Here is a 135,204-nt window from a genome sequence, read left to right on the forward strand (position 1 = left end):
TGCTCTGTAGCATCATTTTGAGGGTAGGAGTTGAAACAACATGTCCAGGATGCAAGGGGTCTGTAAGTATTTTCACAGCCCTCCTTTTGACTCATGCAGTATACAGGTCCTCAATGGAAGGCAGTTTGGTAGTAATTGTTTTTTCTGCAGTTCTAATTATCCTCTGAAGTCTGTGTCTTTCTTGTTGGGTTGCAGTAATAGAGGTGCAGATGACAGACTCAATAGTTCCTCTGTAGAACTGTATCAGCAGCTCCTTGGACAGTTTGAGCTTTCTGGGTTGGTGCAGAAAGAACATTCTTTGTTGTGCTTTTGATGCCTTCAGATGCCTTCAGATGCCTTCAGATGCCTTCAGATGCCTTCAGATGCCTTCAGATGCCTTCAGATAGCACTGGCTAAATGGCGTTGAAACAGAGATGAGCAAATGAAGGCAAATATACAAATAGGATGAAGACTATTGCTAACATAGTGTAAGCCGCCCTGAGTCTTTGGAGAGGCGGGATATAAATCTAATAAGTACATATGCCCTGAGGAGATATCTTTCATCAGAGGTAAACAGATTTTAAACTTGTAAATCTTTTCAGAATCCTGAGATCACTAGGCAGTTCTAAATGAAAAACAGTAGATGAGGATGAGTCAGAAGCAAAAGGCTACTTTTTAAAATCTACTGCATCTCGCAGACCATAAATTAAATGAGGGAATCTGCATATATACATCTATGATAGTTCAGGGGTTCAACCATAAAGTTAACAAGTAGGGATGCAGAAACACTTGGTCAAAAGTAACCACTACGTATTTGAGAAACATTGAGGAAATAATGTTATGTATACGACCAGTCATTGCGGGGAGAACTTTGTAGTATTTGTATTTTTACTTGTTACTATTATTATGATATTACTGGGAGCTGAATTCCCCTGCAACTCTATTGCAAATTATATAGCAATCTATCAGTAGATTCTGATTTACTTTATGTTTGCTTTTGGATTGAAATATAAGGATAATATCACTAGAAAAAGATCCCACAGATATTGAAGTAATTTTTAATGAAAATATATTAGTTATTAATACCTGGGGCATTGGGGTTACTCAGCAGTTAAGATGCTGGGCTTGTCGGCTAGAAAGCCACAGCCCGGCTTCGAGACCCAAGCGATATGCAGTGGGGTTAGCTCCCGTCCTCTCCCTAGCTCCTGTCAACCTGTTGCCAAATGCGAGTAGATAAATAGGTACCACTTTGGCGGGAAGGTAACAGAGCTTCATGATGTCATGTTGGCCACATGACTGCAGAAATAGAATAATAGAATATAATAATAATTATTATTATTAATAATATTTTTATTATTATTATTATTATTATTATTATTATTATTATTATTATTATTATTATTATTATTATTATTATTATTATTATTATTATTATTATTATTATTATTATTATTATTATTATGATTATTATTATTATTATTATTATTATTATTATTATTATTATTATTATTATTATTATTTAATTTTTATACCGCCCTACTCCCAAAGGACTCAGGGCGGTGTACAGGCAAAATAAAAACAACAATCAAATACATACAGTAGAATAAAATATTAATTAAAAAACTTATTTAAATTAGCCCAATCTAAAAGTACTTTTAAAATCCCAAAACCTAATTTAAAAATTTAAAACCCTAAAAACAACTGAAATTCTATGCCAGTTCCGCACAGATAAATAAATAGGTCTTAAGCTCGTGGCGAAAGGTCCGAAGGTCCGGAAGTTGGCGAAGTCCAGGGGGAAGCTCGTTCCATAGGGTACGGGCCCCCACAGAGAAGGCCCTTCCCCTGGGGGCCGCCAGCCAACATTGCTTGGCTGACGGCACCCTAAGGAGTCCCTCTCTGTGAGAGCGCACGGGTCGGTGGAAGGCAAACGGTGGCAGTAGGTGGTCCCGTAAGTAACCCGGTCCTAAGCCATGGAGCGCTTTAAAGGTGGTAACCTATAGAATAGAATAGAATAGAATTCTCTATTGGCCAAGTGTGACTGGACACACAAGGAATTTGTCTTTGCTGTATATGCTCTCAGTGTACATAAAATGACAAGATACACTCATCAAGAATCACAAGGTACAACACCCAGTGACATCATACAGTACAATAAGCAATCAAATCATACTAGGAAAAAATATCAATATAAATCGCAAGGATACAAGCAACAAAGTTACAGTCATGCAGTCACAAGTGGGAGGAGATGGGCGACAGGAATGATGAGAAGACCAATTGCAATAGCAATGCAGCCTAATGTGAATAGCCTGACAGTGTTGAGGGAATTATCCGTTTAGCAGAATGATGGCATTTGGGGAAAAACTGTTCTTGTGTCTAGTTGTCTTGGTTTACAGTGCTCTGTAGCATCATTTTGAGGGTAGGAGTTGAAACAACATGTCCAGGATGCAAGGGGTCTGTAAGTATTTTCACAGCCCTCCTTTTGACTCATGCAGTATACAGGTCCTCAATGGAAGGCAGTTTGGTAGTAATTGTTTTTTCTGCAGTTCTAATTATCCTCTGAAGTCTGTGTCTTTCTTGTTGGGTTGCAGTAATAGAGGTGCAGATGACAGACTCAATAGTTCCTCTGTAGAACTGTATCAGCAGCTCCTTGGACAGTTTGAGCTTTCTGAGTTGGTGCAGAAAGAACATTCTTTGTTGTGCTTTTTTGATGCCTTCAGATGCCTTCAGATAGCACTGGCTAAATGGCGTTGAAACAGAGATGAGCAAATGAAGGCAAATATACAAGTCCCAGGATAATGTTGCAAGTTCCAAACTTGGTCGATTACCAGACAGTTTATTTCTGTCCTGGTGACCGAACCAGATTGGATCTTGCATCACTCCCTATAACTGGCAATAACTAGCTGAGTAAAATCTGCAGGGGACTCACTATTAATACCTGATGTTCCATGTAAAGCAGAAAATGAGTGACAAATGTTTCACTGAACATAGAAAGGTAAAGAGGGGAACTGTTGAAGATAAATCTGAAATCCTTTAAAATGTATTTCATCACCAGCAAAGCAATAAAAACAATGGTTGTCAAGTACTAGGAACAGTACTGTATACATTTATTTATTTCGATTTGGTGCCCTCTCAGTGTGTTGGGTTACAACTTCAAAGAAAGGGGGCAGTCTTGAGGTTTAGTTCATCGTATCTGCAGAGCCCCAGGTAGATGAAGTTTGCATTAAAAGATGCAAATAATTTTCCAGTAATTATTGTTGGAGAAAGATGAAACTTCTGAAATTGATGTGAGGAACTTAACAGCCACAGGTTTTATTGAAACCCCACATTTATCATTTTTGCATTTTATAGAAAAGAGGAACTACTTCCATTCCAACCATAACCTCAGCCCACAAAAGGCCAAAATTGCCTAATCACCAAAAGGCCTCCTAGGCAGTTTGGAATTCAGTATTTGTAGCCCTTAGCTTTCTAAGAGCTGAGGTGGCGCAGTGGTTAGAGGGCAGTACTGCAGGATACTTCAGCTGACAGCTAGCTGCAGTTCAGCAGATTGAATCTCACCAGCTCAAGGTTGACTCAGCCTTCCATCCTTCCGAGGTAGGTAAAATGAAAATTCCAATTGTTGGGGGCAATATCCTAACTCTGTAAACCCCTTAGAGAGGGCTGTAAAAGCACTATAAAGCGTCTAAGTGTTAGCGTCTTATATAAAGCGTATATAAGTCTAAGTGCTATTGCTATTGCTACCAGGCTTGTGTACAATTCAAGCACAATTAATGGCTAAGTTACAGAAATCTGATCACAGAATTAAGAATATTGTATAGAACAATAATACTGCTATTTCATATTTTGTTGTTCTGACATGCAGCAGATTAAATTGCATTGCTAGTACTTGTTTGGTTTAATGAGAGTTTTATTTTTTGTTGGGTTTATCCAATTGTTTTATTAAATATCCCTTGTAATGCTAATGTATACTATATGGATTCCTGCAGGAGTAATAATAGCTGTTACATCTCAGAGATCCATCTATCCATTAATACTTTATCCCTTTTTCCATTCTGTTTGCCTTTTTCATCTTCCTATTGTGGACTTTTTACACCTGCTAACCGAAGACTCTGGATTTATGCCATTTAGGAATAGGATGTGTGTATTGGCATACAGTGAGCCAATTTGGTGTAATGGTTTAAGCCAAGGCATCAGGCTGTGACGTTCAGTCACTCTCGCTCAGTTCTAGGAAAGAGTCAATGGCAAACCACTTCCAAAAACCCTTGGTAACCCAACTGCAGGCATTTGTCCAGGCAGTCACCAGGAGTGAAGACAGATTCAAAGGCACAAAAACAATGAAGAAAGGCATGAAATAGGAATAGATACATATATGATGGGCTTGTGCTAAACTTTCAAAAAAATGGCTCACCTTATGAACGTAAGTTATTCTTTCTGCATGTAAGATTACGCAGCCTGGTAAAAACAGTAAGTAAGCATATTTATTACTGGAGTGATGCCCATCATCTGGAAATGGTAAAGAAAAACCATCACAGCATATTAGCCAGGGATTAGACTGGATAATGATTCTTGCTCTAAGTGTAATTATTATCAGAATGTACTTGGCTTTCTCTTAAAAATACACAAAAAGGTTGTGTTTAATTATAATTAATTGACCAGATTTATTTTCTAAAAATTGGAAGATCGTGTGTAAATATATTAATGTATTTCTTGTCCTGGATGTATCTATTTTGCAGATTTCTATTTGTCTGCTTAGAAGTCAGTTCTGCACTAAGTGCATTAAGACTTTACTGTATCTCAAAGTAAATGTGAATAAAGTTGAACCAGTGAAATATAGTATTTGAGTCAATACTCAGCCTTAGAGGTGCACTGGATGATTTTGCCATTCTCTCTCAGTTCAACTTTCTCTCTTAAAGTCATTGTGTGAAAAAATGGGGGGGGTGTCCGCCTAAGCTAAGTCCCCCATCCTGAAATTCTGGAAAAATGCCTTTGAAAGGCATGGGGTCTTCCAAGAATTTACATTAAATTAGGGCTGCCAGGTCTAGGCCGAAAAAATCAGAATACCCACCAAATAGCATTAAAAGAATCTTTTTTTCTTTGCCACCATATAGTGGTCATCTGGATTTCTGCGGCTCAGTTCTAAGAGATTTATTTAATGTAAAGTAAATAGGCAAATAATTTAATGTAAAGTAATTAAAATGTAAATTTAATGTAAAGTAATTAGGCAAATAAGTTGCACCTGTTGAAGGGGGTGGCTATTCTTGTTCTGTGGCTTGTAAGGAACAGGTTAACAAGTTAATATGTATTACACACATTATTCTGACTTTGTCTGAGACTAAGCCTTTTTTTTCTAGATCTCCTAAACTTTGCCAGTTATGGGTTTTAAAGTTAATTTTTTCAATTTTCAGTGGCTAAAAACAAAACCATACATATATACATACATACATACATATATTTGTTTTCTGAGGTTTTCATGGGTGTTTGTATGTAGGTCTTTGGTTGTTCGGGTTTTCTCCCGTGTAAAATTGGAAGTGTCTTGGCGACGTTTCGACGAACTCTCATTCATCACAAAGCTGAAGCCTGAAGATGACGGATGAGACTTCGTCGAAACACCAAACGCCAAGACACTTCCAATTTTACACAGGAGAAAACCCAAACAACCAAAGACCTACATATATATGTGTGTGTGTGTGTGTGTGTGTGTGTATAGTAATAACACTTAGATTTATATACCACTTCCTAGTGCTTTATAGCCCTCTCTAAGCAGTTTTCAGAGACAGTATATTGTTGTCCCCAACAATCTGGGTCCTCATTTTATTGACCTCAGAAGGATGAAAGGCTGAGTCAACCTTTAGCCGGTCAGGATCAAATTGCTGGCAGTCGGCAGAATTAGTCTGCAATACTGCATTTCAACTATCGTATCAACCACAAGTCATGTATGTATACATACATATATTTGTTTTCTGAGGTTTTCTCCCGTGTAAAATTGGAAGTGTCTTGGCGACGTTTCGACGAACTCTCATTCATCACAAAGCTGAAGCCTGAAGATGACAGATGAGACTTCGTCGAAACACCAAACGCCAAGACACTTCCAATTTTACACAGGAGAAAACCCAAACAACCAAAGACCTACATATATATATGTGTGTGTGTGTGTGTGTGTGTGTGTATAGTAATAACACTTAGATTTATATACCACTTCCTAGTGCTTTATAGCCCTCTCTAAGCAGTTTTCAGAGACAGTATATTGTTGTCCCCAACAATCTGGGTCCTCATTTTATTGACCTCAGAAGGATGAAAGGCTGAGTCAACCTTCAGCCGGTCAGGATCAAATTGCTGGCAGTCGGCAGAATTAGTCTGCAATACTGCATTTCAACTATCGTATCAACCACAAGTCATGTATGTATACATACATACCGTATATACTCGAATATAAGCCGATCCGAGTATAAGCCGAGGTCCCCAATTTTACCCCAAAAAACTGGGGTAAACTGGGGACTCGAGTATAAGCCGAGGGTGGGAAATGAGGCAGCTATCGGTCGGGGAAACCCCCCCCCCCTCAGCCGAGAAGGCTGGCGGCTCCCCCGCCCCGCCCTCTCACTGCACCGGCAGGGCTTCCCCGCGCTAATGCAAAAGCCCGCCAAGTTTGCGCCATCCGGTATAATGTGAAAAAAAGAAGAAAAAAAAAACTCGAGTATAAGCCGAGGTCCCCAATTTTACCCCAAAAACTGGGGTAAACTGGGGACTCGAGTATAAGCCGAGGGGACGTTTTTCAGCACAAAAAACGTGCTGAAAAACTCGGCTTATACTCGAGTATATACGGTATATTTGCAATGTAAACACATCTAGAAAAAGTCCCTGTGATAGTTGGTAGCATGGAATGGAAATTACTAATTGTATTCATAATAGGCTTATGCTTATTTAATTTATGTTTATTACACTGTTCTCTGTAAATGCTGAGAATTTTTAAGCAAATATATAGAGTTATATCAAGCAAGTTAGTATTCATTTTACCTGATGTTTTTTCCCCTTTTTCAAATTAAACCTACAGAGCTTTTATGGATATTTGAGGCACATGGGCTTCATATTGGACACAGCCAAAGAAACAGATGAATACAGTAGTGTTTTCTAGGGACAAACAATAGTGTCCTCTTGACATTTTGAATCTCATTTCTGTCAGCCCCAGTGAGTATGGCCAGTAGCAAGGGATTATGGAAGTTCAAAGAAGAGTCCTTGATTTTTGGTAAAATAGTAGAATATGAGCTACTGCATTTATGAATGCTCCTTAGCAGTGCCATCCTTTTTAGAGCCATGTCACCCATGACATTTTTATATCGGAAGTGAAAGAAATCTTGTGTGCTTCATCTCTGAATATTGTTCATATTTGGAAAGTGCAGCACTGCTTATTTATGAGTGTTGCTTAGGACTGGCTCTTAGTACTGTGTATTATAGGAGAGCTAGGATATTCTGTGGTGCCAAAGAATCAGGAGCCTGGTAACACCTTTTGTGACTAACAAAGTTTTATTAAAAGACATATGCTTATCAAAACAAATATATGTACAGAATGCTACATGCCTAGAAATTTATGAGGTCTGTCCTTTACCCACAATAGATTTTTGCTTTCTCTGAGTTGCCAGCAAAATCAAATCTGAAATGCTTTACATAAAACCATAGATCGGGTAAATGCTATGTTTTCATCATCCATGACGGATGTCTAAATTTGCACATGCACAAAAAGATACTAAACTATTGGTTTAGAATACAGACATGGTTAGAGGAAATGTTACAGAAACCTATAGAATTAAAGCCAGAGATTTTTTATTGGGTATTTTGCCAGAGAGATATAGCAAAGAAGATATGTATTTAATTATACATGTAATAACAGCAGCAAGAATTGTATTTGCGCAAAATTGGAAGACAGAGAGAATCCCGTCAGAAGGTGAAGTAATAAAAAAGATTTTAGACTGTGCGGAAATGAATAGATTAAGAATAAAAAGTAAAGAGGAATCGGTGTATTTCAAGACATGGGAAAGTGTATGGTTAGAAAAGAGATACGAATAAAAGAGGATAGATAAATAATTTAAATTATAGAAAGCTAAATGAGGGAAATAACAAAAAAGAAATAGAAACCCAGATAATGCCAGATTAAATGGAAAAGGTGGATGGGGGGGAAAGAAAGAAGATTATTTATTTATTATTTATTATTTATTATTTAAATTTTTATAAATTTTTTATTATTTATTATTTATTATTTAAATTATAAATATAAATGCACAATTATGAAATGATAGATTGGGTAAAATGGAAAATTGAAAAGAAAGTATATATTATTACAGAATCGGAATTGCTCGGATACCAAATAAGGGAAATATTATACAACAAAGAAGAAAGAAAGAAGAGAGGAACAGAGGGTAAGATAGAGGAGGAGAGGGAGAGAGAGGAATGGAAGAAAGGGGAAGGAGAGGAAGTTAGGATAGGGGACAAGAGTAGGAGTGAAGGTGAGAAAGGAGGAAAAGGGGAGGAGTATGGGAGAGGAAGGGGAAGTAGGAAGGAGAGGAGGAGGAAGAAAGTAGGAAAGGTGAGGAGAGAGGGACGGGAAAGAGGAGAAAGGGTTTGTTGTGAAATGAAGGAAAAGAAAGGGTAGAAGAGCAACCTTGAATGTAATTAAAATGTTTTATCTTTGTGCTTTCTTTAGAAAAAATATGTATGATTATTTATGGACAAGAGAATGTACATTTACAATATGTGTATAAGAAAAGAAAAAATTAAAAACTTTTTATAAAAAAAGGATACTATGTTCAATATTTTATACTATTCCAAAAAAATAATAATCTAACTACATGTAACAATTTTTCCTGTTTGTGCCTTTTTTGATTTATTTGTCTTAATGCTTTATGCCTTTAATAACAAAGGTTAAACACAAAAAAATGTGACCAGACTCCTGATTTTTCATATGGGCAAGTTTCTTAACAAAATAGCCTTCCTGTGTGGAGTGTGGAGTTTCAGATGTACCAAGAACAAGTTGCTATTGAATGAATCCAGACTGGTCTTGATGGCCAGTGTGGGTGGGCTGCTCTAAATTGCTGAAAATCAGTATATTTATTATCATTGTTCTTTCTTCTCTCTCTCTCCCTCCCTCTCTCTCTCTCCCTCTCCCTCTCTCTCTTCCTCCCTCCCTCCCTCTCTCTCTCTCTCTCTCTCTCTCTGTGTAAATACAAATTTTTTAAAGCCATGCTGGAATAATTTCAAAGGTTCTATATTATTCATGAATTAGGGAAAATTCTGAGACAAGTGCTATTTAACTGTCAGTACTGCTTGTGTGCAAAATTTCTTCATTTAATGGGATTGATGTAGGAAAATGTCATTTTTAGGCATATTTATATGAATTTGAAACAATACCCTTTCTAGACCGGGATGCCCTATGCACGGTCACTCACGCCCTCATGACGTCTCGCCTGGATTACTGCAATGCTCTCTACATGGGGCTCCCCTTGAAGGGCATCCGGAGACTGCAGTTAGTTCAGAATGCGGCTGCGCGGGTGATAGAGGGAGCCCCCCGTGGCTCCCGCGTGACACCTATCCTGCGCAGACTGCACTGGCTACCTGTGGCCTTCCGGGTACGCTTCAAGGTTTTGGTAACCATCTTTAAAACTCTCCATGGCATAGGGCCGGGTTACTTACGGGACCGCCTGCTGCTACCGAATACCTCTCACCGACCCGTGCGCTCTCACAGAGAGGGACTCCTCAGGGTGCCGTCAGCTAGGCAGTGTCGTCTGGCGACACCCAGGGGAAGGGCCTTCTCTGTGGGGGCTCCCACCCTCTGGAACGAACTCCCCCCAGGACTTCGTCAACTTCCGGACCTTCGAACCTTCCGCCGCGAGCTTAAAACATATTTATTCATTTGCGCAGGACTGGACTAGGTTTTAAATTTATATTGATTTTAATTGGTTTTAGTATTTATATCATTTTAATTAATTTGGCTTTAGAATAAGTTTTTTAATTGTGATCTTAATTTGTATTTATATGTTTTTATTGGCCTGTGAACCGCCCTGAGTCCCTCGGGAGATAGGGCGGTATACAAATTTGATTAAATAAATAAATAAATAAATAGATGCATATTTTGTTTATTCAGTGATTTTTTTTCTTTTTTCCTACAAAGTTGTAAGCTTTGTTCAGTGTTGCTGTTGGTATTGATTGTAATTAAAATCTTTTAAGCTGACATTTGCCAGTTTGTACATCTGTTGGAATTTGTACTAAAAATAATTTAAGTAGCCTGTTTATGCTACCTACATGTAATATTTTGTAGATGTTGCCCAAAGTATCTCCCTTTAAATTCGGAGAGATGGATTCCATTAACATAGTGCTAAACCACGGTATGGTTTAAATTTAGCCACCATGGCTAAATCGTAACTATAATTTATAAACTACAATATCTAGATTCACACCACATGCTGTTCTATAACTAAATAAGTTATGACTTACTGCACTGTGCAAACATGTCTAAAACTAGCTTTCTTACACTTTAACTGTATCATATGATTCCATCCAGAGAAGTGAGATAGAAAAAATATGCAAAGTATGGAAAACATACAAGACCTGAAAGTTGTGAAGATGATCTGAAATTGGCCTGAAACTTTACTTCCAAATCTCACAGTGTGGCATATCTCATTGATCAATTTATTCTGTGCCAACAGGTTGTTATATGCTTATAAGATATGCAGTAAACCTTTTGCTGCCTGCTTGCAGTTGCAAAACCAGCAATAATAGGAGAGGCCATACTTGGGTAGTATTACTAAGCTGGAAGGTTGCTTTTTGATTCAGTGAATCAAATTGTTCAGAATGGTTTTAACTAAACTTCATTTGGATGAAGATTTGAAGCTTGTAAATATGTTTAGACTTGCTTCTATGCCCCATCATTCCCAATACTAGCTTTTCAGATTTTGGATTTGGAGACAAGAGTCTGATGTAGGAATTCAACCAGGTTGACTCCAGTCCATATGACTTAAGGTAGCTTGGTCTCCATACAAGAGAATTGAAAAGTTGTTTGGTAAAATATTATTCTCATTGTATGGAAGGAAAAAGGTTCTGGCCAGCTTATACAATGGATTGTGTAGAAAATGCTTGCTGTTCCATGTTTATCATTAAGATTCATGTACTATTTGCTTGCTTGTTTGCTAAATTATAATGGATTGAGTTTGCACATGGCACTAAGCCCAGAATGTAGCTCTACCATTGGCTTGAGGACTATACTGAGTTATGTGTGGAATTGTCAAAGGTTATACTCCCAAAATGGATGAAGAATGTGTGAAAAATCACCACTTAAACATCTGCTAAAAAAACATTTGGGGTCCATTTACTTAGAGGGTGGGGTGTTCTATGAGTTTCAAACAATATGCTGGTTGGCCACCATAAACCATGGCTTAATTATAGTTACATCACTCTGAGGTAAAAGTAAAATCACATAATGTAGCACAATAGCCCAGCTTAAAAATCTGTGGGTCTTCACATTGGTAACCAGGAACTTTGATTAGACAAAACAAGGGAGAAGCTATGATATATAGAAGAATTCTTTGCTTAGGATCAAAGGCACAGATCACATTTAGAATAGAATAACAAGAGTTGGAAGGGACCTTGGAGGTCTCCTAGGTCAACCCCCTGCTCAGGCAGGAAACCCTATACCGGTACCATTTCAGACAAATGGTTGTCTAATCTCCTGTTAAAAACTTCCAGTGTTGTAGCATTCACAACTTCTGGAGGCATATTGTTTCACTGATTAATTGTTCTAACTGTCAGGAATTTTTTTCTTAGTTCTAGGTAGCTTCTCTCCTTGATTAGTTTCATCCATTTACAGAATCTCAGCACTAGTATTAAATGCAGTTAAATCTACAAGTGACTCAAGCTGCGTACATATATATATATACATGTAAGAGATCCATTGATTTGATGTAGCCAAGACTAGGTAAAGAGTTCTAGCAGTTCATTTTTCTAATGAGCAAACAGGTTTTTGTTTATGGAAGGAGAAGTTCAAGCAACACAGAGAAGTTAATTTTAGATTTTATAGTATTAAAAAATTAAAATAATTTTAAAAAAATGTTTTGGTCCAGGAATGGTGGCTACTTATTGACTGATGTAAACAAATTAAAGTATTGGTGGCCCTTATTTCTGAGATCTTTCCCTAATATAGGGTTTGTTTATAGTTCAGGTAGTGAACTATAAGGCTGTAAGAATAGAAACAAAAGAAAAAAAAAGTAAGAATAATAGAGCAGTGCAGAATTCTTCATGAATATTGAGAATTCCTGCCTGGAGACCTTCAACAAGTATTGCTCTGAATTATTTACTCTTCACTTATATACAAGACAGTTAATTTCACAGCCTTGCTCTTAGTATTGATGATTGCAACCCCTCACTCGGTAGCCATTTGAATGGATAGTTATTAACTTGGAACAGCCCATTAGAAACGGCCCCAAAGAACCTTTTCATAACAGCTGTTTAATTTAAACTGGAGTGTTTCAGTGTGTGCTCTTTCCTTCTGTTGCCTCTCTATAAAAATAAAATCAGACAGAATAAAACTGATGGAAACCAGTCATTTGCATGGTTTAGTGATGACAGTTGTAAAATGAATGGCTATATATATTTAAATGCAAGATAACAGTTCTTCAATTTAAGTAATTGAATCTGATTTATTAGCCTGAAAATTCCATTTCTCAGAGTAATAAAACATTGTTGAAATAATGAATACAGCAATGCTAAACTTGTGGATTTTTTTCTTCTTTTCAAGTTTTTGGGAAGAAGAAACCAGAGCTATGCTATGCTAATAGTGATTGTAAGAGAAGGATAGAACAGTATGGCTTTATAGAGGAAAGGTCTTTCAACAATATTTACAGAGAAAGCTAAATGAACCCCCCATATACAGGGATACTATACCTTTCAATAAATAAATAAGAATAAATAATAGAAGTGGCATTCATCACTGTACATTGCCTCTGAGCTTCATACAGTGTCAACCATATTTTAAGGCAAAGTATGTGTTCAGAGTCTCTTCTGCATTTATATAGCCATTCCTATAGCCTAGTTTTAATTAAATGTAAATTAAAGCATTTTTAAAAAAACATGCTTAGATATATCTTTGAAAGAAGATTTAGAAATTTTCTTTAAACATTTTATATTCTGGAAATCAAAAAGTAAATTTTAACCCATAATCAAACAAAAATGTAACCTAAAATATAAAACTTACATAATAAACTACATCGGTCATATTTATTCTCATCGATTGTAGGGCCAGCAGTCAGGAAAAAAACAAAAGCAGTGAACGAAAGAACCCATTCAGCGTTAACAGGTCGGATTTATTACAAACTGATTATTTGCCCTTTTCCACAAGTATCTCTCCCGTACAATATTGTCCATTTAAGAGAAAACATTTTCTCCTTCTCTTTTACTTCGCTTTTTTTTGGCCAATCCAAAGAGAAAGAATTAGAAAGACTGACAGAAAGACAGAAATACTAACTCACCTACTTCACTCTCATTTTATACTCATAACATTGTTTTTAACTAAAGAGTATTGATAAGGACAGCTCAATAAGCAGCAGAAGATAGAAGTAGCACTATGAAGGTACAGCACTGATGTTTCCCAGTACAAAGAAGAGGGAAAAAGCTTTTTTAGATTAAAAAGGGGCAGCAATTTGGTTGTTTCCTCTGAAACTGAGAGAAAAAATGGCATAGACACTCAATTGTAATTAAACTTACAGTTTCCAGAAGGACAGCCATGTGAAATTAGTTCTGGCTGAAACAACAAATTTGTGGCACTTTAAAGATTAACAAATGTATTCTGCCCAAGGCTTTATGGAAAACAATATAGCTAAACAAAAGGAGCAAACTAATTGCCAATTATTTAACTTCTTTATTGCAAGGGAAGCACAATGTCTGGACTATAATAATGAGGGCAGTCCTGGCCCTCTTACAACAAGGGGCAGTCTGCTCTTGATAAGCATTCATAGGGTGTAAGTAGAGTTCAGACGATGGGCTTTGTTTGCAGCTTTTGTCTGACATGGAGTTATTTCCACTTTGGTTTCTCTCAGCTGGCTATAGTGATGTTGCTACGATTCTTTGAGACATCTTGAGTAAAGCAAAGAGTGAGGTCTCTATCCAAGCCTTCTAAATTCTTCTTGAAAATCTGACCTTCTGTTTTTATTCTCCAAGACAGCTTATTATTTCACGTATTAAAAAATAACTTCTTGGAGAGAATGATTTGCTCTCAGCCTTAAAGAGAAAAGGAATTTTTCCTAGCATAAGAAATAGATTCTCTGAGTTAATTTCCACACTGTTCTACATGGACTGCACTCCATTTATGCTGTTTGTGTGAATGAGCCTTTAACAAACATGCTAGATCAGAATGCCACAGGGCCCTACGACTACAAGGATTTAACTTAGGTACATTGGATATAGGTTCACCCTATTATTCTAGAAAGATATTTGCCAGCTGTCTGACAACCATTTTAAGAGTTTGAAGTTTGACAGCTCCAAGATTTAAGTTATAAATTCTCAAACTTATAAAATGTTTTGGAGCTGTTTTCTTTTTTAAAAATTCTCTCCAGTGCAATAGCAGAAAAAATGGGGAAAAAGACATCCAGTTTGACTGTCTGTCAATCAGTCAGCAGGATACATCTCTCTAAACCAGGCAAAAAGTAGTACAGAAGTGGCACAGCAGGAAAAACAAGCAAAAAAAAAAAAAAGCTGAGTTTGAAAATGACCGGATATGACTGCAGTTGTGGAGAAAAAGAAAATCCAGAGTAACATTTATCCAGTGGACTCTTATAAGAAGGGCAACTGGGCAGTGACTACTCCATTTTTAATTCCCTTTCCTCCTGGTCATGCACCCAGAACAGAGCACATGCAAGTCAGCTGTGTAGTTCCCCATGCACAAGTAAAACACACACAGGTTCAACATAACACAAAATGTACGATAACTTCCTTACACAGAAAGACACACGGACACACACACACACCCCGAGCACAAACATACTGTTACTGAATGGTGTGGAAAGGAATCCAGAAGCCATCGCATTCTATTCTTTTCCAATCTTGTTTGAAACCTGCTTTTTCAGGAGGTAACAATTCTGTTGAAAATAGGCAGAACTTTCATCCCCAATTTAATCTCTTATGGGACATCAGCACTCCTTTCTTAATTTTTAAAACTCCGGTTTTAATTTTAGTACAGATGTTCCCCATCTTGCCCATTAGGTAGCATACCAGAGTATCAGCAGCATTCTTGAAATGATACATAAGAGGCAATGAAGGTGTATGTTGTCAGTCTCCTCCTCATAACTAATAAATATGGACAACCTTAGCATATTAAAGGAACTGAAGGGAAATTGGATTCTTGTGCAAAGGTTATGCATGCAAACCAGTATCCCAGCTCTGCGAGAAATGTTCCACTTGCTAACAGCCTGTTACAGTGTAATCCAATCCATTCCAGGCTGCAAAGCACTGCTCTTCTTAATTCCTGCCAGCTCTGCCTGGGAGCAAGAGAAAAGGGGGGGGGAGAATTTGGAGTTCTGCCCCCATGTATTTCTTTTCCGAGAGTGTGCGTGCATTGGGGAGTTCTCCTGCCTCCAAGCATTGCGTGCAGAACTGGCTGTGAAAAAGTACCCTGACCCAGGAAAGACTCGAACTGAAATTGGCCAGGAGGAGATGGTCAGGCAGGCAATCAAGAAACCAATGGTAATTCATCATGGTCTGGATTTGCCAGGAATTGGTCCAAAATATTTTTCTGCCTGAGACAAACAAGTACCGCTTGCATCTCAGGGATAGAAACCAAGAAGGCTGGGAATGGAATCTCAGTCAATTGCACCCAGGGCAGTTGGGCTGCTTTACAGAGCGAAGGTGAGGCCGGCATTGCACTTATGCCTATCCAGTGCCACCACCTGCTTTCTGGAAGGGCGATTCCTGCAATTTGGTACTGGTGGTTCTTTTAAAAAAAAAAAAAAACAACGATTTCAAGGGATATAACATTTTATTTATTTATTTATTTTGTCACAACAGTATATATAAGCATAAGCATGAAAATAACTATATAATATCTAAGCATATATATGAGCATAAGTATTTAATAACTATATTAATTGGATATAATGAAAGGAAACAGTAGGACAGGAATGGTAGGCAAGCTTGTGCTCCCTTTTTTTTTACTGAAAAAGTTTTACAAAAACAAATGAATTTTTCCCCTCCCCCCTCCTTCCCCCCTCCCTCCAAAACCCCCCTCCCCCCCTGACTTCCCGGAGCAAACACAAGGTATAGTTCAATAAACAAACATTCATACATAAAATTTTCGAAATCTAACCCAATTATAATCCTTCTCTGACTTCTTCCATTAAAATCAAAAACCACATCCTTCATTCAAAGGCAATCTGATATCTCTTAATCTGATATCTATTTTGAATATAGTCAATTCTTCCATTCATTTAGATATTTTTCTTGAGTGCTGTCTTTCAAGAAGGCTGAGATTTTAGCCATCTCAGCCAAATTGGAAACTTTCAATATCCATTCTTCTATTGTGGGTAATTCTTTTTTCTTGTGGTTCTATGAAGTCAAATGCACAGACTCTTCTTGAAATAAGATATAGGGAATTAAAATCAGGACAAGGAAGGACAAGGAAGAAATGAGTGGAGGCACAGAAGAGGAGCAAGATAACAGAGGATAAAGTAATGAAAGATATTATTTGAAGAGGAGAACTGGCTGAAGGAACTTTAGATGGGAAAGAATAACAGAGTTCAAAGGGACCTTGGAGGTCTTCTAGTCCAACACCTGGCTCAGGCAGGAAACCTTACACCATTTCAGACAAACATCCAATGTTGGAACACCCACAATTTCTGGAAGCAAATTGTTCCACTGATTAATTATTCTGTCAGGAAATTTCTCCTTAGTTTTAGATTGGTTTTTTCCTTGATTAGTTTCCATCTGTTCCTTCTTGTCCTGCCTTCAGGTGCTTTGGAGAATAGACTGACCCTCTCTACTTTGTGGCAGCCCCTTAAATATTGGAACACTGCTATAATGTCACCCCTACTCGTTCTTTTCATTAAATTAGATGAAAGGAATATTCCTTCCAGAACAGAATAATTGTTCTTGTACTGTACTGCTGGCACAATTCATGGCAATTCAATAACTCTTGTTAGCAGCCCACCAAAGCAAAACCGAAGGCATCCCCCCTACACCCAAATGACCAAGAGGAAATCCTAGCTCTGCCAACTACTTTGCATCGTGGACTTGCACATTGCCACATGATCCTTTGCCATTCCCCACAAAGCCTTAAGAGCCTCTCTTCACTGGCCCGGGTTTCAGATGGTCCCCCCAGCAAAGTCTTGGGACATAGATGTCACTGGACAAATCCTATAAGATGTTCACCTTAATCGCTCCCAGAATAAAGTGGGATCTGGACAACAGTGAGTCTCTTCTTTATGTAGAAGCTGTGTCTCTTAAAGTCAGCACATGGCATTCTCATAACAAGTCTGCAAGGTAGCCAGCCTGACAGCTTCACTTCTGCTCATCTTTAGCATCCAGTAATAAAACCAATAGTAATGATCGTTGATATTGGCAATATATTTCCAACTGCTACATGGTGTCCAGATTAGGAAGGAGCCTTTAAAAATCAACTTCTTTCCAAAACATATGGCTTTAATTTACCATTTTCTTTCCTGGATAAAGTTTGCTATGCCTCCCATTAATCAACCAATAATCCCAAAGCTCCCATATCTGGGCAGCAAAAAGTGAGTCAGAATTTTTTCAGCCAGATGTTAGCATTAAATAAACCCAAACTGGTCTCTAATGATCACACATTGAAATTCTGAGTCGGATCTGTTTCCTCCATTTCCTTGAAGAAACTCTTCTTGGTTAGATTTAATTTGGGGCAGAGGAAGTGAGGTGCTGTCAGTTTATGCTTTACAGAAGAGCCAAATCTACAACTGTCTAGAAGATTTTTGATTTTAAATAAATGAGGGTTTTTTAAAAAAAACCTTACAAATTTAAAACATTGGGATTAAGGTATTCTCCTGGGCCTATAGATGGAAGTGGCTTTATCTAAATCATTCAAGATAGTAAAATAAATATAAACTCAAAAGTAATTTCTATATTTTGGGTTTTTTCACTCATGTACTAGGTCAGGGGTGTCAAATTCGATTTCATTGATGGCTGCATCAGAGTTGTGTTTGACCTGGGGTGGGTGGGTAGGGGGGGCATGGCCAACTCAACATGATGGGGCGCTTGTGGTGGTGTGAGTGCTCTGCCAGGGAAAACGGGCTCCTGAACTCCGTTTTCAGCTGTGACAGCCTCCTGCAACTCTCTGCCAGTGAAAATGGAGGTCAGGAGGGCTGCCCACAGTCCTTATGAGCTCTGTTTCCACTGGCAAAAGCCCCGCGGGCCAGTCCTTCACTGTTTCTAGGGCGGCCCCTCAGGCCAGATCTAAGCACCCCGTGGGCCAGTTCCGGCCTCCAGTTTGATATGCCTATAACTAATTTATCAGCTATCACGGTAAATACATAATACAGTATAGTCATAGCATTCAGTGAGAAAAAGAACTTGGGCTCTATATTTTTATTTTTCTCAAATCACCAGTATCTCTGCAAAGAAGCCAGATTAGGCATAAATTATATTTATATAATTACGTTAGGCATAAAATTAGGGCTCCATTTCGATATCTTAAAATCATATAGAAGAGATGAAATAATGAAAAGCTAAGTATGACCCTTCTAGAAAAGAACTGGCATGTCATCTTTTTCTGGTTTTAGTCTGTTCCTAGCTGCCACCTGTGCACTTGTAGGATCATTCATTGACAGTTGCAATTCTATTCATCTTGTACTGCAGGTTCAGGGAATGAGCTCATGTCTCTGCTAATGGCCCAGGGTGTGACCCCTTTTGTAGTTAAGGATGTGGGGGCAGTGCTGCTTCTGGCCCCCAAAAACCAGAGTGATTTTTCAGTAGGTTAATTCATGATTTAAACTTTGACCCTTTCAGCTCAAATTCTTTCCTGCCAGCTAATGGTTATATATATATATTTTTGGCAAAATATGTTCAAAATATTCGTTATCCAGGAAGTTATTGACGTGTAACCAGTTGTTCAGCAGGTCACCATATGATAGTGGATTTTATCTACTCTTTTGTGATGATTGCTAACTGAACATTGTGGTCATTAAACAGATCCATTTTTTCTCATTTCTGGCAAAAAATACATTGGAAATCCATTGTACCTATAATGGCTAGATTGGACAACCATTTGTCTGAAATTGTATAGGGCTTCCTGCCTGAGCAAGGGTTTGGATTAAAAGACCTTCAAGGTCCTTCTAACTCTTGTCATTCTATTATTCTGTTATTCTGCTATTTTTGCCAGAAACCAGAAGTAAAATATTGATTTTTGGCAAAAAAAATATAAATTCTGGTCACATGACGGTGGGACACTTGCAATGGCTGTAAATGTGGGCTGGTTACCGAATGACCAAAACATGATTACGTGAGAGTGGAGAGCCTTCAGAATTTGAAAACCAGGTTGTAAGTAGATCTCTGGAGGTCCATCATAACTTTGAATGGTCACTAAGTGGCTGCTGGTTAGTCGAGCAGTATCTGTAGAAGGACATAGGTTATCAATCAGGAAGTGTTTGCATGGGTTTGGTGATTTAAATACAGCTTCTTGGGTCTGATAAACAAGGGGCACTGGAAAATACAGTGTCAGAACAAAGCTCTCTGCTTACAAAACTAAACGGGCGCAAGGGTTCAAAGTGCATTAAAAGTGACTCAACCCAGATAGTATGACAAATAGAGAAGAAATACAGAATTGGCATAAGCATAATGATCTATAAACATACACATTTTTCTTCAGGAGAAAACCATACTTTTAGAGAAATCACATGTCTGAAAAGAATACAGCAATGTGGTTATAACTGACTACAGACCTATATGTTAAATCGGCCAGGAAACAAGCATCTGGTAAGTAAACTGATGCCAGTCTTTTCACAGTTTTAAACATATGCCTCCTATAATATTGAATCATCATAATTTTTTTTGCAGCAGCTCATGGAGTGACAAGTTGGGGCTGCTGTTGTACTATCCACTATCCACTATCACTCCCTATCTGAGTCCTGGCCTTTGCCTAGGATCTGCAGCCGAGTATCCCAATAGTACTGGAGGACTTTCATCTAACTTCTCAAAGCTGGGGGGTGGGTGGGAAACAATCAGCTTGAGTTCATAACCACTATGACTACCGTGAGCATGCCCAAGGTAATTGGGCCTCAATCACATATAGGGCCACCTATTGCAATTGGATTATACTCTTGAGTTATTGGATCTTGCTATGGCAAGAGCACTTTCTGGCTCCCTTGATCAGTGCAATGAATATCCACAGGTAGCACTGACCTTGTAGATCAGTCTACTTTAGGCATGTTATGGATCCTTCTGATTTCCAGAGGGTGCTTGGAGTTTTTTCTTGAGGATATAATGAACAGTGCTGTTGGGGCTTAACCAAACAATGTCGGTTGGCGGCCCCCAGGGGGAGGGCCTTCTCTGTGGCAGCACCGACCCTATGGAACGAGCTGCCTCCGGGGTTACGCCAACTCCCTGACCTCCGGGCCTTCAAACGTGAACTGAAGACTCTACTATTTCATTGCGCGGGACTAGCCTAACAAATATTTTATTGTAATTTTAAATGGGTTTTAAATTGGTCTTTGACCGTTTTAGTTGATTTGGCCATTAAATATTTGGTTTTAATTGGTTTTTAAAATTGTTATTTATATTTGTATTTTAATATGGCTGTAAACCGCCCTGAGTCCTTCGGGAGAAGGGCGGTATAGAAATTAAATTATAAATAAATAAATAAATAAATTGCACCCTAGAATACAAGAGTGGCCGAAGACCTAAATAGGATTATACCCGAGTAGTGTCTCTGTTCAAACCCCCTCCAAATACTGCTTTGCCAGGAACTTACTGTAAATTCAGTAAGCATACTGCCTGCCATTATTTTTCTTTAATATTTAACATTTGTCACTTTCTGTTTTTTACAATCATGATGCACTCTTCTAACTCTTTTTTATTATCAACCAATAATATGGTATTATCTGCATATCTAAAACTGTTAATGTCTTGAAAATTTGCTGTCTTTTCCAGTTGTGCCATTATTATACATTTGCTTGCATTATTATCATACAGCCCCTTGTTCTGAATCATTCTTTTTCTGAACTCATCCCTTAAAATAATTTCTTGTTTCTCATAAATGGTTTTCAGAATGAGAATTTTGATTCGTCTCTTCATCTTAATGAATATCCACATTCTACCATGATCATGGCTACTACAGCAGCCATCAAACTGATGCAGGTTATTGACAGTGGGGGTCACACAATAGTTCTGGGTTTTGTCTTAGTTAGTGGTGCTGTGATTGGGAGTTGGGAATGTTACCATTGGTTCCTTATCATGGACAGACAATTCTCTGTTAACCTTGATATTCTCTGTGGTTGCTCCTGCCTCAAGGAGGAAAGGCTTATTTGATCAGTCAACCCCAGATTCCTGATGAGCCAAATGGGTTTCAGAATTAGCTTGGAGTTGTTCCCATGCCCTGTTGCATGGCTTGACTGAGGCTTTAGCCTCCTCTTGGGATGAGCACGTGACAATCACATTGGATTGGACTGTATCGTGCCTGTGAGAAATCTCAGGTATGCATGGATACAAGAGGACCTCTTGGTTTCCACAGAACCATTTCAGGATGTTGCAAAGGTTGGAAGTCCAGACTGGTTGCCAAGTTTAATCACGACTCTGGGAGCTGATGGATGGAATGTTGAGGACCTGTCAAAATCACAAGTTCAATCAGTGAATGAACGGTCATTAAAAGAGAGCCACCTATATATCTATGGAGATTCTCGGTCACCCAGGTCATGGTTATTTGCAAAGGTGGTTTTTCAGAAGGCAACTGGACTTTGTTTTTCCTTGAAGATGTTTTGCTTATCATCTAAGAAGCTTCTTCAGTTCTGAGTGACTGAACTGAAAAAGCTTCTTGGATGAGAAATGAAGTCTTCAAGGAAAAACAAAGTGCAGTTGCCTTTTGAAAAAACACCTTTGGGAGGGCCACCTATATTCTTTCAATATTTTCACATCTCTATATTCTCTCCTCTAAAACTGGTATTAATTTAATGATAGGCATGGATCATACAGATACAAAATAAAAATCTGTATTTACCCCAGCAAAGCAAACAGTACCTTAAGGTTCAAAAAACCGCCCCTTTACAAACTACTCAATGCAAAAGAGAAGCATTTTTAAAATAAAAAAGATGGACAATACATTTATGGAATCTTATGGTCGTATCTATTAATAATTGTAAACAACTATAATTATTATAGAATATTGGCTGGAGGGTTAGTGCCTCCATCCTGTGAACTTTTTAAAGAATGCAAAGGGATGATGAATTAGTGTATATGCTATTGCTACTTGGAAATCTGGACAAATAAAAGTAATTTTAACAAAGTGAAGGAATAACAAATTTTGTACATGACAGATTTAAGAGCAATAGTCACTGCTTCCAACACAAGGGAAAATGGAAGTTATATTTCATCCTTTCTGTCCTCTTTAGACTTTGCCCAAAAGGGAACTAAGAATCCATTAAAATGTTCATGAAATTAATGTCATGAGTGCTCAAAAACAAATAGCAGCAAGAAGATGTGTGATCAGGCTCCAATTTAGCAATGAAATGGAACCATAAAAACATTGGTCTCTAAAATGACACTGAGAAAATGCAAGAGTTGAATGAAAAGTAATGCCTCTAAGTTTCTAACGTGGCAAAATTGATGATTTAGAAATTCTGACATTTTTTCTGTTTTTTAATTTCAGTTGTCAGGAAATTTCTATGACAAAAAGCTGTATTGCTAGTGTTTGTGAAATGAAAGTTTTCAGTGAGTATGGATCAGTGCACTTTAAGCTACATACCATGATTGAATTCTTGACTGCTGATGAATTTCTTCATCCTTCAATTCATTCCAGTTGAAAGTGAGGTTGTTTATGGTAATATAAATGTGGAGTACTTTGTGTTGGTCAAAAAATGTAAAATATGGTGAACCAGGAAGAGTTGATTGTGTAATCAAGAACAAAGTGGATGACCTGTAACAACAACCAATGACTTTTACATAAGAAAAACTGATAAACAACTGAAGAAGTTAATAGATCGTTCAAAGGCAAATTGCTGCCAAACCTGGCATTTCACAGGAACAAGTGGGTTGTATTATTGATGTTGTTTAATATTGGAAAGTTTGTGCAAGATGTTCTTTGCTTGCTGATAGTAGAAATGAAAGCTTCTAAAATTGATATTTGTCAGCAATTATTGTCATGCTACCAGAATTAAAGTAATTTCTTCATTGCATTGTGACAATCAACAAAACGTGGGCACAACATTACGAACACAAACCAAGGGTCAGTCTGTGGAATCATTACAAAGGTTCAGTTGTGTGTGTGTAGAGCAGGGGTGTCATAATGGATTTCTTCGAGGGCCGGATCAGCATTTTAGTTCTCCATGGGCCGGCCAGTGGGGAGACAGAACGGATGCTTCCTGCAGCCTCGTGCTGACCAAAACAGGGGAAGGGGGGTCATGCAGGCCTCCTCCACAGGCCGTTTTCGGCCTAGACAGCCTCCTGCAGCACCCTGCGGGCAAAAGGAGGAGGCAGGAGGCTGTCCAGGCTGACAGGGGTGTGGGGACTACCAGAGGCACCGCAGGCCAGTCCTTTGCTATTTCAGGCCTGCCCCGTGGGCCAGATTTAAGCACCCCTGCTGTAGAGGGTGGGGGAGACACTGATATCCTTAAACTATTAACTCAGCACAATGCACGCAATACTCAAGACTTTGAAACAACATAAAATTCATAAACACAAGAGGGAAATTAACAATACTGTGTTTCCCTGAAAATAAGACCCTGTCTTATATTGTTTGAAATAAGGGTTTGGCCTTACTTTCGGAGGGGGGGATGTCTTATTATTTTGGAGGTGCAGGAGGCGTCGAGCATGGTCTGTGTTGTGCTGCTGTGGCTCCTGCTGTTTGCCCCTGAGCAGGACTCTGCAAGGCTTGTTGTACCGTTGCACGCATGAACTGCAGCACTGCCATGAGCTTCATCATACTGGCACAGCTGGCATCCTGCCGCTTGCGACTCTACTAGTAAGTCAAACCTCACGGTGGTGCTGCTGTTCGTGCATGCAACAGCATAACAAGCCTTGCAGAATCCTGCTCCAAGAGGTGGAGTACAACCCCCCCTCCAACCGGGCAGAGCACCACTCATCAACCAAGCGGTATCCCAGGATCAATGTTTCAGAAGTGCATGAATGGCATTGGCCCACAACGGTTCCAAGGCCCACCGAGCCTTCCCTATAGACAGCCTGCTGAGAGGCCCAAGGTGGCCTGTGCACACACAGCCAGGAGTCCAGCAGAGAGAGGCTTCCTCCGTGAACCATCAAGCCCCTCCTCTCCCATGGGATATGTGGAATGCAAACAGCCTGAAGGCGCCAAGCTGCATGAGTGCCAGTCCACACACACACCCGCTCGCACGCCTCCAAGGCCTCACTACGCCGATGTGGGTGAAGCCGGTGAGCACCAGGTCCTTGAGCACACAGCCGATGCCGCCAGTGCCCACCACCAGTACCTGCAGAGAAGCCATGGCCTGGGCCAGATACAGGGCCAGGGCTGCCGCCACCATCCCAGCACTGCAGAAGCAGGCGGGAAAAAGGGATGGCGAGGGACTCCAGCCAGATGCTGTGCATGTGCTGCACCATAGAGCAGGAAGAGCACTCCCAGAGCCACCGCTGTCCTGGCTGCACTGCTGCCACGCAAACTCCCTATGTGGAGCTGTGGCTCCTTTCGCCCTTCGCAGTTTCTCTGCCCCAGCTGTTGGCAAAGTAGAGAAGGGTGCCCGGCTGGAGGGCCCCTGCAGTTTCTAGGCCAACCAGCCAGAAGACTCTGCAGTAGACAGCTGGCCTCGGCCTCTTCTCCACTTCCAACGGCTTCTATGGAGTCCCTCGCCATCCCTTTTTCCTGCCTGCTTCTGCAACGGCTTCTAGGTGGGGTTTGGAAGCCACAGAGGTGGAGTTTAGGGGGAGAGAAAGAAAGGCGGAGTTTGGCGGAGAGAAAGACTTCTGCTCCTGCTGCTTTCCTTGCATGCAGCCAAAAGTAGAAGCAGCAGAAGTCTTTCTTTCTCTCCTCCAGATTCCGCCTCTGCAGCTTCCAAACCCCGCCAAGACTGCTGGCGAGAGATAGAACGAGTGGCAGCTCCTGATCAGCTCAGCTGATCCATAGGTTGCAATTAAGGGGCCCAGCTGCCATTAGCTGACCGGGGAAGGAAAGGATTGCCTCCTGTGCTGGCCACGCCCACCCCTTTACTAGGGCTTATTTTTTGGGGGAGGCTTATTTTAGCGCATGAGTTCAACAGGCTTATTATCAGGGGATGACTTATTTTCGGGGAAACGGTGCTAGGATTCATACATTATGGAGTCATCAAGAGGCATCGGTGAAGTTGGATCTCTTCCATCCATCATACAATCCAGACTAGGCACCATGTGATTCCCAATGTTCACAGCCTGGTGAGTCCAGAGACTGATTGTTTCATATTTCCTTCTGCCTTCCGCACCTAAAGTTGTGGTTTTATATGTACTTCAGAGCCAGTTTTCCGCTTCCACCATAACCCGTTTGTTTTCCCTCTGTTTTGTCCCCCCTCCCACAGTGTGGCCTTTGAGGGCTAGTTTAATGTTAACCTGGAGCCAGCAAGTCTAGGAAGAGCTTTCTATCTCTTCCCCAAATCTGTGCCTCTATTTACCTACCATCTCTGGAGATTCTTTTTCCTGCATTCTGCCGATTTTAGCTTAACAACATTGCAATTTTTTCTGCCTTCCAGCAACTTCCTGAACCACTGAGGTGCCACCCATATCACATAAGTGTGCTCTCACCATCATTTTTTTTTGTTTACATTTATACCCCGCCCTTCTCCGAAGACTCAGGGCGGCTTAAACTGTATAAGGCAATAGTCTCATTCTATTTGTATATTTTTTTTACAAAGTCAACTTATTGCCCCCCCAACAATCTGGGTCCTCATTTTACCTACCTTATAAAGGGTGGAAGGCTGAGTCAACCTTGGGCCGGGCTCGAACCTGCAGTAATTGCAGGCTCTGTGTTCTAATAACAGGCTTCTCTACTACCTGAGCTATATTTTACACTTGCAGCATTTACAAAACAGACAACCAATCATTTCTAAACATTCCAGTCTACTCTCATAAATAGTTGGATTCCATTCTTTCAAATTTTTCTCCTCAGATGCATATCCCTCCATCCTTTATACTGCTGGCTGGCCTCACATTTAAAAAGGAAAAGAAAAGGATACATACCTATTCAATTGATAATATCAAAGTCCTGGTTCCTGTGATGGATTATGTGCCATCAGGCTGTTTTCAGTTCCTAGCAACCACCACATAGATTACTGTGATGGTTACTTTTAAATCTCACAGAGATAAACTTATCTGCAGTAAAAATGGGATAAGGTAATTGTCTCTAGAAAGCAAAGAGCTTTGCTAAATGTCTGGAGATCATCAGTCATCCAGGTCATGTTTGTCCCAAAGGTGCTTTTCCAAGAGGCAACTGGACTTTCTGGTTGTTCTTTGAAGATGTTTTGCTTCTCATCCAAGAAGCTTCTTTAGTTCTGACTTCATTCCCTTTGTTGCTATCTTGAGAGCATCTGCATTTTTGCAGCCTAATGCTGCAGAGTACATTCAAAAGAAAAAAAAAAGGTGACATTTCTGAAATACTGTTAAGACATAGAAATTCAAATCCAAATTTGATCAATTCCATACTTACATATACCGGTAGTTATTCCAGAAATTGCCTTTCTTAGAGATGGGATAGGAGTGTATTCTTTTATCTTCAGCAATAAATAAGTCCCAGACTAAAAAAAAAAAAGACCTCCATCTGATCTGACCAAAAGATAGTCCTTTGGCAAATCCTAGAGGAAGAGAATGGTCTCAAGTCTTTTGAAAATTATTCTGGATATATTTTCAATCCTAAATTAGCATACCTATTTAAGCTCTGCCTCAGTAAAACGAGTTGCACCCTGTGTGTCCTAGAGTATTTCCTGACACAAGGGAACCTGCAACTGCAAAAATCAACTGCAGTTTCTCACCATTTCCAGATGAAACCCCTAGTCCTTTCTCATTGAACATGCTGTTAAGCAGTGTTGGGATTTGTAGTCCAGGATGTTGAGAAAGACCAAATGTCCATCTCTAAGCAAAGAATAATTTAGGCACTTTGCTTAAAAGGCAACATCCTCCTATCATTCCAAAAATAGCTACAGATAACAAGCTTTTCATCGGATTGTTGAACACCTGCTGGTAGCTTCCAGGAAAAAGGCGTGCCAGCTTGGTCCTCCCCATGCCTCTAAAGAATTGCCCTCAATGTATTTATGGGTCAGTACAGAGGCTTGGATATCTTGCCAAAGAAAAAGAAGACTTGCCAAAGGAAGGAAAAACTAAAATAATAATAAAATAAAACAGCATAAAAAAACCCAAGCATCATTGCTAACTGCTACTTCAGAAGGATTCAGAGCCAATGGAGGAAAGAGCTGTTCCTCCACCCCACCTCCCTGCTTTCCGGTTTTCACCCTTGGGAGTTGCGTGTGTATGTCTGTGTGTGTGAGGGAAGATTAATCCACTGTCAGTGTAGATTATTCCTGCCATAAGGGCCTGGATTGTGACAAGATGGATAGCAGGGTTACTGCTGCAATGCCGTGAGAAGCCGCCCCCCTTGCGTGACTGCCTGTTTCTTCCCTTCCAGCCGCTTTTTCCACCTTGGGACCGGGCGGCCCTTAACTCTTTGCTGGCGATTTGCAAGGGAAGGGAAGGAAGAGCCAGAGGGCCAAGCAGAGGTACGTCTCTCTTCTGAAAAAAGCTGGGGCCTGGAGTTTGGCTGTGCCACTGCTGGTGGCTTACTGGTGCCCTTTGTTTGGTGTCAGCTGCCCATGTCATACAGAAGCACCAGCTCTCAAAACCAAGAAGCTGAGCTGCATTAAATCCTACAGTCTGGAAGCAATTTAAGGATGTGTGCATGTTTATGTTTATACATTCCTTCTGTTATTAGATCCACACAGACAGATCCAGTATGTAAAAATATAGAACACGTGACTGGTGCCAGCATTGGGAGGATTTAGCGCAGTAGCTTCTCAGCTGTGACGGAGATTGTCATTAGGAGACTCTGCATCTCCTCAGTTTAAGACTACTTTAGAACTGTTCTGCGAAGGAGTTTACCAAGAGAGCAAAGAAAAAGTAATAATGACATCCACAGCCCTTTTAAGCTCGCGTGGACGTTTGTTATGCTTTTTCGTGAACATGTTTGTGAAATCACCAAGAAATGACCTGGACTTGAACATTTCTTTTTTGTAAGGAAATATACCATTATGTTACAATAGTATATTTGATCAATGCAGTATTTTTGTAGGGAAACAGAAACCACTCCATGCCTACAAAACTCTCTTCCATAGCTGAAATCCAAGTACAAGTAACCCTTGGCAATTTCAGACCTCAGACTAGCTCGTGAAAGTAGAACCAATTTTATTTATTTATTTATTCGATTTTTATACCGCCCTTCTCCCGAAGGACTCAGGGCGGTTTACAGCCAGATAAAATAACATAGACATGGACAAAATTAAAAGCAATATTAAAAAACTGATTATAAAATGGCCTAATAAAGTTAAAACAAGACAAAACCGTCATAAAACCCCCACTAAAAAATTTCGTCAGGCTAGCCCCGCACGGTGAAATAAAAAGGTCTTGAGCTCGCGTTTAAAAGACCGGAGGTTGGGGAGTTGACGCAGCCCAGGAGGCAACTCATTCCAAAGGGCAGGAGCCCCCACAGAGAAGGCCCTCCCCCTGGGGGCCGCCAGTCGACATTGTTTGACTGACGGCACCCTGAGGAGGCCCTCCCTATGGGAGTGCACAGGCCGATGGGAGGTTATAGGTGGCAGTAAGCGGTCCCGTAAGTACCCTGGTTCTGTGCCATGGAGCGCTTTAAAGGTGATAACCAGCACCTTGAATTGCACCTGGAAGACCACCGGCAACCAGTGCAGACTGCGCAGGAGAGGTGTTATATGGGAGCATCGTAGTGCCCCTTCTATCATTCGCGCAGCCGCATTCTGGACCAGTTGGAGCTTCCTGGTGCTCTTCAAAGGGAGCTCCATGTAGAGAGCATTGCAGTAGTCCAGGCGGGAAGTGACAAGGACATGCGTAGGGAATCCCGGTCAAGGAAGGGACGCAACTGGCGAATCAGGCACACCTGATAAAAAGCTCCCCTGGCGATGGCCGTCATATGTTCTTCTAACAACAGCCGATCATCCAGGAGAACGCCTAAGTTGCAAACCCTCCCCCCGGGGGCCAATGATTCGCACCCAACAGTCAGCAATGGCGTAAGCTGGCTGTACCGGGATGCCGGCATCCACAGCCACTCTGTCTTGGACGGGTTGAGCTGAAGCTTGTTCTTCCCCATCCAGACCCGCACGGCCTCCAGACACCGGGACATCACTTTGACGGCTTCATTGGGGTGGTTTGGGATGGAGATGTACAGCTGAGTGTCATCAGCGAACAGATGATATTCCACCCCAAAACCATGGATAATGTCACCCAGCAGCTTCATATAGATGTTGAACAGGAGAGGCGAGAGAACCGACCCCTGCGGCACCCCACATATGAGGTGCCCTGAGGTCAATCTCTGCCCCCCTGCCAACACCGTCTGCGAGCGGTCGGAGAGGTAGGAGGAGAACCACCGAAAAACAGTGCCCCCCATTCCCAAGCCCCCCAGCCACCGCAGCAGGATACCATGGTCGATGGTATCAAAAGCCACTGAGAGATCTAATAGGACCAGGACAGAGGAACAACCCCTGTCCCGAGACCTCCAGAGATCATCGACCAATGCGATCAAAGTCGTCTCCGTGCTGTACCCAGGCCTGAAGCCGGACTGGAACAGGTCTAGATAGACAGTTTTATCCAGGTACCTGTTGTGACCCAGGTTCCTGGACCTGGACTCCTGGACTCGGATGATTCAGAAAGTGAGGGAGAAGACCTGCTTCTCTTGAGCCCTCTCCCTCCCTGGCACCCACTCAAAGGGAGGAGGAGGGGCCGGCAAGGCCTGATTCTCTGGAGCCTTCTTCTGATTTGGCAACGCCCCAAGAACAGTTTTGGAGTGATGCAAGACTGCGCAGACGTGACCGGCGCACGCAGCAGAAGCAGCGTTGGGATAAAGCCAAGTCATGATTGTCATGCAGTGACATCTGCAGAGACTATAAATAGGAGGTGGGACTTCCTGGTTTTTTGTCTTGGACAAAGCAATGAATTTGCGCGGGCAAACTGTATCAATGGAGGGAAGAATATATTCGTGAGTAATTCTGGCCTTATCTGTAATTTCCTCGTTATCTCCAGAAACTTGGCAGGCCCGTGGGTAGACGTGGCCAGGACATTTATCTATGTAAATGAATTAGAAAAGAAGGCCTCTGGCTGACTCTTTGCTGGGAGTATAGGGGGGAGGGAAACAGAACAGTACCGGGGAAGCTGACATGCCACCACACTCTCAACAACCTTCGCCACAAAGCGAAGGTTGGAGACAGGACGGTAGTTTGCCAAAATAGCCAGGTCCAGAGAGGGCTTCTTAAGGAGGGGCCTTACCACTGCCTCTTTCAAGGCAGTAGGAAAGACACTCTCCATTAAAGAGGTGTTGATAATTCCCAGGAGCCAGCCTCACGTGACCTCCTGTGTGGCCAGCACCAACCAGGAGGGACACGGGTCCAATAAACATGTGGTTGCATTCAGCCATCTCAGTATCCTGTCCATGTCTTCAGGAGTCACAGTGTCAAACTCTCCCCAGATAACATTCTCAAGAACTACCTCTGTCATCCCACCCGAATCTACCTAATCAGCGCCCAAACTGTCCCGGATCCGAGCGATTTTATCGAACAGATATTGTCCAAAATCCTCAGCACGGCCCTGCAAGGGGTCCTCCCGAGCTCCCTGCACAAGAAGGGAGCGGGTCACCCTAAACAGGGCGGCTGGGCAGTTATCTGCCGATGCAATAAGAGCAGAAAAATAATTATGTTTTGCCGCTCTTATCACCACTAGGTAGGTCTGAATATGAGACCTTACCAGTGTTTGATCGGATTCAGATCGGCTGGACCTCCAGTCACTCTCTAGGCGTCTTTTACGGCGCTTCATCTCTCTCAGCTCCTCAGAATACCAGGGAGCTGGTCGAGATCGGCGCCGGGTCAGAGGCCGCAAAGGCACGATGCAGTCTAAAGCCCCCGTTGCCGCCCTTTCCCAGGCGGCGACTAGTTCCTCAGCTGAGCCGTGGGCTAGGCCCTCAGGAAATGGCCCAAGCTCCGTCAGAAGCCTTTCCGGGTCCATCAGGAGCCTGGGATGGAACCAGCGAACCGGCTCCGTCTCCCTGCGGTGTGGATTGGCGGTTCGAAAGTCCAGTCGCAATTTAAAGTCGCCAATGGGCCAGCTCACTGAACTCATTAAAATGTTTTAACAGCTTTGGCATGGAAGGGCTACAAAACTAATGCCGAAACTATACTGATGACCCTGAGAATGAGTGCCATAGTCCCTAGGAAAACTTATATTAAACATGAATAGGGATTATTATGTAGAAGCAACATACCAGTAAAACCATTGCAGAGCTTTTGTTCTTTCAGTAAACACTAAATAGAAGCTGAGGATTGTCTCCAAGCACTGTAATGCTTCTCCATTTGTTGTATATTGTTACCTGGTGCTTAAATGTAAAGTCTCCTCCCACCCCATCTATCTAAATCGGTGGATTAATCTATCATCTACACCTCTAAAAATTCTTAAAATATTACGCAACAGAACATTAAGGAAAGGTAAACAACATATAAAGCAGCAGATTGCATTTTCCAGACTGTCCAATGCCACACCTGTTACATATGAGCTGCATGTCTGGGTATCCATTACATTAGTCATATGTAAGCATACATTAAACTCTCCCTCAAATTGTTGGTAAAAACCAGATTGTTGACATGAAGCACCAATCTCTATTTTTACACAAATTATGTTCACATATGGAAAAGATTAGCATATGCTTCTGAAAACCACTTCTGTGGCCACACACAGTGATGATTTCAGCCAATTCTCTTCCCACAAATTTGCTACAAGATGTGGATTTTCTTTCCAAAAATGAGAGATTTCTCAATAACACAGGCTACCCATTTGTTCCTCCAACCGAGAGCCTGGCTCAGTTCCTCTGGCACAGCAGTTTCCTCGCATCTCCCATATATTAGGGAGCAGTTAAATTTCTGTACAACATGCTAATTGTACAGCCCACTGCGTTGCCAGTTCTCTTGAATATGTACAGCAGATGTGTTTGACCTCCACAAAGCAGCATGGGATGTTCGTGACTACTAACTAAACCAGTGTACTGAAGCTGTTTGGGTCAGCTGTCTCCCCTCCATCTCTCTTTCTACTGTGTTGTTTGGAGAAAAAACAACGGACACTCATGCTCAGTCCAGGGAGAGTTTATTAGTCAGACTTCCCCAGAAACTTCTGCAGTCCTTAAGCCTTCGTAATAATTTATTTTAAAATTACAGCCTAGAGCATATTCACTAACTTTTGACACCCAATATTCAGCATTCAGATAACTACATCTAAATTTCAATTTTGGATACATTCTAAGCGCGAAGTTGATATTCAAACAAGTATTTTCAGTACATGTTTATTTATATCCTGCCTTTATTATGCTTAAAATAACTGAAGGTAGCATACATAACCCATACCGTCGTCCTATTTCCCCCCCACAACCACCCTATGAGGTGGGTTGAGCGGAGGGTGATGCCCAATGTTACCCAGCTGGCTTTCATGGGACTGGAAATCGCAGTGTCTGCCTTTCTAGCCTGGTGCCTTTAGCCACTAGACCAACAAGATTTCTGTATTAAAAAAAAAAAAAAGACTTTCTGTTGATCTTGTGCATCTCTATTACATATTTGTAGAGGAGCAGAGATGGCTTCAGATACAGTAGTACTATTGTAGTTTCCTAATTTGGCCCATCTCTCTAATGTGGACTGGCAATGTGCACATTGGCATTAAAGCCAGTTTTTGCAGAACCCCTGCCAAAAGATGCTGATAATGGTTGTGGACCTCAACACTATTAGACCTGTGAGTGCTTCCATTTGCAGTACTGACGTATGGCTATATAATGTCCAGTCAATGATTAACAAAGGCAAATAGCATGTGTCTAGTGAGGATTAAACGTTGAAAACAGAATCATACTCATCTCTTTCCGCTTCCATCGCTGAGGCGGACACCCCGGGTGTCTCTGTTTCCATGATCTCAGATGGCTACACTTGGATTCTGACTGGGCTGCTGGTTCCTGGAGTTCCCTGGATGGGAGTAGGATCTGCCTCCTTCTGGGTTGCCAGGGGCAGGCTTTCTTCTGAGATTCCACCCTCTTTCATGGTAGTCTGAGTTTCTCTCCACACACCCCAGGTATCGGAGAGCAAGTGAAGGGTCCAGGTCATTTTTGGTTAGTTTTGGGAGAGCTGGCTTGATGTCAGGGTTCCAACCAATGGCCTAATAAAATTAAGTCTCAAGCCATTTAGAAAAAAAAAATCCAGTTGTTTATTAGGAGCACCATGTCAGCACTACCTAGGTGAAGCTCTGGCTTCGTGCAATTCGCACCTTGCCTCTGACCTTGTTTCCCCCTCCCCCCAGTGTGTCACCAGTCACATTCCCCAACAAAGCAATTTTGCAGGTTGTAGAAGTCACTCCCTCCAGCTGTTTTGAATCTCCATGGAGATGGCCTTGACTTCGGCTGGCTAGGCTGTGTCTTGTTTTGACTGAGGTATGAATTTCTTGGTGCAGCTGCAAGGTGTAATTCCCATCCCCCTGCCTATGGCAACTCAGGAGCAGAACAGGAAAGCTTTGCGAATTGACAGTTGATTCTCCCCAAAAAAGTACAATGGTACCTCAGTACTCACTAGCTCTGAAAGTTGCTGAATTTGGTACTTCTTGCATTTTGATGTGAACATTTTGTCCTGGTACTCATTGTTTGTTCAGTACTTGGTGCGCAAGCTAGAAGTTATTGGTTTTGGCTGCCTTGCTACCAACAGCGAAACAAAAGTCATGTGTTAGTCACATGGTTTGTTTGGCACTTGTAGTATTCGCCATACCTCCTGGAACCAATTAATGACAAGTTCTGAGGTACCATTATAAATGAAAATGGCCCAGTTTTTTTCAGGTGGTAGCTAAATTGAATAAATCAGCTGCTCTGGTTTTTCTGGGTGTTTTCTAGTTTTTCTCTCTACCTTATATCACCTGTAAGGAGCTATTACATTTGTGGAAATAACTGTAAGTAAAACATTCAAATGGAAGTTACATTATTTGCATAATACTGTTGATAAAAATTTCCTACATCCCTACATGAGATTTCCTACATTAATCATTCACCATTTTGTATCAAAATATAAATAAGAATCAAAACCCAAAAAGCAATCGTCAAAATTGCAATCATAGTATGATTAACTTTAATTAAATCATTATAATTAGGAAAATATTTACAAGTGGAAGACATAGAACATACCTTTAAAATGTTTACCTTTGCTTATAACAGCATAATAGCTAGCTTTTCTTGGCTGATGCAATATCTCAATTTACAGCTGTACAAGTATATATATGTGTGTGTGTGTGCATGTATATAAAAAATACAACTTCTAGTTTGTCCTTGAAAAAGAAAACTATACAAATTTAAGAAAATTTCCTGCTAGCCATTCAACAATTGCTGCTTTAATTTTATTAGATAGTTCCTTTACTGATCAAATTTCTTCCATTTTATTTTGGTTTCAGTCATAAAAATCAGAAAGTGTTAAATGTTTCACACTTGATATATACAAAAACTGCATAAATTTTGTAAATGTTATTTCTCAGAGTTGTTACTATTTTACTGCACTAAACAACAACAAGATCTTAGTAAATTATCAGATATATTTTAGATAGTCCGGGAGTCTTCTATAGCTTATCCACAATAACGATTTATGATGGTTTCTTCTGGTTCTATAGTAGAAGTCTCATGAAGAATAGGATTATATGGAAAGAAATACCCCTTTGGCCCAATTTTGCACAACAAATCAGAGACAAGTTCTTCAGTCTTTAGCATCTCCTATTCCATCAGCATTAATAGCAAACATGGCTTCTGCTTCAGGGAGGCAAGGTGAATCGTATATCTTGCATATCCGAGTTTCACCACGACCTTTTCTCAAGTAAAGCCTAACCAGACAAATTAATGCAGTTATTAAAATAAAAATAACAAACTATTAAATAAAACATTAGACATTTATTCAATTTATATGCCATTCTATCAATCAGAGAATATTTTGGGCAACGTTCAGTTAATTATTAGTGTTTTAAGGTTTTCTTCATCCATCATATACTATTGGAAACTCAAACAAAACAGTAGGTAAAATAGGTAAGTGAGTTAAAGGAAAAGGCTAATGTGACAAACGGAAAAAAAATCCTACTTCATTATCTTTGTTAACAGTTACAAAACCAAATCCAATGCTGAATACTAGTCTCTTGTATTTTTTGCTGCTTTCTTTTATTCCTCCCAAGTGCTACAGTTAAGTACTGTCCCAGTGACATCAATCAAATAAAGTTGGTTTCTTACAGAAAGTCTGCAATTGGCCTGCTGTGCCTACAGCACATTGATATGCCAAGAACATCAACAGCAGAGCACAATATTATCCAAAATGCTCATGTGTATTTGAATAGCTGAAAGGGCTAAAGAAGCAATTAAATAAGCCTTCTATTAAGTCATAATAATATCCACGTATGAACTTATTGCATGTTACAAATATGCATTCATATTAAATATACTTTTTTCTTTGCTTTCAACTACTGTTTTACAATATATCATATGATAAATTTGTAGTTTTCTTCATTATGCTGCTAGCTGAAGATTTCAAACTTAGCTTTATATTTCTAGAAGGTACAAATTGGAAGTCCAGTATACGATATAATCAGGTCCAAAGAATCATAGTAATTACTCCTCCTGTGCTTGATCAATAAAACTTTAACTTTGTTTCTTTTACCATTCACACAATCTGTTCCCTAGTGAAGATTGCCACAAATGGGAAAATGATGAACATTTTGACTTTGACTTGCAAACTTCCCTATGACTTATGCTGAAGGGATTGGACTAAAAAGTTTTCCATAGAAGAAAAACATTTGATGTAACCTTAAATTGTAACTTCTTTTAAATCATGCTGACTACAGAGACTATGGATATCAGCTTCTGTCAGCATTAATCAATCATGTGGGAATCTGCCAAAAAAGGTTAGTGAAATCCGGCCCTTAAAGTTGTTATTCAGGACTTCATCCAGCTGGAAAGGAAATCTTATTTGAAGTTCATGAAATAATTTATTTCAATCAATAGGAAACACGTGTGTGTGTGGATTTCATCTTGCTCTGGGGCAAAAGACAAAACATGTTCAGGGAAACACGTTAAAATGCTTTATTGTACCCTGAAAGAAGGGAAAAATGTTTTCACTGTCTTCACTAAATAACATGAATTCAATTCCAGCACCCACTACACAGTCTGTTAAAAAGCTTAAACAGATTAATTTCCTTCTCTTATTATATTTATAATTCATCTTCAATACTTTATTGTTGAATTTCTCAACTATTTTAGGTGCTGAAAAACAGTTATTTCTTGTCAGAGCATTAAAAAAAATATCTCACATTAAGATATTTAAAATTTAATAGCTGGAGCAGTGAAGGCTTGCACAAAGGGTAAGAACACTGCTGTGTTGATTTACTGGACTATGCTCCTGTTTGCCTATCTTAGTTAATGTAAACATATTTATTTATATAAAACTGGTTCGGATCAGAGTTTCTGATTCCATTTGCACATTGGCTACTTAATTCCGACATATTAAAAATACTTTTCTACATAGTTAATTACTGTATTCTCCAAAGCTTGCAGGTAAGATACTTTCCATTCACTTTCAAATATTTAATTGAACATTTTGAAGACATCACATAAAAATTGCTTATAATTACTATACAGTATTCATAATCAGGATTACTTTTAATTAGATCTTCTGCAATTCCATCATGTAAGCAGACTGTAATCTTTTTTGTCCTTTTGGAACTTTATGACTACTGTTCACATGCTTCTAATTCTTGAGGCTCATCATCTCTAGAACATCCTCTGAAATCTATGAAGTCTATAGAAAGAGTGGATCTGAGGCCACCTTGTGGTGGAAACGAGTTACAGGAAGCACAAAGATTCTACGTTTTGTTCTACTTCTACAGCATCTGTTATTTGTTGTAATTCATTTTTTTATTCTTTTTTGCAAAACAAAATGTACCTCTCTATAATTATTGTCTCTTAACTGTAGTCACCAGCTCTCTCCAACTGAGGTCAAACACTACCACCTAATTAAAGTCTGGAATTTCTTTTATAAGGTAAATCTAACGCACACCTGGATTTTTTGAACCAGTGTGATTTATAAAATAAGCAGACTTTTAAAGAGATATTCAATAGGAGTATATTTTATATTCTTTTTAATCTATTTAAAGTATTTCCCCCCCCTCCGTTTTTCTTTGTAAAAAGCACTCCGAAATGTTACCTATCTTGAGTTAGAATAGAAGCTACAAATCACCAATTTCTATTTAAACAAAACCTGGTTTCAGTTTCTGCAAAATCTGACATCACATTGAAGCTTCACTCTAATTTTCACAAAATTTCTAATTAAATGAAAGCATGAAAACTGTTCACTAAAGCTAGCATTGCCATCCTACCTGGTTGTTGAAGCATGTGCGATAATATTCCCTCCAATAGGTTTTTTAGGATCTGCAGCAAACATTGCAGCTCCATCCACTTGTGCTACCACCTGGTTTGTGATCACAACTGCTACACCAAACTGTTGTGAAAAAAAACATACAATCAGTTTCAGCTTCTTCACTATAAACTGGTGGGGGGGGGAGGAAAGAGGCACGGTGGCTTAAGGATGCTGGATTTGTCAACCAGAAATGGTTGACACTCCAGTGGTTTGAGCCCTGGTAGTATCACAGGACAGGGTGAACTCCTATCACTCACCTCTAACTCCTGCCCTGCCCACCCAGCAGTTTGAAAGCATTATTGTTGAGTAAATAAATGGGTATTGCTTCGTTGGAAAAGGGTAGCTGTGCAAGAACGTAGCCCTGTCTGGACATGAAGTGAGATAGGCAGAAGAGGCCACAGAAGATGTCATTAATGCGAATGCTGCTAGTCAGATGGTGCAAGCTAATTTGCCCCATGGCACACCATGGACAAGTGTGCAGGTGAGAAACATAACTAGCAATTAAGTTGTCTGGTTTAATGTGTAAAATGTAGATTCCCCCCCCCCCCTTAAAAAAACCAAAATAAGTAACTGAAAAATCCCCAGTGTAGGCTTGGGACTACACATTGCTACAAGGGTCTTTATGCAAAAAATTGCAAGTGGAACTAATGAGTACCTCGTCTGCTAGTCGAAGCAACATGCGCAGGAATCTCGCTAAATGCATCTGCCTGGCTGATAACTCGCCTCGGCCAGAGTAATCTGTCCGGTAAAGAGCTGTGGCACTGTCCACTATCAGTAACGCATATCTAAAAGAAAAGAGCAGAACAACAGTTTTCATGTACTGATTTTAATTCTTGCCCTCCGAACATGCTTGCTTTTCTGGATTGTCTGGCCAATTTTTAGCATGCTTCAATTGAATATGTTAAGTATCAAAAAAAGGGATACAGGTAGTCCTCAACTTACAACAGTTCATTTAGTGACTGTCCCAAGTTACAATGGCACTGGAAAAACTGACTTCTGATCACTTAACGACCATTGCAGCAGCCCCACAGTCACGTGAACAAAATTCAGACACTTGGCAACTGACTCCTATTTATGATGATTGCAGTGTCCCAGGGTCCTGGCAACGCCTTTTGCGACCTTCTGACAAGCAGTCAGTGGGGAAGCCAGATTCACTTAACAACCGTGTCACTAACTGCAGTGGTTCACTTAACAACTATGGCCAGAAAAAGGGAGCAAAATTCACTTAAATGTTTCGCTTACTAACAGAAATTTTGGGCTTAATTGTGGACATAACTCAAGGACTACCTGTACATCCTGCTGCTCTTCCTGAGTAAGAGAAAGAGCCACGTTAGCAATATTTATAGCCTTACCAGGATGAAAACCAAACCAACTGACAACTGAAGCAGTGAGAACCACCTTGATTTCTTTCTTGGTATCCATTCAAGTTTCACATTAAGTTCTGTAAAGCAGGCATGCCTAATAATGACAAGCAGCCTCTGTACAGCTGTCCATCATCTCTTGCCAAGATAATGCATGTGGGCCTTTGAGACAGTTGTTTGAGTTCTGAACACTGCCTGGATTAGTCCCTCCAGTTTTCCTGGCAAGATTTCAGAGGTGGTTGGTTCACTATTGCCTCATTCTTGCTAAAGTTGAGAGAAAGTGGCTGGTCCAAGATCACCTAGTTGGCTTATGCCTAAGGCAGGACAAGAATTAACCATCTCCCAGTTTCTAGTCTGCTGCCTTTAATCACAACACCAAATTGGCTTTATCTAGGATGATACTATTTGAAATGATTAAAGATAAAATATGGTTGTAATCGGTTAAAAAATATTCTCACATATGTTAGAATAAATATCAGAAAATGGTATGACGTAGGTGGAACAATAATAAAAGAAGGCACTTTCATTCAATTCAACATATGGTTATAAAAAGCGTATGCAATTTATTTACCAAAGGAATGCAACTTGTTAACAAAGCTTCTATTGAACCATTGTAATACATATTGTTTTGTCTTTAGCTAAGACTCCTAGAAGCAGGCAAACCTGTGGTAAACACAGCTTGTTTTGAAAAGCAATTTTATAAGAACTTTTATAGGGAAAGAACCAAAGAAGGTTTTTATGCCATTATCTTTCCAACTTGTATAAAATGATGCGTATCCTAAATTGGACATCTTTTACATATAATTATTTTAATTTGTTAAAGGAGAAGTCTCCTTGACTTTTTACCTTGATTCCGTCATCATAGCAGATGCTTGATAAAGCAACTGGGTTTGATGGTCTGTATTAAATCCTCGAGCATAAGCCACGTTATCAAGAACATCACTTCCAGATAAACCATATCTGGGGAAATAAGGCAAAAATAGATAAATTTTACAGGAGTGGAAATAAATGCATGTGACTGAAATACTGCCCACACCAATAATTTCCAGATAGAAGCACAGACCTCTCAGCCACCGCTAGCAAGCGCTCTGGGCGGAAAGTGCCTTCTGTGTCTATGTACATGGCCTTCCCTTCACCACCGCCTCGATCAATAGGGAGCTTAGGAAAAAAAAGACCAATTCAGTTTACAGAAGTGAACTAAATTGCAAGATTGCATCTTTCTACGGTATGGATATTCCACGCAACATTTTGTATCCAGTGTTATGCAAGGTGACTCTCTCCCCATCCAGTTACTCATCCCTTCTCTAAACTTGCTGCAGAGGATCTGCCAATCTAGCAGGGCCCATCGGAAGTGTGTATATGAGAAAGAATGAATCTGCCCTGTCAGTGAACACGCATCATTGGCTATAATCCATTATATCAGGCTGTTGGGGAGTTGTCTTATTATCACCTAGAAATACAAACTGCTAACCAAACAAACCAAAGTATATTATTTTGTTTGCAATTCTTAAAAGAAAGAATTTATTAATAGGTTTGTTAAAAGGAAAACGAGGAAAGGGGTAACTGAAGAGGCCAATTTCAGATAAACATTAAATGACAACAAACTACTAAAATATATGTAAACCAACTAATAATGTATAGCCACATTATAAATACCACAATAAATATTTATTTAGTTGATTAATTTTATGGGGCACATTTCACCCGATAAAACATTAAAGATAATTGAGGACAACTAAATTCATTTTAAGGACCATTAGCTGAATGATGATATAGCAAATAAATCCAGCTGTGGAAAGAGGGCCTATCAGTGGAAATTATAGTTGTAGAAATAATTAAGAAGAGTTTTCTATTTTAGTATAAATTTTTTAAAAATCTAATTTTTCAGAACATCTACCAAGCCTACAAATTCCCAGTCCTGGATTTGCTATCAAGAATCTCATTTAGCTTTCAGCTTCTAGAATGTCCTTGTGCTTAATCTAAAGATGTCCTGCCTGATTGGGATATTTAAAGAACTGCAGCATTTTCCACCTCAGTGAAATCAAGACTTCCAAATCAGGGTCTTCAACCAAACATCTAACTGAGCCTTCCTGGTCAAAATGACTACAGAATTCTAAACTTACTGCATTATCTTCCCAGTCCTGAGAACCAAGTAATTAAAATATATGGAATAAAAAAATTCTAAAGATTTTTCTGCACAGTATTACACAAAGAAAAGTCTCCGTTGCTTACTTGACAGGTTACAGCCAATGTGTGACATATCTGAGTTTTCCCTGTGCGGAATTCTCCAAACATCTCTGTTATTGACCCAGTTTCTATTCCACCTGGACAAGAAGTATAAATTTCAGGCATATCACAATAATTGTAGACATACAAATATGCTCATGAGATTGTGTATCAGACATTTAAAATCAAACCTAAAAGATCTGAAAATCTTTATTTCTGCAAATATATCCCATATTGAACAAATGTACTTCTGAAACTCAAATACTTTTACAAGAAACATAATGAACAGAATTCAGACACTGGACATTATTATGTAAATCAGCCATACTGCACAACAGCTTTTTTATTTTGATTTATGAAAACTATTTAATATTATTCAACAACTAGATGTTTTTCATATGACCTTATCAGGATGCTGAGATTATTTTTGTAGCAACTCTTTTAGGAGAAATTAAAGTATGAGGACTTTAGCTTGGGAAACAATCTGTACAATTTTTTTTAGCAATGGTCTTCTACTATTTTTTCCAGAAGTAAACTTCACTATGTTAAGTCTACGTAGCAATGTAATATAAATATTAAATTGAAGGTTTATGGGACCTCAAAATATGCTCTTTCCTATATTAATGCTAGAAACAATCCAAAACCACCGTGTATATTTATGTCATCTACTTTTGATTTATAACATGTAATAATGACTTCATGACCAATTATAAATCAAATGTTGTACCTTGAAGAAGCTTATCAAGTTCTTTGGATCCAGTGGTAATTTGAATGATCTCTGAGCGTCTTTGGTGAAACTCTGTAGCTGTGGTAAATCCCATTGGAACCAACTTTGCTGCTTCAGCCTACAAATGACAGTGAAATCAGAAGGTTGGTTTTATTTTACAACTCAGTTATTTCATTTGTATTGTGTTAAAATTCTCACGTTTTCCTATAATCCTTTAAATCAACCGCTTGCAAAAAGTATATGATACAGTGGGCATGCTCCAGGTTCTCTCTCTCAAATGTTGTTACCTAATGGGACCTTGGAGATGCTCTTTCTTGATGGCCCTTTGGAATAGCCTCCTACCTGAGATTTGAGGGATCCCTATCCTTTTAGTCTTCTAGAGGGCTGTGGAAAGCTGGCTCTCCCCTAAGCATTAGGTTAGGATGGAGTTGAGGGAATTTCTATTTTATGAATTGTTATGAGACACCAAGAATCATTATATAAAGCAGAAGCTCATATAAGTCAAATCAATCAGTCAATAAGATAATACAAACAATACTCAGTACTGCAGATGTACATGTTTTCTGAACATTTTAAAGCAAAGCATGATTACCAGGATTTTATCTGCTTTAGCTTCACTGATGCCTTTAATATTGAGCAATTCCTTCTTTGGTGCATAGGCAACAGCTTCAACGGTGTGAAAACCAGCTTCTTCCAATTTCTTCACATCATTTGCATTTATTCCACATTGCTATAGAAACAAATATATTGTTATATAACACGTTTAATGTAGAAATCAAAGAATTCTATACATATCAGATATAATGATCCAAATGTAATAGGTAACAAAACTAAACAACCTAATATTCTAATTTAAGAGTGAGCTCCACTGAATGAGATCTGATCCTGCAATCTGCAAAGATAGCAGCTGACATTTATAATCAGCTTTGTTCATTTCTATCATTTCCATCAATTTAAATAAAAAGACAGCTTTAAATTCTTCAGCAAGTAGTTTTAGTAAAAAATATAGTTTAAGTTTTTAAAAATAAAACTAGTCATTTAAAAAAAAATATTTTACACAATGAATCAATACTTAACACTGTCTTCCTTTTTGTGCATAAGCAATAAGTAACAAAAATACATTTAAGATTTATCTATCACATTTATATGGCCTCCTATTTCACAGAAGCAACTCTGGGCAGTTTACAATAATCAATAAAACAATATATAAAAACAGTCATTATAAAAATATAAAACCATTATTAAAAATAAAAATACATTATTAAAATAAGTTAATTCAATAACACTAAGATTTGGAAATTAGAATGATTTGGGTAACAATTTGTCTTCCTTTTCTCAAAATTTCAAAGATTGCATAAAAAGGAAACAAATCACCCGTTGTCAAGTCAGATATTTTATAATATCAGCACTGGTGGCAAGGAGCTTTATTTCATCAAAAAATTTAAAAATCTACAATTAATGGTTTCATTGAAACTTGCACTAAAACAGTAAACAGGAAAACTATCAATAAAGAATATAAGATGGGACTGAAGATATGACTCCAACAGAGTTTTACAGTAATACGTGTTAGTAATTGTTGTTGCTAGTTGTGAAGTCATGTCCGACCCATCATGAACCCATGGACATGGGTTCCTCCAGGCCTTCCTATCCTCTGAAGTCCATTTAAGCTCACGCCTACTGCTTCAGTGACTCCATCCAGCCACCTCGTTTTCTGTCGTCCCGTTCTTCTTTTGCCCTCAATCTTTCCCAGCATTAGGCTCTTCTCCAGTGAGTTCTTCTTTCTCATTAGGTGGCCCAAGTATTTCAGTTTCATCTTCAGGATCTGGCCTTCTATAAAGAGCAGTCAGGGTTGATCTCCTCTAGGACTGACTTGTTTTAACTTGCGTTAGTAATCCATACCTCTAAACGAGAAATAGGCTGAGGACCAAAGCTTTCCTCCTCCGTGGAGATATCTATGCTCTCATCGCATTGCATTTGCATAGCCATGGCACAAAATATCCGATATTCCTATCAAGAGAGAAAACAACTGCAGTTTGAACAAACGGCACAAAAGTACTGTCACTCTGTACAGCTTTTTAAAATTGGCCTTTAATTTTATGGTCATATCCTCTTATGTGAAAAGTAACCGTATCTGGAAGACAGCCCACAAATACAAACGCTGTAAATGTTATGCATTTCTTGGCATATTGCACTAATTAACATTAAACAGGAGTAAAAATGAGATTAATATTTTTTAAAAATATTATTTCTAGCCCCCGTTTTATTCCTGACCGGAACTAAGACCACGATTTACAAATTCCCCAAGCAACACCTTTCTGTCCCCCAATTCTCTTCTGCCGACACCGCGCGAGAGAGGCCCAAAGGGAGACAAGACGGCCGATTCCTGACGGCCTCCGGCCTCCAACAGCCGCCTTCCGTGTGGAAAATAAACGAAGCTCGATGTTTCGGTTGAGTTGTGGTTCGAGCCGCCGCTAGGCCATTCGAAGGCCTGGCGCAGCCGGGATCCTTCGGCGCGCCCCCAGAAGCCAACCCGCTTAGACTCGTTTGCTTCTTCCACCTCCCGGTTCAGATTAACCCGCCACAGGTCACGTGACCGACGCACAGGCGTACAGACATCCCTGCGGAACGCGGCTTAGACCAAAAACAAGTTAACAACCCCCCCCTTTGCGCATGCGCATTTTCTAGCGGGTTTGGCGGTGTGGAAGGAAAGGGTTTGATCTGCCGGAGAGGTATCTTTCCAATTTTTTTTTTTAATTTATAGTTTACTTTCATTGGCATTCTCTCCTTATATTCGTGGTGTCTAGCTCGGTTATCTAGACCAGAGGTCTCCAACCTTGGCAACTTTAAGCCTGGAGGACTTCAACTCCCAGAATTCCCCAGCCAGTTTTGTAAATTTTGTAAAGTCCTCCAGGCTTAAAGTTGCCAAAGTTGGAGACCCCTGATCTACAGAGCCATAATTTTCAAAATGCCAACTTCAACTCGAACCTTTTTTTCTTCGTGATTGATTATCCATGCATCTTGTACCTGGATGCGTACAGCTTCCTGAAACTTTTAAACTGTAGGTGGGAAAGTGAAGCAGAGTAATACGTGATGTATTAATGAGAATGTAGAGGAGGAGAATGAACGTTTATACCTGTTTGTTTGAAGAATTTCCTCCCCCCCCCGCCCCAAATATTGCCTCCCCATGGAGATTTTGGAATGAGGATTGGTCATCGGTCTGTAAGAGGATATTCCCTATCAAAGCAAGTGCATTTCCCGTATTTAGTTACTTTAGTTATTTTAGTATTTAGTTACTTCGGTAGACTGTAGGCAGGTCTTACAACCCTAATTGAACATCTTATCTTTTCCCTTGGAAAATTGCAGTAGGTGATGGCACAAAGCAAACTAGTGCGAATTAAGACAATGTTATTTACTTAGATCTCAACATTTTTTTTAGGTTTTTATCTCCCTTTATTACCTTATATGTAATTCAAGGTAGCCAACATTTACAATATTCCTTTTTCCTCTTTTTCTCCACAGCAACCACCCTGTGAGGTGGGTTAGGCTGAGAATGACTGGTCCAAAGTCACCCAGCTGTTTTCGTATCTCAGGTGGGATTGGAACTCAGTCTTCTGGTTTCTAGCCCCATGCCTTAAATCCTAGAATTAGATCAAATTGGCTGTTTTACTCTTATGTCCTGCCCTCCCCTGCCCCCTGCTGGAGTTTGCTGAATAAACCTGTTCTTGTGAAATGCACGTGGATGCAACTTGATTCATATGCCTTATAGTTCTGCTTAAGCCAGTGTTTTTCAAACTTTTGGCAAGGTTTAAGATGTGTGAATTTCAGCTCCCAAAATTTCCTAGCCAACTTGCTGACTGGGGAATACTGCACCTTATGAAAGCCACACCTTAAAAATGGCCATGTTTGAAAAACACCAATTTAAGTTCTTAAAGAACCAGGAATCTATGACTGGATGACTATAGTATGTGGTTAACTTGCAGAAACCCAACTAATAGTGATTTGTTCAATAAACTATGGCTTAATACAGTGTGTGATTATTTCTTTTAACATGAACCATCTTCTTAAGGTAAGGAAACACTTAGCTTTCCACAATTATACTTCTGAAACACTTGGAATACTGTTAATTACAAACTCAGTATGTGCGATATGGTTACAGAAGGCATTATTGTAGTTTCTGCCATGGCTTCCATCCTCTGGAACATCACAGCCAAAGGTGTGGTTCAGATCCTCCCTTTTGGCCTTCCAAAAAGGCCTGGAAACTCTGCCAACTGGCCTGAGGCCCCAACAGAGCATGGCTTTCTAGAGGTGGTTAATAGATTAAGAGAAGACTCCACCCTCCTTCCCGTGGGCATCTTGCTCTCTTCCATTCCAGGAAAGGGATGAGGGGAGAGAGACATGAACTACATTCTGATGCAATCTATAGTGAAATAAGTAGAATGCCTATTGTGTTATACATTAAGCCTGCAAAGTAGCACTTGCTTCATTAGTCAAAATTCAATCATTATCAAATAACTAGAGTAGTTTGAGGACACCTTGAGGTCCTGAACGAGAGGTGGGATAACAATATTTTTATACCACCGTAACATCAACATTATATCACACAATAATCACTACAACAAATTCTTTGGACAAAACAGCAGTCTTAATAGATCACTCCTATTAAGCAGAAATGAGCATGTGCATAAAGGGCTAGGGAAAATAAAACATAAAAAATTATTTATAGGAGCTAGATGTCCCCATCACTGAAATTTCAGGAATTAGTGCAGGCTGAATTTTTCTGGAGGATCATGTTTTCTGGAGGATCATGTTTTTCTGGAGGAACATGATTGCTTGATACCAATATTATGTCCTATTTTATACTGTATTGTTTTTTTCATTTTGATTTTCTATGAATGTATTCTTTTCTGATGTCCATAGGTAGCCCTTGGTCCTCAACTTAACAATTCATTTAGTGACCTAAGTTATAACAGGACTGAAAAAGGTGACTTATGACTCTTTTTCACATTTATGATCATTGCAGCATCCCATGGTCATGTGATCAAAATTCAGACGCTTGGCAACCGACTCATATCGATGACAGTTGCAGTGTCCCGGGGGCCATGGGATCCCTTTTTGCACTCTTCTGACAAGCAAAGTCAATGGGGAAGCCAGATTTACTTAACAATTGTGCTACTACGGTAATTTAACAATTGCAGTGATTCACTTAACAATTATGGCAAAAAAGTTTGTAAAATGGGGTAAAATTCATTTAACAAATGCCTCACTTAGCAACAGAAAATTTGGGCTCAATGGTGATCATCAGTTGAGGACTGCCTGTGTTTTTTACTATTTTATATTGCAGTCTGCTATGAGTCTAACCGCACAGAAATTAAATGATACTATCTGCTCAATTGTGACCGATTCTTGTGATTCTCTGACTGTATGCACATTTTCCAATCTTGTACAGCTTCTTTCAGTTTTTTTATGCTCTGGCTGGTGTCAGCTTTGATGATTTGTAGCCACCATTTTTTTGGTGGCCTCATTTCCTTTTACTGTTGAATATTCTGACTGAGCGTAATTGCCTTTTCCAATTCGTTTGATCACATTACGTGGCTGAAATTTTGTGATTTTGCCTTTCAGTGATATCTTTTATATACTCTAGCATTTGTTTGTATAGGAGTATTCTCTGACACTACAGCTCAAGCAAGTTGATTTTCCTTCTAATTTTTTCATGGCCCAACTTGCTTTCTATGTAGTTATGAGAAAAATAATTGTACTGACTAATCTACATATAGTTGCCAGGCTGATGTCCTTGTTTTTCCATACTCAGTGTATTCAAATTAAATAAGTGTCAATTAAATTTCATTAAGGTTTATTTTTAGGGACATGTAACATCCTAGTATATATTAAAACTCTTGAAAACAGGTTGGCAGAGTAATAAATAGAAAAGATAGAAGAAAACAGGTAAAAGCATTATCTGAACCAGACATGAATAAGAGGAAAACACAGGAAGTAAAGCAGTGCATAAAAACATATTTAAGAAAAAAGAAATTAAAAAATCTTTGTTTACTTATGTTTCAGATGTGTGTATGGTTCTGAACAGGAGAAATGCAAAGTTTTATATTATACTACATTAATCTACTATTTGTTTTCTATAATAAAAAGTATAAATATTATTGAACATTGGACCACAATGATTCTATTACACATGCTGTTAACCTTTTTTTATCTGGATGCACATTTTGCATAGTTCAATTCTATTTTACAAAATCTTTTTTTCTCTTTTCATAAAATTGGTGTGAATAAAGTGCTGAACCCAACATTCTAAATGTTAACAGAAACATTCTAAACAAATAACAAAATGGTGATTCACAATTTAGAGGGAATAGTTTTTTAAAAATAATAATAATAAAATATGTAAAAAATTTATTTTATTAAAATAAAAAATATTGTAAAATTTAAAAATAAAATACAGCAAGTAAATATTGAATTTAAATGTTGGCAGTGTTTTTTTCATTTCTAAATCACTACCAAGATGGTAAAAGTACTGTTATAAACTTTATTACACTTTTCTTTTTGACAAAGTACTAAAGTTAAAAAACACTCAAACATCACAAAACATTTAAATATGAAATATTTTACATATAAACATAATTTGTCCACCAACAAAATATTAGACAAGGGAGATATCCTAGAAGTTTTGTTGTAAGAATGTCAACAATACAGATTCAAAATGAGCCTGCACAAAGATGCATGTTAATAATGCTGCCTTCACCAAAACTGAAGACTTTCCTCAGTCAGTATAATGGAATAAAAAATTAATACATCCTTTGATCATTTCTAAAAAATTTGGAGACTATTCTGTATCCAATGTTCAATTATTTAAGTGCCTTATAGATAGCTCCTCTTACTCATCTTAGCATCCCTTTCCTGCAGTATATGTTTCGAAATTACATCAACTGCAATATATACTTTATTCTATTATAAAATAGTCTCTCAGAAATAAAAGGCAACACAAAGCACTACTGGAAAGATACAGAAAAAAAAACAATAGAGGAACCACATTACAGTTTTGCACTAGTTTGTAGAGGAAAGGCTAACTATTTCTGCTTTTCTATAGTTTAAACAAAGATGTAATCACTCTAGTACTACATGCTTGATAGTTGACATATTTTTCCCCCGAAGAAGAACAAACTACTGGACAATTGCTCTTTTATTTTTCGGAATTGCTGAAGGATATTGGAGTAGATTACAACCAATCTGATTGACCATTCTCTTCAAATAGTTGGCTCCCACTGGAACGCTGGACAAAACCACAGAAATTTCCTCTTGGCTGAGAACAGAAAATACATATATACAAATTGATTAAGACAACATTTCTGATAAACTTTTTCACAGAAGTGAAGTATATATCATTACCCAGACATTCATCTTTGTTTTACTCACCCAAGATTGCCTGTGCATTTTTGGATAGTGAAAACTATTGGAGATGTTGGATAATTGGCAGATAAAGAGAATTCGACTTCAAACTTTGCAAGAGGCATAGAACTGGAGAACAAAAGGCTTACACTACATATGAAAAAAAACAAACAGATATATAAAGTTAGTAATTATGTATGTTACTAACCAAGCAAAATTCCACAGTCATATGAAATAATTGGGAGAAGCAATCAGATTTAGAATGAAAAATTGTGAACATGGATGGATAACTTTATCTTTCACCTAAACCAAATGGTATAGTGATAATCTGAACTGGACTCTAAATTAATAATTTGATCAATAATAAGTAAAGATGAATTTGGCCTATTTGCAGTAACTTCCTCAGAGGTGGCCAATTAATTTTACCAAGGGGCCACATGAGAAACTGGGACTGTTGTGGAGGGCCACTACTGCCCACTCTGCTGCCACCTCCGCTGTGGGCTGGACAGGGACGACCAAAGTGCTGGATATGGCCCATGGGCTGTAAAATGTCCAGGTCTGATGTCATGAATATATTCAATTTGTTCTCTCTCACAGACGACTTTACATTGTTTTTGTATTGAATGTTCAAATGGTCAGGTTTCAGATGGTGTTATCAGCTGTGCCTCTCCTAGAATAGAATGACATGTCTGCTTACCATGATTTAATAACATCCTGGATTCATTGGTATATAATGTGTTATAAATAGGCTACTCTTCAAAAATGTTTGGAAACTTCAGATATAACCAATGGACTATGTACGTGTCTTTTTTAAAAAAAATTAATTGCTAGTTCTTAGGAATCTTTGTTTGCTTCCACTTTATTTCTGGAGACATTTTAAATAATATGAAATTATAGAGCCATAAATGGTCAGAAACTTAATAAAGTTCCTTAATAAATATACCTTGCAGATATTCTAATATATTATTGTTTCAGTTGTGTTTTCATTGCTGCATCCCATTATATCCATCTATAATAATTCAATGAGAGGTGGTATACAAAGTATCATTATCATAAATAACTAAAACTGTTACTAAAACCCCTTATTATTTTCTCACAGTAAGCCCACATACATAAATTTTGTGAGTATTAAGAGCTTCTTTCAACTCTTTACTACTAAAAAACCTCTCTGCCAGATCTGCCTATTGGATGTGCTTGTTTTTAAGTTGCCTGTCAAATTTTATGTTCATGACTTTTTTTAGCTTGTATTTTGCTTACTATTTATTTTAATCTGGTTCTGGAATCCACTATTTGAATATTTCTCTGTTCTTTTATTTACTGCATTTTTATGGATTTTGTAAAGTTTATACCAAATTGGATAACTGTGCATTTTTGTTCCTTATTATGCCCCTTGAATTCTATTTACCAAAAAATGTTCAACTTTTTTTCCAACCTTCAGCAAAACGGATTATGACTCCTGATGATTGCCTGGACAAATCCATCCAGGTTTTTTGGCTGCAATTTCAGAAATGATTTGTCATTGCCTTTGTACAAGGCTGAGGGAGTGTGACTGATTTTTACCTGGCTCACTTTGTGCCTAAGGCAGGAACTAGAACTCATAGCCTCTTTGTTTCCAGCCCTAGGCCTGTAATCACTTCCAATCTGCCTCTTGTTCTAAAATGCACCATTGTAAAAATTCAGTGTTGTTAGTTAAGCATAAAACTATGGAGTAATTTGGCTGAAATATAATATGTATTTACAAACTGGGAAGAGTTTTTTTTTAATTATTTGTATGCACAAAGCATACAAGCTGAAGTAGATTAGACAAGCACTTACTTTGTGTCATTCACTTCAGTCTTCAGCAAGTAAAATTTTCCACCCCATTTATTCAGAAATTCTATCTCTTCTCCCAGAAGTTGACAGCGGTTCACCACGAGAGACAGATCATGCAGTATCTGGTTGAACAATCAAAATAAAAGTAATCTTAACATCCTAATACACACATAGATTTTCTAGAAAATATGTCTATGGAGATTCTCAGTCATCCAGGTCATGGCTTTCCCAAAGGTGCTTTTTCAAGAGGCAACTGGACTTTCTGGTTTTTCTTTGAAGACGTTTCCTTTCTCATCCAAGAGTTCTGAAGAAGAGGTGCAGGGCACTGGGTACTAATAATTGGCTAACCCTCCCTCCCTCCCTCCTAACTTATCCTTTTTCAATTCTCCTGACAGCAGTTATCTCTTGGCAAAACAAGTGGCTGGAACCAACCCATTACCAGTAATATATGGCTCAATATATCGCAGAGAAAGGTATGGCTTTTCTATACCAGGGGTCCCCAACCCCCAGTCCTTGGCCCAGTACCAGTCAGCAGCCTGTTGGGAACTGAGCCATGGAAGCAACAGGTTCCATTTGTGCAAGCAGCAGGTGTGTGCCTGAAACCATTCCCTCCCCCACCCCCACCCCGCTGCCGGTTCACAGAGCCGAAAAGGTTGGGGACCTCTGTACTATACGAAAAGCAGCATGTACAACAATAAAGCAGACACTAAGAAAAAATTGCATTACTTCGCTTTTTTAAATAACTAAAGGCAATCAGTCAGCTAAATATTACTGCTACTAAGATAAAAATAATACTCTAGTTAGCCCATAGTTACCCATTACCCAGTAATATCCAGATTTTTTCCCCGAAGAATGTATAAGCTTCACTATAAATTTCTAACGTCTTTGTTTATCTCATAAGCGTCATGAACCAGTAAAATAATAAATTTGAGGAGTTTTAAGAGTTTTACTGTCATGCCTGCTTTATTCTACATTAGTGTACAAATTTTAGACTTCCTTATAATTAGTTCCTTACCTGAGAAAGTTGATACACTGTTGGGCATTTCTTTTGCCATGAATTTTGACTGTCAATAAACTGAAAGATAAGCTTATGCACTAGTTTTGCAGTAGGCGCAGCTTTTGTTTCTGGAAAAAACATCAAGTAAAAAAACTATCAAAAATTATAGTTATATTTAAATCATTTCATGTTATTTTATTTATTTATTAATCACATTTATGTGGCTGCCCATCTAACACAGTGACTCCTGGTGGAATATAACAACTGAATAAAATAACAGATAATGTTTTAATCATTAATACACTATGCACATGTCTCTTTTGTATAGTTTTACCAAGAACCTGTGCATTATTAGTTACTTGTAAAATCTTTCATTTCCTCACAACTTTGGCTATTATTTTCCTAATGCTAAGAATATACTGCAGAAGAAATTAAAATTAGAAAGCAAAGATTCCTGATACCAGCCTGTTTTTCCTAGTTTCTTCCATTTCAACAATATGTTTCTCATGAAGCTCTGTGTATTCCTTAAGATCATAAAATATTGCAATCTTACCGTCCAATAACGTTTCAAAATTCAGACTAACAACCTCCCAGCAGAACTTGTTTTGGAAAGTAGCATCATCTACAAAAAAGCACACACAGTGTGAAGCACATCTTCAAAATGAGGTTACTCCATTTCTAGTAATGTATAGTTTGTATTACAAATAGTATGACTTAGGGTGATGTGTGAATCAGGTTTATTCACTTCTGAATAAACTGGATAACCTCCTATACATATTTCCAATATTGAGGAATATGTATATGGAGAGGCAACTTGTTATGTCAGCCTCTACCCTAAAGCCGTCCAGTTTAGACACCCTCTGATCATTCAGTACAATCTATCCTTCTAGTGCAAAATGTTCCATTACAGTAAAAAACACAATTTCACAAAATAGTGGTACATTATACCACTATTTTGTGAAATAATGTATTTTGTAATATAATATATAATAATATATAATAATGTAATATATTTTGTAATATAATGTATTGTGAAATAATATATTTTGTGAAATAAATATTTTGTACATAATGAACAGTTAAATTCAAATAATTTTAAACAGTTTTTATAGAAGTGCCATAGAAGGCTGGTAAAAGTTCTTGCTATTTTGCAGCTTACCTAAGGGCTGTTTAAATCCCACAGTGAGCTCAATAGAATCATAAAGGAAAGTAAATACTGCCTGGTGATCATTCCATTCCTTTATTACCCACTCCGAGAAGCTGCAAGAAGAAAACATTACACAATCACAGATTAATTGAAGAGAAAATATTAGAAAGACAAGATATACACATATATTAATATTTGCTATTAATAATCTTTCCACTTTTGGAAAGTGAAGTGTTTCTATACTAGGCTGCTAGTGCTGCTAATATTAATCAGTTCTGTATTTCTTTAAAATCCTTTTTTTCTTTGGGAGAAAAAAGATTTAAAAAATAGGTTCCAAATGGAAGAGGAATCTTCATTCCAGGAAGGAATCAGAATTCTTTAGTCAAAGTTTTGTGCAGAAGCTCCAAAAGAAACTCAGACTTCCACAAATTAAGAGAGAACTTCTAGCAATATCAGTGTCTCTTTAATTATAAGATTAAATCAATTAGATTGATCTCGTGGTTAAGGCACTGATTAGAAAACGAGGGATGATGAGTTAAAGGCCCACCTTTGTTATGAAAGCCACCTGGGTGACCTTGGGCCTCTCAGCATAACCCACCTCGCAGGATTGTTGTTGTGGGGAAAAGAGGAAAGTGTGTTGAATATATTTGCTGCCTTTTGTTATTTGTAAAAATAGTAAAGGCAGGATACAAATAAAATAAAAATAACATAAAATGAACACTGTCAGTTAACTTCAAAACTATGTAGAGACTTGCCTATATTCACATCCCCACCTAAATACTGAAACAGAGAACTTTGTCTTTTAACTATTATTGGCAAACTCATGAGTTTTATTTTTCTAGACTATTTTATCAACATCAAATAGTTTTTTAGAGTGAGTAATTATATTGTCATCCCTCAATGAAAATGAACAGTAGTCATGAAATAATCGAATAAAACTTTAGACAATTCTCTGTCAATTGAGACCATTTTGTGATCACAGTTAAGTTCCCAAAGGGACAGCTTCAGGGGTGAAATGCTCCTGGTTTGGACTGGATCACCGATCTGGTAGTGATGGTGGCAGGTGGTTTGGAGAACCAGTAGCAAAAATCCCCCTCCTCCCTCCCATGCCCAGCTGAGCCACGCGATCATCAGAGCCTTTTTTTTTTACTTTTAAAAGCATTTTTTCTACAACCTCTTCGGCCAAAGAGGTTGTAAAAAAAAATGCTTTTAAAAGGTAAAAAAAAAAAGTCTCTGACGATCACAGCTGAGCTGGGTGATCTTCAGAGGCTTTTTTTTTAGTTTTAAAAGCAATGCTTTCAAAAGTATAAAAAAGATTGCGTGCCACAGCTGATCACCCCCCCGCATGCTGTTTTACTTACTGCATGCCTCCTTTTGGCATGCACTGCGTGTGCGCACCTCACATTTGGTGCCTGGTGTGTACTGTGCATGCGCATGCAGCACGCATGCACAGCCAGCAAACTAGTAGTAAACTGGTTCAGATTTCACCACTGGACAGCATATATTGGGACAGGTCTAATTAGAGGATGAATGGCATTACAAGAAATGTAAGAAGAAAGAAATTGCAAGAAATTAATTTACTTACTTGTATTTCTCTGTAAGTTCTTGGCAACTTCTTACGTCTCTTTGAAGCTGGTTGATTTCAGAAGTTATCTGTTGTTTTTTATCACTAAGATCTGATTGGTCTCTGCAAAAATGCAACATGTGAATAAAATAGTGGTGTTGAAAGGCGACATATTTTATAGGTTGCAAATATGGGGTATTTTGGTGTTAAATATTACCTTTGAAGATTATCTTCTTGGGATTTGTAATTTTCTAGTTCTAAAATTAAAGAAAAATACTTTTAAAATCTAATCTCTAAATCTAATAAATAAAGCTATTTATTCTAATTAAACACATCTAGTCCCAAATAATTCTATTTTTCCTTCCAAGATAAAATTATTGGAACTTCCACGCAGCTGTAATTTCCATTCCATTCTCCAATCCCTCAAAAGCAGGTGATGCTAATATGCAATTGTGTTCTTGCCTGCTAATTTTGTGCAATGCTAAGAACAAGTGTCCCATCCTAAGCAGCTCCAGGACTTGAAAAGAAAAAGATTATTTCACTTTCCCCACTCCAAGGGACACAACATAAATAAAATAGCTTGCCTATCCTTACTTCATAATTGTATGAGTCACCTGCAAAAAATATTCTGAGTGATTATTAAAGGGTGGGCAGGGGGACCAAATCCTGAAAGATCTGCTAGGACAACTTAACTTCAGAAGACAATGTGAAATGACAGTTCTTGCAAATAGGAAATAGACCATCCACAAACTCAACAGAGCTGCAACATTTCAAAGGAAATATTAATTTTTCTATATTTAAATATAAAGCAGCTAAGTCAGAAATAAATTAGTTCAACCTGGTGCGGTGGAAAGGGTACCCCCTATAGAGGCCTCCTGGGTGGCAGAGAAGGAGTCTGGGTGGCAGAGTACCCCGACTACTCCAAAAGTACCACAGAACCTATCTCCACAAACCAGGGGGGAGGGATGGAATCCAGGCACCCATGACAAGCGACCGTGATTAATATATGTGTGCTTACTGTCTTCCAGGTGTGGTCCTGGAAGGGGGAGCTGCCTGTCAAACCCCAAACCGTTTGCCATACCTGGGGTGGGGGGGTGGGGGGAGGGAGGAATTGGAGAGCGAGGCAGCAGGAACAGCTGAGCGGCGGCTTGCCAGGCAGTGGCTCGGACAGCGACAAGTTTTACAGCTGGGACAGCTTCAGCTTCTACCGGGTACAGCATGGTTTAGCAGCAATGGCACCAATGGCGACATTACCGCATGCACAGCTGACCAGAGGCCTCCCGGAACCCAGCTGGCTGGCGCCGGATGCAATGGCATAACGAAGTGGCAGTAGGCTACAGGCCAGAGGATAGACCGGGGCACCAGATGATGGGAGATGACCGAGCTGCCTACTGTAAAGGAACTGGATGCTGACGACGAATGGTGGTTGAGTGGGTGGGGCTGAGGGTATGGTCCCACCTTCAAAAAGTACTGGGAGGTGGTAGCTCCCAGCGCTGACTTTACAACAGACTATTGTTACATACTCAATTTGTGCCAGGGCTCCGGCCTGAATAAACCCTAATTCTACAGTTCCAGAGCGTGTTTGCTTCTGTGTTAACCAGGCTTGGAGATTTGGACAGTTAAGAGTAAGAGAGGTAAACTCTGGCTAACAATGCATACTCTGCTAGCAAACAGGTATCAGTAGATTTCATGTACTTCAAATATTCCCCGTATAAACTCTATGTAGGAATGTCATCACAGTTTACTTTATCAGGTTTATATGATTCCAATAATCAAGAGATTCTGAATGGTTTACACTCTTATCATATGTAGACTAGATTAAAACAGCAAAAATAATCAAACAATAATTTCAACTAAAATATTTCTGTTAAGAAATTATAAAAGGCATATAATCACACAGGAGGAATACTATTAAAATAATATAATCTTTATTTTTAAGTAGTAATGGAACCCAATGTTCTTGTTTGCCTGAAATGTTTTTATAAAAGAACACTATTATGTCACCCTCATCTATTGAAAATTAATTCTGAATCTTTTATCTAACTAAAACTAACTTTTATTTAACTAAAAAAGCCTACTTACCTCTCTCAATATGTTTTACTTTGGTTTCATGTTCCTCCGTGGCATAATTGGCAACCAACTCAGAATCATCCAGAGTAGCAGTTTCTAAAAATCAGGTAATGTTTAACAAAGTCATGTATCCAAAACTATCAACGAGTTTAGTAGAAAATGCATTTTGTAAAATTAATATGCTTCCAATTTTGAAGTTTATACCCCAGAAATTGAGTAGTTTAGTAACTAAACAAAAATGCTAAAATGCTCTGGTAAGTATAAATTATAGATACAGCTTTTATTTTTACTATATTGCACCTACAGTTTGATATAATTCCAATTAAAAAAAGCAAGACTTCCAACTAGTGATCATATTGCATTGGTTTCAGGAGGATTGATGCACACTTATATCACTGCAACATAGAAACTAATTTTAGTAAACAATGGTTTACAATCCCTCAAAAACTTAATGTTTGTGCATTCCATCTTAAAAACAGGCAGGTCAGATGCAGGCTTAATATTATTGGGGATGGAGTGAGTCTGGTACATTGTGATGTTATTGTGGTGTTACATCGGATCAAAAACTAACCTTTAAAAGACATTGTTGCAATTTAAAGCAAAAGAACACTACTCTCAATAATCTCCTTAGAAAGTTGGCTAGAACCACTTAAGTGCCCACTCTACTACTCTGCAAATGACTGCCCTTGCATTGTTGTTTGTCAAGATAATATGCTTTCCCTGTCTGAGGCTACTTTGTGCATGCTACCAGATAGATAGGGAGCCTAGCGATATGTGTTACATAGTTACTGGGTGTTTGCACCCCACCCCTCTTGATAAACTATGTATCGGGGGGGTGGGGTGTGAATAGCCCCACCAGATGTTAGGAGTGTGGCATGAGACCTGGACTAAGGAAAGGTGTTATGTGATCTGGCACAGCCATTATGTGGCCAAATACCCTCTATAAAAAGATTGAAATCAAAGTTTTTTAAGACAGAAATCGTTACTACACCTCAAACAGAAAGATTAAAAAGATGGAAATCTCAAGTAACTGGATAGCTGAGCTACCTGGAGATGTGGAGAAGGAGTGGACGGTCTGGAGGTGTTTAAACAGACTGCACATTGGTTTCTCTAGAACTAAAGATTACATGGGAAAATGGGAGTTTCTCCTTGAGGATGAGGATATTCACTGCAAATGTGCCACTATTCAGACAAGTATCCATCTTTTATAGTGCCCTCTGGGACCAACTTGCACACAGAATGACTTGCTGATCGGAAATATCTCTGCCATTAATTTGGCCTAGTATTGGACTAGAATTATATACATCCATATATTATTAAAGTTTTTAAATATTAAATTAATAATTTCTCCTTTTCTAGTTCCTGCATTTCTGATACCAGACAAGATAAGAAACTAATTTCACAAGAAGTTTCATTTATAAATAAGGTAGTTCACCTATCGTTAATAATATTCAGAGAAGCCAAAGATAATATAATCAAAACATTCATTTTACAGATCACATCTAGTTACACATATCCTTTTCTTGAATTCCTTTATCTTTTAAAAACAGTATCAGTTTGATGAATTATTTAAAAAATCAGATTGTAGTGTCTTTCTGTCGGTCAGTCTACCTACCCACCTATCATATCAGCATCATGAGACACAATGAAAATTAATCAGCATATCACAATGCAGATTAAATAAACTGAAGTCATGATTTTTCAATTTCCTCATTATTATCTGCCATAGTATGTGCAACTTTAGTAAAATAGTTCATTTGAACTAAGTGCTGAACTTGTGGATAATCTGTGTAGCCTATCAATGATAAAGTGATCAGAAACTCAGAAACAGTATTTTTGTCATGCTTAAATTCCAGACTAATTATAAGATCCAATACAAATGGGTGAGATTAAAACATCAAATTTATAAAGAATCAAAGTCTTTCAAAATCTATTGTTATTCTTCTTCCCACTTGTTTGCTCATTCTATTTGGTGTTGAACAAACAGTATGTCTAAATTGCTCAGTTTTGAACCAGCTAAATATAATAGCCATGATTCTTTTGTCTTTTCTATTTCATAAAGAAAATATAAACAAAGGTTAGGCCATAAACCTTATGGAAACCATACATTGTGCCAAATTCTTGTAATTTTTATTGCAACAGAAGTTTGCTATAAAGTCTGAATTGTCTAAAATTTTTTCAAAGTTGTACCTTTCTCCAGAGCAAAAAGACAGCTATCCATTTCTTTCAGAAGTTCATCCATTTTAGCTAATCTTGATTGTAGTTTTTCACATTGCAGCTTATATAATAAAGAACATACTTTTTATGTGTAATGTAATATTTATATTATAGTAAATCTAAATTTAATATTGATTAATACCATCTAATAACGTTTGTTTGCTAATCCCAAAATAAAAAATGTAATCATATTCAGTTATTACATAAACTGTGGAGTGATGTATCAAGCAAAAGACAGATCTGACACACATACATATTTAATGGCTGTATAATCAGAGTTTCCACTCTATTCATCATATGCAAAATGAAAATGGTAATGTCCATTGTTTAATATACTTTTTACTGACATATTAAAAATTAAGAAAACAAAGGATTTGCTACACTTTTTGTTACATTATTTAGAGAAGATTAAAATGAGTTTTGTACTATTATGGGAAGAGAAAAGCTAACAATGAACAATGCTAGTAATAATGTAAATAATTGTAGTAGGTCATCCACATTATATATCATTGCAAGTTTAAATTTAGATGTTAATTGTATTGTGCAATTCATCTACATGAATTGTGCATTTCTATTTTATTCTTTGTTGAAGATATTTAAAAAATACTAATTCCAATTAAGGAGTATTGAGCTATATTACATATTATTTGCAAATAAATTTACAATTTACTCAAGTTACATTTTATTTGGGACAAGGTAATTTGAATTCAAATCCTTGCTCAGATATAAATTTCATCTTGGAATAGTCAGCAACTCAGATTATACAAATGTTAAACCACAATGTTTGTTTTTGCTTGTTTTTCTAGGAACAAGCTATTACATTTCAGACTACCTTATAAAATTACACTATAAAGGAAAAAAGATAACTTATAAGGAGGGCAAAAATACAAAAATAGAATTCTTAATAATTAAAATTTTCAACAGTTATATCTCATTGGTTACCATAAATAATTTACCTTTGCATGGTGCACCAATTTCCCATATAAGTTTGCTTTTCCTCTGTGTGCAAGAACTTTACTTTTCTTGGTGAAACGGGATTTCATTTTGTTCAGCTCAGCACCAAAACCACTCAGCTGCAATGAAATTAAACTTTCCTTAGCTTTGCTGATAATTCATCAGCAGCATGCCACACTCACAATGGATTGAATTCAAATGTTGGTCACATCAAACAGCTATCAGAAACAATTTTTCTTATCCACCTTTTTCCAAAACACTTGTTTTGAATTCCCAAATGTAGTATTGATTGAATTGGTGGAATCTCCTGAATTAACTTTATCATATAGACGATTTGGAAACAAGAGGTCCATCATAATCTTCTGTTCAATTTCTAAGGATACTCCCAGCCTCATTTCAATCAATCAATCAGAATAGAGCTGGTAGAGACCTTGGAGGTCTAGCCCAATCCCCTCCTCAAGCAGGGGACACTACACAATTTGAGACAAGTGGCTATCCAGTCTCTTCTTAAAACCTTCCAGTTATGAAGCACCCAAACCTTCTGAAGGCAAGTTGTTTCACTGGTTAATTGTTCTCACTGATTAGTTTCCATCCATTGTTTCTTGTCTTGCCTTCTGATGCTTCGGAAAACAGGTTGACCCCCTCTTCTTTGTGACAGCCTCTCAAATACTGAAATATTGCTATCATGCTACCTATCACTTCAACATCTCTATCCTATTTTAAAAAATCTCCTTAGTAGCGTTTTTCTGGAAGACTTTTGTGGAATTGATAAAGGCATCTGCTTCTACAAGTCCTATTAAAAGCATCCAAATTTCTCATCTGCTAAATAATGAAATGTTCTAAATGTTCTAAAATGTTTAATACCTTTGAAAAAGGAATTCATTTTAGTATTTACAGAGCATTATAATACCACTCTGCCTAAAAAGAGGTCTGAGAATAGTACAGTTTGGGTATAGATTTTTTCAAAGGCTTTCAGTAACTAATTATACTGATTTGGGCACTATGTTCACATTATTCTTCAGCTGGCTATTGCCCTGATGTTCCCCTTCTACTATCAAAGCTCCTCCTTTACTAATTTTACTTAGTCATCTACTTCAATTAAAGTTATACTTCCTTTGTTCTGTAAACAGACAGAATAGAGGGTTGTTTTGTTCTGGATTTGACTGAAATACATATGTTCCAGAAAAAAAGCCAAAACCAAAACATTTCCTTGGTGATATATGGGGACATCAGTGGCAACAACTGAAGAGAAGCAGGAATCTATGGGTCTGGAAGCCTGTTCTTATTGTTTAAATCACTGAATTAAGGAACAGGTTAATATACAGATAATCCTTGATTTACAACCATTTATTTAATGACAGTTTGAAGTTACAATAGCCTTGGAAAAAGAGTAAAGTGCTCCAACAAGCTTACTGAAAATAAAATGTCTTGACACATTTTAAATTTTTATTTAAAATTATTCAACCTAAAAGAATAGCCCATTTATCAATTAAGAATGAGCATTTACATATTGATTTCATTTATATAAAACTATTTTTAAGCAATTTCTATACAAAGTGCCATTGAAAAATAACCAAATATTCATAAATTAAGATAAGTTATTGATATATCCCAATCATTATAATTAAGCAGAATAAGTCAGTTGTCAATACCTCTTCCTTTGAACAAGTTTTCATTACTTCCCAAAAACTTTTATTCATATTCACCAGAGGTTTATCTTGGTCAGCTGCATGAAGTTTTAATCTGAAATACAAACAAACATCTGTGCTAGTCTGCTTATAGAAAGCAGAAATAACTTGGCTGGGATCCAGTAAAACAAAGGGTGGCTATATCAGCTTTTCCTGCAGTAGCCCTGCAACATTTTCAGGGATTTTTAAAGAAAGGTTTCAGATATCCTAATATAAACAGCTTGAAAAAGTTGTTGGGGGCTCTTCTCTATTTAATTATACACATAAAGCTTTCTAATGCTTCCAAGAAATGCTTATTTGGATCTCTCGACTTTGTGTCACAGAGATGTGGTGGACTGCACTCATAATGTTTAATGATACTTACCTCTATTTTCACTCACTTCTGCTTTGTCTACATGTCTAAACACAAAAAAACTGTAGAACTATTCACAGAACAGAACCATGATGATTATTAATAGACATATTACATTACTCTTGTAGTCAGCTCTAATTTTGAGGATTTTTACAAAGGCGTCTTTACTGGACGTCTACTATACAGCAAGAAAGCAGGCTTTTCGGAGGGCAGCACATTTGTGATTATGGGATATTTTTTAAAAAAAATAAATAAATGTCCAGTTTCTGCATTGCAACTGTTCAATTTTTCTCGGGGATTTTGTCTAAAGCCATAGTGTGCTGCATAGCAATCAATCCATAGGCAGTAAATAATTTACAGTTCAGATTTGCTCTCCTATCCTTGCTTTAGTGACATTATTAGAAGTGCAACTATGGGATAAAAAAAGCTAAATATACAGGTAGTCCTCAAATAAGCATTTGTTTAGTGACCGTTCAAAGTTATAATGGCACTGAAAAAAGTGACTTCTGACCGGTTTTCACACTTAGACCATGCAGTATCCCCATGGTCACATGAGCAAAATTTAGACGTTGGCAACTGGCATGTATTTAGGACCATTGTATTCGCCTGGGGTCATGTGATCAACTTTTGTGATCTTCTGACTAGCAAAGTCAATGGAGAAGCTAGATTCACTTAACAACTGTGTTACTGACTTAACAACTGCAGTGATTAGCTTAACAACTGTGGCAAGAAATGTACAATGGACAAAAACTCACTTAACTGTTTTGCTTAGTAATAAAATATGGCATTAGTCAAGGGCCACCTGTGGAGAAGATATTGTCTTTCTGTATGCAGAAACCCCCAGAATCTAATAGAGATATTATTCTATGCACAAAATATTCCACACACAGAAAAAGAGAGTTTTGTGGTCTATGTCCAAACTGAGACATGTGTTTTGGGGCACTTTGTTCTGTAAACAGACAGAATAGAGGGTTGTTTTGTTCTGGATTTGGACTGAAATACATATGTTCCAGAAAAAAAAAAAGCCAAAACCAAAACGTTTCTTTGATGATATATGTGGACATCAGTGGCAGCAGCTGAGGAGAAGCAGGAATCTAGGGGTCTGGAAGCCTGTTCTTACTACTTAAATCACTGAATTAAGGAACAGGTTAATATACAGGTAATCCTTGATTTACAACCATTTATTTAATGATGGTTTGAAGTTACAACAGCCTTGAAAAAAATGATTTATGATCTGCCCTCAAAGTTATGACCATTGTACCACCCCTATGGTCACATGATCACAATTTGGATGCTGGGCAACTGGGTCACATTTATGATGGTTGCATCATCTTGTAGCCACATGATCGCAATTTGCAAACTTCCCAAACAGCTTCTGAAAAAGCAAAGTCAGTTGGGAAAGCTGAATTCGCTGAAGGACCATGCGATTTATTTAATGACCACATGATTTGCTAAAGGACTGCAGTAAAGATGGTTGTAATATCGGGTTTGGTCATATGATGACTCGCTTAATGACCACATTGCTTAGTGACTAAAATTCAGTTCCAAGTTGTAATTGTAAATCAGGGATTACCTGTGCTTGTTTAATATATTGGCTGTAAAAGCAACGCCTGTAAAACAAAAAGAAAGGCGGAAGTAGTAGAGAAGACAAAGTTGCTGGAAAGCTCAATGTACAGGCAGGTCAGTGGAACAGGCTGTGCTGGCACACTGGCAATGCCTGAGCTGAGGCGGGAAAAGAAAAGCACTGTCAGAAAGTGGGGAAGGTGAACTGGTGCAGATGCCAAGAAAAAGAGCAGGAGGGGACACAGGGACTGACATGCATCAGCCTTGCAGTACTCATCTCATCAAATCGGCCAGGATCCCTTTGGATATTCTTTTGGCTATAAACTGCAAAAATCAAAACATTCCAGGCTTTGGATGGTCAATCCAAAACGAATAGAAGTAGAACTTTATTTGTGTCCAGAGCAAAACAGTCTCCATTTAATGCACAGCTCTACTTTGTAATCTTTTTTATAACAGTTCGTAAGTATTTCTGAAAGAATTACAATGCACACATTAAAGTGATCAACTGATATCAGGAATATTGCAGTTCATATCAAGTTTCAAGTAGTAGATGTTAATACAAGTAACGTCTGAAAAAAAATTGGAAGTTTCTTACTCTTCTATTATTGTGTGAAGAGTTTGATAATCTTCCTTATAAACCTGTAATTTGGGATGATAGATGCAATGGCTGAGAATCTTGTCTTCTGGCATAGATGATGTGTTGACTGTGTGCTATAGAGAAAACAAAACATACGTAGTTTCTTAAGAAGGAGTCTAATTAGAATTAGAATGTTCCTATTTAGAATTGAGAAAACCAATATGCTCAAAATTGAACTGGAAGCACTAGTAATTGCTTCTTTATTGGTTCAGCAATTCCATAAGCCAAATTTGCATAAAACTAAATTAAACTTTGGCTGAACTGAATGTTACAAAAGGTGTTTATAATGGCTGAATGAGACCTATAAAGCACAATATGCATACTGATGAATCTTAAATAATCTCTAATATAAAGCACTAGGCTTGTTTCAGTAGTAAAATCAAATCCTTACTCGTATTGCAACATAGTTGCTAGGACCGTTTACACATACACACCTTGACCGGAAGGTGACTCTGGCGAGGCATTTGTATTAAAACATGGACTTGGAGAAGTGTGAAAAATTCACGAACTGTGATAGTACCTTCCAGCAATCTCTAAAATGGAAACGTTTAAGTATAAACATTAGTTTGGAGTTGAAATCAAATGTCTCAAAAAAATTTTAAATTATAGTTTTAATATACCCATTAAGCTATAACCAAAATTTAAGAATAAAAATTAATTTAGTGTATAAAAGCATTATCTAAGATAATGGGTCAACAGACACAATTTCTGCAAAACAGGAAAAACAAAATCTAGCTAATTAAACGTTATGAGAAACCTGCTATCAATATATGTTTTGAAAGAGAAAGGTATAATTTAATATATACCTCTTGTAAATTTTGTTCGCAAATACTGTCCATGAGAAGCTGAGTCTCCAATTCAATGTTTTGTTGATCTAGAAAGAAAAAAAGTCGGTGAGAGATGTGAGAAAAATATTTCACATAAAGGTATATCAGTAACAATCAGCATCAGTTTACAGCCTAAATGATTTTAATTTTTACTTTATTTGGCACAAAGTTCTGGTTTTTTTTTTCTCATTTAATATTCTGATAATCTTTGAGATAAATTAGAAGAAACATCTTATTTGTAGGGTCAATATGAATATATGAATAGTGAGAGTGAAGAAATAATTCTGCAAGTATTTAAATTTAAAGTCATCTAGTTTCTACTTCCTGGTTGGCTCCGTTGGCAATGGAGGTGATCTTTCTGGTCACCAACCTCTGGATCATGTTGGACTGCTAAGACAGCGACAATCAGCTGTCCAGCAGTTCGGAAACCCCCCTCTTCGGGAGAAGAAGCGGTGGTGAGCAAAAAGAAGCAGAGGTAGAGCTTCCCTAGAGCTCCTGGAAGATACCAGGGGGCTCGAAGGGTTAAGCCCCCTCAGAACTTCAAAGTGCTCCAGATCTGAGGCTTTTTTCCTGCTCCGGCAGACCTAATTGCCGCAACCAACTTCCGGGACCAATTTTAACTTAAAGAAGATAATACCGGACTGAACAGAAACAGGAGAGCTCTAATTATAAAAGCAAGTAATCAATCAATTCCCTGTTATTTTTTTTTTTAAGTTTTGGATTTGACTTCAAAGTGAAAATGGTGATCGTTCTTTAATGAGCTACGCATGAAGAAGACAAAAATTTGTTCTAGAACCTTGTCTGATCATAGCCCGGTATGGATTGAGTTAGATCGGGAAAAAGAGGCCAGGAGGTCGTGGAGGATGAATGAGAACTTGTTTAAATATGAACAAAATGTAAATGAATGTAAAACTCTAATGAAGGAATTTTTTTCTTTGAACATGGATAAAGGGACACCTATAGAGATAGTTTGGGACACCAGTAAAGCTTATATGAGGGGAATTTTATTAGAGATGAATAATAAATATAGAAATAGACTGCACAAAAGGCGAAAAGAACTAGAAGAGGAAATTAAAAGGAAGGAGCAGTTATTGGTAGGCAATCCAGGAGATAGTAAAACAAAAGAGTCAATAAATATATTAAGAGGTCAATTTAATATGTTAATGGCAGATCAGGTGGCAACTAATTTACAATATGTAAGACATAATTTGTTTAATAATTCTAATAAACCTGGAAGGTGGTTAGCATATTTATTAAGAAAGAAACAGAAACGATGTATAATTGATAAAATAGAATATAGAGGTAAGGAAGTATATCAGCAAAATTTGATTAAAAAAGCTTTTTTAGAATATTATACTAAGTTATATTCTAGAGATGTGATTAGTGATAAAGATATAGATAGATATTTACAGGACCACGGTATTTTAGAAATTACAGTAGATCAAAGGGAAGAGTTGAATCAATTAATTTCTTCAGAGGAAATAGTGTTTGCAATTAAGCAGCTTAAAGCGAATAAAGCACCAGGTACAGATGGCTTGACAACTACTTATTATAAAAATTTATAAAATGAGATGATTGTACCACTTAAGGAGTTATTTAACAGAATACAAAGGGGAGGAGAAGCTCCTCCTTCATGGAGGACAGCTTTTATTTCATTAATACCTAAAGAAGATCGAGATGGTGTTAAACCAGAGAATTATAGGCCAATATCGCTTTTAAATACTGATTATAAGATATTTGCTAAGATACTAGCGAATAGATTGATGCCACTGATGAATCAATTAATTCATAATGACCAATCAGGATTTATTAAGGGGAGACAGATGAGATATAATATGAGACAAATTGTAAATTTACTTGAATATTTGGAAGGAAACAGCCAGGTTTCAGCAGCATTCCTCTTTTTGGATGCCGAAAAAGCTTTTGATAGATTGGATTGGCAGTTTTTGTTTAAAGTAATAGAAAAAATGCAATTTGGGGATTATTTTATTCAAGCAATTAAGGCTATATATCAAAAGCAAACAGCTCAAATAATAGTAAATGGTGGATTAACAGAATCTTTCAAGATTGAGAAAGGGACTAGACAAGGATGTCCCTTGTCACCATTATTATTCATTCTAACTTTGGAAATATTATTGAGTAAGATACGTGGTTTAGATCGAATAAAAGGAATTAGAATTAAAAATCAAGATTATAAATTAAGAGCGTTTGCAGATGATTTGGTTGTTTCTTTATCTCAACCAATACATTCAGCTGTATATTTGATGGAGACAATTGATCAGTATAGTAAGGTATCTGGGTTTAAAGTGAATCAACAGAAGACAAAATGATAATTAAAAATATGAATACACATCAGAGGAAGAATTAGAAAGAATAACTGGATATGAAGTAGTTAAAAAGGTTAAATACTTAGGAGTATACATTACAGCATCGAATGTAAAATTATATAAAAACAATTATGAGGTATTGTGGGGAAAAGTAATTAAAGAAATGGAGAAATGGAAGAAGTTACAATTATCATTGTTGGGAAGAGTGGCAGCTATAAAAATGAATGTTTTGCCTAGATTTTTATTTTTGTTTCAAATGATTCCAATTTTGAAGAAAGATGCAAATTTACAAGAATGGCAAAAAGGGATTAATAAATTTGTATGGAAGGGTAAAAAACCGAGGATAAAGTTAAAAATAATGCAAGACGTTAGGGAAAGAGGGGGTTTAAAAATGCCTAATTTGAAATTGTACTATGATGCAGTTGTTTTAACTTTAATTTCTGATTGGATTAATTTAACAGAGGAAAGGATTTTGAATATAGAAGGTTATGGTTTGTTATATGGATGGCACGCATATGTAATATATGACAAGAAAATTGATAAGACATTTAAGAATAATATGGTCAGAAGTGCGTTGTTGAGGATTTGGAAAAAATATCAATATAAGTTAGATGGAAAGATACCAATATGGACCATCCCCAGACATATGATAGAGAATATAAATATATTACAAAAAATGGAAGTTATCACTTACAAAGAGCTTTTGACTATGGAAAAAGGGAATTACAGTTGAAATCTAGGAGAAATTGAGGATGAAGGAAGAAATTATACATGGTTCCAGTATGGACAATTGCAATCTAGATGGAAAATAGATCAGAAAATTGGTATAAGGCAAAGTGATGATAATCTGGTAAAACAAATAAAAGATCAAGGTCAACAGCATATAAAGAGATTATATAATGTATTGGTTGAAATTGATTCAGAAATGGAGTTGGTTAAAGATTGTATGGTAAAATGGGCACAAAATTTTCAACAACCTATAATGTTAGAAACATGGGAAAAAATTTGGGTGAGGAATGTTAAATTCATAAGCACAAAATTTAAGAGAAAATTTTATAAAATGTTTTATAGATGGCATTTAGATCCTAAAAACCTGTCATGTATGTATCCAAATGTGAAAGCAAAATGTTGGAGATGTGATTGTGAGGATGCTACCTATTATCATATATGGTGGACTTGCAAAAAAGTTAAAGCCTTTTGGATTAAAATATGGTGGATTATGCAGAACATTTTGAAAAAGAAGATCAAGTTTGTTCCACAGTTCTTTTTATTAGGAATAATCTCAGATTGCACTGTTATATAGACAAAACTGATTCTGAATTTAATAACTGCTGCAAGATTATTGATTGCACAATATTGGAAGAAAGAAGACTTACCTACAATTGGAGAATGGATTAGTAAAGTATCAAATTTAGCAGAAATGGCAAAATTTCTGCCTACTTGAAAGACTGTACACAAGAAAAATATATATTGGAATGGAGGAAGTGGATTGATTATATTCAAAATAAGTATCAGATTAAAAATATCAATTAGTTTTTGAGTGAAGTTAGGAATTATTATGTATTAGTTTAAGAAAGAAGGAATTGATAGTGTGATGGTGTGAAATGGAATATGTTTTATGTTATATTTTAGATTATGTTTGTTAGTTACAATACCCTGTATTCTGTTCTGGGAAGTCTCGGGGAAGGAGGCGGGAAGGGAAGACTATAAATTGATTGGTTGCCATTGTACAGGAATAATGGTAGAATTAAACAAGTTGGAATGGTGTAATGTCGGGACTGCTCGGCAAACACTCCCGAAGGGAAAGGGTAAGGAAAGAGGAGTAAAGAAGGAAGAAAGTAGGTAGGTAGGTGGGTAGGGAGGAAAGAAGGGAGGGAGAAGAAAGGATAGGAGGAGGAGAAGAAGGAGAAGATAGAGGGTTAGAAAGGATGGTAGTGAGAAGTGGGAAAGAGGAGGGGAAGTAGGAAAGCGAGGAGAAGGTGGTGGGGGAAGTTTAAGAAGGATGAGAAGGGAAGAAAGGATTAAAGGGGGGAGTGGCAGTCGAGCAGCCCTGACTGAGTATAATTTGAGTATAGGACTGATTGTTGGATAAGTGATTGTATTGTACACTGGTCAAATTGTGGGAATTATTATGGAAAAATAAAAAATTTTTGCAAAAAAAAAAAAAGTCATCTAGTTTCTCACCCTATGTTTGTAAAAAATATAACTGCCAACTTATGGCAGTGATGGTAAACATTTTTTTAATCTCCACTTTGCATTTTAGAGACCATAGTGGGCATGGTCACTGATGTCATGACATCCACAGAGCAGGCAGAACCAACCAACCAACCTTCCCAGTTTTAAAAATAAAACAGCCTTTAAGCCTTCTCAGTGCCCTTAAATTCCTCAAAACGTGGTCTCAATAATTCAGCCCACCCACGTAAGGAAACCCAATAATTAGTTTGTCTACCCAGATTCATGGAAACAGAGGGACTGATATTATATTATTGAAAATACAATATAGAAGATAGAAAATCCAGATTTGCTAGAGAGAATGTTGTTTGGGTTCAAGTTAAGATAACTTTAAAAAAGTTAACAATATCCGTCTTCCATTCTCTTCCCCCACTTTCTGACTGTCTGTGCCATCCTCACTATTGGTATCTCCAATAAAGATTCCTTGAAAAATCATGAGCCACAAACACTTCCCTTGTTCTCCTGCTAGGTTCCAATAAAAAAAAAAATTACCTGAAGCTCTTTATTTAGAACTGTATCTATTTGGGAGGTATGGAGTATCTGATATGGTAATCAATATTCTGAAACTGGCATGACAAGTACAGCAGTAATTTTATGAATGAGCAGGACCACAGGACAGTAGCTACTTTGCAGCAAAATTCCACATATAGAGGAATTGTGTATAGAACCTAAAGATTTGTTATTCCTAACAAGAACCATCTTTAGAGTGAACTACTTCTGAATAATATGAGCAATTTTAGTAGATAAGCTACCTCTGAAATAAGCCCAAATATCTTCTGCCAACTGAAGGAGAAATTTCCATGGCATATACAATACTGCAAAATGTCTCAACAGTATTTCAATCTGTTATTCAAATCATTAGTTTGAAAGACATCTTACTATTGCAACTTGAATCAACCTTAAATGAATCATAAAGGTTGTTCTTGCTGCTTTGTTTCTTTTCCCATTTTGTGGCCACCACTTCTGGAATATGTTTATTTTCATCAGTTTCTGTGTCGTTCTGAGGTACCTCTGTGCTATGAAGAATCTAAAATTAAAATACCCATTATTCATAAAATATCAAATCACAAGAAAATATTGCAAATATTTTACAGGTTATGCATCTTTAGTTTAAAATTATATGTCTTTTTTCAGTTATATAACCTATTCATTATCACCATTTTTGTTAGAGTATTTTTATTCTCAAGGCACAGGTGCCAGCATTATAAATAATCTGTTTTCCAATATTACCTAGCTGATTTGTAGGTACTATTGATCTTCTTTAAAATAAAATCCTATTGCTAGGTAATTATTTTTTAACCCACAGATTTGCAAGAACCTATCAAAATAGTAAACTTTTACCAACCTGCTTTTGTTCTGCAATATCATTCCAGTCCATATCCTTCTTGAGCTTTTTTCCTCCTTGAATGTTCTCATTTTCTTGATCTATAGGTCTCTTTGATTTTTGATTCGTTTCAAACATTTCATTATTGACAATAATTTTTTCATACCTTTCGTCAGGACTTTTTCCTGGCACTTCATGACATAAAGATTCATTAGAATCCACTTCCTCTGCATATGAAGGAAGCAGTTCTTCATCTATGTAAAAAGGACACAATTTCTGGGTTATTTTGCCTGAGGAACTCTTTGTAAGTAAAGAGACTTCAGAATCTTGAATTTCTGAGTTTTTATCCAATTTGGCAGCAGGAGCTTCTATGTTGGAAAGTGCAGATTTTCTTTTATTTGGTAATTTAGGTGGGAAGATAGCCAAGGGCATTATTCTTATTTTACTTTTATCTGTATTTAAAGCTACATTAAGAGGAATACCCTCAGTAGAACTTGTATTTATCCCTACTTTAGAAGCCATTGCATTGGTTTCAATTCTTCTGTCTTCTTTCAACTTCAAGGAGCAATCAGGCTTCATTATCAGTTTGGGCAATTCTTCACCAAGACTGGACTCAGCATCACAAGAGAACAGAACACATTCTGGTTTCTTCTCAACATCTTGTAACTTTGGACAGTTGCTGATAACACTAGATCCTTTATTTAAAATGACTGGCTCTTCCATCGGAAGTATATTTATGGGACTGGATTTCAAATTGTTATGATGATCTTTTGAAAAGCTTCCCCATTCAGGTTTCTTTCCGATTTTGTCACCATATGGAAGAACATCAATTGCTTTTATAGCAATATCATCTAACTGTCTTGACTGAGATAACTTTTTAAGGTCATGTTTTTCCATTTTGCTTTCATCTAATAGGTTTTTCTCTCTGTTTAAACCCAGAGCAATTTCATCAGATAGGATTGGCACTAGAGAAGACTTTCTGATAGGAAATATCAATTCGTTCTCTTTATTTGAATCTACAATTGAGACAGTTTCCTTCATATGATTAATTTTAGCCGTGCAAGGCTCTAGTCTCTCTTTAGTATTCAAAATGTTCTGCTGCGCTTGGACGATGGACTTTTCAGATGTAATTTTATCAATATTTAATTTCTTTTCACGATCAACTATTGAAGCAGAGAATTCTGCATTAGAAACAGCAAGGGAATGTAACTCACATTCATTTCTATCACTCATAAATATCCTTTCAATTCCGGTTGAAAGTTGCGAGTTGCTAGTTATCTCCATGTGCCAATCATCTGAAAAGGCAACTGTTTTTTCGTTTGACATTTTGGAAGTGTTTGGTATCTGGTTTTCAGCAGACAGCATGTAGCAATTACGTTCCTTGTTGGTAACAGTGTGTTTTTTTATAAACTCCAGATCATTTGTCTTTTCCTCGTGATTCTGTTCCATATTTCTTTCTAGCCCCTCTTTCTTAAATTTCTGCAGATTCCCACAACTTATAGTATCAGAGTGCAAACTAGTAGCTTCTGTGCCATCCTGATAAGATGTGAATGCATTCGTTTCATTGAAAGGAAAAAGTTGCTCAGTTTGGTTAGCAACCTGACAATATTCAATTGTTTTGTTATCAAACAATACGGTGTGCATATTAGTATTTACTGGGTCATTAGCTGTTTGATTTGAAGAGAACTCCCATTCAGCATTCTTTTCTGGTTCAGTCTTATTCTTATGAAAATTTTCTTCAGGATTTTTGGCAATTGTAGGAAATTTTGCAGTATCCGTATTATTCTGAACAGATATTTGCAGAATCTTTTCTTTATGGAAAACATCATCATGGTTATCTAACACCGTGTGGCATTTTGTAATCTCCATTTCATTATGTCGTTGGGCAAAAACACTAATATTAACTGGGTCTACTAAAGTAGACTCACAATTTAAATTTTTCTGTCGCAAAGGTTTTTGACTATTTTTGAAAATTTCAGCTGGTAAAGATGTTATTTCCATATCATGATTGCTCATAATCATGGTGTTTTCTGTAGGAACAAAACTTGAAGGTTTACTTATTGTTTCATAATTATTATGTACAGACAAACTGGTTTCATTTGCAGGATCTAAAAACAATTTCTGAGGGGCCGCCTTAGAAAGTTGGATATCATAGTTGACAGCTACTGTATGACTTCTTGTCATTTCCATCTCATTTTCATCCAGTAAACACAGATCAGTTCCTTTCTTGGCTGATTTTACTAGAATCGCTTTGCAATTTTCTTTGTTTTTTGACTGCAAAGTCTCAAAGCCAGTATCTTTGATAGATGTCGTACTTATTGGCTTAGTGATTTCCATGTCATTATTATGCACAAACATTACAGTTTTATCTGAAGGAGCAAAAGACACACTTTTATTTACTGCCACATTATTTGGTATATTAATGTTGATATTCTCTTCAGAAGATGAAGTTTGTTCTTGAGGAGCTCTTTCTACTGCCTCTGTAAGGTTCTTCCTAAATTGTAGTTTACTGTTTGCACTCAAAGGAAATGCAACAGACTTATCACTATCTGACTCAATTGTTTTCCTTCCAGTTCCCGCACTCTGCTTTGGCACATTAAGGAAGTCAGATATACTTCTAAGAATTTCACTTGCCACAGGATTAGCTATTTCCACATCATCATTTAATGTCGATAGGATGGTTTTATTTGAAGATACAGTTGATAGAACAGGCCTATCTTCTGCAAAAGTGACAGCATCATGATTTAATGCTACTGTGTAGCTTCTGGTAATATCCATTTCATTCCCATCATTGAGGGAAAACACAATAGTCCTATCTTTGGTTGGCCTAGCTCTACCAGGTTTATTTGGCTTTTGCATAATCTGGGAACCAGAATTTTCTACATGCTGACTTATTATACATGTTATAGGTTTAGTTTCATCCATATCATTATATATATTAATAGTTTTGCCTACAGATTCTAAGGGAAACACTTCAGTGGTTCTATCATGCCGCAGCATGTTGTAATTTACTGGCACCGTACAGCTCTTGGTAATCTCCATTTCATTGTCTTCACACAAAGGCAATGCCATAAACTTATCAGAATCTGATTCAGTTATGCTTTTCCTACTAGCATTTGTCAGCTGCTGTGGTATATCCTGGAATGCAACAGGCTTCAGAGAATTATGTCTTAAGGATCCTACAGCTTTACTTATTTCCATATTCTCACTGGAAGCGAAGGTAATTTCTTGTTCAGGTATTGCATTGTTTGAAAGCCCAATTGTTCTATTAATTGTACTATCTTCTATTGCTGAATTAGTCCATTTAGTGATACCACTGGTAATATATGGCACTAATGGAATCTGTACCCGCTTTTTAAAATTCGTGGAAACTTGACTTGTATTTAAGTTTATGTTTCTTGCAGAGCTAAGATTTACTCTTGGATTTAAAAGCTCCATGTTACCATGATCATTTTGCTGATCTGCAGCCATCATTTTACTGACTATGTTAGAATGGTGCATACTGTTTAGATAAGAATTCATGGAAACAGGGTTTTTTGTAATGTCCATCTCAATCTCTCTAAAATTAGTTCTGTCCATTAGCTCGAAAACATCAGTTCTCTGTTTTTGAACTAAGCCATCAACATCTGTTCCTTTAGAATGAACTTCCCAGATTAAACCTGTACAATTCTTGGTCATTTCCATATCTTCAGAGAAATCAGTTTTATCACCATGGAGAACAGGCAGAGAAGTGACAGGAGGTCCTGTAATAGTTCCAAAACTGGTTTGTGAGGGTAAGGTGTCCTTGTTAGTTATCTTGACAGCAGAATTGTGGTTAATAACTGTTTCCTTGTTATTTGCATTTATTTCACTGTGAGGCATGTTTGTGTTTTGCTGAATACCAAGCTGATAATTTGAAGTCCTTAGAGTACAGCTAACTGTGCTATGAGTAACTAATTTATCCTTTCCAAGATTCTGTTGTTGATTTATCATGCTACTTGTGCTAGTTCCAGATGGCAAAAGTCTTTCTGTATTGGCAGTAATTAAATCCATACTTTCAGAACATCCTAATTGCTTTGAAGCAGAAATGGCTTTTTCAATAGATGGAGCAGAGGTTTCACCATGTTGCCTATTATCAAGTCCTCCAAAGACAGTAGTTACGTTGCAATTTCCTGTTTGCAAATGAGAACATGCATTTTGTTTGGAAGAATAAGTACTTCTTTCTGAAGCTGGTCCACCTGAAGGGATAATCTCATTAAAGGGTGCTGCAAACAATTTAGTGGACCTTAAATTTTCCAAAAAATCACCTAAATTAATTTTGTCTGTCTTTTCAATATTTGTCTTCTGCTGAGATAAATTGCTCTCATTCATTTGTACAGAGCTATATGAGCAGGAGGTTTCAGTAACTTGTGAAGCTTTTTTCCCAGATTTTATCTGAGACAAAAATGATTCAAAATTTATTTTCTTGGGTTCGTCAGTTTCTTGACAGACTTTAGTGTCATGGGTAATCAAGATTGTGTGACCAGATGTCATATCCATTTCATTTTGTTCTGAAAAAATCAGTGTTCTATCCATGATGTTCAACTCTTGGCTAGGGTTGGCATCAAGACACTATAAAAAAGAAGAAAGTGCTGACATTTTAACTATTAATTATATTTAAGCTATATTTTACAAACCTATGTTATACTGAAAACCAAAGCTCAGTCCTTTCTATAAATAAATTAAAATACACTAATTTTAAATTCATCTTTTGAATTTCATAAAAATGGGAATGGTTTGATAATTCTGGGATCAAATGTGATTCCGTTAAACTGACAACTATTCCAAAAAAGAAAGAATCCTGAATTTTGAAACTAAGCAATTGTTATCTGCAATAAAAGAAGATAAAAAGAGAGGCATTTCCAGAATAGTTCAGATCAATTACATATATTTAATGCACAGATAATACCTCAGGTTTCAAAGAAAAGAAAGTTTTAATAAGTACTCAGGGCATCCCAAATTCCAAATGCTCTTAATAGTCATTCTTATAAAGTTATTTTAAAGAAAGGAGAAAATCTTCAAGATATGTTTACTGGCAGAAATACATTACATGAAAGCAGAGAAATGATATGGAATTAAAAATCAGTGTTGAATCTAAATCAGAAAAAAATATTGAAAATGTTTAAATTTGTATTTCTCTTATATATGAACAGGCATTGTAGTTTGCAAGCCACAGCTCTCTAGTTAAATCTTCTGTCCAAGCAATTTGAATGAAATAAACGAGCATCCATTTAAATAAGAGCTTAAAGTATTATTTGAGTTGCTGCCAAAAGTAATAAGCAACTATGAAAGGAACGTTGACACGGTAGTTCTCCATCAACTCATGGAATTACTAAAAGCAGTATTAGCTTTTTTTTTGGAAAACTTGTACTAATATTTATAGATGTTTTTATCATTCCAATAAACCTTACTGTACTGTATTAAATTGATATGATAGATTACATAGATTTAAAAATTAGTGTATTTTACCTCCATCTGTTGCAACGTGTGGATAGGAGCATGAAGTAAAGTGTTCATCCCTTTGAGAAAGAAAATAGGATTAAATCCTTTTGGTTAGCATTATGTTAACATGCCATATAATTTTTTAATAAAATCAATCTATTCTCTCCCCATACCTATTGCTGGCAAAAGATTATATTTTCTAGATACTGTTTCTTTATAGTATCCATCTCGTATCCCATTTGGTTTCCATTCTGTTTCCAAGCAATGGTACTCATTAAAAGCCACACTGATATATGCATAATCAGGCAAATGAGATGATTATTTGATTTTTTAATTTTATCCTGCCTTTATTATTCTTCATCATAATATGAAGGACTAGAAGTCATGATGTCCAAAATAAATATATACCGTATTTTTCGGAGAATAAGACACAACTTTTTGCCCCCAAAAAGAGGGTGAAAATCTGGGTGTGTCTTATACACCAGATGTAGCCCTGCCCACCCCCACCCCCCTTCGGAGGTTGTCGGCCTCTGCACATTGCATTTTCCAGCAGTTCCAGGTGGTGGGAATCCTCAGTTCCACTTGGATTTTGATAACGAGCAGCACAGATCTTTTTATCTGTTTAAAACAAACCCTATTACTCTTCGTGCATTTAACTGGAGTAGGTGGGGTGAGGTAGGGGATGATTTTCATGGGGGCAGGAGAGGGATTTGGCACTGAAGGTTCCACTCTTGAGATGCCCCCGTCTTCCTACCTATAGGCATAGGCGTTGAAAGCCTGGCTTTCTCATAGCAAGGCCTGATAGAGCAGCACAGATCTTTTATCTGTTTAAAACAAACCCTATTACTCTTGTGCATTTAACTGGAGTAGGTGGGGTGAGGTAGGGGATGATTTTCATGGGGGCAGGAGAGGGATTTGGCACTGAAGGTTCCACTCTTGAGATGCCCCCGTCTTCCTACCTATAGGCATAGGCGTTGAAAGCCTGGCTTTCTCATAGCAAGGCCTGATAGAGACGCAGCACTTCAGTCCTCCTAGACGCTGCCATCCTGTAAACACAGTGCCGGGATTCCCAGCAAGCCCCCTGTGCCTTTGCTGCCTCAGTCAGAACCTGATTCCAGAAGTAGCCTGGGGAAGCGCAGAGATCGGGACTTGGTTGGTAAAGCGGGCGCTGCACAGGGGGCGTAAGGCAAGGCGCTGCTACCTGAAAACTCTTGCCACGATCTCTAATGCCTGGAACTGCCCAAAAACGCAATGCTCTTTTTTTTGTCTCCACACACCCCATTTTTGAAATCAGGGAGGAAAGAATTTTTGGATGGCAGCGCCTGCCATATGCTCCATTTGTGAAATCAGGGAGGAAAGTGTTTTTGGGTGGCAGCGCCAGCAGGAACCGCCTGCCGCCTGAAATGTGATGCCCTTTTTTGCCTCGGGATGCCCCATTTTTGGAATCAGGGAGGAAAGTGTTTTTGGGTGGCAGCACAGGGGGTGCATGGCAGGCGCTGCCACCCAAAAACACTTTCCTCCCTAATTTCAAAAAAGGGGCGTGCGGAGGCAAAAAAAAAAGAGCATCGCGTTTCAGGCGGCAGGCAGTTCCAGCCAGTGCTGCAGCCAGAAAACACTTTTCTCCCTGATTCCAAAAACGGGGCATGTGGAGGCAAAAAAAGAGCATTGCGTTTTCGAGTGGTTCCAGGCGGCGGAGATTGCGGCAACAGTCTTTTCGGGTGGCAGTGCCTTGCCTTATGCCCCTGCGCAGCGCTCACTTCGCCAATCGAGTCCCTACCTCCACGCTTCCCCAGGCTGCTTCCGGAATCAGGCTCCAACTGAGGCAGCAAAGGCGCAGGGGGCTTGCCGGGAAACCCAGCACCATGTTTACGAGATGGCAGCAGCCAGAAGGACTGAAATGCTGCGTCTCTATCGGGCCTTGCTGCAAGAAAGCCAGGCTTTCAACGCCTATGGCTATAGGTAAGAAGACGGGGGCATCTCAAGAGTGGAGCCTTCAGGGCCAAGTCCCTTTTCTCCCCCCACCCCACCCACTCCAGTTAAATGTGCGTAAAGTGATAGGGTTTGTTTTAAACAGATAAAATGATCTGTTATCAAAAATCTGAGTGGAAAGGAGGACGCTGCTGATCCTGATGCTGGCAGGCAGAGGCAGAATTCTTTTCTGTTTTCTTCCCCCAAAATTAAGGTGCGTCTTATAGTTCGGTGCATCTTATAGTCCGAAAAATACAGCAAGTTGTGTCACTTGCATGATGACTTAACATACTTTTTTTGTTCTCTTTGCAAATGCCCGTGTCCTCAAGTCTTATTTTTCACCTTCACCTTCATTTAGGGATACATTCTTCCCTATATGTGGATCCGTGATGGCGTAACTGTAAGAATGCAGCACTGCTGGGATAACTCACTGCTTACTCCAGGAGTTCAATCCTGACCTGCTCAAGGCTGACTCAGCCTTCCATGGATGGTGAAAATGAGGACCCAGTTTGTTGGGGGCAATATACTAACATTGTAAAATGCTCAGAGAATGCTATAAAGCACTATAGGGCAGAATATAAGCCTAAGTGCTATTTGCTATTGCTAATGCATTGTCTAATATTGACCCTTGATTTAGCTCTTTTCTTCTGTACAATTTGTTCTACCATTTTTTCTTATATCAGTTTATCTGAAATTCAGAAAACTGGCAGTTTTCTTCATAAGATTTTAACAGTCTTATCATATAATCATTTGATGTGAACCTATTAGGATTCAGAAGCTTCTCTGTCATAAATTCAATGTATTTTATTTATTTAATTTTTTTTAATTTTACATTTATATCCCGCCCTTCTCCGAAGACTCAGGGCGGCTTACAGTGTATAAGGCAATAGTCCCATTCTATTTGTATATTTTTACAAAGTCAACTTATTGCCCCCCCAACAATCTGGGTCCTCATTTTACCTACCTTATAAAGGATGGAAGGCTGAGTCAACCTTGGGCCGGGCTTGAACCTGCAGTAATTGCAGGCTATTGTGTTCTAATAACAGGCTCCTTACAGCCTGAGCTATTCCGGCCCCTAGTTTTATATAACTACTTAGCAATTATGTTTTTATAAAGCACAGCTATCAATAAAGCTTTGAATATTTATTGATTGGATGACCATATAAATTGAAATACCTGCATAAATAAAAAGTAATAAAATAAAAATTACCAGTTATCTCATACTTGGTAGCTTCTGGTTCTTCATTTCTGGGAAAAAAACCCAACTTAAAATTAACTTATTAAAAGGCTAATTAAGCAAAACAAGCAGGAAGTATAATTTGAAATTATAAATGCTGGAATTAGTAGGATGTTCCTAAGAAATCTAACATTTAATAACAAAATCATGGATATTGTTAAAATATTGATCTGAAAACATCTTATTAATGAAAATCTTCTGTTGCAAGTATGGATCAGTTCATTTAGTCAACAAGTTTAGAATTGTGAACTCGAACACTAACAACATAAAGATGAATTTATTAAATGTACTAAACAAACAATCCCAATATTAGTATAAATTCATAGAAAAGAAAGTGATGGGCCATTTTAAAAGAAATTATTTGATATTCTATTCATTCAATAACTTACTCATTTAGCAGATTTTGATTTCTTGTTTCATTTGAAGGTTCTACAACTGAACATTGTGAAAAATGATCAGTTATAAGAAACATGGTAATCATGGTAATGTAATACATCTATTTTATCCATATGTACTAATTAAGAATAATTAAAAAATTCTCACCTGCATAATTTAATTCAACAAAAGTTTGAGGATCATGTGGAAAGACCCTAAAAACAGTGATACATTTAGAATTTATACTTAAAATATAAATTTAGAAGAAACTATCTTTAACACAACAGTATTTTCATTTCACATTGAAATGAAATTTTCATTTCACATTGAAAACTTTGATATACTCCTTTCTTATTCTTTAGCTCTCAAGAAAATAATTCAAATATTTATTAATCTTAGCTGCTTGCAAGATGGTAGATTATTTTTTTTTAGAAATGGATCCTCAGTCAGCCATCTTGGTCTAGTTTCTTTCCTACTGCACATACAGCAAAAAAAAAGTTTGAATAGAGCTGTGCAGCTATTCAGATTTCAAGGAGAAAAGGTGATTGGAAATGAACTGCAATTGTCAGCAACTTCATAAAGAAGTTTGCACTTTTAAATGTGAAAAAGGTTTATTTTATTTAATGAAGTGCTAACAGATGCAACTTGTAAACCAAACACCTTCTAATCCATGTTTTCTCCTTGAATTCCAGATAGCTTCACAGCTGTACTGTATTACCCAATCTTGCAGTCAGCCCTGAGTTTGAAGTAACCTGTACTCTGTATCAAACTTGATTCTACTCAATGCCTGGAAAGTTGCTCTTACCAAGTAGTTTCTGGGCATAAACTGGAGACTCTTCAGAAAATCTGCTTTTAACAGTTAAGATGTTTGGACTGCATATCCAAATTTATATACTTTATTTACTTTTGAATTGCTAGTATTAAATGATTTAAATGTTAGCAATTTAACTACATATCATTAAATATCTGTAAATGAAGACTTTTTCTTATTTAGTACTTAAGAGTTTCTTCTTTAGGATTCCTTTTTTTTGTATTAAATTAAGCAATATTTATATTTAAAACAATTGAAAGATTTCAGTATAACTTCTTGAAGAATATTCTGTAGCTGCTATCATATATTGCTTTTTATATTCAAGAATGCACTTATAATTGAAATGCTTTTTCAACAAACTCACCTTATGGTCTCTGCAAAACTCACCCGCCTGGAGTTTTTCTGACGTTTCTCAATATTGTGTTCCTGTACATGCACAACAAATTAAATTCAAAGGCAAATTCTCTTTTGACTAGAAATCCAAAATGGGTAACATGACATATAACTTACTGCTTATATCTAAGCATACATTAAAGGACGAGTGTATCTGTGATATTTAATCACACGGAAATATGGAACAAAAACCATGAACATGCTTTAATTTCCTCTTGGTCTTGGCATGTAAATGTGCTGTGCAGCACAATTCTACACTAATAGAATTGATTCTCAAGTGAGGGGCCTGATAAGCAATATATTCCAAATTTTTCTTGGCAAATAAAAGTGCTTGTTAGGTCGAAGCAAGGAAGAGATGACAGGAACCTTCAGCCCTTTATTAGCTCTGCAAAATCACAATACGAACTGCTCAGCAGCTGACGAGCCTCGCTCTTTATAGAACTCCGGCATGCAAGCCAGCTACTAACAACGCTTTAAATTTCCCACCGCTGAATTGACCAATTGATATGCAAATTACTCACGTACGTCTGTATGTAACACCGCTGTATTTGCAGTAAAGTTCATCAGGAATGGGCAAAACACAATGTTTACTTTTTATTCTATAACACATTATTCTGACTATTCTAGGAGTGGCCTGTCATTGTCTAGAGGCACATCTTCCAAAACTGGAAATGATTCACTGTGTTCTAGATGTGGTTGGAGTCTGAAATAAGCCAAAAAATTATATGCTCTTTCTGTTTGGCATTTTTCAGGAGAAAAATTGAATTTTCTATAGCAAAAGAATTTTCTATAGGGCCGGGAATTTTCTATAGGGCCGGGATAGCTCAGGCAATAGAGAAGCCTGTTATTAGAACACAAAGCCTGCAATTACTGCAGGTTCGAGCCCGGCCCAAGGTTGACTCAGCCTTCCACCCTTTATAAGGTAGGTAAAATGAGGACCCAGATTGTTGGGGGGGCAATAAGTTGACTTTGTAAACATATACAAATAGAATGAGACTATTGCCTTATACATTGTAAGCCGCCCTGAGTCTTCGGAGAAGGGCGGGGTATAAATGTAAACAAAAAAAAAACTAGAACAGAGTTTTACAAATAACTGCAATCAAGATGTGTGCTTAAGGACCATGATGGGTGGTAGAATACAATCCAAGTTATATTATGGAATAACATTGTAGAATATTCCCATAACATTACAACCTCATCCTAAATAAACTTCCCTGGAACTATATCTCATTATGTTCAGTTGGATTTTTCCCACATAAAACATGTCACATTCTTTTTAAAATGAGACTCTCTTCCAATCAACAAATGCTAGTGCTTACCTCAGTACGTTCATTTCCTGTGTCTGCGTCAGAAAGAGATGTTCGGGGAACTTTTAAAATCTAAAAAGAAGATATAGTTCAGAAAATAGTGTTCACATTGCCAAGTTAATTTCTGAAGGAAGCAGTTGTTTTCATAATGGTACATTGATTTTAACATATAGTATAGAACTATAGCTTACCTCTATTATTTGGCCTCTCTCTGTTCCAAGACTGAAAGCATTTACCTGCAGGATATTTCTTAAATAGTTCAATTATTGTAATCAAAATAGCAACCCATTTTGGAAAAATTCAAAGAGTGGATTCTAACATGCTTCAACTATTTAAGAAATGTCCTGAAGGTCATGATACACATCAAAAACAAGATATAAATTCACATCTTATTAGTAAGCTTATAATAAGCTGAACATTTCAGCTAATATCCAAGTAGTACATGCTAATACACACACATTCTGCCTTTATTATTTTTACAAATAACTCAAGGTGGTGAACATATCCAACATGCCTTCCTCCTATTTTCCCCACAACCACCCTGTGAAGTGGGTTGGGTTGAGAGAGTGTGACTAGCCCAAAGTCACCAAGCCTGTTTTTCATGTCTAAGGCAAGACTTGAACTCATGGTCTTCTGCTTTTTAGCTTGGTGCCTTAACTCGACTTAGACAAAAATATAAAGAACATCAGACAAAAATATAAAGAACATCAGTCTCAACATCTGTTTGATAAATTGTTCATGTTATAAAGTAATGTTTTTTTTATAACACTTATTCTAAGAGTACTATTACTTTTAGATAATATACCGGTAAGTTATACTTACTGATGAAATTCTTCTTTTATTTATGCCCTCTATAAAGTCACTAAAATAATGGAAAAAAGAAAACTATATGAAAGCTAATATCCATTTATTACCAACAGAATGTATAGGAGTACGTGTATATATTAAATTTACAACATGCATACAATAAAAATAGTTACTATTTCAAAAGATAAAATAAAAACAGCATTTAAAACTTAAGAAGCAGCTATAACCACATTATAGTGAACTACATAGAAAAATTCATCACAGAAAAGGTCTCCACTACAAGCTAACTTACTTCTCCTCATTCATCTCAGCATATATCGTGTCCATTTTGGAAGCCTCTGGTGTCTGCAATATTAGTCAAAACACAATGGGACATTAGTAAATCAAAATATAATGGCAAAGCACAAGCTACCTTTCTCCAGGCTGGAAACAATATAAACATACCTTGTATAATACAATGTAAATGAGAAAATATTTTTGGTTGTCAATGACCTAGCAAACAAGATCCTGAGAGAAAACCTAAAATACTGAAACAATTACTGGAACTGAATTTTAACAAATAAGCTTTGTTGCCTTTGAACACAGAGTACCAAAGTGATCATTGAAGCATGGATCGATACAGTACAGATAGTCCTCGACTTATGACCACAATGGAGCCCCAAACCTCTGTTGTTAAGTGAGACATTTGTTAAGTGAGTTTTGCCCCATTTTATAACCTTTCTTGCCACAGTTGTCAAGTGAATCCCTGCAGCTGATAAGTTAATAACCCATCTATCAAGTGAATCTGGCTTTGCTTGTCAGAAGGTCGCAAAAGGTGATCCTATGACCTTAGGACACAACAGCGGTCATAAATACGAACCAGTTGCCAGGCATCCAAATTTTGATCACATGATCATGGAGATGGCCGCACTGTTGGTAAGTCAAGGACTACCTGTGCTTTGAATGGGCTCCCTTCCGAGTGTGAACCCGAGACCAGGGATGAACTCCCGCTGCAATGAACTTTGTTCCCAGAAGGGAATCTGGAAGCCCGGCCACTGAAGGACCATCTGGAGAGCAGCAGCCTTCCCCAGAGGGAGGACCACCACGGTTAAGTATCTCTGCTCCTACCCGGAATGGCCAAAGGGGCTGCTTGGGGAAACCTTTGAGTAGAAGATAAAAGAGACAACCGCAGCTCTTCGGCATTTGCCCGGGAACTTGTACCTGGCATAAAAGGGACTCAAAAGACAAGGAAGAATCCCGCACAGAAGAAACGCAGGGTAAGGCCAGAGGCTGAGACTGCAGGAGAGACTAACTACGGTCAAGCCTCTCTGAGGAAGAGGAGGATTCTCTCTCTCAGGCTGAAGTCAAGCCCACTTCTCTTCCCACTAAGAGCAGGTGTTACTGCTCCTCTGCGGGGTGGGCTGCGCGGGCAGTTGAGGAGCAGAAATCTTTGACAGAAAAGGGGAGGGAAAGATGTGGGGGGAAGGGGGTTGTTTAAAACAGGGGTCTCCGACCTTAGCAACTTTAAGCCTGGAGGACTTCAACTCCCAGAATTCCCCAGCCAGCGAAGACCCGTGGTTTTAGAAGTTCCTAAGAAAATGGAGGCGGATCTCCTGCTGCTTTCCACGGCTAGTCATGAGGAAAAGGGCTTGGGGCGGAGGAAGGGGGGGGGGGAAAGATTCAGGAAAAGGGCTTGGCTCGGACGAGCCTTCAGGAAAACCAGCCGCCAACCCGCCTCACCTAATCGCGAACTCGCGCCTGTCCCGACCGTACACCGGTGACTTAGGGCAACCAAGGCTTCGTTCCCGCAGATCCCTTTTTCCGCTGTCAGGCTCGGTCGACTTTCCCAGCCATTTTTTGCCACAGATACAAACACGGAGACCGCCACCAGCCGTCGGATTCAAACCAACCGCCAGGCTTCACGCATGCGCCGTCGCCTCTAAGGCGCCTGAAGGCTCTTTTCCATCATGGCGGTTTCTTCTCGACGTACATCATGCTCCACCCCCATGTGGGCCACCAGTGTTTTACGCAGAAGTAATGTGCGGGGGCGGGGAGGGGGGGGGAGAAGGAGGAATAGCAAAAATCCCAGCAAATAATTTTTAGAATCCAGGCGGTTTGTCGTGTATCGGCACAAAATACTACATACCGATTTGTTGCCGCTTAGAAGCGAAAGCCTACAGGAGAACAAAAATGAATAGGAGAGTCATTGGTAGGAATCGTTTCTTATAAGGTTGGAGAGAACCTTGGCTTCCGCGACGAGGTGGCCGAGTGGTTAAGGCGATGGACTGCTAATCCATTGTGCTCTGCACGCGTGGGTTCGAATCCCATCCTCGTCGTTGTGTTTGTTTTGCTTCATCAGCTTTTACAAAGCCGCAGGCGCATCTTTATATTGTATATATATGCTTTTCGAAAAATAACAGATTTGAATTAATTGCTGTTACTATACAGCTAATTTAATAGAAATGAACACTACAAGTAACCCTCACCAATAAAAATAATTATAGATGAAAGGTGAATACTGGAAACCAGGCATTTATTCATTTATTTTTCTAGGAAAATATGGACTAATTATTCAATTTTTCCTTGACAATAGTATTTCAAAGACTGAGAGTGCACATATTTCATCTTTCAGACATGTAAATAAATTCTATATTTTTAGAACATAGCTGATTGATTTATCCAATTCAAAACAACTCTGTACAGTTTACAACAAAACTGAAAGTCAAGTCACAAACATCAACCTCTAAACAGAACCTATTGCAGCTTAGGATCAATATCTCCATAAAACCTCTCAAAACACTTTTAGAATTATTTAAACGCCATGAGAGTTTTATGAGTTTGGGATTCCTCTTTCGAGAGAGCTCTTGCTAGTAGATCTAAGGTTCATTTTTAGTTTTAAAATACAGCTCATTCTACATGCTTGGTATCTTTCCTCATAGGTCTTCAAACTTGGCAGCTTTAAGACTTGTGGACTTCAATTCCCAGAATTCTCCAGCCAGCATAGCAATGGAATAGAATAGAATAGAATAGAATAGAATTTTTTATTGGCCAAGTGTGATTGGACACACAAGGTATTTGTCTTGGTGCATATGCTCTCAGTGTACATAAAAGGAAAGATACGTTCATCAAGAATCATAAAATACAACACTTAATGATAGTCATAGGGAACAAATAAATGAGTAAATCTTAAGGATACCAGCTGTTCTGGTGTGCAGTGCTCTATAGCATCGTTTTGAGGGTAGGAGTTGAAACAGTTTATGTCCAGGATGCGAGGGGTTAGAAGACCTCTGTCTTAACTAGTTTATTTTTGTGGAAAAAACTTGCTCAAGATCCTGGCTCAATGCCCATAGGGGCAGCTAATCTTCATTGCCTTTTGAAAGCCAAGAGTCTGGACCAATTTTTTGGGAAGGTGGGTAGACTGTTTCGTTGGAGAAGGCACACTTTCTGATCCTATCAAATGCCACTGCTTGACTAAAGGAACCCAGGACACAGCACAACTGCTCAGAGTTCAGGGGTGGCCACCGCCATTTTGAGCCTTTCAGAGATGAACAGAAATGCAATCACTGCTACCTTACTTCTACACCTAAGCCTCAATCTTTACTTAAAAGGGTAGGATACTGTAATCCATTTTCCCCACAGTCCTATGAAATTGCAGCTCAACCACTTTCTCCAAAACTGAGATGTTAGGAATTGGATGATTACCCAGTATCATCTATCATCAAGGCTACCTTTTCATTGAAGGATTAATTAACCACTTTCTGGCTCCACTGCCATGACACTTCTCAGTCAGGCCTAACAGAACAGGATGGACATGGAATCAATGTACAAGTAGCTGAGTTTACAATGCCAAGGATTCTGTTTACTGTCTTGGGATCAACAAACTCCCTCTAGATAATACATTCAGATAATGCTTTAGTCAAGTCCATAGGATCTAGTCAGAATCCAACTTAGAGCAGATCTGAGCAACTTTGTCAGAGGTTGCCTTGAATGCTGCTGCAGATGGCCCTCTAAATTTTCTCTCCCTAGGAAGATATGACCCACCCAATTATCTGTGATAAGAGCAGAAAAATAACTTCTTCCCACTATTGTCACCAGTGAATTGTGATCATGAAACAGGGAATCCTGGAGCCTGACCATTCTATCAACCTGTACATTTTGTAGAATACATGTGGAATTAATATAAATATCCTTGTTCACTAATATATAAAATATAAAATGCAATCATATTCATTTCCCAAAGTTTTCCCCCCATAGACTAAGTATTTTCAATAATCTATTAGAGTTCCCCAACCTTTCCGGCTTTGTGGACTGGTGTGTGTAGGAAGGATGGTTTTGTGTGACTGGCTGGCCTGTCACTTGCACAAATGGAGCACACACTCCAGGGCTGAAACCTACTTACCTTCCCTTCCGGTTTGGAAGTGCACACGCCATACACTCGCTCCGCTAACGTGCCATCTTCACATCCAATTTTAGACCCTCTGCACACGTGCAAAGCCTTTTGCACATGCGCAGAGGGTCAAAAACAGGTTACTTCCTGTTTAAAACCAGGAAGTAATAATGTCCGAGCAGATGGGCGGAGCCTTTCACCACTGCCACTACTGGTTTGCACGAATCGGAGCGAACCAATAGCATTTCACCCGACACATGCTCACGCATTGCTTGTGCAAGTGGTGATGCATGTGCGAACATCCTTGCCCATTGCTTTTGCAGCCCAGTTCTAAACGTCTCATGGCCCAATAGCAGGCCACGGTCCAGGAGTTCGGAACCCAATCTATTAGTATCATTATTAATCTGCATTATATACTTAGAAATACTCAAATCTTCTAACGATATTTTTCTGAGAATAAGTGATATTCATTTTGTAAGTTATTACCAATGTGTAATGAACAAATGTGTAATACTCACACCCAACCTCTGTAATGACACCGACTTACTTTTGAACTTGAGTAGTCCTAATTTTTCTATCTTGTGAAGTTCGTGACACAGTCAGAAATTACTAGCATATACCCGTGTAGTTTACACTGTTTTTCCCTATGCTTACCTTTGTGCTTGCAGAGCTGAATGTTATTTCTAGTCATCCAGAGATTTCCAGCCTGCTTTCAGTTTTACTGAGCTAAATCAATTAGATTTCTGAAATCCATTTTTGCCATCTTATTTATGAAAGTGATCACAGCCACTAGTATGAATAGAAATCTTCATGGGAGTCCTGTTTTTATGTTGGAATGATCACACTGAGTAGAACACTTGTGAAAAATACCTCATTGTATTCCTCCTGCCAAAGTGAGGATCTGTAGTTACACTTCTTGCCTGCAGAACAGGGTGCATTTTTTAAACTTTTGGCACTCTCTTAATAAATTCCATTAGTCAAAATGTATTAAACAAAATTGGTAATTAACTGGCTGGCATTTCCCACATATGAAGAACTGATGCTTCAGATATTTTAAATCACGCCAACTTTGTACAAGTAATTAGCAACAGATGTGTTTAATGTGTATATTTATTAGAAAGAGCTCAGTTTCATCAGATTTTTAGAACCAATGATTGCTCCCAGGAAACCGGAACAGCTTTATTATTACACAGCTTTTTAAAAGCAATGAAATAGGCAGTACAAGCTCCCCATAAGACACGTTAACTATGATTGCAGCTGTTTAATGAGCCCTTTTATTAAGTTAATTTATTGGAGAGGCTATGCAGCTCTCTTAAGGAACAGAGCAGCTGAGCAGCAGTCACAATAAAATAGACCAGAGTACGGACATATAGGGCATTGAAATAGAGGCCCAATGGGTTATGAGGACCCCAAAGGTGGGAAGCGGAGAATGGGGTATCTCAGGGGTGGGGGGAGGCCTTGGAAGGCCCAAGGCAGGGGGCTTATGCCTGCACTAATCCCTCCAGGGTCATCCCTGAGGCACCCCATGCGCACATAATGACCCACACATTCATTTCCCAAATGCATTGAGATGAGCAAGGATGGGGCTCATTTATCCCAATTCCAACAGTACTGTAATGGGCAGGTTCCATTACTGTCGTAACTCAAGGATTATTTGTATATTCTTACTTGGTAAGAAATATTGCTTCTCCAAATAATTATAATCGCTTTCTTGCAATAAAAAGAAAATGCATTCTTTGGAACAGCTTCTTCGCATATACTGACTCTTCTTCCATTCCATTTGCAGAGAGCTTCTCACCCGCTCTTCACTTTATAAAATAAGATTCAAGTCTCTTCCCAGTCATCCTGGGCCCAAGCAGGCATTTTGGAACAATATTCAAATTCCATTCCTTTATAGCGTAAAGCATGGAGATACATCACTAACTCTCTGGGTGATGGATCAGGCCTCACCGTTTTGCATTCTTCACATAGTGGGTCCATCTCATTGTGGAACTCAGTTAAACACATTTCCCCAGTTTCAGTTTTATGCACATTTGCTTGTGGGGCAGAATTCAGAGAAAGTGTCTTTTCTTTGTTTTCTGATTCTTCAATGTTGTCAGAATGATCAATTGCTGTAGTGACCTGCAGTGGCTTAATTCCATTATCTGGAATTTCCTGCTTTTTATCTGCTAAAACTGCTTTCAGGTCCTCCTCAACAATGTCCAAGATTCCCAGACTCTCTTTTGAGACATATTCTTCCGCAAATGACTGAAGCAATTCATCATCAGTTTTATTAACACTGCCCCCCTTGCCCTTTTCAGGACCCCAAATTTCATTATTATAGATAGGATCATTGATGATAGGATGCCCCAAAAATTGTAGATGGACACGGATCTGATGGGTACGGCCAGTGTATGGGAAACACTTTACTACACTAGTCTTGCCATTGTAGCTGAGCCGCTGGAAGACGGTTTTACATGGCTTGCCTTTGGGATCCACTCGACACAAACCCATTTTGTAAGACATAGACAAGATAGGTTCTTCACAGATCATTTCATTTTCTGGAAACTCTCCAACCACACGACATACATACTCTTTCTCCAGCTAAAAGAAACGGGGAAAGAAAAAAAAATAACGATCGGGGTTTAGAATGTAGAAGGGATGTGTATTTCAGAATGTTATTTGTACATGTAATTTATATGGCCATCCATCTCACAATAATGAATCTGGATGGTGTACAAAAATTAAAGCCCATGGCTGCTTGGAAAACAATACTTTCCAATCATAAAAATCATATCAATAGGGCTAGTCTAATCTCCCGGCCTAAATGCTAAAGGCTAAAACAGTCAGAGCCATCTGGATCTACAAGGGAGAAATTGTTTGACATCTAATTAATCTACTCACCATGTTCTGTACAGAGGCTAAAAAGTGTTATCAGCATTAAGGTGGACAGGAAGCAAGCTTGAAACACCTTCAGTTGGCTTTAAAGCACCTCCAAAGAGAGAGATTGATATTCATTTGTTTATTAGCTAAAGGAACATTATTTTAATTTCCAGAATTTATTATTTACAGCTCATCTATCAAGGAATGTAATGCAGATATATGGCTTCTTAGCCATTTCCAGATTCTTTCTCTCTCCTTCCTTCCTTCCTGTGTTGACTGCTGGCAATTTCCTGGACTGATCTTGGCTATTTTCTTGGCAAGATTCCAAAACTGAGTTGCCATTGCCTGCTATCTAGAGCTGAGAATGAGTGACGTGTCCAAAGTCAACCAGTTCGCTTGGTTCTAAGGCAGGACTAGAACTCATGGTCTTCAGTTTTTGGCCTGGTGCCTCAACCCCTATACCAAACAGAATCTCTTCCAGGAATTTATCAGACACAAAGAGAGGTTAAAGTTCTGGCCTGGAAGTCCTATAAGAATTTTTGTTTGAGCTATGAAGTTCACTGAACATGGAGTCTCTCTCACATTAACCTACTTACACCCTTAAGGATGGTTAAATCTGTATGTGTTCTGATGCTATTGGAAAAGCATATTATAAATATTGAGATATCATTAACAAAAGCAATTTTACCTGCCGCTGTCGAACTTGTTCATCAATTCTCTTGGATACTTCTGCAGACTTGGCAAAGATGAGGACACCTGATGTCAGGCGATCAAGCCGATGAACAGTATGCAGCTCTTTCAGGTTATGCTCTTTGCCCAAAATGAAAATGATAGTGTTGTGCCGAAATCCACCGCAAGGATGAACAGGTACAGATGAGGGCTTGTCTACAACCACAACTTCATCATTATCTTCTATAAACTCAATCGTTTGTGCTGTAACTGGAGGTTCATGGCGATGTACGGTATTCTCCAGAAAGTCATTATTCTGCAAACAAAGCAATTATTATAATTAGTTTAGCCAGATGATTTTCTGGAACAATTAGTTTCAATAGTTATGGTCGTAGCTTTCCATATAATTTTTCAAAAGAACCATCTGAATTACCATAAAAGAATATGTCTGCATTCAGAGTGAACTCTTAACAATCGAGTGGCACTGATTTTTATTCTGGTAAACATAACCCATCATCAAATTGTAGGCCACAGTCCTCTGTATGAAATCAGCCCTGAAACTGTATCTCCGAGATGCAAAAACTGATTTTTATTGTGGAACATTACAAATGGCAGCTGTCCTCCCAGAATGACTCATGGCATGACACATTTGTAATAGTTGAGGGCCTCACGGTGGTGCAAACCACACTACTCAAGCACTGATGAGGTTATTTTTGCACACCTATAATCTACCTGTGTTTTCTTTCAAATATCTGTTACCGCAAAACGTATAGGGTTAGGTATTCGTTTAAAAAAATAATTTACGATACTTGCAAAAGCCATATTCGTATTGAAAAAGGGGAGGGGAAGAAGACCAGAAAGCTGGCTACGGCTATACCTTCACTGCCTGACTGGGCTTTTTCTCTCTGCGCGACCGCATTCTCCCACGGGACGCTGGCCGCGTGGGCTGGGTCCCAGGCAGGAGCTCTCGGCCTTTGGCCTGACGCCCGGCCTCCTCACCTTGAGTACGACGCTGAGGTCTTTCAAGGGGTGTTTGTTGAGAAGCAAGCGTCCGGCTTTGGCCGCGGCCAGGTAGTACTCGATGGGCCGACCGCGGAACTCCGAGTGGAAGACGTCCAGAAGCTTCTTCCCCACCCAGCGCCCCTTGCAGTAAGTACTGTAGTCGAAGTAGTAGGGGCGCACCTTGCGAAGTCCGCCCTCGAAGTAGTAGCTGGTTTCGGCGAAATGGGCTTCTCCGAAGCTGACGCCCGTATTCCGCTTCTTTGGCGGCGGCACGTATCGCTTCTCTCCCTCTTCCAGCGGGCCCGGCCGCTTCTTCTGCCCCTTGAAAAGCCGCCTTTTCTTCGCCACCGGAGGAGAGCTTTCCCGCTCTTGAGGCTCGGGGATCGGCTTCTTTTCCATTCTCTTCCCGGGCACAAGGGCGGCTAGAATAGCCAAGGAGCCGCGCTCTGCGTTCAGCCGGGCTAAGAAAAAACGGAGCGACGATCTCCAAAACGGTCCGGGTCTCATGCTGAGGAGTAGAGGCGGAGAAGCCAACCACGTGGCTTTGTGGAGCCCCGCCCTCACGCGACCGAGGCTCGGTCTTTACCCAATCACGTTATTCTATGTCTCTGACGAATAAAGCAGGCGACGGAACGAACGTGCGGTCCGCGAGAAACGCGGTAGAGATTATGGAGGGATGTCGTTTTGTTTTGTTGCTGGACCCTCGATGAACCGAGCAAAGCAACGCTCAGATCCAAATTTAAACATTTTATTAGGTTATAAGATACAAAATACAAAAGCAAATAGGAAAGCAGTGGGGTGGGCAGGGAAAGAGAAGTAAGGAAAGGTTGGAAAAAGAATAGAGTAGAATGGAATAGAATAGAATAGAATGTTTATTAGCCAAGTGTGATTGGACATACAAAGAATTTGGTTTGGTGCATATGCTCTCAGTGTACATAAAAGAAAAAATACCTTCATCAAGGTACAACACTTACAACACTAAATGATAGTCATAGGCTACAAATAAGCAATCAGGGAACAATATCAGTATAAATCGTAAGGATACAAGCAACAAAGCTAGTCATAATGAACTATTTTTTTTTGTTTATTTTGTTTATTTTTTTATTATTTATTATTATTTTTGTTTATTTGATGAACATATCTTTTCTTTTATGTACACTGAGAGCATATGCACCAAGACAAATTCCTTGTGTGTCCAATCACACTTGGCCAATAAATCCTATTCTATAAGTGGAAGGAGACGGGTAATGGGAACGATGAGAAGATTAATGTTGTGCAGATTTAGTAAATAGTTTGACAGTGTTGGGAGAATTATTTGTTTAGCAGAGTGAGCACATTCAGGGAAAAAACTGTTCTTGTGTCTTCTTGTTCTGGTGTGCAGTGCTCTATAGCATCATTTTGAGGGTAGGAGTTGAAACAGTTTATGTCCAGGATGTAAGGGATCTGTAAATATTTTCAGAGCCCTCTTTTTGATTCGTGCAGTATACAGGTCCTCAATGGAAGGCAGGTTGGTAGCAATTATTTTTTTCTGCAGTTCTAATTATCCTCTGAAGTCTGTGTCTGTCTTGTTGAGTTGCAGAACCAAACCAGACAGTTATAAAGGTGCAGATGACAGACGCAATAATTCCTGAACTGAACTGGATCAGTAGCTCCTTGGGCAGTTTGAGCTTTCTGAGTTGGCGCAGAAGGAACATTCTTTGTTGTCCTGTTTTGATGATGTTTTTGATGTTAGCTGTCCATGTTAGATCTTGCAATATGGTAGAACCTAGAAGTTTGAAGGTTTCTATTGTTGATACTGTGTTATCTAGTATTGTGAGAGGTGGAAGGATGGAAGGGTTTCTCCTAAAGTCTACCACCATTTCTACAGTTTTGAATGTGTTCAGTTCCAGATTGTTCTGGTTGCACCACGAGGCTAGTCGTTCAACCTCTCGTCTGTATGAGAATTCATTAGTCTCAAATGAGACCGATCACTGTGGTCATCTGCGAACTTCAGTAGTTTAACAGATGGATCGTTGGACATGCAGTGATTGGTATATAGAGACAAGTGGGGAGAGCACACAGCCTTGGGGGGGGGGCGGCTGTGCTGATTGTATAGGTATCTGATGTGATTCTGCTTAGCTTCATCTGCTGCTTCCTGTTTGTTAGGAAGCTTGTGATCCACTTACAAGTCTGTTCAGGTACCTATAGCTGGTTTAGCTTTGTTAGAAGAGTGTCTGGAATGATGGTATTGAATGCTGAACTAAAGTCTACAAAGAGGACCCTTGCATAGGTCCTTGGACATTCAAGATGTTGTAGAATGTAGTGCAGAGCCATATTAACAGCATCATCTGTTGAACTATTTGCTCGGTATACAAATTGCAAGGGGTCTAACAGCGGATCCGTGATGATTTTCAAGTGGGACAGCACTAGCCTTTCAAAGGTTTTCATGACTATAGATGTTAGAGCAACTGGTCTGTAGTCATTCACTTCCTTGATGGGGGCTTCTTCAGCACTGGGATGATAGTACAGCGTTTGAAGCAAGAAGGAACTTATAACATTTCTAGTGATTTATTGAAGACATGGGTGAAGATGGGGGCCAATTGGTCAGCACAGACTTTTAAGCAAGAAGGAGTTATCTTGTCTGGGCCTGGAGCTTTTCCTGGCTTTTGTCTGTGAAATAGGTCTTGCACTCCTTTTCTGTGAGTGGGTTGTGAACGCAATGGGATGGGGTCAGTTTTAGGAGGCTTAGCTGTTGGTGTGTCTGAGATGGGAGTTAGCTTAATCTGAATTAAAACTGGGCTTTATTTGCAAGTGCAGCACAGTGGCCCAAATGCACCAAAACTGACTTGCTGCTTTTACTATTGCATTAGCAAGAAATACTGTATATTGCAGATACGATTAAAGCTGATAATCTAGTACAGATTTTAATTTATTAATGTGTCATATGAATCTCACTTGTCTGGAGCTATCACAGGTGGCAGAGATAAAAATCTATTGCAAGACATGGGGAGGATGGACTCAGAAGGTCAGCAGCCTTCTTGTGAATAGGAAGTGCTGTCATTTTATGCATCAGCCCTCAAAATTTATCAGATGATGACTTCTGGTTTGTGCTTGAGACTCTAACATAAAGTAGACTCATTGTGCATCTAGTTTCCTTTATTAGCGTACAGTTTCTCACTTGATATAGATGGTCCACTTCTACCATTACCATTCCTTTTTATCTTAACTTTTTATGTCTCATAGATTAACTGTGTTTTATATAACTCATATAAGTGCTAATACTTTGTATTGATTATATACTTTGTATTATACTTTGTATTACACTTTAACACTTTGTATTGATTGTAATTATATTTTTATGTTTCTTCTAATGATTACACCTCATCTCTGTATGTTGGACTATAACAATAATAAAGCTTTATAATTTGCTGTATGGGAAATTGTAATGAAAAGGGAGTAAACAGCAAATAGAATGAATCAATGAAATAAATAAGGAATCATTTATTTATGAGCTGCCGTTACTTGTCCTAGCTTCTGCCAACCTAGCAGTTAAAATGCAAGTAGAAAAAATAGGGACCACCTTGGTGGGAAGGTAACAGTGTTCCGTGCGTCTTTGGCGTTGTCATGCCGGCCACATGACCACGGAGATGTCTTCGGACAGTGCTGGATCTTTGGCTTTGAAACGGAAATGAGCACTAGTCGGCAACGACTAGCATGTATGTGCGAGGGGAACCTTTACCTTTACCTTATGTAATATTTACAAAAGTAGTAAATGAATGAGCGCCAAAGAATCGAGGCCTTTGAACTCTGGTGCTGGAGAAGACTCTTGTGAGTCCCTCGGATTGCAAGGCGAACAAACAAGTCAGTCCTAGAGGAGATCAACCCTGACTGCTTTTTAGAAGGCCAGATTCTGAAGATGAAACTGAAATACTTTGGCCACTAGGAAAGTAATGCTGGGGAAGATTGAGGGCAAAAGAAGAAGGAGACAACAGAGAAGGAGGTGGCTGGATGGAATCACTGAAGCAATAGGCATGAGTTTAAATGGACTCCAGAGGATGGTAGCGGACAGGAAGGCCTGGAGGAACATTGTCCGTGATGGGTCGGACACGACTTTGCAACTAACAACAGCAATAAAGTAAATGAATTGTTCTGATGGCCAATTTTATACACAAACAAACTGAGTATTAGGATAATTAACTAAACATAGGGAGATCCAGGTTCTAGTCTCAACGAAAAATGGTAACAATTGATTTGTCTGAAAAAAATGAATGCTTATTGAAATTAAATAGCTGTGCATAGGAATGTATATCTGCCCACTTTGTTATATAGAAATGAGAGCTGGGTATGTCGTAACAGTAAACTGAATGAACTGAATAGGAAACGAGGGATGCAAGTTAAGAATGAATAAATGAATATGGATTGAATATAAAAATGAGTAACTGATATAAAATGAGTTTGTTGAGGTAATTGGCCTTGTACAGAAAATGAATGAGGGTTCAGTTGGAAAGCAATATAAAGAATGACTACATTGAGAGGAAGATGAAGTGCGAAAGATAAGAATTGTGAACAACAAAAGGCAATGTGTATAGTGTTTTATGGACATAGTAGGTAGAACCAAGAATAATTTGTAAGGAAAAAAATATAGAAAAGTACAGAGGATGGTATAGGTGTAAAACAAATTCAGTCATATTTCCTTTTTCATTATTTCTTACTTTTCTGTTTTTCACACTATTGCTCTTGTCCCAAAAGGGTGTAACATGATAAATATGTAGGTATGTAGAATTAAGGTTGTCTCTGGACAGTGAACAGAATTGATTGTCAATATCACAACTGAGATTGCAGTCACATTATGAAAATCTTCATTCCCTACTCCCATTTTTCCTTTCAGCAGTCTAGTTTATGGTGAAAATTATACCGAATTCTTTGTTGTCAAAGAATTGGGAGTACAGAAATACTAGAATTTATTTAAATCTACGCAGAATCATGGAGCCATTTAGGTCATCAAGTTCAACTCTTGTTTTTTATTGGTCCACCACAAAATATTTTAGTTATAGGCATATATTACTGATCTTTAAGTCTCAAGGAAATATTTGTCTACTGAGCTTTTACTTATTCTAATTTATACTTTTGCTTTTGGGCACAAAGTGCCTTCAGGTGTTCAGTATAACTTCAGCTAAAATATGTAAAGACTACAGAAAAGTAGGCTATTACGTACAGTTATTTACTTTTCGGTCACGACTTGTTCTGCTGTACCTAAAACCAGATCCAATATTATCACACTGTTGATAATAGGTAAGATTGTTACTGTTTTCTGCATTAACAGAATATGTGAAAAATACTTTCAAAATATTAAATCACAAATAAACTATTTATCACATTTATAAAAGCCAGAGAAAGTGCAGCTTTTTATCCATTGTTTATTCTACGCTGGTATACACAAGAATTATTGATAATTGTGAAATGTTTTGCTATTCCTGAATCAACTAATTTCCATTGCTTTGTTTCCAAATTCCATCCAAGTTCTTAAAATTACAGGTCAAATGTTACTTTCAAAGAGGAAAAATGAGCATTCATATATAATGTACTGCAAACATCAATTTTTCCAAACATAGTTCATAGATCTTCAAAATGTCTTTTATACACTATTTAAATCTTTTAAAGTTCATCCCTAGAGAAAAAGAAATAATTAAATTTTATTATATCACACAATAATTCTTTCTTCCTAAAACCCAATGTTAATATTTGGCTGTGAGTGAAAAAATACTACCAAAGGTAGCTGTTTAGTGTTATATAAATACTGAAGATTTTGAGTAGTAAATTAATACTAAATCATGCTTTCCGGTTTTGGATTGAACAAATAATTGTGATTAAAGTAGAGCATAAATAAGAAAGAATGGAGGGAGAAGCAAAGCAGGAGCTCTCAGTCTTTTGTTTTTTTCCCAACTACTAAACTGATTAATTATTATTAATTTTAATTCAAAGGAATAATTGTTAAATCTTAGAGTTACAATATTCATAATAAAACCCTTTAGAATATCAATATTAAACTGAAATATCTGTAAATTATGTAAATACATATTTACATAATATGTATTATGTAAATTCACATAAATACACCTGCTACCCAGTCACATGCATGTTTTTGGGAAAGCAAGTTCCATGAAGCTAAAATACGGTAGAACTTAACTTGCAGTTTGAATATATTCAGAGCATTTAATGTTGGAAAATTAAAACTGTAACATATCAGAAAGATACAAAGAGATTCTGAAATCATCATTTTGGAGTAAAAATTTTGAATAGTGATTTTGGCAAAATTATAATGAGCTCAAACTCTATTTGAGATTTCGTTTTCTAAGATTTCACTGCTTGTCTGCTTAAGGGGAGATAATTCTAGTTTCTATAGTGGTTTTGTTAAGAGATTCCATTCTCGTATTAGTATCTTTACTTTGCCTAGCAAAAGCCAATTAGGACACCAATTCACTATTCTGAGGTAATTTTACAAAAGAAAAAAAATGTTTTAGTATTTTACTGAGGCCACTGTTTTTCTTTGTCTGTCAGAGGAACATATATCACACCCATCAGACGCGTTTCCACAATCTGGCCATCCATTGTTTTGTCATACTGCATCATAACCTGGTTTCCATTTTCTGGCCCTACTGGCGAAATCAGTCGTCCTCCAGGTTTCAGTTCATTCAGCAACTGGTAATACACAAAAAATATCAGTAAACATGGTAAGGCAAATTAAAGGCAAAAAAAAAATTAAGCTAAACAATAGCATCCTAGGAAATATAGTGAAAATAAAGTATTTCTTGAGAATGGGAACCTTGCCATTTATTTTTAACTCAATTTGTTCTACATACTTAGTTCCTGAATGGTTCTCTGGCAGATATCTAGCAAAATACAGTTTGTTTTGGTAAAACATGAAAGTTTAAATCTCATAATGTAAGGAAAGAAATATCAAAACCCTCTATATTTGAAGTATTCTTCTAAGTTTATATTATTCAGGGCTAATCTTCCAATAACCCATATTGGGATGCTGGAAAACAAGATTATTGTTTACTGAATGGCGCTGAGACGGATCCTTCTGTATCCTACCTCCACTGGCACAGTGGGTGCAGCTGCTCCAATATGGATGGCATCATATGGGGCTTCTTCGGGATGTCCATTCCTACCATCCCCAACTGTGGAGAGAGAATGTGGTTTATAAGCAGAAGAAAATGATTTTTCTCATTCACAATCCATTTTCTATGAAAACCATAGGTGACACTAATCTAGTGTCTAGTTTAAACTACAGAATTACTATATTACTATATAATTACTATATGTAATACAAAAACACAAGAACAACAGAGCGAAATGACAGTTAAAGAACAAGATATATGTAACCTAATTAATCGTCAGGGTCACGCCTCATGCCTCATAAACACAAAGTTTTCCTGAAAAAAAGGGGATCTATTTTGAAATAGAAACATCACACTTTGGATATCACTAGAGAAAAGGTTCCATTCAGTATTCCAGTATTATAATTTAGTCTCTTATTTTCCAGTTAGAAGGAGCTTTAAGAAAGATCCAATAAAGAACTTCTGGGGAAAATGAAAAAAAGTCATATGGGAAGCAGTGAGTATCAAAACATCCAGATTGTCGTATTTACCATAAAAATAATTATTATATAGAGATAATTCTTTAGAGACAACTCAACCCTGTAGCTTTGAAAAATATATTTTAAGAATTATCTTTCTACAATGCTTTCTCTACTGTTGAAAACAGCAAGCACCTATCAAACCAGTACTGGCACCACAGCAATAAATAGACAACTTACCTAAAAGTTTCACTCGTCCAGAACTAAGTAAGTTTGGGTCATCTCTTCTGACGTTCCTAAGGGATTCATGAACCAATTCTTCTATGTGCTCAATACCTATTGCCTTGCCTGTGGGGCCCACCTATAAAAGGATTCATGTATACTTCAAACTCTATTACTACTTTAAATTCATTATTATAGAGAAAATAGAATTAAATAATTCATTATGAGTTTAGTAAAGATCCAATTCTAAATAGAATTTCAGAATTTTTTAACGTTGCTTGATTATGTAATTGGAAGTTACACTCACAAGCAATTTATTTGCAACTGTCTCAGAATTGCATCTCATTTCCAGTTCCAATTTGAGGGCAAAAATGTGTAATTTGTATAAATCTGACCTCAAAGCTAAATTCCACCATATTCAGAACAATTCACTTTTGGTTTATCTCTTCTAAAAATTATATTGCCAGAAACTAGTGGAATAATTAAAGAATGTTCAGTATGGGGTTTTGTCCACGCACAGAGAGATACAAATGAATTTCTTGTATTTTCCATTTAATTTTTCAGAGTTTAAGTCAGATAGCAGATATTTCAGGTTGACAGAATACCGTTTAGAAAAAACACTCATCTGTAGCAAGAAGACTGATTTTTTTTTTGCTAAAAATGCTTTTTGCTTACCATTCTAGCAAAACAAGCAGTGAGATAGCCACTTCCTGATCCTATATCTAATGCCTTCGCTCCTTCCACTAGCTGATCCTTCAGTAGCTCAAGAGCGTGAGCATGCTGTAGAAACAAGCATTATACATAACATTACACATTTTCTACATAACATATTTTCAGTTTTTAGCTCAGTCCTTTCTTGAGCGAGATGTATTGAGTGACTATTTCCATTACATCACACCATCAATATGCTGGGCTGAGAAAGGAAAAGGCTGCAGTCCAATACATTTGCATGCCACTAAGGTGGAAATGACAATTCTTTTTTACTATATTCTAGTGCCATTTTTCTTTCAGGCAAAAAAAGAAACAAGTTAGTTCTTACTAATTTGAGTCCCGGCAGACCGATTTCTGTAGCATAGCTATACAGGTCTTTTAGTGACCATTCAAAATTTCCACAGCACTGAAAAAGTGACTTATGATTGTTTTTCAGAGTTATGACCATTGCAGCAGTCCCATGGTCCCATGATCAAAATTCTTGGCAATGCCAGAATAAGCTGCATGGAAATAAACTGGTAATTCAAAGCTATAAAGCTTCACATTGGTGGTCTCTCTGCTTTACTGAGTAAATATCTTTCAATGCAAGAATGTCTTCATATACTCTTTAATATAAACATGTGTCTTACCATGTGAGGTGCACTGATAGTAGCCTGGTATCCTGAAATAAAACCATCAATAAGGTGGGTTTTTCTCCATGCTAAGAATCATCATTCAAGCAATATTACAAACCCTTCATTTTCTCAATCCTTCCAGGCAATTAAAAGTGTAAGATGGTAAGCAACCTCTTAGTGCAGGTATAATAGTTTTTAAACAGGTAAGGGCTATAAAGGGCAGGATTTTTTTTTGTTTGCTCAGGCTTTTCACTGAATCATATTTAGGGACTTTTTAAAAATTCTTTGAAGCCCCACCTAAGGTACGCAATACTATTGTATGATTTTCATTTCATATAGTGAGGTGTATATTTTCATCTCATTATCAGTGGCAGATAATAATGCCACTTGATCTTTAGATCTTTCAGAAACAACTCTGGAGCTGCCCAAAGTTGATTCAGGAACTATGGACACTCCTGAATTAAGATTCTTGTTTAAAGTTTTCATATTAATTTATGTTCTGGAGGTGATCACTTGATTGCTAAAATTTATAAAATGTTATTTAAGATGAATCTGGAAGATGAATACTTTGGAGATTGTATGGTGAAATGGGCAAACCAATTATGTATAACATATCTCTAGATAAATGGGAGAATATATAGACTAATGGACTAAAATTTACAATAAATTATAGCTTGAAAGACATTTTTTATAAAATGATGTATCATTGGCATTTAACCTCAGATAGACTAGCGAAAATGTACACTATAAAGGGACTTCTAATAAATAGACTGCTGGAAAAGTAGTTAAAATCCAGGCTCGTTTTATCATATGTGGTGGTCTTGCAAATATGTAAAAACATACTGGAAAAGCATAACAATGACAATGTAGAAAATATTTAAGATACAAATATTAATGAAATACCAAAGTTTTTCTTTTAGGTATTATGGACAAGCCAACTGAAAAACAATTTGGGATGCTATTCCTTCACATGATTACGGCTGCAAGGATTGTACTTGCCAAGCACTGGAAGAAAAAGGGATGTCAATTGTTGAAGAATGGATTTAAAATTGACTGAATTAGCAGAGATGGTAAAATTAACTGCTTTGATCAGCGATAGCCATAGTACTTAGACTTGTAAATCGCTTCACAGTGCTTTATAGCCCTCTCTAAACGGTTTACAGAGTCAGCATATTGCTCCCAACAATCTGGGTCCTCATTTTACCGACCTTGGAAGGATGGAAGGCTGAGTCAACCTTGAGCCAGTGAGGACTGAACCTCTGGCAGTCAGCAGAATTAGCCTGCAGTACAGCATTCTAACCACTGTGCCACCACAGCTACAATAATAAACTATAAAGAAACTGGAAACTATGGACTTTCTGTACACCAAAAATAGTAACAGTTAATACAATGATTTGAAGATTAGTGTAATGTTTAGCTTAGCTGCTTTTTCTTCTTTTTTTTTATATATACATATATTTGTAAAAGGGAAGAAGAATTTACTGTTTTTTCTCTTTTTTTCCAACATCCAGCTGGGGTGGATTCTGTATGTTAAATATTAAATTTATTTGATATTTGGATCATCCTTTTCTCTTTTTTTATACACCATTTTTTTGTTAGTGCTGGCCATATGTTTTTGTTTTGCTTTGTTTTTCTGTTTTGTATTTTATTTTTTGATAAAACAAAATAAATATACTTAATAAAAAAGTCTTCATATTACCTTTATTACCTGTAGAATAGTTTGAATGAAACCATGCTTTTTAATGGCCTGGAAAAGACATGAGGTTCTAAGCATGAAAACAACTCATAATGTGGTCTCTAATACTGCAAATGGAATATTTCTTTTTTAACTGACAATAGTCTGCAATCTTACCAATTGACTGAGGAGAATCCATATAGGGAAAATAATTGGTATAGTGGGCTCTATCGGTAGCCAGCATCGCAGCATGAACACGTTGGGATTTAATCACACCATTTCCTATAGGAATAGAGAAATGAATACAAGTTATTATACAGTATAAAACTCAAGTCTGTTCCCAAATGGAAACCAGCTCAGGGCAACTACAGGTCAGATATAGATTATATTCCTTGGTATATAGCTTGTGTTATATTTTACAAAACTGAATTATCTTAGTTATAAATCAAAGAACATAATTTATTTTCTTAATTTCTTAGCTTCTTAACATCCATCAACTATATACCAAGGAATATGATCTGTATCTGAAATCCAGTACCCTACAAATATTACAATTCAGCCTCAGATTTTTTCTCTATTTCATATTAGAACTAACATAAAATTATTTTCTGTGTAGTCCTTAGATAACTAGAATTCATTACAAAACATAGTAACAACTTTCAACTGAGATCATTTAACCCTAATTAAATATCAATAGTTGACTTTGTATATAATATACAAATGGATGAAGACTATTGCTTAACATAGTGTAAGCCGCCCTGAGTCTTCGGAGAAGGGCGGGATATAAATGCAAATGCAAATAAAAAAAATAAAAATAAATAGATAATACAGTTATCAGTGCCATTATTCATATTATCGTCTTACATATTATCTTCAACATTAATTATTTGGAAACAGAAAGGCACCCCATCACCATGTATCTGGCCACTGTAAAGCAAAATAGGAAGCCTTTTTGCCTGACATAGTTGGAACTTCCTTGGTGGGAAAGAACTCGTACACCTTAGAATAGAAAGGGTGGATTGTCTACCACTTAACTCCCTCTAGTCCAGGTGTGTCAAACTCGATTTCATTGAGGGCCACATTAGGGTTCTGTTTGACTTCAGAAGGGGGGGGGGCATGGCCAGGGCAGGCATAGCCAGCTTGATGTCACTCATGTCAGTGGGCCTCTTGAACTCTGTTTTTGCTGGCAGAGGGTTGCAGGAGGCTGTCCAGCTGAAAATAGAGATTGGGAACCCATTTTCGCTGGCAGAAGCATTGCAGGCTGGTCCTTCGCTGTTTCCAGGGTGGTCCCACAGGCTAGATCTAAGCACCCTGCGGGTCAGGTGTGGCCTGCGGGCCTTGAGTTTGACACCCCTGCTTTAGTCTATTTAAGATTTCAGTGTTGTGCTGTTCCATTTGATATAGTTGTTAAAAGAGATTCTTAATTGTCAAATTTACCATGCTACTAGAATTGTTAATTATGAAAAATGTCCACGTACTTCAGCAGTGTTTTAGAAGTCTGTCCTAACTGCTATTTATACTCACTATAAAGATTGTTGATCAGTTCAGCATGTGTCCTCCCAGTTGAAGTCCAAGCCATGGTTCTCGTCGGCAGCAGTCCCATGAGCAAAGCAGAAAAAGGCAGCAAATAGCTCATTGCAGATAAATGTTTCCAATCCTTCCTAGCCAGTCATAGTGGGTTTTTAAAAAAAGGAAGCAAAACATTTTTAAATAAAACTTTATAGAAACAAAATCCTACATCAACCAGAAAGCAGCCAAGTTTAAGAATAGATGCCCAGAGGCATACATAAATAGCAAACACATTTGCTGCTAAAGTTAAAAGTAAGCAGAGTTTTTCACGTTGCCAGAGGGTGGCTGAATTCAGAAGCTTGTTCACTTGGAATCCTTTGGTTGGTCATAACGTAAGAATTCAAATCTGAATTTTAGAATTAGCATTATTATAATAAAAGATCTTAAGCACCATTCTACTTCAGCAGGTATTGTGCAGTTTTATAAATGCAAACATAGCTATTTTTATGCCAAGCAGCTCTGGAGGATAATTTGAAAGTTCTAGCTAGTCATCAACATGCAGAATCCCTCCCCAAAATCATTCTGTCTTTATACAGAAAGAATTCAGTTGCCTTTCAGCCTCAGCTTCCAAAACTGCTTAAATTATTAGATCTGCTTTAGAAGCCAAATTCCCGCTGGCATCCCTCTCCTGACATAAAACGTGAGCTTTTCACGGTTTTCCTCCAACACAACAGAGGACTTCCAGGGTGACTCTCCTCCTCAACTCCCTCTCAGTGGTGAGTTTCAAATTTTTTTACTACAGGTTCTGTGGGTGTGTCTTGGCGGGCGTGGCAGGGCAAGGATACTCCATTCCCATCCCACTCCAGGGGAAGGATACTGCAAAATCCCCATTCCCTCCCCACTCCTGGGAGAAGGATATTGCAAAATCTCCATTCCCACCCCACTCTGGGGCCAGCCAGAGGTGGCATTTGCCAGCTCCCTGAACTATTCCAAATTTCCGCTACCGGTTCTCCAGAACTGGTCAGAATCTCTGAAACCCACCTCTGCTCCCTCTCCAGGAAACTTCCATCTGCTGCCTTTGATGGTATTCTTTAGGCCAGTGTGGCTCAAACTTAGCAACTTTTGACTTGGGTGGACTTCAACTCCCAGAATCCCCCAACCATCCTGGGGGAATTCTGGGAATTGAGAAATCCACTCATTTTTTTTAAAGTTGTCCAGTTTGAGGCAGGCTGCTTCAGGCCTTCCTCCTGCGGGGGGGGGGAAACTACACGATTTTAGCACAGCAAATTCAAAACCACATGCTTTAATTCGAAGCTGCAGCTCTCCTGCTACGCATGCCCACGATTCACTCCACTAAGCTAGTCCTCTGTCTCGCTCTCACACCGCACACTGAGCCAGACTAGCCCTTCGCTAGCGGGTTCATAGCGGTCAGGACCTCTCAAAGCACCCACCACCACGAAGTGACAGGGAGGATTCCTCTGTGCAAACGCAGTGAACCTACCCTCTCCACATCCCCACCCTTTCCAGTCCGTTGCACAACACCAAGAGGGAGAAGAGGCACAAGCTACGGTTCGTGTCGCACTTAACGCAAACGCCCTTAGTAGTGCCCGGTTCCAAGATGTCGCCTTTAACTACGCGGAGGAGAGGCTTCACTACTTTAAAGAGCTAGACTAAAAACATGACGTCTACCACACTTCCGTTGCTCTTGGCCGTCTCCATATGCGGGCTCTGAAGCAAAAAAACCAGCGACGGTGAAGCTCCTTTGCGAGTTGAAAGACTCGCTTTTCCTGTGACATAAGCCTGGTCTCCCTGGATGAATACGCTTGCTCCTTACCTGTGGGGATAGCGCTCGGATTTAATGCCACCCCCCCAAAGAAAAACACTTCCTTTGAGGTCTGTCTTTCAGCACTCCTGCCCCGCACATGGGCGACGGCGCAACAGGCTATAACGGAACCGGAAATTAAGTAGGAATCCCAATCGATCACGCGATCCATCTTTAATTGTTGGGGCTCGATGGTTTTTCTTACCTGCGTCCCCGTTCTCTTCGCCCATTGGCCAGCGTGGAGGCGAGAGGGATCCGCTCGCTCAGTTCCTTCCCTTGGCGGGGTTTGACTCGCGGCAGGTTTACGCATCCAGGTAGGAAGCTGCCGATCAAGTCGGAGTGGGCTGGGGGAGGGGTGGCGGGATGGGGAAAAACCCATCGCGGTGCAGAACGGGAGGGATCCCTCCAGAGATCACCCGGAAAGATCATTGTCGAAGGCCTTCCGTTTCTGTGTCTCGAGATTGGCGCATCAGTGCTATTTCGGCAATGCACCTCTCTTGGTAGGTGGGGCACGCGGTGTCTCTCTATCATGTTTTCTTTTTTTCGTTTTTTAAATTGCCCAAGTCATTCAGGGTTTTAATTTTCAAAGCCATTTAAAAAAAACAAAACAAAAAAGCGGAAAGGCTTTTATAGCAATACTTTCTCCAGGATAGCAATAAAGTCTCCAGCTGTTCTGGATCGCAAAGCTCGGCATTCCCGGTCAGTGGGTTTGGGACTTTTGGAATGGCTAAACGCATTTGGAGGACAGTAGCTTGGAAATTAGGAAAAAAAACCTCAACCCTGTAGGAGTGAATTGCACAGCAGAACCAAATCTCCGAGGGAGGTGGGGAACTCCTCTTCTTGGGGATGTTCAGGTGGCTTAATGCAGCCATCTTTAATTAATTAAGTAATTAAGTAAATAAGTAAGTAATTACCTCACCCCATTCTTAAGAGGTCTGTAAGGGGTGTGCATAAGGGCACCTGCATGCCTACCGTTCCTGTCCTAATATTCCTTTTTACTTACTCTTTTCATGTATCCAAATTACGTTTATACTTTTACCTGTTATCTTATATATGATTGACAAATAAATAAATAAAATAAAATAAAATCTAATCTGCTGGGGATCTCCAAATTGGATTTCTGCATGGAACAGAAGCTGAAATCGATGGCTTAAAAGGCAGTGGTGAAATCCAAATTTTTTTACTACCGGTTCTGTGGGCATGGCATGGCGGGCGTGGTGTGGCTTGGTGGGCGTGTCAGGGGAAGGATACTGCAAAATCCCCATTTCCTCCCCACTGCTGGGGGAAGGCTATCGCAAAATCTCCATTCCCTCCCCACTCTGGGGCCAGCCAGAGGTGTTATTTGGCGGTTCTTTGAACTACTCAAAATTTCTGCTACCAGTTCTCCAGAACCTGTCAGAACCTGCTGGATTTTACCCCTGCTTAAAGCGTCCCTTCCAATTTTATGGCAAGGAATATCATTAAGTACTCCAAACTTTCCTAAATTTTCAATAGAAAGCATTTAACAGCTTGCCATAATTCATAAATATATCTTATTTTTAATGTTTTATAAGAAGCTGGCATTTGATTTTGTCAGTCTGTGGTACCTACAGTTACAGTAGTGATTTGCCTTGGACGCCTCTGGTGCAGTGTTTCTCAACCTTAGCAACTTTTAAGATGTGTGGACTGGGGAATGCTGGTTCATATGCTAACTGGTCAGTTTGGCAACTGAGGTCCACACAAGTTGTTGTGGTTTATAAATATTGCTCTGGTGCTATGCCTAGAGATGGTATATTAGGATAAATGTGGGTGCATATCAATTTAAAGTTCAGATTGAATCTGTAAATTGCTCTGTGAGAGCAATGCCAGCATTCTTCGCAATTTTGCAAAGTTGTTTGTTGTTATTGTTGTTATTATTTACAGTAGTAGTGAATAGAATAGAATAGAATAGAATAGAATAGAATAGAATAGAATAGAATAGAATAGAATAGAATTTTTTATTGGCCAAGTTTGATTGGACACACAAGGAATTTGTCTTGGTGCATATGCTCTCAGTGTACATAAAAGAAAAGATGTGTTCATCAAGGTACAACATTTACAACACAATTGATGGTCAATATATCAATATAAATCATAAGGATTGCCAGCAACAAAGTTACAGTCATACAGTCATAAGTGGAAAGAGATTGGCGATGGGAACGATGAGAAGATTAATAGTAGTGCAGATTTAGTAAATAGTTTGACAGTGTTGAAGGAATTATTTGTTTAGCAGAGTGATGGTGTTTGGGGAAAAAACTGTTCTTGTGTCTAGTTGTTCTGGTGTACAGTGTTCTATAGCGTTGTTTTGAGGGTAGGAGTTGAAACAGTTTATGTCCTGGATGTGAGGAATCTGTAAATATTTTCATGGCCCTCTTCTTGATTCGGGCAGTATACAGGTCCTCAATGGAAGGCAGGTTGGTAGCAATTATTTTTTCTGCAGTTCTAATTATCCTCTGAAGTCTGTGTCTTTCTTGTTGGGTTGCAGAACCGAACCAGACAGTTATAGAGGTACAAATGTAGTGGTAGTAATGGTAGTACTTCTGCTACCTATTCTAACATATGCCAGTGAAATATGGACACTAACCTCACAATTGATATAAAAGCTACAAGTGGCGCAAGGAGCCATGGAAAGATACATGCTTGGCATCCATCCTGCACATAGATTAGAGAACAAATGAAAATATACAATATCATCAAAAGAGTAAAAGAATTGAAATGGAAATGGGCTGGTCACTTAGCAAGAAGAATCGATAGCAGGTGGACTAAGGTATGTGCTACAGCAGATAATTTGACATCAAGAATTTTAAATGGGTAGAGTTTTGAGAAAATTTAAACATCTGCTTTTTTTTAAAGTTACTCTTCTTGTGGTCCCAAAATAAAAAAAAAGGATATATGCCAATATGATGTTATATACCTGGTAACTCACACATTGGTTTCTTTTTTTCCCCCCCCAGAATTGCTGCATCATGATCATGACTGAAAGTGCTGATTCTCTAGTTACGGTTTCCAGCCAGGAACTTTGGACTGAAATCTGTTCATCTCTGCCATATCCAGATCAGAATGAAGAGTCCAATAATGCATTTGCAGATTCCTTTGCAGATTCTTATGTTCACGTGATGGAGGATCAGATTGAAGTAACTGGCCCCTCTCTGCAAGTGACTGAGAAGCCCTGGGTACCACTGAAAGATTCAGAGCTCTACTTGGCATCTTTAGGTTAGTATCAAAGTATTTTCTAATCTAGGTTTATTCACAAGAGTTTGTACTTTCTTCAACCTGGATGTGTGAGACTTTGAATCCTATAATTCCAGCTACAAATAACAATATTATTGGGAGGATCATAGAGAATTGTGAATCTACCCATTTGATACATATTGTGTATAATTGTAAAGCAGTGTTTTTCAAATTTGGAAACTTAATCAGGTGTGGACTAGAATTTCCCAGCCAGCATTCTGAGTGAGGAATTCTGTGAGCTGAAATGGACACATCATTTAAAGTTGCCAAGCTATAAAAAAATAATGCTTTGAAGGATTATGGTCAAAGTCTTTAAGCCTGATACAGATGCACTTTTTAAATAGTACATCTGTGAGGTTCATCAGTTGCATAAGTGATGTACTGTACTTCCATGTTGTTATTTTTTTGATATTGTCTGATAGTCTGTGACATCAGAAAGATTCCCATTTTATTTTTAAGATTTATGACACTAAAGTATAGCATATCTTCCTACCTGAGATTTTACTGAGATGCTTAAAGAAGAATCACTGCCTCTTTTATCTAATTTGTTTTTTTTGATGAAATTCTGTGAGAAATATAACTGAAGTGATCTTTTTCAACAATTTATGTGTTTAAAAAAAAATCTAATCTATCAGCCAATTATCTTAATGAGGATGAAATTCATAAAGAATATAAAGATTTCTGTTCCACTTTTTTCCTGCCTGCTGTGCATGTAATCATGTCTGTTTTCTCATGTGAAATATTTGTAGGAATAATCATGAGCCGTGATCCTTTAACCTTTCTTCTTTAAAATTTAAATGCCACTTCAGTGCACAGGTTTCCCAAAGTATATTCTGATTTGGATTTGAGGCAGTAAAAGAAAAATGTTAAAACAATGACTTGGTCCATGCTGATATTTTTTTATCCAGTCCCCAACTAAATAAAGCGCTGAGATGAAGCTTTGACATTAAAAGAATCTGTCAGAGTATACCCACTATTAACATGGTTACAATTTATACAAAACCTCAAGAGTTGAACTGAACATTGCTTGCTTTAACCTGCCCCACTGGTTTTCATTTCTCTACAGGCTGCATTCTTCCTTTATTAATTTGTTTCTTTCCTCAGAGAGAAGATTAATGAGAATAAAGGGTTTGTCTCAGGAAGTGACATCCAAAGATATTCTGCATACACTTTCTCAGGCTAAGAAAGAAAGTTGGGACAGGTTTCTGCAGGAGAAGTCCGAATCTGACTTTTATATGGAGGGAACGGATTCTGATGAGAGGTAATGCTTGTGTAATAAATATTTTATACATAACACCTCTTAAATATTTGTCTTATAGAAATTACAAGTATTATGGGAGAAAGGATATTCTGAGGCATTTATTTATACTGTAGGGGCTTCTGATGCACCTAAGGATGTTTTTAGTGATAAAAGTCAGCTTAGAAGGAGCGCCAATGGAATTCAACAAATATGTTCTAATTTCTTACTTATTCCAACCAAAAATGATGTTCCTATAAGATTTTTTTTAGTCCTCTTTGTCAACCTTATCTGTAAACTTCCCCTTCTATTTTTCTTCAAATCAAAGAATTTTATTTCGTTCATTGCCTGCTTGTAACACAGGTACCAAACATTAAAGTTTCTGCTTGCTGTTCATTTAAAGTGACTAGCAAGTGATTGATTGGTTTTTCTTGCAGTCCAACATCCTCCTAATTATGGATTACAAATCTGTAATTCAAAACTACCTGCTTGCTTTCATTTTTTTCCTCAATGTTCAATTACTGGAAAACCTTTGAAAAAAATGTTTTTTTAACTCATGTTAAATGTTTTTTACTCATCCTTGGCAATGTGAAGATGTGTAGACTTCAATTTCCAGAATTCTCCAACCAGCCTTATCATCTAAAAATTACTAAGGTTGAAGAATACTGTTTTAACTATTCTGAGGTTTGTTTTCAAAATATCCTTATCCTTCATTAGCTGGGTAAGTGTTGTTGCCTTTCCATGTAGGATTAGTTTCCTCCTTTTTTTCCAGTTTCAAGATTCCAGTTTCTCAGCACATGCAGTACATGCTATTCTGCACTTCTTTTAAAGGTCTTCTTTTTTAAAATAATAACTTTTATATCCACTTCTGTATATAGCAGGGGTCTCCAACCTTGACAACTTTAAGCCTGGAGGACTTCAACTCCCAGAATTCTGGCAGTTGATGTCCTCCAGGCTTAAAGTTGCCAGGGTTGGAGACCCCTGGTATATAGCAATATATTTCTATTTACATATTATACAAAAACACATATCCCTGTTTCTCCTACCCCATTCAATCCCACCCCCCCAGCTTTCCTGAATACATTGCTTGCTTTTCTATATTTCTGACTCTTTTTGACTGCTTTTCCTTACTGCTCTTTCTCAGTTCAGCTAGGTTGATATTTCTTCTTTTCAGTTTTGGTTAGAAGCCTGGCTAGCATTTTCAAATGCCAGTGAGACTGCACTAGCATATGATAAGAAAATAAATAAATGATTTATTTTATTGCACCCTTTTCTTTCTCCTGTATGGGTTTGGAAAAATGCTCCTGAACTAGTGAATAATAAATTAGACCATGCATGTTGGGTAAAACCTGCACATTTTCAACTTGCATTTCACATCCTGAAGCTTTTGTTCAGGAAAATTGAAATAAAGAGCAAGCTGTTGCAAAAACCCAGTTTTATCATTTCTCTTTGATTTTGCTAAGCAATTACTGTGCCCCTGTTACCTGGGAAATCTGGTTTCAAAAGTGAATGTTTTCTTCTTCACTTTTCTACTGGCTTGTTAAATTAAAGTCCTACGGGAGAAGTATCTTGATTTGACTGTTGACATTTTGTATACTTCTTTGAACATTTGTGGCAGAAACATTATTTAAATAAGAAATTAAGTTGTCATTATCTCTCTCTGTGTGTACAGTCTGCTATGGATTCCATAGGGAGCAAAAGTCGGGACTCTGCTCCTATGAGACTTTGCAGCCGCGTAAAAACATTAGTTTTAAGCAAAGCCTTGATAGTGTTTGTCAGGTCTCAGTGCTTGTCTTGTTTCTAGTGTTTGTCTTTCTTTAATCAAAAGTCTATGAACCACAGTGTTTAAAAAAGACATACCCTACTGGAAATTGCATCCAAGCAGTGGTTTCTTTCCCCACCCCTTTTTCTTTGAAAATTACATTTAAAGACTTGCATGGGGAAAACGTATGCATCACCACCCCCTGGGAAAAAAAATGTTTGCCAGACCCAGACTCCTGTCCTAATAATATAAATCATAAAAGAGCTTGGATTTTACTGCCACTAAGGAGAATCTTCAAGGGAGCCATCTCTCTCTAAAGGAAGAGAGAAAGAGAAAGAGAAGCTTGCTCTCAATTACAGAAAAGAGAAATCTTGACAAGTGAAGAAAGAAAAGAGAGGGTTAGGAAAAAAGCCAAGGCAGTACTAGTTGCGAATAGATGCTAACTGTAGTTAGATCAGAATGCTTCTCTTTCATGCCTTCGGGCAACTGAGTCCATGATATTCTTCCTAATCCCTTTCCTTACATCTTCTTTCTTTAAATTGTAGGATTGATCTGAAAGCAGTTCAGTCTGAGGTTTTTGGAATCTACTACGAGAGTCCCTTCGGCTTAAGAAAAGCGCTTTAAATAATGTTAGCTATATTTAAATGTTCGCTGCATTATTGTCGGCTATTGACAGTAGCTGGATAAAGCTATTGACCTTATCAAGTCAGATGCTAGTGGCAACAGACAGACAAGGCAGCCTCAATTTAATCTTCATTCAATTGATCCTTCTTGAGACAGATTGTCAAATAAATTGTGCTTGTATTTGTAGCTTCAAGATTCAGCTACAGATTTTTTGGTTCTTGTTCAATAAAAGTGTCAACACACAGTGTGCACCTGCTGTAAAAAAAAAAAAGGCCAACAGCCTGTTAGCGATAATAAGAAATGTTATTGAAAAATAGAGATGCTAATATCATAATGCCTATGTATAAATCAATAATGTGCATTTTGAATGTTGTGTGAAGTTGTGGTTACTACATCTCAAAAGAGAGATAGAGAAGTTAGAGAAGGTTCAGAGGATGGTATCTAAGATAATCAAAAGGCTGGAGCAGCTGCCCTCTAAGGAAAAGTTGTGACATTTATGGCTTGGACCCTCTGCGCATGGGACTAGGCGGGTGGACAGAGCCTTGCACCAACACTGCTGCCGGTTCTTCAAGCCACCCACCACAATCGCTACCGGATCAGCCGGCCCAGCCCAAACCGGGAGCATTTCACCCTGATTCAGCATGACCAAATGGGGATTCTACTGGAATTTTCAGAGAAGGAATTTTTCAGAAACAGATTCTGCCCTTGCATACATGAATGAATAGTTTAATCATTGACTGTTTCAGGGGCCATTAGTCTTTCTCAACTACAGGCTCATGCGAGGTTTGAAGCGAACCTCATGGTTAAATTCAGAAAATAACTGCCTTGGGAGATTTGCCTACTAACAATGGTTGATATGGACAGTCACAAACCATCTTTTTTAAAAAAAGAAACTATCTATCTATGATCTTTGTCAGACCCTGATCTGCTGAAGTATACTAGCAAGTTAATTGCAGTTTTGCTTGCTTGTTTTTAAAAATTGGTGCAGGAAGCCTGATACACTAATCTAAAGTCCTTTATTGGTGCCTGGAGGCACCATATTGTCCATGCCTGTCTTATTTATTTACTGTGAACTGCTCTTTTAAGCTTTCTCTTCTGCTTCTTCTCAGTACTTTGGAATACTTGAAACGTTGGCTACAACCAGAGAAGGTGGCAGTCAGCAGTGAGGAGATACAGTATCTCATCCCCCTTGGCGCTCCTCCTGAGAAGCAAGAGGCTGGAGAAGATGAAGAACCTACGCCCGTAGAGCAGTAAATGCATTCGGACCTTGCCTCTCGCGCAGATGGCTGTTGGCACTTTGGGTCAAAATACCAAAAGAAGGATCGTGTTTGTGGATTTTTTCTCTCCACCAAAGTTTATAATGTACAGATTCTGATTTAAAGTCTCATAATTGTTGCAGATTTAAATGAAGTGGTGTGTAATTTGTTAAGATGACAAAACGTGGTAGAATAACTTAATCTGGCAAACAGGTTTAAATCCTCTTGCCTCAAATGCAGAGAAGGTTTTGCACTTAAACGGTCATCTATGGAAAAATTCTTAGCAATACTTTCCTCGCAGAATATAATTTCCTTATTCGCAACTCCCCTGATTTACCCACGGGTATCTTTTTCCCAAGTTGGAAAAAAAAACAAAAACACCTCCGAAGACCTGTAGCTTTTCCCCTGGGAAGTGAAAAATGTCTACCGCCATTGTTTCTGGCTAAAGGTGAACCACGCCACTGCAATTTTGTCCTTCGGTGGAATAAGCACTTCCTAGCAAAAACACAAGAAACGCTAGGTGGGGGAAAAATGTGCTACTTTGTGTAGCTTTTTTCTGTTACAGCTATTCCTTTTTTCATCATTCATTTTATCTAAGGATTGATACCATCTTTTCAAACGTTTATTTATTTATTTTTTTTGCTTTGGGCTAATAATTATTAACCCTTTTTCTTCCTCTTATTTCTTTTGCTGCAAAAAGTAAAAGACAATGCATAATGAAGAAAAAAACCGGAGCTGTCAGTTGAATGAAGACAAAGTTTGATATAAGGGCAGAACAGAAACACGAGTTTTTGTAGTAATCCTCCCATTTCACTTTTTTTTTAAAGAGGAGGGGGAAGACCGCTAGGAGGTAATTTTCCCATTCAATGCTATAGCATAGCTTTGGTTTTTCTATCTCCCCCATTTTTATCACCAAGCCTTTATAGTTTTTGCATCCAATTCTTCTTATCATTGGTTTGCTGTCTTACTATAGGCTGTTTTGAGGACTTTTTGAAAATTTGCTTTTTTTGTTTTTCTTTTCTATTTCCATGGAAATTATTGTTAACAGCTGTATATGGAAATAATTGAGGACAGCAACTATCTGAATTTCATTGTTTACCAATTGGCAAAGTTATGTAGTCAAACCTGAGAGGCTACACGCCACCTTGATGGTCTGAGAAAGGAGAAAAATAACTATTTTTTAAAAAGAGTGCAACAATTATTTGCGTTGGTTTAACTTTAAGGCAGCACATAATTATATCGGGAAAGTAATACGATACTCCCACTTTGGGGGTTTGTTTGGGTTTTGTTTTTTTTTTGCACTGAAATTCTCAACTGGAAGTTCTGGTGTCTGTTTAAATGCATGTCATTGTTATTTACCTTGTTTTACAAAAGAGATCAGGAAATAAAAGTTCACCAAATGTATTAGACAAAATGTTGAAAACTTGAGAAGTTTACATATTATTTCTTTACTGAATTGATTTCAAATGTAGCCTATCTGGATTTTCTGAATCTGGTAATATAATATTAATAGTGGATTGTATAGTTTGATTTTGCTTTGTCTGTAATCTAAATATTGTTTACTTGTATAATTAAGACTGTTTGAAAGTTGATTGTGATATTTTCTGTCTCCATCCAGTGAAAATATATATCCTTGTGTAGATGAATTTGGGGTGATTTGGTAAATATTTTAGAATAGAGATGACTCACAAAACTATTTCTCCACAGAGAAATAGTTGCGTTTTGGCTGGTGGAAAAGAGCAAAAATGAAGCATATAAACAATTGTTTATGTTATTAATCAAAGAAACCCCAATCCACAAACTTTAAGAAAAACTCATCCTCTTCGCTAATGTCATTGTGTCCATATAGCTTATACTTACCCAAAAATATTTAACAAAAATTGTGGGGTGATTGCCCTGACTATTTAAGAATTAGTCTCATGCACCTGTGTGCAGTGAATGCTGCACACAGGTGCATGGGACCAATCCTTAGAAAAGAAGATCCTTCTGGCTATTTCTATGTGAATCCGATATTTAAATCGTCACTGTTTTCAGAAATTCTTTTTTTTTTAATTGAAAAAGTTTTACAACAACAATTACATTTTTCCCCTCCCATTCCCCCCTCCTTCCCCCCTCCCTCCAAACCCCCCCCCCAACTTCCCGGAGCAAACACAAGGTATAGTTCAATGAACAAACAGTCATACATTAAATTTTTAAAATCTAACACAATTATAATCCTTCTCTTTCACATAACCTGACTTCTTCCATTAAAATTAAAAACAACATCCTTCATTCAAAGGCAATCTGAAATTTCTTAATCTGATATCTATTTTGAATATAATCAATCCAATTCTTCCATTCATTTAGATATTTTTCTTGAGTACTGTCTTTCAAGAAGGCTGAGAATTTAGCCATCTCAGCCAAATTGGAAACTTTCAATATCCATTCTTCTATTGTGGGTAATTCTCTTTTCTTCCAATATTGTCCAATCAACAGTCTTGCTGCTGTTATTAAGTTCAAAATCAATTTAGTCTCAATCACTGTACAGTCTGTTGTTATTCCCAAAAGGAAAAATTGCGGTAGGAACTTTATCTTCTTCAAAACATTCTGCATAAGCCACCAAATTCTTATCCAGAAAGACTTAATTTTCTTACAAGTCCACCATACATGAAAATTTGTAGCATCATCACAATTACATCTCCAACATTTCGCTTGCATACATACATGATAATTTCTTAGGATCTAAATGCCATCTATAAAACATCTTATAAAAATTTTCCCTTAAATTCTGTGCTTGCGTAAATTTAACATTTCTAACCCAAATTTTTTCCCATGTTTCCAGCATTATTGGTTCCTGAATATTCTGTGCCCATTTTATCATACAATCCTTTATTAAATCTCTTTCAGAATCTATTTCTATCAACACATTATACAATCTCTTTATATGACCCTGGGTTTGATTTCTAATTTGTTTAACCAAATTTTCTTCATTTTGAATAATACCAATTTTCTGATCTTCTTTCCATCTAGCCTTTAACTGTCCATATTGAAACCAAGTATAATTCCTCCCTTCTTCTTTTAATGTATCCAAAGATTTTGGTTGTAGATTTCCCCTCTCATTATATAAAGATCTTTATAAGTAATCAGTTCTATATTTATATTCTCTACTGCGTGCCGAGGTCTTGCCCATATAGGAATTTTATAATTTAACTTATAATAATATTTTTTCCAGACACGCAGAAGAGAAATTCTCAACACATGATTCTTAAAAGCTTTATCTACTTTCTTATCATACAATAAATATGCATGCCAACCATATAATAAATCATAACCTTCTATATTCAAAATCCTTTCACTGTTTTCAGAAATTCTTGTGAGGCCAAATAATTTAGAGTTGTAAGATGGATACCGAAGCAGGAGGGCACTAAAGGTCCAGGTGTTAATGTAAAAAAGGCAGGTCACCCACAGGACAGTAACTATGTTAGTTATGGGAAACTCGCTGCTGCTTGAATTCGTGTGAACCAGTCAATATTGAGCAGTTTACATGAATCAGAAACTGGCAAAGGAAAAAGACACCCTGGCACCTTTGTGTTTCTCATTTCCATAATCAGAACATTATGGTAGAATGGAAAGCTCTCTAAATAATTGTAAGAACACTACTATAGGTGGCTTGTGTGAAGGACATTTGAAAAGGTAAGCAAAAAAAGGAATAGATGAAGGTTGCTATGCCCCAAGTACTCTAAATGCTTATGATGTTTACAGCAGGGGTGAAATGCTCCCGGTTCGGACCGAATCAGCTGATCCGGTAGCAATGGCGGTGGGTGGTACGGAGAACTGGTAGCAAAAATCCCTCCCCCCCCCCATGCCCAGCTGAGCCATGCGATCATCAGAGCCTTTTTTTTCTAACTTTTAAAAGCATTTTAAACCTCTTTTAAAATTTTAAAAGCATTTTAAACCTCTTCGGTGGAATAAGTTGTAAAAAAATGCTTTTAAAAGTAAAAAAAAAAGATCACATGCCACAGCTGATTCCACCCCCCCCACCCCCCGCTGTTCTACTTACCGCATGCCTCCTTTTGGCATGCACTGCGCACACACCTCCCATTTGGTGCTCACTGCACATGCGTGCTGTGCGTGCATGCGCAGTCACCGAACCCGTAGTAAACCAGATTTCATCACTGGTTTACAGTACTAATTACAATTGTGCATGATTTCTGGCTAAATGTAAATGACAGAGCAATTAACTAAGCAATTTCCAAATTCACTCACAAATTGTTATCTTTATTGGCAAGTCAACTGGGACTCATTCAAATGATGAGCGGGATACGATTTAAGATATAAGGTTAGTACTGATAACCGCAATTAACACAGATCGAAAAGAAACATCCATCAAAATCCCCACGTGGATCTTTGTTGATGGATGTTTTGTACCTTCAGAATCCTTGATATTTAGCCAAGAGTTTTAGAAAGTCTGGTAAACAGGCTCAACTGTCCTGATATTTGCCCACCAAATATTTGCCTACCAGAAATGTTCAGAAGTCTATTATTTTTGGAAGTTACAACTAACCGTAATCCTTGGCTTATAACCATAATTGAGCCTGTGAGTTTGGTCACAAGTCATGACGGTTGTTAAGTAGGTCATGTGTGGCCATCCCTGACTTTTTCCAGCAGTCATTAAATGAACGCTATAGTCATTAAACAAACCCATTGTTTGCTATAGAGCGTTTTTTGCTAGAAACCAGAAGAAAATGTTGGTTTCCAACAAAAACATCATAAATTGTGGCCCCGTGACACTAGGATGCTGCAAATGGCCATAAATGTGACTGGTTGCCAGTTGGCTCAAATGTGATCATGTGACCATGGGAAGCCAAATCTGGGTTTGGAGGCGTCTGTCATAACTTTGAACAATAATTAAGTCAAGGACTACCCATAGTGATTGTAGAAATGCCTGCTAACTATTTAGGAAAAGATGTCAAGATTCTGCCTAACTTCATTATACGTACATCCATCAAAAGATATTTCTGAAGCATGGAATCCATCAAATGGATGACTCTGATGGCGCTGCCCATGAAGATGCTCAGAAACTACAGCTGGTCCGGAATGCAGTGGCATGAGCAGCAATGGGTGTGCTTGGGTATGCCGGTATGACACGGTTCTGCAAGCTGCAGTGGTTACTGGTTGACTTCTGGGTGCAATTCAAGGTGCTGGTTATCAGCTGTAAAGCTTTTCATGCCATGTGGCCTAACTATTTGAGGCACTGCCTGTTTCCAGTTCTTTCTGGCCATTCAGGGTGATCGGGTGGGATGAACATGCTCTGGGTCCCATGTAAGCAGAGTCACCTTGTAGGGCCCAGGAGACACGCCTTCTCTGTCATGGCACCTGCCCTTTGGAATGACATCCAGAGATCAGAAAGCCAATAAAAGACCTGGTTATAGTCTTCAGCTTTGGGTCAGAGCTCATGTTGGATGGCGATATGTTCTTTCTGGAGCCATTTGTGATTCCATTTTGTCCTTTTTTAAAAAAACATTTAATTATAAGTTTCACAGGGTCTAATTTTCCTACTGGGATTACCTGTGGCAGGGGGCGCATGCTGCAAGTAATCGAGAATGAAACAAGCAGCAGATAAGGCCAGAACAAAAAGAAGTGGGAACAACTTTCCACTACCTTGTCCTGTGCTTTTTGAAACTCTCATTTCATTCCCAGGAACCAGACAGTAAAATCTCACCATTGTTCTGAATTAATACCTTGCAACGGGGTTTAGAAAAGAGGCCGAGAGCTATGCAAAATTAGTGTGAGGCTTATGCCCTCTATTTGATTCTAAGAAATATTAATCATGTTGAAACCCGTGCATCTTCTTTGAAGAGTCCATTGTTCTGTTGCAAGGGGAGGCGAGGGAAATTATTCTGATTTATTTAACTAATATGTATCAATCCCTAATAAAGATCTGTAGAACAGGGAAGGGCAACAGTCAGCCTCAGGCAGAAGAACAGAAGACTCACTCTGCTTTCATCTCAGCTGAGCAAGAATATTTTCTTAAAGAACCCCACGGCTTCCTTTTTATTGATTTCTATTTTAATGTCATTATTACCCTCCCATTACATTGTTCTGAGATCTTCTGGGGAGTGGGCATGACAATGGACCTCCTCCATTGTCATCTCCATGCTTTGGCAAATACCTCCCCCTCAGAGGTGGGTTTCAGCAGGTTCTGACCAGTTCTGGAGAACCGGTAGCAGAAATTCTGAGTAGTTTGGAGAACCAGTAGTAAAAATTCTGACTGGCCCCATCACCCCCATCTATTCTCTGCCTCCCAAGTCCCAGCTGATCGGGAGGAAATGGGGATTTTGCAGTATCCTTCCCCTGCCACGCCCACCAAGCCACGCCCACAGAATGGGTAGTAAAAACTTTTGAAACCCACCACTGCTCCCCCTACCGGAATTAAGCTTTATCTTCTTTCCTCATATTCTACAAAGCACGTAAGACCCTTTTATTCCACAGTGCATTTGGTTCTGATTAATGGTTCTGACCATTAAAAGTGAATAGTTTTTAATTTTTGTATTTCATGATTGCTTTTTCTTTAATGCTTCTTGTACAAAAATTCCCAGAATCTTCCCGGAGTACAGCAGCTGACAAATATCTTCTAATAAATAATTGCTTTTTGTATAAATGGCAAATAGTTGAAAATTGAAACAGTAGTGCTCTTTATATTATACAATAAAAAGGAAAGAAGGCATGAGAACATTGTGTGCTGTTTCGGTATTTCATGAAAGGAGACAACTTTCTAATAACAACATCAATTAGCTGTTATGTTTAGATAAACTGAGCCTATTTTGTTATTTGCTCATCATGCCAAATTATCTTTAGATAAACATGCTGATGCAGTTGTACTCTTCAAACTTAGCAGCTATTTATCCTCCTAAGTACACATGTGATAAAGATTGACTTGAAAGGAAAGCTTTCAATTTCCTCCTAAGGTGCTGTTTAATACAATTTAATGAAAAAAGCAATAGGAAATGCTGATTGCTTTTAAAGAATATGGATTACTATAGAAATCACCTTCATCTGAAAGCTGCACAAATTAAATGTTTAATTGATAAATGTATTTCCATTCTGACTAACTTTATTTTGGGGTTAAAAAATAGGCAGAAAGAAATATAAGCATGGATTTCCACCTGCCCATTGTCCATTCCTGCAATTAAGTAAGAATTTTCCAGTTACATTTCACTGAAAGGAATGCATTTTTCAAAGGTCTTCTCTTTGCTTTTCCTCTGTTCAATTTGGTTCAAACTGTTTCACAGACAATGAATTCGAGAACAATAAAATCACAGCAAATTTAGTGGAAGAGTCAAACATATCTTGTGATATGTGTGTGTGAGAGAGAGGGGGGGGAGGGAGGGAGGAAGGGAGAGACAGAGAGAGAGAGACATTCCTTATCATCTCTATGGGTGTTATGTGTCTTCCACAATCTTAAGTCCTCTACAAGGGGCCTGGGAATTTGGGATTTTTGTGCAATATCTTAGCTCCGTGATGGTGAACTTATGGCACATGTGCCAGATGTAGCACGCAGCGCCCTCTCTGTTGGCACATGAGCCGTTGCCCCAGTTCAGCTCCACCATGCATGCACATGTGCCTCCCTCTGGCCAGCTGGCCTTCAGGTCCCTGCCGCACATGCATGGGGGGTGGGGCACATGCAGGGAGGTTCACGTGTATGCGCGGGGGCAGAGTGTGTGCGGAGGGGCGTGCGCTCATGCACGGGTGGATTGCATGCAGAAGGCCACACATGCATGCATGGGGTGGGGCACATGCGCGGGGGCCATGCGCACATTGCATTTGGGGGGTTTGGGCATGCATGTGCACTTTGGGCACTCAATCCAGAAAAGGTTAGCCATCACTGTCTTAGCTGTTCCTAGAATTGCACTCTTCTGGATAGAGAGCACTGATGTTTTTTTCCAGGAGCTGTTGCAGCCCCTTTCCCAGCTTTGGAGTACAATCAGGTTCTGGTACTTCTCCAGCTTTTCATACTCCTTCCTGTTGCTGCTGTCCCTTGGCACCTTGGTTTTTTGGTTCTTGTCTACTACCACAATGTCTGGTTGATTGGCCAAAACCTGCCTATATGTCTGAATCTGGAAGTCCCCTAGGACCTTACACCTGATATTCTCCATGACTACCTGTGGAATCTCCACTTGGACCTGGGAGGGCCTAGTCCATATACTCTGTAGATATTCCTGTTCACAATGCCAACTACTTGATTTTACTGTTCAGTGTATGCTGTTCCTGTCTGCCACTATGTGTTGGACTGTCTCTGAGGTCTTGTCATGTCCAACTCCTCCGCTGACGGCCGGGTCAGGGAAATCCGAATCAGGCGTGCCTCTGCAGCTCTGCCAAAGTCCTAGCAAAGTCCTCAGGGCAGGCAGGAGACCAAAAAGTGACTTCAGCAAGATATGTTTAGACTTTGCCTGACTCAGAGAATGCCAGAAAGCAGATCCTTTATATAGGCCGTGGGGTGTGGCTCCATGACTCAGCACTTATCCAGGCCTGCCCCTCCCTTCCTTCTGTTGCCTCCGCCTATCAAGTCTTCTGACGCAAGGGTCACTCCAGTCGGCAGCTGTTGGCAATAGACCTCCCTCAGGCTCACATGCTGTGGAGGAGGGGGAGGGGTCTAGTTGCTCCGTTTGCCTGGGCATGGAGCCAGAGCTGGGGGCTGGAGATATTTCCTCCTCTTCAGCCTGTCTGGGCATGGAGCCAGGGCTGGGGCCGGGAGGCATACTAGAACATTCCTCCATGTTCGGAAGCAGATAAGAAGGCCCCGGCTGTGGTGAGATTGGGCGAGACACAACAGGTTTCTGTCCATAGTCGCACCTCAGGTCCTGCCTAAAGTGGGAGATCCCTGCTTCTATGGATCTTCATATTGGCAGACTCTATGTCCTCCTTTGATCAGCTCAATAGCCCAATAGTGGCCTAAACTGGCAACCAAGCTCAGAGAGCCCTTCCAACACTGTTAGTCTAATATGTTCTGCAAGATGCTCCAAGTGCTACTGTCAGAGTGGAGGTTGCTTAACAGACAAGGAAATAAATGAAAATAGATTTGTTTCGCTTTGACAAGGCTAGATAATCTTATGTTCCTTAGATTTTCTAATTACAATTCTCATAAACTGTAGACTGGATAGTCATAGTTGCAGGGCCATATGATAAGATAATGAGATTATCTTAAAGTATTCTTTTTTTTTCTTGTCAATGAAGGGTTGGAAGGCCGATTGCTTTGCAATTGAAGCGAATTTCCATTTCAAAGTGGGTGGATGACATTGTGCTAATACACAAGACAAAGGGAATGATGAAAGTCCACTTTTTTTGAATGATAGTAGAAGTATGTGTCTCTTGACACACTCTTAGAGCTTGATTCTTATACATCCAAGTCTAGATCTGATGGACAGATCAAGTAAAAGTAAAGAAGAGGAACAGAGGTTTTAAGGATCCATTAATTTAATCAATCTGATCCATCCATAAATTCAATAAATCTATATCCTGCTTTTGGAACCATATCTTCACAAAGTAATATATACCCTACCTCTAAAGGACAAATAAATACTTTATATACATCAAACCAATTTTCATTACCTTGAGACAAAATATCATATTCTAAAATACTATAAGGATCTAATAAGTAAAATATACAACCAGCTGCAGGAAAACAATCCCAGGAAAAAACTATTCAGGAAATATATATTTTATATTTATCAAATATATATGTGTTAGTAACCTGTTTGAAAAACTTTGATGTAGTAGATGTTAAGCATATGCTGTTTGGATTTGTTTTCCATATCCACAAGACCACTACTAAAATTTATTTAATATATAATATAATATAACAACAGAGTTGGAAGGGACCTTGGAGGCCTTCTAGTCCAACCCCCTGCCCAGGCAGGAAACCCTACACCATCTCAGTCAGATGGCTATCCAACATTTTCTTAAAAATTTCCAGTGTTGGAGCATTCACAACTTCTGCAGGCAAGTCGTTCCACTTATTAATTGTTCTAACTGTCAGGAAATTTCTCCTTAGTTCTAAGTTGCTTCTTTCCTTGATCAACCCATTGCTTCTTGTTCTACCCTCAGGTGCTTTGGAGAACAGCCTGACTCCCTCTTCTTTGTGACAACCCCTGAGATATTGGAACACTGCTATCATGTCTCCCCTAGTCCTTCTTTTCATTAAACTAGACATACCCAGTTCCTGCAACCGTTCTTCATATGTTTTAGCCTCCAGTCCTTTAATCATCTTTGTTGCTCTTCTCTGCACTCTTTCTAGAGTCTCAACATCTTTTTTACATCGTGGCGACCAAAACTGGATGCAATATTCCAAGTGTGGCCTTACCAAGGAATTATAAAGTGGCACTAACACTTCACGTAATCTTGATTCTATCCCTCTGTTTATGCAGCCCAGAACTGTGTTGGCTTTTTTAGCAGCTGCTGCGCACTGCTGGCTCATATCTAAATGGTTATCCATTAGGACTCCAAGATCCCTCCCAAAGGTACTACTACTGAGCAAGGTACCACATATACGGTACCTGTGCATTTATTTATTTTTTTGCCTAAATGTAGAACCTTACTTTTTTCACTGTTGAATTTCATTTTGTTAGATAGCGCCCAATGTTCAAGTCTGTCAAGATCTTTCTGTAACTTGAGCCTATCTTCTGGAGTGTTGGCTATTCCTGCCAGCTTGGTGTCATCTGCAAATTTGATGAGTTCCCCATCTATCCCCTCGTCCAAATTGTTGATGAAGATGTTGAAGAGTACTGGGCCTAAAACAGAGCCTTGGGGTACTCCACTGCATACTTCCCTCCATGTGGATGTAGTTCCATTGAGGACTACACATTGAGTGCTGTTGGTCAGCCAGTTACGAAGCCATCTGGTGGTGGTGCTGTCTAACCCACATTTTTCTACTTTATTTAGTAGTAGGTTATGGTCTACTTTATCAAATGCTTTACTGAAGTCCAAGTAAATTATATCGACAGCATTCCTCTGGTCTACTAATTTTGTCATTTTGTCAAAGAATGTGATAAGATTAGTCTGGCATGATCTGTTTTTGACAAACCCATGTTGGCTTTTGGTTATTACTTTGTTTGCTTCTAGGTGTTCGGTGATTCGTTGCTTGATTATCCTTTCCAGAATCTTCCCCGGTATTGAGGTCAGGCTGATAGGTCTGTAGTTTCCTGGATCTGTTTTTTTTCCTTTTTTGAAGATGGGAACTACATCAGCTCTTTTCCAGTCCTCTGGCAGCTCCCCTGTGCTCCAAGATCTTTGAAATATATAGTTCAGTGGTTCTGGGATAACGTCTGCCAGTTCCTTCAGAACCTTGGGGTGTAATCCATCCGGTCCTAGTGATTTGAACTCGTCTAGGGTAGACAGATGTTCACTTACCATTTTCTTCCCTATTTTAACTTGTGTTTCTAATCTGTTTTTTGTAGTGCTGTTTTTGATAGGTTGGATTGTTTTTTCCTTTTGTGTAAAGACAAAGTTAATTTATATATTAACTATTTTAACTGAGCTTATAAACAACTCCATCAAAGCCAAGTGCTGTGTGGCAAACATCTTAACCTATGTAAATTGTCAAACCAACAGTACACATTACAATAAAATGACAACAACTAAGATAATAAAAATAGCACATATCTCATATTTCCATTCTAAATTAACGTAACGTAACGTAACGTAATGTAACGTAACGTAACGTAACGTAACGTAACCTAACCTAACATAACATAACATAATAACAGAGTTGGAAGGGACCTTGGAGGTCTTTTAGTCCAACCCCCTGCTGAGGCAGGAAACCCTACACCATTTCAGACAAATGGCTATCCAACATCTTCTTAAAAATTTCCAGTGTTGGTGCATTCACAACTTCTGCAGGCAAGTTGTTCCACTTATTGATTGTTCTGTCAGGAAATTAGAGAAATCTCTCTCCTTAACTCTATAGGCCATTGGAACTGTGCCCCAAACCAGCAGAATTGGGGAATTAGTTATATAAAGATAAAAAGACATGCGGATATGTGAATACAAGGAAGCTGCAATTCTATGTATTTGTGTCACGTGTACATGAGAAAAATCTATACACACACGCAGGGACATAAATACAGCTTTTCTGCATTTTCATTTATAAACCTCAGAATAGAAACATAAAATTATCCTGATTATGCTCCCAAGTTCCTTCCAAGTCTGTAATTCTGTTATTGATGGCGGGCATACAATCACAATCTGTGAAACTGATTATGAAGAAAACTTCCAAAATAAAAATATAATGTAGAGAATGCTAAATATTGGTAGATGCAAACTTCAGTGCAATCTAATGTTTTATTAGACATGAGTTATGATTTTCCAACAAAAATCTCTAAAATCCACTTATCTATTCCATCTGTTTGCCAAATCTAGATTTTAGGCTTACAAAATGATTTTAATTGTTTTACAATGAGAAGTATTTTGTCTTTTTATTTTTCTACCTAGAAGCTTGCTAAATTTTTTATAATGGCTGAAGGCTTATTTGGCAATGAAAAGTGATGTTAGTAGGTAGTCATTTGTATTTTAATATGTCAAAAATCAGTAGGGTTTTTAAAAAATGACGGCTTGCACATAAAATGTACCTTTAAAACTTTGCCATGTATCATTACTGCAAAAACAAAATCTACAGAAGTAGTTCATAGGGAGAGAAGAATATTAATAGTCCTCAATTTACAACAGTTCATTTAATGAATGTTTGAAGTTACAGAGGCACTGAAAAAAGTGACTTATGACCATTTTTCACACTTCCAACTGTTGCAGCAACCCCATGGTCATCTGATCAAAATTCATATGTTTGGAAGCTGACTCATTTTTATGACAGTTAAGTGTCCTGGAGTCATATGCGGAGGACAGATTCACTTAACAACCATGCTACTAATTTAGCAAATGCAGTGATTAACTAAACTGTGGCAAGAAAGGTCATAAAATGGACCAAAACTCACTTAACAACTATCTTGCTTAGCAACAGAAATTTTGGGCTCAATTGTGATCATAAACTGAGAACTGCCTGCATATGTAAGTTATTAGCATGATAGAAAGCAACTTTCCTCAATTTGATGCCTTCCAAACTTTTGGGATTGCAGCCCCTGTCATTCATAGCTAACAGTACCATGATGGGATGACAGAAATCAGTTTCTCTTGACGGCACCAGGCTAGAGAAAAAGTTTGGATGAAGTGATCCTAACTTCCTTGGAAGCATTATATGCCATACATTGTTGTGTTTTTTTCTCCAAAATGAGCAGAATCAGAGGTGGATTTCAGCAGGTTCTGACCAGTTCTGGAGAACTGGTAGCAGAAATTTTGAGTAGTTCAGAGAACTGGTAGTAAAATTTCTGACTGGCCCTGCCCCCATCTATTCTCTGCCTCCCGAGTCCCAGCTGATCGGGAGGAAATGGGGATTTTGCAGTATCCTTTCCCTGGATTAGGGAGGGAATGGAGATTGTACAGTATCCTTCCTCTGTCATGCCCATCAAGCCACCCCCACCGAACCATGCCACGCCTACTAAGCCACACCCACAGAAACGGTAATAAAAATTCTGACTGGCCTCACCCCCATCTTTTCTCTGCTTCCCAAGTCCCAGCTGATTGGGAGGAAATGGGGATTTTGCAGTAACCTTCCCCTGGAGTGGGGTGGGAATGGAGATTTTACAGTATCCTACCCCTGCCATGCCCACCAAGTCATGCTACACCCACAGAACCGGTAGTAAAAATATTTGAAATCCACTACTGGGCAGAATATATTCCAGTGTAAGAAGATGAAATGGGAAGAGAAGGGGAGGGGAGATCGTTTAAATCCTTGTCCAAGTAGGCGGCGGTTGGTGGGTGAGGGGGAGATTTATCGCTCTCTCTATATTTCGCAAGGTAAAGGAGGATCAGCGGTTCGATTCAGCACCACAAGCTACGGACAGTTCCAGAGCTTTGCTTCCCAGCTTTTCCTCGGTTCTTAGGAAACCCAACTGGAGCCGCGATTGTGTTAAGAAGGGAGAGTTTTCGTCCTTGCAGCTCCAACACGGCGAGTCTCAGCGAATGAAAACACTTTTGGCCTCTCTCAGCCCCCACTCCAGCTTCCCTCCATCCCGTCGATTCGGGAAGAATAAAAGAAAAGCAAAAAGCACCACAAATTGTGAGAAGGGAGCAGCCGAAGGTCCTTTCTTTCTTCACGACCTTCACCGACTCCTTCTACAAGCCACCCGACCAACCAATCCCCCACGATAGCTTTGGAAACTGGAGCAAAATGTCAAAATGGCTATATTCTTTCTTTCCCTCAGTGTGTCTGTCTGTCTGTAAATTGAGTTTCTATAGTTTCCCAATCTTTTCCCTAGTCACATTAACACAGATATAGAGATAACACTGAAAGAGATGGAGGCAGATCCAAATACTGTATGAATAGAGAACAAAAATTAAAGAATGTCTAATTCAGGAAAGAGTTTGGTGGCAGCAGCAAAACTCCTGAGCTTGTGTCATATTTTAAGAAAAAATTAATCTACAAACCATGCTTAAAGTAGCCGTTCAACTCAGTTCTAATTTTTGAAACTTCTTGTCCTCTTTTGCTTTTTTCATTATGATGAGAGTATTAACCTCAGGAGTTTTGTTGCTGCCAGTATTTAATAAATTAATTATTAATTAATTATTATTAATTATTAATATGCTGTTTCCCTTCTACACTTCTAACTTCCCCATGTCTTGGTGACAGACCGAATAAGTAGAGTCAGGCCAGTGGTGGGTTCTAACCGGTGTTACCACCAGTTCGCTTCGCGCACGTGCTTTGTGTGCGATTGGCGCAGAAGTGCTCACTTTGCTCACACGCACACCAAACTTGCCCTTCGCACAAGCGCATTGACTGGCTGAACAGCTGAGGCATTGCAATCTGCTCTGCCACACCTTTCAGCTGGGCTAAAATCAGAGGAATAAAGGTAGGTATAGTGCAGGGGCGGGCGGGTGGACCCAGGTGATGGTCGGAGCGAACCGGTTCACATTCACTTCAACATCTCTGCTACCGGCTCTCCTGAACCGGGGAGAACCAGTAGCAAGCCACCACTGAGTCAAGCATTTCCACAAGGATGAACAATGCCAATCTCTCTTTTTATTTTCTTTCTAACAATTTCCCCCTTTTCTTGTTAATGTAAAAGATCCTCACAATCAGATTCTGACATGGCGGTCCATTCCCAGCTCTTGAATGCTTCCTGTTTTAATAGATCAGATCACTTATTCACTGGCCTGGATCTCCTCTTTGAGCTGAAGCCGCTTTTCCTTCCTCTCTACGCTCTCTTGGTGACAGTTGCCTGCACAGGGAACCTCCTCCTCCTCTGTCTCATCAGCTTCACCAAAAAGCCGCACAGCACCACGGACTTCCTTATTGGGAACTTGGCAGCTGCTGACCTGATTATGTGCATTTTCTGCATTCCACTGACCGCCCTGTATGCCTCTGAAAGCCGAGGCTGGCTTTTTGGAGCGTTCATGTGCTACTTTGTCACCCTGATGCAAGGGACAACCGTATTTGTGTCTGTCCTGTCACTTACAGCCACTGTCGTCAATCGATACATTGTAATTGTGTATCCCATTCGCCAAAGGGTGAGATGCAAGTCTTGTATCTATATTGTGGCTGCTATTTGGCTCTTGTTTCTTGTGGTTTCTCTACTAGCCTATTTCAATATCTATTACTTAGATCTCAACAGCATTGGCCATGACATGATTATCTGTGAAGAAAACTGATTGCACTGGAAGATAGAGAGACAGCTGTAGTCTTGCCTGATGCTCCTCCTCTCTTACATGCTTCTACTTTCGGCCATGTTGTTCTCTTACTGTGCCATTTCTTAATCATCTACAGAAGAGAAAGATCCTAGGAGCCGTATGTCACAACCAAGAAAAGTGGACTACAAAAAAAGAAAAGACCTTACCTTCCAGATGCTGGTAATTTCGGGCCAGGGGTGAAATGCTCCCGGTTTGGACCGGATCACCCGATCCGGTAGCGATGGCAGCGGGTGGTTTGGAGAACCGGTAGCAAAAATCTCTGTGTGTCCCCCTGCCCCCCTGCCCAGCTGAGTTGCGCGATCATCAAAGGTTTTTGGGTTTTTTTACTTTTAAAAGCATTTTTTCTTCAGCCAAAAAAATGCTTTTAAAAGTTAAAAAAAAGCCTCTGATGATTGCACAGCTCAGCTGGGAATGACAGAACCCTTCAGAAGCATTTTTTCAGCTGAAGAGGCTGTAAAAAAATTACTTTTAAAGGGTTCTGGCGATCCCAGCTGAGTTGCCTGATCCCTTTAAAAGCATTTTTTAAAGCATTTTTTTAAAATGCTTTTTTTAAAAAAGTTGGCCACGCCCACCCAGTCATATTACCCACCCCCCACCAAGCCACGTCCACAGAACTGGTAGTAACTAATTTTATATTTCACCCCTGTTTCAGGCCTGTGTTTTGGTCTTGTTGGCTCCCTCTCCAAGTAGTTAATTTGATTAGAGATATGGATGAAGAGTTTGCTATTCTAAACAAGTGATATGTGAATGTCATCCAAGTTTCATGTCATGTGGCTTCCATGAGTTCAGCCTGTTTCAATCCTTTCATTTATGCTTCCCTCCATGAGGAATTACGACTCCATATTGGGAACTATTTTTATCAGAGAAAGAAGCCAAGCCTCCTATCCCACAAGATCTCACAACTAAATACCTGTTCTACTTTGGCTGCCAGAAAGAGGAGGAGGTCAACGTATTCTCCAAAGCAACAGAGGGCAAGACAAGAAACAATGGATGGAAACTAATCAAGGAGAGAAGCAAATTGGAATTAAGGAGAAACTTAAGTTTCTTACTTAAGTGAGAACAATTAACCCAATGGAAGAGCTTGCCTTCAGAAGTTGCGGGCACTTCATCACTGGAGGTTTTTAAGAAGGGACTGGACAGTCACTTGTCTGAAATGGTATAGGGTCTATGACTTGAGCAGGGGGCTGGACTAGAATAGAATAGAATAGAATAGAATAGAATAGAATAGAATAGAATAGAATAGAATAGAATAGAATTTTTATTGGCCAAGTGTGATTGGACACACAAGGAATTTGTTTTGGTGCATATGCTCTCAGTGTACATAGAAGAAAAGATACGTTCATCAAGGTACAACATTTACAACACAATTGATGGTCAATATATCAATATAAATCATAAGGATTGCCAGCAACAAGTTATATTCATACAGTCATAAATGGAAAGAGATTGGTGATGGGAACTATGAGAAGATTAATAGTAGTGCAGATTCAGTAAATAGTCTGACAGTGTTGATGGAATTATTTGTTTAGCAGAGTGATGGCCTTCGGGAAAAAACTGTTCTTGTGTCTAGTTGTTCTGGTGTGCAGTGCTCTATAGCGTCGTTTTGAGGGTAGGAGTTGAAACAGTTTATGTCCAGGATGCGAGGGGTCTGCAAATATTTTCACGGCCCTCTTCTTGATTCGTGCAGTATACAGGTCCTCAATGGAAGGCAGGTTGGTAGCAATTATTTTTCCCTTCCAGCTCTATTCTGATTGATTGAACATGGCTGCCTTCTCATTCCCATTCCAAGACTGGATCCCCAGCTCAACCCATATAATCCTGTGATCCTGATAAAAGGCATGTGAAAGGATGGCCAGCAGCAGTTTTCTTGATTTATTTTCCTGAGGAAATCAAATGAGAAATAAGTAGTTCTATCTTCTAGCTTCATTCAAAATGAGTATTGTATACATTTTGATTTATGTGTATATTGTATATATGATTTATGTATTTATGTTATTTATATATTGATTTATGTGTGTATTGTATACATGTTGATTTATGTGGTGAAAGAGTGTATATTTTGAACACCAAACACAAGTGTCAGATTAAAATTGGCTTGTACTCAGTTGCTTTGTTCTTTATTCTTTCTGGGTCCTTTGGTTAAGAACAACCTTAACTTCTGTTTGTTTGCTTTTTTCTGGTGCCTTTCTTCGCCAAAGTTGAAAGTTAGATGTGGCTGCACATATTGCACTTTTATACAGTATATTTTTACATTTGACGGCAATGATTAAAATCTATAAATCAAAACTGTTTTCAAGAGTAAGTGATATACATGGGAATGATTAACATTAAAGTATTGAATAAGATAAATGTTTATGCCTACCAGATTTCTCTGTATGGCTTTACTTGAAATATGTTTGTTTTTGTTTCATTTGTAATTGCTTAGCAACAGTGGTACCAGCAGGGCAACATCACCTGGCAAAAGTTAGGATCCTTAATCCTGGAGCCCCCATCACATAAATAGAGCTTCAGTATTCTTCATCCTTATCATATTGTCTTAATCCCCTTTTTAAAAAAAGCAATATGGAAACGTAGAACATGGCACTATAGAATTGCGGTGCAACATACCCAAACTCTTAAAAACAAAGAAAAGAGGTGCTGGTGCCTGTGGTATGTCCAGTTAAAGAGAAAGGGACAGAAAGAACAATAAGCATGAGGCTGGTAAGAAAAAACAGAGAGAAGAAAATCAAGAGGAATAAAATTGGGGTGGGAGTGGGAGGAGCCAATTAAACTACAGTAATAAGATAAATTGAATAAGTTCCCCTGAAATCTATGGAGATTCTTAGTCATCCACATATGGCTGTCCCAAAGGTGCTTTTTCAAGAGGCAACTGGACTTTCTGGTTTTCTTTGAAGACATTTCACTTCTCATCCAAGAAGCTTCTTCAGCTCTGACTGGATGGTGGGGAATGGAAGGATTTATACTCCTTGCAGACAGCTGGTCATTTGCATTCTTTTAGTGTAAGATGTCAAACTGGCGGCCCATGGGTTGGATGCGTCACATGCAGGCCACGCCCACTCCAGCTCTGTGAATGGGAAAATGTCAGGAAATGCCATGTGACAGCAACATGACATGGTGAGTTTGACACCTATTTTTTAGTGAATCGTCCTTTCAGCAGTTCCAAGAAAGCCCCACACCCATTTGAACTACTCAGGTGACCCTGAGGACACAGGTGGCCTTAATGACTCACTAAAAGAATGGAAAAGCTGTCTGCAAGGAGTATAAATCCTTCCATTCCCACCATCCAATCAGAGCTGAAGAAGCTTCTTGGATGAGAAGTGAAATGTCTTCAAAGAAAAACCAGAAAGTTCAGTTGTCTCTTGAAAAAGCACCTTTGGGTTTCCATTAAGGCATCTTATAGAATCCTCACAATTCTAAAGCACTAGTGGTAGAAAATCCTCTTCTAAATCTCCTCACACAGTATTGGATATACACAAAAACATCAAAATGAACGTAACAGTAACTAATGATAAGGTAAAGGTAAAGGTTCCCCTCGCACATACGTGCTAGTCGTTGCCGACTGTAGGGGGTGGTGCTCATCTCCGTTTCAAAGCCGAAGAGCCAGCGCTGTCCGAAGACATCTCTGTGGTCATGTGGCCGGCATGACTCAACGCCAAAGGTGCACAGAACGTTGTTACCTTCCCACCAAAGGTGGTCCCTATTTTTTCTACTTGCATTTTTACATGCTTTCGAAACTGCTAGGTTGGCAGAAGCTGGGACAAGTAGCAGGAGCTCACCCCGTTACATGGTAGCACTAGGGATTCGAACCGCCGAGCTGCTGATCTTTCGATCGACAAGCTCAATGTCCTAGCCCCTGAGCCACCGCGTCCCTTTAACTAATGATAACATTTGACTTAAGAAATACAGTAAAATATAATCATATAAGGTTAGGAAAACAAGATCCATTTTCATTAGCATCTTTTCAGATCCATTCAAAAGCAATCACACACACACACACACACCAGATTTAAAAATAAATTTATTCCAAATGCTTCTCAGTTTCTCAGTGAAGGCTCTTGAGTAAAGCAACCCTTGAATAAGATGACAGCTTTTCTTATGGATCATTAATAATTACTGACACGTAAAAGGTTATGGTTATCTCATGGTCAACAGTTCAGTACAGGAAGCAAATGAATGTTATGACACAAGGATAGGAGATGTGTATGTGAATCAGATTGTTCTGCTGATTGCTTTTGAATGGATCTGAAAAGGTGCTAATGATAATTGAACTTATTTTACAGAATGGGAAATCTACTTCATAAATGTAGTAACTTGAATGTTTCTAAGGTTTAATAGTTGAATCCAACCATTTACAGAACTTCAGATTCACATATTCATAACAGGTGCAGTCCGAAAAGTGTGATATTACTCCTGTTCAGTTGTGTGTGTTTTTTTCTAAACATCTCTAGCTTCCTCAGTCACTTCTATTACCATGATCAGCCCCTGATCATTTTCATTGTTCTAACTTGTATCTATTCCAGTTTGTTCTGGTGCCCAGAACTGGACTCAGAACTCAAAGGAGGTTTGACTTACGAAGAAATTGTGGAATTGTATGATAGAAAAACTTTTCAAGGTGATAGGGTTTAAGCCAGGGGTGAAATCTAATTTTTTTTTGCTACCGGTTTGGTGGGTGT

General features: G+C 38.3%; 5 protein-coding genes, 1 long non-coding RNA gene, 1 other non-coding gene and 1 pseudogene across 13 annotated transcripts; 3 read left to right on the plus strand and 5 right to left on the minus strand.

Annotated features, from left to right (window-relative positions):
- Window positions 1–16,255: 16,255 nt before the first annotated feature.
- LOC131187637 (uncharacterized) lies at window positions 16,256–27,544 on the minus strand. Its single transcript, XR_009152590.1, has 4 exons — window positions 26,816–27,544; window positions 26,350–26,717; window positions 22,922–23,092; window positions 16,256–21,786 (listed from the first exon to the last, which is right to left on the minus strand). It is a non-coding gene; the product is annotated as an uncharacterized LOC131187637 (long non-coding RNA).
- A 6,965-nt stretch (window positions 27,545–34,509) lies between these two features.
- On the minus strand, window positions 34,510–44,824 carry RAD51 (RAD51 recombinase). The gene is made up of 10 exons (XM_058162090.1): window positions 44,467–44,824; window positions 44,055–44,162; window positions 42,748–42,885; window positions 42,156–42,273; window positions 41,435–41,526; window positions 40,266–40,360; window positions 40,049–40,162; window positions 38,497–38,626; window positions 37,801–37,922; window positions 34,510–35,265 (listed from the first exon to the last, which is right to left on the minus strand). The coding sequence occupies exons 2-10, from the start codon at window positions 44,139–44,141 to the stop codon at window positions 35,142–35,144; spliced, it is 1,020 nt and encodes a 339-aa protein (XP_058018073.1). The 5' UTR covers window positions 44,142–44,162; window positions 44,467–44,824; the 3' UTR covers window positions 34,510–35,141.
- A 2,371-nt stretch (window positions 44,825–47,195) lies between these two features.
- KNL1 (kinetochore scaffold 1) lies at window positions 47,196–85,527 on the minus strand. 3 transcript variants are annotated; one of them, XM_058162087.1, is made up of 26 exons: window positions 85,342–85,527; window positions 83,915–83,967; window positions 83,638–83,677; window positions 82,828–82,887; window positions 81,480–81,541; window positions 80,473–80,519; window positions 80,319–80,364; window positions 79,903–79,940; window positions 76,752–76,801; window positions 71,286–75,854; window positions 70,820–70,967; window positions 65,361–65,428; window positions 64,989–65,087; window positions 64,513–64,628; window positions 61,967–62,057; window positions 60,317–60,433; window positions 59,334–59,421; window positions 57,156–57,239; window positions 55,291–55,330; window positions 55,095–55,196; window positions 53,522–53,622; window positions 52,916–52,984; window positions 52,381–52,490; window positions 51,369–51,487; window positions 49,581–49,703; window positions 47,196–49,467 (listed from the first exon to the last, which is right to left on the minus strand). In XM_058162087.1, the coding sequence occupies exons 2-26, from the start codon at window positions 83,947–83,949 to the stop codon at window positions 49,329–49,331; spliced, it is 6,561 nt and encodes a 2,186-aa protein (XP_058018070.1). In that variant the 5' UTR covers window positions 83,950–83,967; window positions 85,342–85,527; the 3' UTR covers window positions 47,196–49,328. The 3 variants fall into 3 exon arrangements, with proteins under 3 accessions (XP_058018070.1, XP_058018071.1, XP_058018072.1); XM_058162088.1 differs by lacking the exon at window positions 85,342–85,527 and adding an exon at window positions 85,116–85,216; XM_058162089.1 differs by lacking the exons at window positions 47,196–49,467; window positions 49,581–49,703; window positions 51,369–51,487; ... (6 more) ...; window positions 59,334–59,421; window positions 60,317–60,433 and having other exon boundaries at window positions 62,012–64,386.
- Window positions 85,528–85,855: 328 nt separating this feature from the next.
- TRNAS-GCU (transfer RNA serine (anticodon GCU)) lies at window positions 85,856–85,937 on the plus strand. The gene has a single exon. It is a non-coding gene; the product is annotated as a tRNA-Ser (tRNA).
- Window positions 85,938–89,063: 3,126 nt separating this feature from the next.
- RPUSD2 (RNA pseudouridine synthase domain containing 2) lies at window positions 89,064–93,081 on the minus strand. 2 transcript variants are annotated; one of them, XM_058162092.1, is made up of 3 exons: window positions 92,702–93,081; window positions 91,539–91,835; window positions 89,064–90,571 (listed from the first exon to the last, which is right to left on the minus strand). In XM_058162092.1, exons 1-3 carry the CDS (start codon window positions 93,026–93,028, stop codon window positions 89,813–89,815), a joined length of 1,383 nt encoding a protein of 460 aa, XP_058018075.1. In that variant the 5' UTR covers window positions 93,029–93,081; the 3' UTR covers window positions 89,064–89,812. The 2 variants fall into 2 exon arrangements, with proteins under 2 accessions (XP_058018075.1, XP_058018074.1); XM_058162091.1 differs by having other exon boundaries at window positions 89,066–90,571; window positions 92,519–93,079.
- A 4,420-nt stretch (window positions 93,082–97,501) lies between these two features.
- On the minus strand, window positions 97,502–106,456 carry LOC131187642 (protein-L-isoaspartate(D-aspartate) O-methyltransferase-like). 2 transcript variants are annotated; one of them, XM_058162093.1, is made up of 8 exons: window positions 106,312–106,456; window positions 104,826–104,962; window positions 103,479–103,583; window positions 101,642–101,673; window positions 100,977–101,081; window positions 100,320–100,440; window positions 99,596–99,681; window positions 97,502–99,199 (listed from the first exon to the last, which is right to left on the minus strand). In XM_058162093.1, exons 1-8 carry the CDS (start codon window positions 106,320–106,322, stop codon window positions 99,026–99,028), a joined length of 771 nt encoding a protein of 256 aa, XP_058018076.1. In that variant the 5' UTR covers window positions 106,323–106,456; the 3' UTR covers window positions 97,502–99,025. The 2 variants fall into 2 exon arrangements, with proteins under 2 accessions (XP_058018076.1, XP_058018077.1); XM_058162094.1 differs by lacking the exon at window positions 106,312–106,456 and adding an exon at window positions 105,852–106,057.
- A 314-nt stretch (window positions 106,457–106,770) lies between these two features.
- CCDC32 (coiled-coil domain containing 32) lies at window positions 106,771–116,350 on the plus strand. Of its 3 annotated transcripts, none has more exons than XM_058162096.1 (4): window positions 106,773–106,946; window positions 109,605–109,863; window positions 110,986–111,142; window positions 114,614–116,350. In XM_058162096.1, the coding sequence occupies exons 2-4, from the start codon at window positions 109,617–109,619 to the stop codon at window positions 114,756–114,758; spliced, it is 549 nt and encodes a 182-aa protein (XP_058018079.1). In that variant the 5' UTR covers window positions 106,773–106,946; window positions 109,605–109,616; the 3' UTR covers window positions 114,759–116,350. The 3 variants fall into 3 exon arrangements, with proteins under 3 accessions (XP_058018081.1, XP_058018079.1, XP_058018080.1); XM_058162097.1 differs by lacking the exon at window positions 106,773–106,946 and adding an exon at window positions 106,992–107,132; XM_058162098.1 differs by lacking the exon at window positions 114,614–116,350 and having other exon boundaries at window positions 106,771–106,946; window positions 110,986–111,146.
- Window positions 116,351–129,931: 13,581 nt separating this feature from the next.
- LOC131187689 (prolactin-releasing peptide receptor-like) lies at window positions 129,932–132,375 on the plus strand (annotated as a pseudogene).
- Window positions 132,376–135,204: the final 2,829 nt, after the last annotated feature.

The sequence above is a fragment of the Ahaetulla prasina genome, chromosome 1 (assembly GCF_028640845.1).
Source record: "Ahaetulla prasina isolate Xishuangbanna chromosome 1, ASM2864084v1, whole genome shotgun sequence".
Taxonomy (NCBI): Eukaryota; Metazoa; Chordata; class Lepidosauria; order Squamata; family Colubridae; genus Ahaetulla; species Ahaetulla prasina.

Coding starts and splice junctions, on each gene's coding strand:
- RAD51 (XM_058162090.1), bottom strand. CDS start 44,141: ATGGCTATGCAAATGCAATGCGATGAGAGCATAGATATCTCCACGGAG. Junction 38,627..40,048: donor GCTATGATGACGGAATCAAG/GTAAAAAGTCAA, acceptor CTTTTCTTTTAG/ATATGCGTTACTGATAGTGG. Junction 37,923..38,496: donor TGCTTCGACTAGCAGACGAG/GTACTCATTAGT, acceptor TTTTCACAACAG/TTTGGTGTAGCAGTTGTGAT.
- KNL1 (XM_058162087.1), bottom strand. CDS start 83,949: ATGGACACGATATATGCTGAGATGAATGAGGAGAA. Junction 83,678..83,914: donor GCTGAGATGAATGAGGAGAA/GTAAGTTAGCTT, acceptor CCATTATTTTAG/TGACTTTATAGAGGGCATAA. Junction 65,429..70,819: donor GGTTGATTCAAGTTGCAATA/GTAAGATGTCTT, acceptor TTTTCTTTCTAG/ATCAACAAAACATTGAATTG.
- RPUSD2 (XM_058162091.1), bottom strand. CDS start 93,028: ATGAGACCCGGACCGTTTTGGAGATCGTCGCTCCGTTTTTTCTTAGCC. Junction 91,836..92,518: donor ACCTCAGCGTCGTACTCAAG/GTGAGGAGGCCG, acceptor CTTTGTTTGCAG/AATAATGACTTTCTGGAGAA. Junction 90,572..91,538: donor AACAAGTTCGACAGCGGCAG/GTAAAATTGCTT, acceptor CGTTTCTTTTAG/CTGGAGAAAGAGTATGTATG.
- LOC131187642 (XM_058162093.1), bottom strand. Junction 101,082..101,641: donor CTATCAGTGCACCTCACATG/GTAAGACACATG, acceptor TTGTTTCTACAG/CATGCTCACGCTCTTGAGCT. Junction 100,441..100,976: donor CTGCTTGTTTTGCTAGAATG/GTAAGCAAAAAG, acceptor ATCCTTTTATAG/GTGGGCCCCACAGGCAAGGC.
- CCDC32 (XM_058162096.1), top strand. CDS start 109,617: ATGATCATGACTGAAAGTGCTGATTCTCTAGTTACGGTTTCCAGCCAG. Junction 109,864..110,985: donor GCTCTACTTGGCATCTTTAG/GTTAGTATCAAA, acceptor TTCTTTCCTCAG/AGAGAAGATTAATGAGAATA. Junction 111,143..114,613: donor GGAACGGATTCTGATGAGAG/GTAATGCTTGTG, acceptor GCTTCTTCTCAG/TACTTTGGAATACTTGAAAC.